This window comes from Pipistrellus kuhlii, unplaced genomic scaffold (genome assembly GCF_014108245.1).
Source record: "Pipistrellus kuhlii isolate mPipKuh1 unplaced genomic scaffold, mPipKuh1.p scaffold_m20_p_7, whole genome shotgun sequence".
NCBI lineage: Eukaryota > Metazoa > Chordata > Mammalia > Chiroptera > Vespertilionidae > Pipistrellus > Pipistrellus kuhlii.
In genome coordinates this window covers 11,477,428-11,599,323 of record NW_023425573.1, presented here as the reverse complement: position 1 = coordinate 11,599,323, position 121,896 = coordinate 11,477,428, and the positions used below count along the sequence as shown (strand labels likewise).

At 42.5% G+C, this 121,896-nt stretch overlaps 2 protein-coding genes across 6 annotated transcripts; both read left to right on the top strand.

Annotated features, from left to right (window-relative positions):
• Positions 1 to 2,069: 2,069 nt before the first annotated feature.
• SGO2 (shugoshin 2) lies at positions 2,070 to 21,098 on the top strand. 4 transcript variants are annotated; one of them, XM_036421749.2, is made up of 9 exons: positions 2,070 to 2,224; positions 4,451 to 4,585; positions 6,605 to 6,780; positions 7,796 to 7,873; positions 9,394 to 9,479; positions 11,692 to 11,918; positions 12,894 to 16,070; positions 18,001 to 18,148; positions 20,639 to 21,090. In XM_036421749.2, exons 2-9 carry the CDS (start codon positions 4,453 to 4,455, stop codon positions 20,652 to 20,654), a joined length of 4,041 nt encoding a protein of 1,346 aa, XP_036277642.1. In that variant the 5' UTR covers positions 2,070 to 2,224; positions 4,451 to 4,452; the 3' UTR covers positions 20,655 to 21,090. The 4 variants fall into 4 exon arrangements, with proteins under 4 accessions (XP_036277642.1, XP_045431378.1, XP_045431379.1 ...); XM_045575422.1 differs by lacking the exon at positions 2,070 to 2,224 and adding an exon at positions 3,080 to 3,371 and having other exon boundaries at positions 20,639 to 21,091; XM_045575423.1 differs by lacking the exons at positions 2,070 to 2,224; positions 4,451 to 4,585 and adding an exon at positions 6,053 to 6,271 and having other exon boundaries at positions 20,639 to 21,098.
• A 4,650-nt stretch (positions 21,099 to 25,748) lies between these two features.
• LOC118709266 (aldehyde oxidase) lies at positions 25,749 to 91,346 on the top strand. 2 transcript variants are annotated; one of them, XM_036421205.2, is made up of 35 exons: positions 25,749 to 25,981; positions 30,872 to 30,929; positions 32,980 to 33,076; positions 35,154 to 35,262; positions 37,580 to 37,706; positions 38,025 to 38,086; positions 39,030 to 39,119; positions 39,947 to 40,027; positions 40,561 to 40,771; positions 41,871 to 41,963; positions 42,916 to 43,067; positions 43,254 to 43,347; positions 44,851 to 44,960; positions 46,588 to 46,772; positions 47,804 to 47,966; positions 49,586 to 49,678; positions 52,136 to 52,305; positions 52,636 to 52,762; positions 56,885 to 57,007; positions 60,689 to 60,785; positions 66,490 to 66,614; positions 69,250 to 69,383; positions 70,436 to 70,523; positions 71,357 to 71,443; positions 72,250 to 72,441; positions 74,590 to 74,817; positions 79,409 to 79,504; positions 81,586 to 81,714; positions 82,381 to 82,455; positions 84,293 to 84,345; positions 85,904 to 86,018; positions 87,460 to 87,525; positions 88,549 to 88,737; positions 89,305 to 89,472; positions 90,518 to 91,346. In XM_036421205.2, exons 1-35 carry the CDS (start codon positions 25,937 to 25,939, stop codon positions 90,566 to 90,568), a joined length of 4,083 nt encoding a protein of 1,360 aa, XP_036277098.1. In that variant the 5' UTR covers positions 25,749 to 25,936; the 3' UTR covers positions 90,569 to 91,346. The 2 variants fall into 2 exon arrangements, with proteins under 2 accessions (XP_036277098.1, XP_036277099.1); XM_036421206.2 differs by having other exon boundaries at positions 25,750 to 25,981; positions 40,627 to 40,771.
• Positions 91,347 to 121,896: the final 30,550 nt, after the last annotated feature.

Sequence of the window (121,896 nt, the reverse complement as noted above, 5' to 3'; positions counted from 1 at the left end):
ACACCAGACTCTACCTTTAGATAGAGGAAATCAGGCAACTAATGAGTGTAAGAATAAAGGAAAACGAAGGGAGAAAAGCAAAATCAGTTCTTTGTGTCAGAAAGTATCACAACAGAACTGTGAGTTCATTTAATTTAATTGGTTTATTTTATAGGTAAGGAGTTTGCAACTAAGAACATATCAATAATGTGTATTCAAGATACAAATGACTGCATCTCACACCTAGTCCAGGGCTCTATCCATAATAAGACCCAAATGACCTGAAAGCAAGCTGAATCAGGTTAAATTAAGTAGCCCAATTAAGTATACTTTTATGGTTGTATACGATAAGAATTTACATTTCCAAGAGATTTTGTAATTTAAAAAGCCCTTGGTTCATGAAATTCTCTCAACTTCTTTGAGATAAGATAATCAGCACTTTTAAAAATTTATTTTTTTTATTGATTTCAGAGGGGAGGGGAGAGGGAGAGAAACATCAATGATGGGAGAGAATTATTGATGGGCTGCCTGCCGCATGTCCCCTGCTGGGGATCCAGCCCACAACCCAGGCTTGTGCCCTGACCAGGAATCAAACTGTGACCTCCTGGTTCGCAAGTCAATACTCAACCACTGAGCCACAGCAGCCAGGTGATAATCAGCATTTTTTTTAAAAAGAGATGTTCATATTTTGTCTTGATGAAAATTTTAACAACTCTTCTACCTCTGACTGCCCTGTCTCACTTTCTATTTGTTTTGCTAATGAAATTGTAGCTACAAAATGAGTCAGGAAGAAAGCAATATTAATATATTGAACAAAAGGGTCTGTTAGCCAGGCTGCTGTGGCTTGGTGGTTGAGCATCAACCTATGAACCAGGGGGTCAAGGTTCAATTCCCATTTGGGGTCCCCAGTAGGGGGCGTGCAGGAGGCAGCTGATCAATGACTCTTTCTCATCATTGATGTTTCTATCTCCCTCTCCCTTCCTCTCTGAAATCAATAAAAATATTTATTTTTTAAAAGGATCTGTTGATTAGAACCATCATAAAAATATATTAGGTGCTGTTATTAATCTCCATTTTACAGATGAGGAAACCTCATCCTATCTAATAAAGAGGGAATATGCTAATTGACCCTCACACTGTTGCAAAGATGGCAGTGCCCACAGCCAATAAGGATGGAATATGCTAATTGACTGCCACGCCCTCAAAGCTGGTGGTATCCACAGCCACAAGATGGTAGTGCCCAGTCCCCTCAGCCCCCAGCCACTCAGGGCCGGCCTGAGGTGCAGGCAAGCCTTGGATGGAGGCTTCCCAGGCACCCACGGCCACCCAAGGCTCAAGTAACCAGGGCCTGCTGAGGATTGCGCTGCCGGCAGTGGCAGCAGCAGAGGTGTGATGGGACGTTGACTTCCCCTGATTGCTGGGTCACCTCCTGCTCCTGTGAGCTCCCGGATTGTGAGGGGGAAGGCCTGGCTGAGGGATCCCCACCCCCCTCCAGTGCATGAATTTTTATGCACCGGGCCTCTAGTATATATATATAAAACATATATAACATATGCAATATGTAACAGATCGAATGTTATACACATATATTATGCATATATAACATATGTGACATGTATTACATATATATGTAGTTTGTGTATAATGGCAAATGCCATTCTTGTACATTTAGCTAAAACAGACCTAAATATTGATGAGATCCAGAATTTACAACGAAATGTCACTGCCACTTTTCCTCAGAAGGTTAAAAGGAAAATGGGGCTGGGGGGGAGGCTTTTCAGTGAAAAGGAACAGTGCCAGCACCACAGGGCAAAGCAGCCCAAGCAATGCTAAGATGTGGATGGGCGGGCAGGCTCCCAGCAGCTTCAGAGACACAAAAACTTCCTGGCGGGCGGACTGGAGGCGGCGGTCAAGCCTTTCAGGCATCCTGCTGATGGCGGTAATTTTGTCCCAGGATTACCTCCTTCTTCCCCCGCCTGATGCCAGCGCCGGGACCCCAATCCAGCCCGCGCGGCGACCCTTCCCCTAAACTGGGTCCGCAGGCGCCCAGACCACGCCCCTCCCGGCCCGCGCGAGGCCCCGCCCCTTCCGCCTCCCACTTCCGGGTCCGGCGCGCTTTTGCGCCGGCTTCTCGGAACCTGGTTGGCTGGTGTGGCAGCCGCCAACGGCCGCGGCGTTTAAACCGGAGCCTGGAATGCGGCGCGCGGCTCCGGGACGGGGTGGCGCCCCTCTCTCGGGAGAAGCGGTAAGTCAAGGGCCACCGGCTTTCGGCCCGGCCGTCCCGATGGCGGCGGGATCCGCGTCTTTCCCGGGCGGAACCTCCCGGCGGCGGCGTCCTCTGGCGTCTTCGGTCAGCCCAGCCCCGCGCCCGGCGCTCATCGCGCCCACCCTCCGCCCGGCACCCCTCCGTCCGTCCGGCTGGTGGTTCGGGGAGGACTAGTTGGCATCTAAATCGCTGTCTCTAGTCCCCGGGATTTGAACGCCCGGCTGGAGCGGGATAGGGGGCGGGGAGCGAGCCGCCGGGTGGAAGGTCAGCTCCCTGCAGGGAGGGGTTTCTCTCTGGCCACTGCTCTGCTCCGTGATGGTGGGAGTGTGCAGCCCGTGGAGCGATGAGCCATCTGCCCAGGGAGCGTAGAGGCTGCTCACCTGAGTCCTCCAAGGAGCCCCCTCCTTCGGGCGCTGGTGCAGAAGGGAGGCTAGCTGCGGGAGGAGGGGTGGAGCCTGGGAGGACCTAGAACTTGAACTGGGGTTTCAGGTGCAGGGAGTGTTTCAGCAGGGAACAGGGACCATGGATTCTGTGGGTAGGGGGTTCCATTGAGAAACATTGGGTGTAGAGAGGAGTGTTTCTGCTTTAGAGATCAGCTGAGATGCAAGCCAGACAGGAGCCACAGAGAAATAATACTTAGGAAATGTTCAGGGAAGAGATTGAGGCTAGAGGTTGTTGGGTGGTTTTTTTTTATTTATTATTATTGATTTTTTTACAGAGAGGAAGATAGAGGAATAGAGAGTTAGAAACGTCGATGAGAGGGAAACAAAGATCAACTGCCTCCTGCACACCCCCTACTGGGGATGTGCCCGCAACCAAGGTATAATACATGCCCTTGATCGGAATCGAACCTGGGACCCTTCAGTCTGCAGGCCGATGCTCTATCCACTGAGCCATACCGGTTTCGGCGAGGCTAGAGGTTTGGATGGGCTGTGAGTTCCAGAGGACTCTGCGAGTTGGACTAGGGTGAGACAGGGAGACTGCTGTAAAACAGGACCACCTACTGGGTGGCTTAAAACAACAGGAATGTATGTCCTCACCGGATCCGGAAGCCAGAAGGCCAAACCGAGTGTCATGGAGCTGAAATCAAGCTGTCTGCAAGGCTGCTCTCCTTGGGCGCCCCCAAGTGAGCGTTCATCCCTCACCATTTTCTAGGTCTGGTGTGTGCCTGCCAGCCTTGGCTTCTGGCCACATGGGGGGGGGGAGGGGGGCACGCTACCTGGATTGTCCAGGGTGATCTCCCATCACAAGATCCTCAATCACAACGGTAAAGACCCCTTACCCACGTTATGTTTACAATGACATAGCTTATCTTTGGGGATCATTTTTCACCCTACTGAAGGGCCAAATGGGGGATGTGCAGAACTGGACAGGGACTGGGGTGAGGGTGCTGTGAGTGGCCTGGGAGTCTGGGGATTCTTGTGTGATTGACCGACAGAGCATCGTGAGACAAGTCCTGTGGACTCCATAGGTAGGCAATGGGAGAGGCTGAGTATCGGGGGTTAGGCAGGTGGGGGTGGCAAGGTTTCTTCTAGATCTCTGCAGGTGGAGGCAAGGAGGCTTGGGAGGTTGGACTTGTCCAAATAGGTGGCTCAATTTCAACTGCATTTTCTAAAAACATTTTCAGGTCCTTTTCCCTTGGACTAGGCAGAGTTCATCACTTTCTGGGCCATTGCATGTTATGTCTATCATTCCTGGCATGATCTGAATGTCTTCTAGTTAATTCAATAGACCATAACTCTAATAGACAAATAGCCAAGTTTAAATTCCCTGCCTACTCTTCCAACACCTCCTCCAACACTCCCTCTCTTCTGTGCACATCTCTAAGGTTAGGCTTCGTATATTGTATCAAAAAGTGCCCATACCCACATGAGATTGTGCATTCCATATTCTTATACAGCCATATCCTGTTTTCTGTCTCCAGTTTAGCCTAGCTCCTGGCATGAAGATAAAATAATACAGGTTTAAATGAAAAACAGTCACTTATCTTTTTTTTTTTTTTGGATTCTATTTTAAACCATTTTTAATTACATTCATAATCTCTGGTTTTATATAAGGGGTTTTATAGATATGTATGTACAGACAAATTATATAATTTGTCATGATTGTTACTTTTTAGAATGTATCAGTTACTCTTTTTTTTCTGTAATCAATACTATGATTTCCTTCTTTCTTTCTTTTTTTTTTTTTTTTTTTTTTTTCCAGAGATGGATTATCAAGTAACAGAAATGGGATCACTTTTCCCCTCAGGAATTAAGAGGCATGTGAAAGACAAAAGAATGTCAAAGGCCGCTAAGTTGAATGTTTCTCTTGCCTCCAAAATCAAAACAAAAATAATAAGTAAGTGCCATTGGTTTTACATATACTCACATTTTTACTTTTCCCTGAAGCATTGATGAGTTATTTTATATTTTATCAAGTATAGAAAATGACTATTTTTGTAAACTGATGCTTCCACTCCCCTCCCCTTTTATTCCTTTCTATTTCCTTTAACTCCTACTAGTTGAATGGTTATGATGATTTTCCCCAGTGGTGACAGCTGAATTCTCACCAGTGAGCTTGGTGCAGCCTAAGGCAGCTACCTCCTAAATGGCAAGGAAAATACCAGTGTGCCATTCCCGGAAAATATTTTAAAAAGTGGTAGATGGTTGTGGTATGCTATAGCCATTGGCTGATGGGTAATCTGGAGGGGTTGGCCCACGTAGGCTGCTGTAGTGGGTGATCTTATAGCCAAAGGTCATTAGGAGGCACTGAGCCCTTTGGAGATGGTCTCATGGATTCTGGAATTAGGATGTCAGAAGGCAAAGAAGAAAAAGAAAGAAAGGGGGAAAATTCCCAAGATAAGTTTTTAATGCTTTTGAAAATTGTCTCAGTGGGTCACACCCACCTTAGCAGGAGTGGGGAAGGCACCTGCCAAGGGTAACAGTGTGCCTGGGAAACAGCCAAACCTTCTGAGTGTCTTTAAGTCGTAATGTGGCTCCTGCCCGGGTGTCCAGGGCCGTGGGCTGTGCCAGACCACCTCCTGCAGAGCTTATCTCCTGTCCTCCGCAGGACCATGCACACCCGCTGCTAGGAAGGAGTGTGCTGACTTTGAGGCCTGCCACAGGAAAAAGCTATTCTCCTTTCGCTATGGAGTCCTGCTGGTGCTAGTGTGTTTCCGTCTGAGGTAGCTGTTGGAAACTGCTTTCTCAGTGCCAAAGAGAAAGTACATTTGGACTCTTGTTTTTTACATTCCCAGACTTTCCCTGAGTATTTTAAAAAATATTATTATTTTTCAATAAACATTTTTACATATATACACTTTTATTCAGTGGCATGTAAATCAAAATTATGAAGACATGAGTATGCTCTAAGTGTACACAGGGAACATACTATATTTAAGGTGAGATTTACCAAGGAATTCACAATTAAATTTCCTTCCTAACAACGGAAAGCATTTCTGACATAAATTATGTTTACACAATGCTTGTAAAGAGGGGGTCTGGTTTAGATTGTAGCAGATGCCCTCATATACGAGGGAGGATATTTGGGATGGAGGTAGAATATCCCAGGGTTTAGGTGATCTATCCCACGTTGTAGTGAGTATCCCACGTAGGGGTGTCGAACTCAATCAGAGAAGGGGCCAAAATCTAAAATCCAGCCTAAATCCCAGGCCGAATGGTTTACTGAACAGTCATAAACTGTCATTGTGATGGAAACGCAGTGGAGTGCAGTGATGACAGCGCGGTGCGGGCCACATTGCAAGGCCTGGCGGGACGGATTTGGCCCGCGGGCCTTGTGTTTGACACATGTGCCACAGGGTGTAAGTGATTATATTGTACAACATTGCAGTAGATATGCTCCCTTTCACTCGAGGTTTTGAGAAATGGACTCTGGGAGCATTAACTAATGCGTTCCATTCTGGAGCCATAGGAACTGGCTTTACAGTTTTTGCAGACTGGCCCCCTAATGTCTATGGGGCATCTCCAGTTAGAGCTGCAGGATCAGCTTCTCCATTCCACCTCCTAGCCAAAGGCAGAAAGGAAGGTAGGGCAGCAGAGATCAAGATTTAGTGGCTGGTCTAGTTGTCTAGAATGCTGTGTCTGTAGAAGAGTCCTCTGTTTCCTAACGCTGTATCCACAGACATTGTGCCTTTCTCATTATGCCTTTTATTCATCACCTACATGGCTTTTATTTCTTCAGTCCCGAACTCGTAAGTACACTTTTTTCAAAACTATGTCTGTATTGCCATTCTCTTCTTTTCCAACCTACAGTTAAAACTTATAAAGTGAAATGCATTTTTGTCTAAAAGTTTTACTAAGGAATAGGAAATTTTGTTAAGGTATATGTTCAATATTAATTATTAAATTTTTTTTACAGATAATTCTTCTATTTTCAAAATATCTTTAAAGCACAACAACAGGGCATTAGCTCAGGCTCTTAGTAGAGAAAAAGAGAATTCTCGAAGAATGGCAAGTGAAAAGATGTTATTGCAAAAAGAAGTGGAAAAGTTGAATTTTGAGAACACATTTCTTCGCCTAAAGCTAAATAACTTGGTATGAAAACTATATTATGTTTGAATTCTAAATTATAACTAAAAATCTTAACTATATTATTATAGAAGCTCTACATATGTTTTTCAAACCTCCAATTATGAGAAGTTATTGAAAGAGCATGCATTGCTCATGGGCAAACTGTAATAAAATAGGTGTCTTAAGTCTACATTCTAAATATTTACTGCACATTATGCCGAAACCGGTTTGGCTTAGTGGCTAGAGCGTCGGCCTGCAGACTGAAAGGTCCCAGGTTCGATTCCGGTCAAGGGCATGTACCTTGGTTGCGGGCACATCCCCAGTAGGGGGTGTGCAAGAGGCAGCTGGTCGATGTTTCTCTCTCATCGACGTTTCTAGCTCTCTATCTCTCTCCCTTCCCCTCTGTAAAATATCAATAAAATATACTTTAAAAAAAAAATTTACTGCACACTAGCATAACAACTTGAATAACCTTTGATTGCTTATCATAAGCAAAGCTTTGTGCATTACTTCATTCCTCAGTGAATGGGAAGGAGTGCCTAGAGTACTGGTATTCTCTAGCCTCCATGTTTCACTGACTTTACGCCAAATGGAATGAATATTGTAGACGTTGCTTTTCCTTCCAATTTGCAACTCTGTCCATAGACAGGGTAGTAAGTTCTAATTATAAGCTAGGCTGCAACTATAGATCTAACTATAAAATAAGCAGCAATTAATTTAAAAATGGAAAAATGACCTACTACAATTGAAGATTAAATTCCTGTGGCTGACAAACTATGTTTACTTGCCATATAATGTATTATCATAAGAAGATAAAAAATGTTTGTAGAAAAATTTATGACTGATAGTTCGAAAGCGTTCAAAATGTGTGCCTATTTGAACTATACAGTATAGTAACCTTTGTAATCTCAATTTTTAATCCATTGTTGTCTCTTATTTTTTTAAGTCTTCTCAGCTCATTGTATTCATAAATGTATGATTTCATAAACTCCACATCTTAATTGTTTAAAAGGGGTCTTTTTTTTTTTTACTTATACAGAATAAGAAGCTTACAGAAATAAAAGCACAATTGAACAATAGTTTGCTAACCGCACTTGAAATGAGCAATTTTTCTGAGGTAAGTAGAATTGTGTGTAAGTAGTGCAGTTTTTTAGCATTACTGAGAATAGTTGAAGTTAGTTAGGTAGCCTCAAGATTAGAGATTCATATTTTAACTTTGTGCAAAGAAATGATAATATTCATTTTAATGGGCTAATAGAACATCATTTGGTATAATTGATTATTGTAATTTTTACGTAAAATTTAATTTTGATTAAAAGTAACACAGGAGCCAAAACTGGTTTGGCTCAGTGGATGGAGCAGCGGTCTGTGGACTGAAAGGTCCCAGGTTCAATTCTGGTCAAGGGCATGTACATTGGTTGTGGGTGCATCCCTGAGAGAGGGTGTGCAGGAGGCAGCTAGTTGATGTTTCTCTCTCATCGATGTTTCTAGCTCTCTATCCCTCTCCTTCATCTCTATGTGATTAGAGGATACTTTCCAGCCCAATGCCTGGCTAAAGCAAACCTTACATCTGTCAGGAATGCTCTCTGGGTATTGTTCTTGCCAGGAGCTTGCATTCCATTGCGGTAGATGCAGCAAGGAAGCAATGGTTAGTGCATCTGACAGCTAACTCTGAGGACTGGTAGGAAAAACACACATTCCCCAGTCTCAGCTGTCAAATCTGAGTATGATGTAACAGTGTGTGCCTATATGACAGAGAGAGGCTTAAGGAAAGGCAAACATTTAAGTGTAAAGTAAATGATACTGCCACCAAGAAAGAGCACACTTAATTACACTTTGGACTTTTCACAGTCAGTAAGGACACTGGTATTTTGTGCTTTATGATTCACATGACCTGGTCATTTGAGTTGGGCCAATACAAACAAAAAGGCTCTGTTGGTTTTGGTTGAGGTAATAAGATTTCAGATTTCTTGGTTGTTTTTTCCTTTGCCCAAGTTCCCAGATTCCCAAAACTCTAGGATTAGTTTTGGGAGGGATGAGAGAAGAAAATATGTAAATACTCAGGAGGATTAAAATAAGATAGCAGGGTTTTTGAGTTGGCAAGTGAATCAGTTTGGGGTTTGTGAGCCTGCAGCCCCCCCCCCCCACCCGTGCATGAATTTTGTGCACCGGGCCTCTAGTATATTATAAAATCCAATATGTAGACAATATAGACATAAGCATATTTCATATATAGTTGACCTCTGAAAAATGTGTAGTTAAGAGTGCTTACCCCCACACAGTCAAAATCCACATATCAGTTAAGTTGGCTCTTTATCCAATCATGAATCTAAAACACTGTATATGTAGAGATATATGTGTGGCTATACACTGTGTATCTATTCGTATGCATAGAAGAAAATTTGGGAAGTTATATGCCAAAATGTTAGTAGTGATTCTCTTTGGATGACATGATTAAGGATGAACTATGTTTAAACTTAACACATTATTCTCATTGAACAATTAAAGATTAATGTAAGAGTTGTTCCATTACTATTGGTATTCTTGTATAATTTGGTAATTTAATAACTCTAACTTGATTTAATGAGATTAGAAATTTTGTTCTTTTTTATTTTCTGTATTTCCTCCCCAAAATAGTTCCACCAGAGTCCCTTTCCACTCCCAGCCAGCAAGAATAAACGGGTTAGTAAACAGTGCATGTCGATGCGTCTTCCATTTGCAAGGTAATTGCTTCAAAACTTGGTTAAATATTAGCCTGCACACCTCTAAGTGGACTGTGAAAGTTTTTATTTGGTTCACTTCCTTTAAACATAGAAAGCATTTTAAAAATTAATAATGAAATACTTGTTAAAATGGTACCAGCAAAAGAAATAGAAGACTAATATACCGTATTTTTCAGACCATAAGACGCTCCGGACCATAAGACGCACCAGTTTTTAGAGAAGGGAAATGAAGAAAAAAAGATTCTGAAACAAGTAGTGTCCTAAAATATTTTATGTGCATTAAAACCCAACATCACAGTCATAAACACATGTAATCAACCCTGTAAAGTAAACAGCAGCATTTAGAACCATTTTAGAGCCGGGCAAGCGCACAGAGACCACACAGAGCCGGGCAAGCAAAAAAAACTTTTTTTTTTTAAGTATATGTGTAGGCTATATTTGGACCATAAGACGCAGGGACTTTTTCCCCCCACTTCTGGGGGAAAAACGTGTGTCTTATGGTCCAAAAAATACGGTAGTAAAGTTTAGTTTTATATTTTGAAATAATAACTCAGCTTTTCCATAGATTCTAGAGAAGAAAGAGGCACAGATGGACCTTTATTACATGAGTTTAAATTACATTGATTCAGAGTACTTAGATTTGTATATAACACAATAATTTTTATGTGTTATATAATGTTTGGGTTTTATCAATCTATAGTTGCCTACTAATGTTGGAAAGAGATGGTTTGTAGAGTCTTGCTCAGATTATATCTTAAGGGCTCTGAAGAAACTTACCCTCATTCAATAACTAAGTTGTATTTATTAATCCACCTTTCCCTATGGTTACTACTTTCCGTGTCCTTTTAAGAAACTCTTTACTAATTGGAAGCTCATGATGTGTTGTTTTTTAAGCTCTATCATTTTCCCTTTCACATTTCGTTCTTCAGTCTACCTAGAATTTGGGGTGTAATGAAGGAAGACTCGATTTATTTTTTTCATATGGAAATTATACTAAGCTGCACCATTTATTTAGAAAAGACCATCTTTTTCCCACCTCATTGCAGTATATCATCTGTTTCATAAGTCAGGTGACCTGATATGTATGCATCTGTTTCTGATCTTACTATTCTAAGCCTTGGTTATTTGAAAGTGTGAATCTCCATTTCATTTATTTATGTTTTTGATCATGAATATTCTCTTGGCTGTTCTTGGCCCTTTTCATTTCCATGTGCATTTTAGAGTCAACTTGTCAATTTACATAATGCATGTGTACACACACGTATTTGATTTGGATTAAAAAGTTCATCACATTAATAGGGGAAAAGAGAGAATAGTATCTTTTCAATAGTGACAGAAAGACATTCAACAGCCATTTATGAAAAATCTTTCAGCAAATTAGGAGTTCAAGGGAACTTCTTTAATCTGATAAGGAAAATCTACAAAACTCAAGAGCAAGCATGTTAAATAATGGGGACACAATAAGAATGTTGTAACTTTCTCCTAAAGCCACAAACTATATTTAAATCCAGGGCTTCTACTAGGTACATACCCAATAGAAATGTGTGTATACATTTCAAAAGGCATATAAATAGCAGCACTATTTATAATAGACCAAAAGTAGGTAATATCACTAACTTGGGTTAATTTGCTGACCCCCTCCCACTTTCTTTAATTCATTCTTTGAATTAAAAAAGGTCAGTTTAACAATACATTTCTGTGGATTTCTGTGTCCCTCCCACTCACATAGACTTAAGTACTGTAGGAATATGGCTTCAGTTTACCTGGATGTTTTTGGAAATAGTCCAACTTCATCTCACACATACTTTTTATACAATTGTACTTGTCTGAAACCAGAGGAAGAGTTTTGGGTATTCCTTATAATGAATTTAAGGAATACTATAAATATTATATACAGGTGTTTAAAAGTATCTCTGGACTTTATTTATTTCATTATTATTACCCTAATAGCCCAACCAGTGATTATATCAGCTATCTCCTTTTGGTGCCGCTAGGGTTATAAAGATATGCATTCTTGTTTTACTCCAAGTTCTATACTATTAGATACTACCTACTTCCTACCTATACTTGTCTTCATTGAACACAAAAAGGTGCCCAGAGGGGTGGGAGAAGTTGTGGTTGGTTCTTAAATAGATTATAGAAAGGACTGTCGATGTAATTTTCTAATTTTTGTAAAATGCAAAATTTTTCAATCATTCCCACCTGCCTTTAGGGTTCCATTAACTTCAAATGATGACGATGATGATGAAGATAAAGAGAAAACACAATGTGACAACGATTTTATATCAAAGACATCATCTGATGTTCCTACTTCGGTATCAACAAGACAATCTTTATCAGTTCAGTATAATTTGGAGTTATGTCTTAAAGAAAATCAAAATGTGTGTGGTTTAGATGACTCAGAACAGATTTCTCCTATTATTGATATGCTTCCTAAAGGTGAGATTTTTAAAAAATTAATTTTGAGTATTAAATAGTTATACTTATCACATTTTCTTCTTGATATTCATGGTATATAAATTGTTAAGTTAAATCTTATGTTACAGATTTGCTCACTTCTATTTTAAAATGCTGATGAAAATTTTCATTTAAAAGTCAGTATGCTGACAAATGTCAGCTCCACAGTGCCTGATACTGTTACTCTGGAAGCAGTATTTAGAAATGAGCCAGCCTAAAGAGCTTTCCTTGACATCTTAGTTTATGAATAGAAAGATACCATATTAGTTTCACATGTTATTTTCATTTTCTCCTGTTCATAAATATGAAAATTGGGGGCCTAGATGGGTATAGTGACTTTTATAAGATCATAACCCATTAATAGTAAAGCAAAAATTTGAGCGTGCATAATAGTTGAACAAGAGAAAATGATGACATATTTTATTTAGATGGTATTTCAAAATAATTGTGTGGTGTAATCTGGCTTACGTATTTGCCATAGATTTTTCCAATTGATATATTGAATTTAAACCTTAGAATTATTTTTCCTTTCTAAAAATTTATATGTGTACATTCCATATATAATTTATAGGAACTAGCTGTCTGCTACTAGCCTTCTGATAGTATTTCTTACTAGAGTTATCACTGTTATTTGGGGTCACTTGCTGGCCCCCTCTACTTTAGAAATATATATTAATGACTCTATTGTTGACTATACTCCACTCAACTGTTGGAGCCAAGGCAGAGTGAATTCTCAGTATATATTCTCCATTGCTACATATGTAAAGTGTGAGTTAGGACTACTCTCATCATTTCTACTTTATTTTTTTTTATCAGCATAGATACTGTATCAGTAGTTGAACAGAACACATGGTTAGAAATCCTCTCTGTAAAACAGCTTTATTTCTAATCTAATTTGCTTTAAATTATAAACCTGCGACTATTTATTTCTGAATTTTGTTTCTCTTTATTCTATAGAAAACTATTCCCACTATGAACAAAGTTCCAAGAGTTCTCTAATGAGTGAGATGGAAAATTCCCAGCCTATCAGTCACAAAAAGGAGATACCATCTTTTAATAATGTAACTAAAAGGAAAAAGCGTTCATCATTTCTGGAATCAAATAATCCTTGTCCAGACGATCCTTGTGTGACAGATTTAAATCAAGAAGGGATTTCAAGCCCAGAATTAAATGGGAATAATAACATAAATGATCAGACTAATGAAAACAATATTAAAATGCAAAGAAACATACAGTGCCTTCCTGGCTCATCTGAGTCTGCAAGTGAACCTACTGCAGAGTACATGAATCAAGTTCAGGATAATGATGACACTCAGGGACAGAAAACTGTGTATGATACTGACATGGATTTAACTGCTAGTGAAGTTGTAAGCCAAATAGTTACAGTTTCAAAAGGCACTAAAAATAAAAGAAATAATAAACCAAATGACTGTGGAACCAAAACTTTCAGGAAAGTGAAAGATTCAAGCTCTGAAAAAAAGAGAGAAAGATCAAAGAGACAAATTAAAAATAGTTCAGAAATGAATGTTGAGGAAAAGATTGAAAATGAACCAGAAAAAAGAGCTATTGGCCTAAATAACAATGGGAATTCAGAAGATCCAAATTCTATCTTCAGTACCGAACAGCAGACTCAGTTGAACAAACGGAAGACAATAACTCTTCAAAATGACTTTGATCAAGATGACAGAGAAAGTACAGAGAATGGGAAGAAGAAGAAGAAGAAGAAAAGAATTCGTGTTACAAATGAGGAAGAAGAAACATATTCCTCCCAAAATTCAGATAAGTTCCAGCAGGAGAGTAAACTTGACATATGTCTGACATCTCTAGCTTATGATAAAAATAAAGCATCTAGACAGACATTTGTGATCAATAAGTTAGAAAAAGGTCAGTTATTCCTAAATCAAAAGGATCAAGAAACCATTTCTGAAAACCTAGGATTCACAAATGAATTTCAAACAGCTGACCTTGCCACCCAACATAATGGAAATTTATGTGATTATGAGACACAAAATAAGTTGGATTTGAAAAAGCATGTGACTGATTCCCAATCTGTTCAGCAACATGAATCAAAAATAATTAAGAAGCATAGGCAGAAAGCAAATCGGAAAACAGAAATAATTTCTGGAATGAACCAAATATATGGGGATAATAACCAAGATGTGCATGGCCTAGAAAAGGGTAACTTTTCCATCCACACCCAACCAGATAAAGAAATCATCTCTGGAAACCTAGATGTTTCAAATGAGTTTCAAAAACCTGCTCTTCACCCCAACAATAATGGGAATCTAAGTGATTGTGAACCTCAGAATGGGTTGTATTTTCAAAAGTTGGTTACCGAAGCATTTCCTGTCCAGCAAAATAAATCAAAAGCTAGTAATCTTAGGCAGAGAGTAAATCGGAAGACAGAAATAATATCTGAAGTGAATCATTTATGTAAAGACAAAAATATGTATTGCACAGAAAATGGTAACCCTTTTTGCCTAACCCAGAAGGATAAAGAAATCATCCCTGAAAACCTAGATGACCCAAGTGATTTTCAAACACCTGCCCTTTCTACCAAAGTTGATAGAAATCTGTCTAATTATGAGACTCAGAATATTTTGGAGGTGAAAAAGCATGCCAATGATATGCAAACTGCTTGTCAAAATGAATCAAAAATAGACAAGCTTAGGAAAAAGGTATGTCGGAAGACAGAAATAATTTCAGAAAACCTAGTCCATGAGAATGATAACAAAGATACGCATGACCCAGAAAAGGGTAACCTATTTTCTCTAGCCCAAAAAGATAAAATCATTCCTGAAAACCTGGAGGACTCAAATGATTTTCAGATAGTTAATGCTTCTCCCACAGGTAATCAGAACCTCTGTTATGAGACTGGAAACCTTTACTGGGAGAAAAAGCAGGCTACTAAGATGCCACCTGCAAAGCCAAATGGATCCAAAATAAATAAGAGGCTTAAAGATAAAGGAAGTAGGAAGACGGAAATAATTTCAGAAACGAACCAAATAAGTGAGTTTAATAAAGGTGTGCATGACCCAGAAAATGGTAACTTCTTTTCTCCAATCCAAAAGGATAAAGAAACTATTTCTGTAAACCCAGAAGTCACAAATGAATTTCAAACAGCGTATCTTTCTACCAAAGATAATGGAAATTTATATGACTATGACACCCTAAATATGTTGGATTTGAAAAGGTATGTAACTGATATACAACCTGCTCAACAGAATGTTTCAAAAATAAATAGGCAGAAAGTGAATCGGAAGACGGAAATCATTTCAGAAGTGCACCAGATATATATGGATAATGATAAAGATGTGCATGGCCAAAAAAGCTATACAAAAGACTTCAATCTTAAAGTAAGTGAATCTAAACAGAGACTTGAATGCCAAAGCATTATCAGTGGATATTGTATGGAAATCAATAGTAATGAAAAGGAAAATTGTGAGCAAATCTCCATTCCTTACAAACAAGGTAAAAATCACGGGAAAGAATCATCAGGCAAGACAAAAAACATTTTGGCAAAAAGTAAAAACAAATCTATTTTTCAGTTAACAGATTCTTCACAGACATCTCTCTCCTTAGAATCAGATTTAAAACATGTCGATAATGAAGCAGATTCTGATTCTGGTAACCAAATGGGACCACATAAGAATCCAAAGCAAAGCACAACTTTTAATAAAAAAAGTGATATCCCCTTTGCAGAAGTGATAAAAGGAGAGTGCCAGGTTAAAAGACGAAGTAAAATGACATCCAAATCAAAGAAAAGGAAGACCTTAATAGATCCTTCTCCAGAGAGCCATGAAGCAATGCACACAATATCTGACATCAGTCACGGACTGCCAGTTGGGTCTGAACAAGTAGATGAACAAAATTTGGAAAATGAGAAAACTAAGCCAGACTTTTATACAAAGATATTTAATTCCTTATCTCAGATCTATTCACCTAACGTACAAAATCCTTCCCATAACAGTGTTCATGAGGGTTCGAGACCTTTGCATATTTCTTCCAGTAAAATTTTGATTAAAGAAAATGTCCTGGAGAGCTCACCAGTCTCGGCAGTGAGTGCTGATCTGCAGGAGGATATGACAGGGACGGCAATTCAGGGCCCCCGGAGAACACACAAATCAGGAGCAGGTAGGTTAGTGCTGAAATGACCAGGTTTTAAAATGTATTTTTCCCCCACTTCACTGGTAAAGTGTTTTTATGGAATTTAGAAATTTGCCTTCTCCAAGAATTTAAAGAAAACTTAATACTTTGAAAAGATTCTGGTGAGAATGTCTTGGACATTTATGACTTGAAAAACAGATTGGGCTTTCCCAGAGAGTTGTCTGGTAATACCAGTAGGCAGATAATTTCCTGTTTTCATACGTTTGACGGAAATTGTGTGTTTTGCATATATATTATAAGGAATTGTGCTGGAATTGCAATTTGGTTTAGGATGGGATTTTGATAACAGTATATATTTAATGTGATTAAAACACTTTATGTATTTTAGAGAAATAAAAATAAATAGTACCAACTCCCTTTCCTCAGAATACACATATGTAAAAGTTACAAATGCAGTAGTAAATGCTTTACTAGAAGCACACAGATGCTAAGGGTTATAATGGGGAGTACTTTTGACTAAAGGAATTGGCAAAGGCATGAAATAGGTAGCATTTGAGGCCCTAAAGGATAGGTAGGATTTTTACCTTAAGGTTTACTTTTAGTTTTCTCCCAGTTATTAAAGTAACAGTTACTGCAGAAAATTGAAAGTAGAGAATCAGAAAATAGTAGGAAAAACAATCACCCAGAACTGCAGTCAACATTCTGGCATATGCATGCAGACTTGAATCTATGGTTTTTATTTTGTTTTTGTTTTTCTTAAAATCATACTCTATAAAACATTACTTACCTCACATTTCTCCCTTAACATTTAATTCTATGGATGTTCCTTTATTAGGATTTTATAACATTAGACATTCTCATATCAATTAAAATTTTCTAGTGGGAGCCTAACATTTTACTTCATGTGTGTGGAGCCAGGGATTTTTTTCAGTTTTACTAAGAAATAATTGACATACATCACTGTATAAGTTTAAAGTGTAGAGCACGATGGTTTGATTTATACATACTGTGAAATAATTACCACAGATTCAACTAACATCCATCTTCTCATAGAGATACATTGAAAAGAAAGAAGAGAAAAAGAATTTTTCTCCGTGTTATGAGAACTCAAGGGTTTACTCACTTAACAACTTTCTTACATATCATACAGCAGTGTTAACTATATCATATTGTACGTTACATCCTTAGTACTAACTTATCTAATAACTAGAAGTTTGACCATCTACTGCTCATTTCTCATCCTCCCTACCTCTCTGCTGGCTCCTAACCACAAGACTGACCTCTTCCTATGAGTCTGGGTTTTGTTTTTAAGATTCTACATAAGTGAGATCATACAATGTTTGTTTTTCTCTGTTTGACTTATTCCACTTAGCATTATGTCTTTAAGGCCAATCTGTGTGTCACAAATGGTAGGATTTTCTATTTTTTAATCTGGCTGAATAATATTCCATTTTATTTATGGACCACAATTCTATCCATTCATCTATCCATGGACACTGAGGTTGTTTCCATGGCTATTGTAAATAATGCTGTTAGGAGGGTGAGGATGCAGGATTTGATGGATGAGGCTATTCCAGGTAAAAGGAACTCTGAAGCATAGGTACAAATTACAGGACATACATGTCAGAGGTGTGAGCCATCTTTCATCTCTCTTCTCCATGGTGCCTTTCACGGAGCAGCCAAGGAAAGACAAATGTGAATGAATGTAGTAATTTGTGTGATGCTGTGAACTGAGTTGAACCATGAAGAATTTTTCTCAGCCTATAAGTGATTTCTGAATTAAAACTGATTTATGAATAATTGTGGTGCTACTATTATAATTAAAATTACAACTTGATTATTGTTAAGTTAAAAAAAATTGCTATCAGTGATTTTTTTGCAAACCACTAAGTGGTCCATCTGCATTTTCATATTCCTAAATATTTATAAATATTTGTGAAAATAATATTCTTTTCAGGTGCTAGAACACTACAGGACTTGACAAATACCAATTTTGTTTCAAATAACACTGCGACCTCTGAAAACAAATCAGAAGATCTTATTTCAGAGCTGCCAAAACGAAGAAGGTGCACTCCTCTCAATCTGAAAGAGCCAAGTCTCAGAGAGTAAGTGTTTCAGTGAAGTTAAAGCGATTTCAGTGTGATACTGTTATCCTCTTTCCAACATCCCTTCCTGAATTAGTGTTTGAACACTTCTGAATATCAGAAAAGTATATATTATTGACATGTAGCAATCACAGTATAATCTGAGTAAGATTTGGAGAAATGTCTTTTATTCTTTGAACAGTTTTTATAAAATGTTGCGTATAATTTACAAACTACTATTTACATATTTGTTATTCCCCTTAATTTATTTTCTACCTTCTTCCCTAAAAGTGGTTTTCAAAGTGATTTATGCGTCCTTTGGCCTCAAAAAATAATACTTTTTTTTTAAACTTCAAACATATTTCAGTGAAGAGAAATAGTACTTCCCCCATTTACCCATCCCTGAGATTCACCAGTTATTAATACTTTCCCATATTTACTTCATCTGTCTTTTTTTGTTACTGTATTTTTCAAGCAAATAAAGATATATACATTTCTGTGTATATCTCTAAAAAGTAAGAACTTCTTGAAGTTTTTGACAAAACTAGACAAAAATGATCACATCTAAAAAAATTATCAATAATTCCTGTTATCTAAGAGCCAATTTTTATTCAAATTTTCTTGATTACCTCAAAAAGGTTCAAATGCCTTTAATATGTGTTTTATTCAGAATTTCATTTTTAAAAAAGTTTAATGAAGTAGCCTGTTTTATAGAACTTGATGATATTTAGGATATATCCTTAATTTTTCTTTTCACTGTTTTATTTTTATGTATTTGTTCTTATTTATTTCAGAGAGAAAGGGAGAGGGAGAGAGTGATAGAAACATCCACAATGAGAGAGAATCATTGATTGGCTGCCTCCCCACACTGGGGATCAAACCTACAACTTGGGCCTGTGCCCTGACTGGGAATTGAACCCTGACCTCCTGGTTCATAGGTTGATGCTCAACCACTGAGCCATTCGGCCAGGCTCTTTACACTCTTAGTGCTTGCTTCTTTTATGAAATAAAACACATGGTGGCTTTGACAGGTATTTTAAAACAGTAACCAGCACGTGGTCAGTAGAACATCCCCATGGCAGTTCTTTTGAAAAAATTAATTAGGTTCTATCTAATTACCCAAAATACGGGTATCTTATTGGCTCTGAAGAGGAGAACAGAGAAGGGAAAGAAACCTTCTACCCATTAAACCCTTCTAATTTGGGACCATGTGTTACATATTTAATCAAAAAACATATAAATAAATATAACTCCATTTCTTACAACATTATATACTAGGTTAATAGATCAACCCTCTAAAGTAGAATTACTGAACAAAATATTAAAACAAAACAGACAAAACAAAATACTCCTTGAATGTATCTATTAGATAAAGAAGTGAGAAAGCTCGGATTAGAGACAAGCCAGAAATGTAAGTGGAGCCAGAAAATGGCTTTTGCCTGAAGGCGTTTTGCCTAAGCATTGGATTCAGAGCCTTATGGGGCTGGTGACAGAAGGCAGATTCTAGGATTTAGCTAAAATTAAGAGTCTAACAGTGGATCTCCCTTAGTAAAGTTGAGCTACTTTCAAATAAAAGAACAAACTAAAAATAACCTTCCCACCAGCTTTTTTTAAGCTCCAGGAAATAACTCTGGTACTGAACTGATGAGCAAAAACTGTTCTAAGAATTCGTAACCAAAAGCAAACCCTCATGTATAGCAGCTGTAATTCACAATTTCTGGAAGTCACACAAAACCATCAAGCTGAGGATTTAGTATCAGCCACTGGCTTGTAGTGCCCCCTGTTGTCTGTTAGAAGCAAATGCAAACATTTTTTAGAGGAGCCTTCCTTCATCTCAGTCCACAGGACATTTTCCACAGATAAAGCTGCTAGGGAAATGAAGCAGCAGTTCACAGCATAGAACACTGCACTCACAAGGGAACAAGAGACTAGCAAAAGCAACTGGTAGCGGAATCAGAAAGAGAATATACAATAAGAATGTTTAATGCTCAATAAAAGAGATGCTTGAAAATAAGTCAACGTATTTAGTGATAAAAGTTATAGAAAAGCACCTACAGAATGGCATAAAGATCACACATAGATTAAAGCCAAACAATATACATTTTAGGAGTGTAATAGTGTAAAGAAAAGCAAGGGAGTGACTAACACAATGTAGGATAGCAGTGACTAGGGGATTAGTGGGCTGTGGTCAGAAAGCGACACGCTGAAGGAGTCGGTGTGGTAATATTTAGCAGGTGGTACGTTCATCAGCATGTATTTAATTGTTTTAAAGTCATACTTTTTCATATATGCTCAAGTTTGTTAAAAGGAACTTATGGTAAGACATGTAATGTATAAAATCTGTTAATTAATATTTCTTACATTTTATTTATAATTCTCTCACAGAGAGTTTCAGATATATGTTAATTCCTCACATGCCACTAGTATGATATAGCAATTTTCTCCATGCTTCACAACAAAAGCATTTGTTTTGTGTTGTTATTAATTTTCTTTTCTTTTTTTTCTTTGCAGCAAAATGAGAAGATAAGGTGAATTTATGAATTCTGGTTTTTCTAAATTCTGAAACCTTGATGAGTCAAAACAGGGATATAATTAGAAGAGGAAATGCATGGAGTTTTTTTTTCTTTTCATTTTCTGCCTTTTCATGGAGTATTGATTTATCCATTTTATGTTTATATATGAGCATAATATAGCTATTTTGTAATATTACATTGTACTATAAAATTTAAAATCTTTTTTGTTATTCTATAACTTATACTCCTGCTCATACAACTTTTTCAATGTAATAGATTTAACTAAACAATAGTTGTTAACCTTTTAACCAATAAAATGTATAATAAATACTTTTGCAGTGGTTATCTTGAATATCAAGCTAACTTGTTTAGTTTTGTTTTCAAATTATTTAATATATGTAAACACATTTAAGATTGTAAAAGTCTCCTGCGCTGGCCAGTTTTCTCACCCTTCATTCTTTCATACTTTCAGAATAGTTGGTCTGTAATTACTTAAGTGTCAGGTTCTGTATTACTTCTGTTTTGTGTAACCTGATAACTTGGCTGAGGGGTTAGGTTAACCTTTCAGGCTCTCTTGAATTTGGTTTTTATAACTGTATTTTTAAAGATCACTTACCAGTGTAGTAAGAGAAAGAATTCTTACTCATTTGAGACCAATGAACATAGCTTATTGTATATTCAAATCACTAGTCCAATTCTAGTCTGCCTAGATGGGAAAGCAGAGTATCTAACAACTGACAGGGTAGACCCAGAAGTCTGTATTTTTAACAAATGTTTTAGATAACTCGGGGGCAGATGTCCTAGTATCAAACTGAGAAAAACTGCTGTAGGAGTGCAGAGTCCCACAGAACGTACTCATTATGTCAATAGTGTGGGTTGAATGGGGACCAGAGGCTTTTTTTTAAGGAACCGTTGGCACAGTGGTTAAGAGCTGGTACCCTGGCAATCTTTGTTCCCTTTCCTGTACTCCTATTACTCATTACTCAGTCTTTGGACCTCACAGTCATTCTCGGGGATTATATTTTTGTGCCTATTTCTTTTTTTTAAGAAAATTATTGTTGTTTAAAGTATTACATATGTCTCCTTTTTTTCTCATTGACCTCTCCCCAGCCATTCCCACCCCACCAGCATACGGCCTTCCCCTCCCCAACACCACCACCACTGTCTGTCCATGGGTTATGCTCATATGCATGCATACAAGTCCTTTGGTTGATCTCTCACCCCCTGCCTTCCCTCATAGGTTGGACAGTCTATATGATGCTTCTATGTCTCTAGTTCTATTTTTGTTTATCAGTTTATGTTATTGATTATATTCTACAAATGAGTGAGATCATGTGATATTTATCTTTTTCTGACTCTTATTTCACTTAGCATATGCTCTCCATATCCATCTATGCTGTTGCAAATGGTAAGAGTTCTTTCTTTGTGACAGCAGCGTAGTATTCCATTGTGTAGATGTGCCACCATTTTCTAATCTACTCATCTGCTGATGGGCACTTAGGCTGTTTCCAAATCTTAGCTATGGTGAAGTGTGCTGCTATGAACATAGGGGTGCATATATCCTTTCTCATTTCTTGGGATATATTCCTAGAAGTGGGGTCACCAGGTCAAATGGGAGCTTCATTTTTAAGGTTTTTGAGGAAACTCCGTATTGTTTTCACAGTTGGCTGCACAGTCCGCATTCCCACCAGCAGGGCATGAGGGTTCCTTTTTCTCTACATCTTTGCCAGCACTTGTCCTTTGTTTATGATAGCCATTCTGACAGGTGTGAGATGGTACTTCATTGTCTTCTTGGATTTGTGCCTCTCGGATGATTAGTGAGTTGGAGCATTTTTTCTATGTCTCTTGGCCTTATGTATGTCATCTTTCAAAAAGTTTCTATTAGGTCCTTTACCCATTTTTTTTATTATTGGATTGTTTATCTTCCTTTTGTTAAGATATTGTGGACCAGTACTTTTATTGCTAGCTTTACCCAGTGATCAAATAAGTTTCTATTGAACGAGTACAAAAAAACATTTTACATAAATGTAAAGGCATGCTTTAAAATTAAATACCCATTGCATTTTGAAGTTATTTATTGCATGTTCTTACAAGTTAATATCTTTTTAAAGTATGATACTTTGTAAAACACTGTGTAATATGAAGCAAGAATTTTTGTGAAACATCTGCAATGTGTTAAGATATATGAATCACCTATAAATTTTGGAGATTAAACCCTTATCAGATATAACATTGGCAAATATGTTCTCCCATACAGCTGTGGGCTCTCTTGTTTTGTTGATGGTTTCTTTTGCTGTGCAGAAGCTTTTTATTTTGATGTAGTCCTATTTGTTTATTTTCTCCTTAGTTTCCGTTGTCCTATAAGCTGTATCAGTAAATTTATTGCTATGACATATGTATCTCTGATACTGTGCTGCCTATGGAGTCTTCTAAGATTTTTATGGTTTCCCGTCTTATGTTTAAGTCCTTTATCCATTTTGAGTTTATTTTTGTGTATGGTATAAGTTGTTGGTCTAGTTTCTTTTTTGTTTCTTTTTTCTTTTTTTATGTCTCTGTCCAGTTTTCCCAACACTATTTATTGAAGAGACTGTCTTGACTCCATTGTATGTTCTTTCCTCCTTTGTCAAATATTAATTGAGCATAATGGCTCGGGTCGATTTCTGGGTTCTCTGTTCTGTTCCATTGGTCTGTATTTCTGTTCTTGTGCCAGTAGCAGGCAGTTTTGAGAACAGTGGCTTTGTAGTATAGCTTGATATTTGGTATTGAGATCCCTCCTACTTTGTTCTTCTTTCTCAGGATTGTTGCCTATGCAAGGTCTTTTTTTATCCCATATGAATTTTTGGAGAGTTTGTTCTAAGTCTATGAAATATACCATTGGTATTTTAATGGGAATTGCATTGAATCTATAAATTGCTTTGAGGAGAATGGACATTTTAATGATGTTGATTCTACCAATCCATGAACATGGTATATTCCATTTGTTTATGTCTTCCTCTGTCTCTTTTTTCAACATCCTGTAGTTTTCTGAGTACATGTCATTTACCTCCTTAGTTAAGTATATTCTCTAGGTATCTTAATTTTTTTGTTGCAGTGGTAAATGGGATTATTCTTTTAGTTTCTGTGAGTTCATTATTGGTTTCTAAAAAGGCCACAGATTTCTGGGTGTAAATTTTGTATCCTGCAACATTGTCAAATTCATTAAGTCTAGTATTTTTTTTATGGATTCTTTAGGGTTTTAATGTGCAATATCATCCTAGTCCTCATTTTTATTTTTCTCTTTCTGTGAGTTTGTCTTCTTTTCTTTTCCTATGCAAATTATTTTCCATCTTATGTAGTCAGATTTATCAACCTTTATTTTGTTGTTGGTGGAATTTGGTCACAGTAAGGAACAATTTTCTTGTTCCCGGAATATAAACACGTTTCCCTATGGGTTTCATTTTGTTTCTACATTTACATTCCCGATTCACATGTATTTTGTTGTATGGCATGAAGTATAATGGTATGGTCTGCAGTATAAATGCAGTTTTTATCTTTTTCCAGTTGACTTCCCATTAATTAAAAAGTCCATGTTCTCCACTACTGATTTGAAATGCCACCTTTTTAAATGTTGTATTCCCATGTGCACTTAAATTTATTTCTCAGTTTTCTCTCTGGACTGTCTTTCTGTGCTCCACTACCATCTCTTTAGATTATAAGACTTTAGGGGAATTTCAAAGTTTCCCTCATAGAGGTTTTATACATTTGAAGGTAGATTTATGCCTAGGTATTTTACCTTTTTTCTTGCTAATATATATGGGACCTTATCTTTGATTCTCTCTTCTAATTGATTATTGGTTTCACATATGAAAACTGTTTATTTCTGTATATTAATTATTATGTATAGTCTGTAGTATTCTCCAGACATGTCTCCTGAAACCCAAGTTAGCTTTTCCTCTTCTTTCCCCTTAATTTTTATGCTGTCTGCTCTTTGCATAATCTTGTCTGACTGGGTAGCTGTTTTCTTGAGTAAATATTAAATAGTAGAAATAGTGGTTTTCATGTCTGTTGTTCCTGATTTTCAGAGGAATGCCTCTGGCTTTACCCCAATGAATAAAATGCCAGATTTTGAGCTGATGTATATTTACAATCACATTGATGTATTTATCATTGTTACTTTATTGAGTACTTTTTAAAAAATCATGAATAATTGTTGAATTTTGTCAAATGACTTTTGGCTCTGATGGAGCTTCTACTATTATATTTGGGGTCCATCCAAGGGAAGAAACCACACTCGTTTTATAAATGGTTAACCAAATACTAGAGAACTGACAAGAACTGAAGAGGCAGAAGGGTCCAGTATAATATTGAGGAACAAGAGAAACGGAAAGGCTTGGAGGCAGAGTTCCAGGACTTGGGAAGGTGTGCCCGTGGCCGGTGCTGTCTCCCTGAAGGGGGATAGCAGGTCTGGGGAGAATGTGAGAAAGCTGCTGCTGAGGCAGTTATTCCTCCAGCAATGCGGCAGGAACAGGGAGCCACGGAGGTTGGAAGTTTCCCCCTCCTCCAGCTTCCAGAGTGCAGTTCGTAACACTAGCCTGGAAAATACCCAGTTTTGCTTGATTTGAATTTTTAAGAGGTGCTATAGCACAGATTTCAAAAACGTAGAGATAGACCCACAAAGTTAACCGGTAAACTCTTAAGTTGTAGGCAGGCCTATCGGTGATTTTTATTTTTATGCTTTTCAGCACTTGGCACGTTTTTTAAAAAACGTTTTCCAAGATGTTTGGCACCTCTTGATATTTACTAGATGAACTTTGTGGTTATTTAGTAACTAGATAAACCATGAATAGTGATAACACTTTTTTAAAAAAAAGTTTGTCTTCATATTAAGGTCGCCCTTGATTTTGAAAATAAACTTGGATACTGATTTAGAAAACGGAGATCAAGTTGCAAAACCATTGGTTGTCCTTCAGTAAGGGCTGGAACAATGTGATTGTTGATTAACAGGAGGGTACAGGCTGCCTGGCAGGTGGGAGGGGAAGCCAGAGAAAACCTGCTGCTCCCCGGGGCCGCTGGGACTGTCCTGCAGGAAGAAGCAGGAGGGGCGAGGAGGGACCAGCTCCGCCCATCAGTTTGGCCTGGACGTTTGTCTGGAAGGCGCTCACACAACTTCTGGATCTGAGTCAGGACTTTGTGCATCCGTCTTGGCCGGACTTCCCGCTGCAGCTGTCCCGGCTCACTCTCCGGGTCGGCGTCTCAGGGTCCCAGGGGCCAGCGACCCCCCCCTCCCCCTTTGGAGCCCCAGACCCGAGCCTGCGCCATGGACGGGGCAGGCGAGCTGCTCTTCTACGTGAACGGCCGCAAGGTGAGCGCGGACCCTGGGACCCGCAGGGAGGGCTCTGCGGGCACCCCGGCTCAGGGCACGCATCCTGCCCGCAGGAGCCCTGGCATGGCCCAGCCTGCGGTCTGCCGGCGGGTTTGCCCCAGGGGCAGGGAAAGCACAGGTTCTGACCACCCCACTTCCCCCCATAAACAAGGAGAGAAGTCGCTATTCTTACTCATCAAGGCCAGCACCCCCAGCTCTTCCCTCCCTCAACCCCCTGGAAAAATGTCTTTCAATGGATGGGAAACACCTCTCAGGGCTGAGCCTAGCTGGGGAGTTGGGGGGAGAGGGAGAGAAGGTGCATGAGCAGGGAGCAATTTAGAGTTGGGACGGGGCCAGGGAGTTGAACTAGTTCAGCCCCTCCCGTCATTCCTCAGATAAGGAAATTCTAAGTCACAAACGATTCCTGGCAGAGCTGAGACCCTGCTAGGGGCTGGTCTTCAGGGGGTTCACAGCTGGTGTGGCATCTGTCCCCGGTGGCATTGGCCAGCCAGGGGCACACCTTCCCTAGTCCTGGAACTCTGCCTCTGAGCCTTTCCGTTTCCATCCCATCCGCTTCTCTTGTTCCTCCATATCCTACTGGTCCCTCTGCCTCTTCAGTTCTTAGTTCTTTAGTATTTGGTTAACAATTTATAAAACGATTGTGGTTTCTTCCCTTGGATGGACCCCAACTAATACAATCTCCATCAGGGCCAAGAGTCACTTGACAAAATTCAGCAATTCATGATTTTTTTTTTTTAAAGTACTCAACAAAGTAACAACGATAAAGACTTCAATGTGATTGTAAATATACATCAGCTCATCTGGCATCTGTGGCGTTTGAAACTAGCTGGCCATGGGTTTGAATGTGCAGAACCCCGGGCCCGTTCCAGGCAGTGTCGAGGCCCCAGGGCACCCTTTAAGACATTTTCCCCTGAACTCCAGCACACAAGCCATAGCCCGTCACTCTTACTGTTATCCCAGTGTATTGGCCTCATTTTGCAAGGGGGAAACTGAGGCAGGAAGGTAAGGGGCTTCCTGAAGAGCTGACCACCAAGCCGTGCTACTTGCATTCCCACATGGGACTCCCCAGGAAGCAGAGGGAGGTCTGGCACCAGGGCCCTGCGCCTCCGGGGTTCTGTGTTACTCTCCTTAAAGGGAACTGCTCCCCACATGCAGATGGCACAGGTTGTAGCTCACATAGAGTCTCTGGCCCTGCTGTCTGCTTCCCACTGGGTGAGAGGAGCTTGTTGTTCCCCATCTGCAGAGTAACACATGACTATGGGAGCAAGTGTTATGTCACTTTCTTCTTTGGCATAACTGAATGGTATATTCAACAAATAAGGGTTCGCCCTGGCTGGTTTGGCTCAGTGAATAGAGCATCGGCCTTCAGATGGAAGGGTCCCCCCGCCCCCCCGGGTTTGATTCTGGTCAAGGGCACACGCCTGGATTGCTGGCTTGATCCCCAGTAAGAGGCGTGCAGGAGGCAGCTAATGATTCTCTCTCATCATTGGTGTTTCTATCTCTCTCTCTCTCTCTCTCTCTCTCTCGCTCCCTTCCTCTCTGACATCAATAAAAAATATATTTAAAAACAAAAACAAACTTGCCCTTGAAAGGAAGCTTAGAAGCCAATGAGCAGACTCAGTGGTGTAATTGGCCTGTGGCCTGTGGTTTTTGAGAAATCCTTCCAGGATTCCAAAAGGTGTGGCTGAGCAGGGGCTGAGACCATGGACCACTGGTCAGAGACTTGGTTGCAGAGAGATGTCTGGAGACCGCCTTGCTCTACCAGGGGCCCCCAGAACAGGCATCCCAGTTAACATGGAGTTCAAGGGGCAAGAGCCCCCGAGTGGATCACACCCCGGATGCCAGTCTCTAACACAACTCTGGAACCAAAGCACGGCCCTCTGTGTGGCAGTGAGGGGTAGCCATCACAGGTGTGGGCTTTGAAACCAGCTGGCCATGGGTTTGAATTCTGCCCTCTCTGCTCTGCCACTCAGTGGCTCGGGAGCCTCAAAAAGCTGTTAAATATCTCTGAGCCTCCATTTTCCTCTCTCCAAAACGAACCTAATAGCAATACAGTCTTCCTTGGAATTGGAATGAAGATTAAATTCCACGGAGAGTGGTTAGCAAGGTACTTGGCACAGAGTAAGCATTCCATAATGATTTCTAAGACCTGGACAGGAAAATCGTTTGTTTCACGCATAGAGCTAGAACCTGCCCAGAAGTATCGATACCAAGGTCGCTGAAAGGGAGTCGAGCATGATTTGCTCAACAAAATGTACTTGGGCTTGATGTGAAGATAAGAATTTGGACAGAGCTGTCCTGGGGTTTCGGTTGACAAGGCTGAGAGAGGACATTTTGGGGCTGCTGGGATGGCTGTGATAATTCAAAGAAAATCGGAGAGGCTGGAGGGGGCTATGGCAGGAAGAACCACAAAGTAAAATGAACTTTAGAGCAACCTGATGCTCAGGCACAAGTGTCCTCCCTGGCTGTCCTCTCGAACCCCTGCCCTCATGCTGCTGTGGGTTATTGTTCTCCGCAGTGTCCCTCAATACATACCTCGTTCTCCCTCTTCTACCTGTCCACCTGGTCCTCTCACAGGTGCCCCTCTCCCTTTCGTATTTCACTCTTTCACCTCCTTCCTCTCTCCCCCTGATCTCCCTTCTCTTTCTTCTTTCTGCCTCTGTCTTGGACCTGGCAAGGGCCCTCAGCCCGGCCCAGAGGAACGTGGTTTCTCGTGTTTGTGCAACGTGAACTTGAAATCTCCCAGAGGGCTGGTGGAAAAAAATGAGGGATACGATACACTCTGTTCTTGCAACACCCAAGGCTGTCCTGAGATGGGAATATGCAATGACCCTGACCCCGTCAGCGAGGACAACTGAGCCTCATTCCCTCCCCTAGCCAGTATCTTGGTCCTGACCTTCCTGTTTCACTCCAAGACTCACCAGGACAGGGTGTTCGCTGCATCCTTCCTCCCACTCCCTCCTCCAAACATGCCATGTACCAACTCAAGGAAAAGAAACCTGTTGAAAGCCAGCAGTCTCGGAGCCAAACTCTAATCTCTTGAAACATCCGGAACAAACAAGGCCTGCTGCTTCCATTAACTCCTTCCAAAAACCACAATGTGCCTCCAGCCTCAAATACCATTCTTTGCTCTCTGGGTTCCCCACAGCCTGTCTCTCCATTAAAACTGGGCCTCTTCATTATAAACTGATGAACAAAAAATAGACACAGAGACAGTAAAGCATCAAACAGACCGTCCAATTACAGCGGGAGGGTTAGGGAGAGGTGGGGGAGATAAGAGGTCAACCGAAGGACTTGTATGCATGCATATAAACATAACCAATGGAAGCAAAACAGTGGGGGGTGAGGGCATGTATGGGAGGGGAGGAGGGCTATGGTAAGATATGTACACATATAATACCTTAATTTAAAAAATGGGGGGAAAAGACCTCTGGGTAATTCTGATGCTAAAAAAAAATTAAAATATTAAAAATAAAATTGGGATTCTGTGGATTTGCCATCCTATCTCTTCTTGTATTCCAGGTTTGGTGTTTTTTTTTTTTTTGTTTTGTTTTGTTTTAAATATGCTTTTATTGACTTAAGAGAGGAAGGGAGAGGAAGAGAGAGATAGAAACATCAGTGATGAGAAAGAATCATTGATCAGCTGCCTCCTGCATATGCCACACTGGGGATCAAGCCTGAAACCCAGGCATGTGCCCTGACTGGAAATCGAACTGTGACCTCCTGGATTATAGGCTGATGCTCAACCACTGAGCCATGCCAGCCAGGCATATCCAGGTTCTCTTGAATGTAAATTCACTCAATAGCTACTCAGACCTGCTTCCCAGGGTGTCCTTGCTTCCCCTTGTATTACTTGGCACACACATTTTACCTCCTTTGTTTTTGTTGTATTTTGGGGCAATTGTTGGTTGTGATCTTCTTTTGGAAACTTGTTCTTTGAACATGATAAGCAAATGAGTCTTAAAAAAAACTATAGCAATTTCTCAGAAGCTATTCTATTCCAGCCCAGCGTATCTCTCTCTCTCTCTCTCTCTCTCTCTCTCTCTCTCTCTCTCTCTCTCCCTCTCTCTCTCTCTCCCTCCCTCCCTCTCTCGTCTATCTCTCCATCTAGCCCTCCCTCTCCATTTTTTATAATAATATATTATCCTTTTTTAGACTTTCTAGCAAAAGCTGGTCAGGAGTCACTAGTGTTCCTGCTAATACCGTGTTTCCCCGAAAATAAGATATCCTCTGAAAATAAAACCTACTTACAGGTTTCCTTCTGAGTGAAATATAAGGCATCCCCCTGAAAATAAGGCCCACCTAGGCTAAACATGAGAGATTTGGTCCACTGATTCTGAAAGAAATGGAGTCACAAGAAATTCACCAGGAAATTCAGGAATTGGATTGTTATGATGATGTTCCAGAATATGATGACATGATTGTCATTGAATAAATGAGTAAATTCTTGATACTGTAGGATTCACAGTTTGTCTGGTTTGTGTTGACAACTACCGTACTACCGTACCGTATACAGGTAATAAATTTCCTTTATTTTCATTTAACAATAAATGTGTACCGTATTCTTCTTCATGGAAAAATAAGACATCCCCTGAAAATAAGACCTAGCGCATCTTTGGGAGCAAAATTTAATATAAGACACTGTCTTATTTTCGGGGTAACAGGGTAGAACCAACCACTGCCTTGGAGAACAGTGTACAGGATGATTCAGGACCAAGGACAGTAGCAAAGTGGTGATGAGGCCCAAGATTCGGCCTTTACTAGTACACTTAAGAGAGTTATTTCCGTCAAATTATCATATGCCTGCTATAAAATGACACAAGGTCTCTCAAATATGTGTGCCTAACTCTTATTTTCCTTCCGGTGCAGGTGATAGAAAAAAATGTTGATCCTGAAACAATGCTGTTACCATTTCTGAGAAAGAAGCGTATCCTTTCCTTTGCTTTGTGCTTGAGTGTGTTTAGAGGTGGGGTAGGAGGGGGCGGGAGGGTTCTGAAAGCCTCATTAGGTGATATTTCAAATACCTTTTATAAAAAATATTTTTATTGACTTCAGAGAAGAAGACAGAGGGAGACAGAAACATCAATGAGAAGCATTGATTGGCCACCTCCTGCATGCCCCCTTCTGGGGACTGAGCCTGCAACCTGGGCATGTTTAACCACTGAGCCATGCTGGCTGGGCTCAAATATTTTTTTAAAGTCAGACTGAGTCATATATTCTCTACTATTGTGTTTTTATGTTCTTAGAGAAAGTCTTACATTGTAGTTTTGTAGGCAGTGCACGGTTGAGACGGTCAGAAGAACCAGCTTCTTTCCAATTTCTGTCTTGGCACTTAATATATTGTATAGATGGAGAAGCTAGTGGTGGGAATGAAAACAATGGATGTTGAAAGGCTTAATTAAGCATCCTTTGGAATCAAGAGTCACAATATTGACATTCTGTCTTTGAGGACTAATCATCATGCCCATCAGAAAAAGAGCACAGAAATCTCCTGAAACTAAAGTAAAAGAACAATGGAGAAATTATGCCTGAGAATGGTACCTTAGAAAAACTTTCTAAATTAATTATCCAAGGAATGGATTCTCAGCCTGGCAGGCATGAACTCCAGTGGGCTCCCAGAGTTCTGTAGACCTCATTAAATTATATACAAAATCGTGTGACAATGGAAGTTGGTATATTTCTTTATTTCCCCAAAGTGTACGCAACTCAAAAAGCATCAGTAACTATCTTCTGGAAGTCATTTAATATCTTTGGATGTAAAAACAATGAACACTGACTTACTGGTTATGCATGACGTTAATGTGTAATAGTTCATATTCAGTTCATTTGTGAGAATTAAGAATGACAGAAAATCCCCAATAGCAATAAACAAGATAGAAAAATAGAGGTTTATTCCTTTCTCATTGTATTAGTTCAGGTCCTCTAGGAAGCAGAGACTGAAAAAATGGGATTAAATGTGCAAGAGTCTTATTGAATGAAATGCCAGAGTGAAAGGAAATAGGGAGGGAGCCAGTGACTACTGGAGGGATAGATTTCAGAGTGCAGCAGCCGGGTCTCTTGGTCCGAACCCTCCCTGTTGAAGTAGGGGCGTGAGGCACATTCTCATGGCTACCACACTCCCATAGAGGGGTCCCACATGTAGGTAGGTCAGGGCTAGTAAAGCAGTGTCATGACGTAGTCAGGGAACCAAGCTCCTTATATCTTGCTGCTCCCCCTCGCCCACCTCAGCATGCAGTTTTCTCCTCCTGGTCAGAGATGAAGGTTGTGGTCCAGCCATCATATCTGAATTCCAGAAAATGGGAAGAAGCAAGGGATGAGGAAACAGGTACCCTTCTCTTTTTGAGGATGTTTCCCTCCCAGAAGTCATACACACTTATGCTTACATCCCACTGGCCAATATTATTGATAACTCCATCTAGCTGCAGAGAAGGCTTGCAAAATATATATACATATATATTTTTTTAATCCTGGGAAACCATGTGTGTAGCTAAGAATTGAGTATTTTATAACCGGGGAAGAAAGATATTGGGGAACAACCAGTATCTGCTACCAAGAAGCAAAGAAATATGGCCAACATGGATGTGATAGAAATATTCCAAGAATTACTTACACGTTGACATTTTACTTTGTATGTCATCAAAGACACAGGTAAGGTGGAGAACAAATGTACAATGTACTCATACTTTCAAATATTTAAGCCCTTGGTGTATAGATTCTTCCTTTTCTTAGTTTGGCCCAATTTTCAGCAACCTGAGGCCCGGTTGTTTTGAAAGGGAGGAGACTAGATATAACACACAAATGAAAATTAAATTTAAATTTATCATTTTAAATAATAGCATCCACACATCCATCATTTTGTAATTATGTACTAACTTAACTATATATTTAAGTCTTTGATAGTGTTGTCTCCTAATACAAGTGCTATTCTGGACAGAGAATTATGAAAAATACATTATCCTTAACTGTGCTTTTCCCAGTTCGACTCACAGGAACTAAGTATGGCTGTGGAGGGGGAGGCTGTGGTGCCTGCACAGTGATGATATCACGATATAACCCCGTTACCAAGAAGATAAGGTACCTGGCAGCCAAGTGCAGATATGGTTGATTTTTTTGTAGTTCTGAACTTTGTTTTATTCCTTTAATTAGTAAATATGCATTGAGCAACAACTACAATATGTTAGATACTGGAGACACTGTGACATATCCCAGAAATATTAATGCATTATTAAAAACGTGCCATCAGTGAGGATAACAAAGAATCCTCCACTGAAAGTTAAAAGGCTGTCTGACACCCTTTGATGTCTGAGAGGAAAGGAAGGGCTCAAATGGCAGGGGAGAATAATGCCATCATCACACTCTTATATCACTACTGCAGCCTACCAATGGTCCCCTTGCTCCCACCCTTGTCCCCAATACAGTATCTTTTTTAAAAAATATATATTTTATTGATTTTTTTACAGAGAGAAAGGGAGTGAGATAGAGAGCTAGAAACATCAATGAGAGAGAAACATCGACCAGCTGCCTCTTGCACACCCCCTACCGTGGATGTGCCAGCAACCAATGTACATGCCCTTGACCGGAATTGAACCTGGGACCTTTCAGTCCGCAGACCCACACTCTACCACTGAGCCAAACCAGCTTTGGCTACAGTATCTTTTTTATACATCACTCAGAGAGATCTGTTTCAAGTATAAATCATATTGCAACACTCATACTTCAAAATCACCAATGGCTTCCCATGACATTTAACATCTTCCCTTTCATGTTTGCCAAGTTTCTTGGATTTATGGGTTGATGTCTTCTATCAGCTGTGGAAACTTCTCAAGTTATCTCTTCAAATGTTTATTTATTCTCCCTCCCCCATTCCCCCATCTCCAATTATGCACATATTACACCGTTTTACATCATTCCATAGATCTCAGATGAGGGCAGAGGATCTGAGCATGGTCAGACTTCAGAAATCTGTCTGTGTTCCACAGCCAAGCCATCTTGTCTGTATACATAGGTATTGTCTACCTTCCCTCCACTAAACTATACATTCTACAAGGGAAGGGGTTTTATCTAATGAATCCTAGTATTTGGATACTGCCTGACACATGATAGGCACTCAATGAATATTTATATTTATTTATAAATGAATAATATCCTTCTGATCTTTCATGAGTGCACATGCAGAAGCATACTGCATATACTGTTCAGGGAACTGTATATTTTGTTTAACTTCTCATGAGTATCTTTTGAAAGTAATAAATATAATTTTAATGGTTGTGTATATTCCATTGCTTGAGTACACCAAAATCAATCCTCAAATACTAATCACTTAGATTGTTTTCAATTCTTCATTGTTATACGCAATGCGTCAATGATATAGACATATATTTGTGACATGGAATTTCAGAATAAAAGAATGTGCATGTATCTGAAAGGTTTTTATGCCACCCAGTGAAATGTCTCAGGAAGAGCTCTATTAATTTACATTGTTATCCAACAGTACATGAGTTTCTTTTTTCCGAATTTTTGCTAATGGTGCATGTTACACTCTTTTAAAATCTTTGTCATTTTCCTTGATTTTTAAAAAAATGGTGTTTCTCATTGCTTAATTTGAATTTCTCCTGGTTATTTTGAACATATATTCCATGTGTTTATTGGCCATTTGTAGTTCTGTTTGGTAAATGAGAACATTTTAGTTGTCATTTTTGAGTCAGACATGTTCAAGCAGTAGGTTTTATGGGACTGAGGAGTTCTGTATCCCACACCCTATTTCTTCTGAAGCACAATTTCAAATTCACTCTATTCCCCAACCCACCCGTGGCTCAGCACCTGCCCAGAAGATGGACTATAGCTGATTAATCACAGGTGACTACAGAGGAGAATGTCAGCCCCTTATCCATAAGAAAAACAACAAAAGTTAGTGGGACCTATTCTGGAGTCAGAATTTGGAGGTCTAGTTGAATCCTGTCTCTGGCACTCGAGCTGTGTCCCTAAGCAGATTCTACTTTTGTAAAATGAACGTGAGCTAAGGATAAAACGTATATGCAAACAAAGCCTGAAACAGTCTTCCAAACTTTGCCCATTGGAGAAGCTCAGTGAATGTCCAGTCCCATTTCCCATTGGCTACGATTAATCTGTGCTTTTCTTCTGCGTTCTGAAGACATTACCCAGCCAACGCCTGTCTGATGCCCATCTGTTCTGTGTACGGCGCTGCCGTCACCACAGTGGAAGGCATAGGCAGCACCAGGACCAGGATTCACCCCGTTCAGGTGAGGATGGGCCTCTTCAGAGGGTTTCTGGGCTTTGAAACCATTAATGTCATGATGAGCCCCTGAGATTAATGCTGTTGACCAGCCTGGGTCCTCCTGCTTGGTCAGCTGACAGATGAAATCAAGCTGGGGACCAGGAGGGGAACTGACCACATGGATGTTTTGTGACTGACTTCCTGGAAAGATGCTTTCTGAAGACTAGAGGACTTGGTTAAAAACAAACAAACAAGCCAACACTGACCTCACTGGATTTTGTTTTTAAGAGATAGATAGATAGATAGATAGATAGACAGATAGATTTTTTTAATGTTTAAATTATCTTTATTGTTGAAAATATTACAGATATCTCCCCCTTTCCCCCCATTGAGACCTTCTAGCCCACATCCCGCTGCCCCCTCCCCACCTTCACCACCCTATTGTCTGTGTCCATGGGTTATGCATACAAGTTCTTTGGTTAATTGTTTTCCACCCACCCACTCTCCCCCCACTTCCCTCCGAGACTCATCAGTCTGTTTTCTATGCTCTAATTAAATGGCACCTATCCACTGTCCGCTTTGCATCTTCCAACCTTACAAAGACACAAGAGCTCTGTGCATTGAGGAATATAATTTTATTGTGTTTTTTATAAAATGGAAAACAACATGATTTTAAAGTGGAATGGAAATCTCAGCTACCAAAAGGATTTGTTAAATTTAGGACTTGTTCAGAAGACAGGTTTTAGGAATGGTCGATGAATTTTGAGGGTTTTTTCTCCTAAGGCAGCACCTTCTTAGAACTTTGCCTCAAGTAAAAGGGCACCTCTGACCCCTAAGTCTTTTGGTTATTTATGCATTTGCCCTGAAAATGCTGTTACTACATGTTTTCCTCTAAGTTGATAAGCGTCACTTATGGGGAGAGGGCTGAAGAGGGGAACTCTTGAGGTGACAAATAAAATGGCCAAACTTCAAATTCTCTGGACGTGAAGGATTCGTGGGTTCTGTTCTGTTTATGGTCTATGAAACCCCAATACCTAGAGGGAGTGAATTCTGCCCGGATACCCTGGGGAGACTTCCCTATTCACAGGCATGACAACACTTTCATTTAGCCATCGCTGTTCCTCTCCTGGCTGCAATACAGCCGGAAGACAGCTTCCAAAAGGAGCTTGCAACTTTGAAGTTAGATTCCAAGGAGAACATGCTGGGGCAGGAAAGGGTTGGAAGGAAAATAAAGGCAATGCTTTCTTCTTGATCGCTCTCAGGACCAATAATAGTACTTTGTAAACAAACTCCTGTGTGCCACAGCATTAGGGCAGTAGTGGGCAGGTTGGAAGTTTGTTTGTTGTTGTTTGTTTTTCACCCTCAACTTGAATATAATTCAGTTCATTTCCCTGAAAGACTTCCAAGGAATAACCTTGGGATCACTTTATCTCAGTGATTCCCATTCAGGACTATAAATTGAAACCACCTGGGAATCTTTACTACTACTATTCAATATTATTATTATTATTATTAAATATATTCTTATTGATTTCAGAGAGAAAAGGAGAGGAAGAGAGAGATAGAAACATTAATGATTAGAGAGAATCATTGATCGACTACCTCTTGCACGACCCCTACTGGGGACGGAGCCCACAACCTGGGCATGTGCCCTGAGTGGGAATCAAACTATGATCTCCTGGTTTGTCAGTTGATACTCAACTATTGAGCTACACCAGCTGGGCGGGCAACCTGGGAATCTTTATGTCTGTGTCACACCCCGAGGGATTCTCAGTTAATTGATCTTGGGTGCTGCTTTTGGACATTTTTAAACTCCCTTGTTGATTCTGAAAGCTGAGAACCTTGAATGAAGCTCAAAAGCTGGTGAGGGCTGAAACTGGTTTGGCTCAGTGGATAGAGCGTTGGTCTGTGGACTGAAAGGTCCCAGGTTTGATTCCAGTCAAGGGCATATATTTTGGTTGTGGGCACATCCCCGGTAGGGGGTGTGCAGAAGGCAGCTGGTTGATGTTTCTCTCTCATCAATGTTTCTAGCTCTATCCCTCTCCCTTTCTCTCTGTAAAAAAATCAATAATATATATATTATTGATATATATATATTTTAAAAAAATATATATATATGTGTATATATATATATATATTTTTTAAGCTGGTGGGGACCGGTATTCCTGGCCACTCAGCCCAAGAAAGGGTGACCCCCAGGCTGAGAAGGATCTTCTGGGGCCTCTTCTCCAAACTCAATGTGCACACAGTTCACTTGGGGCTCTTGCCAACAGGCAGGTGTGACTCAGTAGGCCTGTGGTGGGGCCCCAGATTCTGCATGTCTGTGCCTCCTGTGCCTCCAGGAGAGGATCGCCAGGTGCCACGGCACACAGTGTGGCTTCTGCACCCCTGGGATGGTGATGTCCATGTACGCGCTGCTGAGGAACCATCCGGATCCCACCCTGGACCAGTTAACTGATGCCCTTGGTGGTAGGTTATGTGTGTGTGTGTGCTTTCGTTTTTGAATGATGATGATGATGATGATGAACACTAATGGTGGACATCTGCCATGTGCCACGTGCAGTATTAAATGCTATTACAGGTGATCTCCTTTGCTCTTTGTAGTAACTTTATATATCAACCAAATATCCCAAGTTGCTGATAAAGAAATCTGACTTTGTAGAGTAGATGCACTGAAATGTCAAATAGGACTTCCTTCTAGGATGGAGGCCTTATGGCCATCATGATTGGCTGTCTGTGCCTCTCTCTAGGTTCCCTGATTGACAGAGCGGGGTTTTTCTCCTCTAGGTAACCTGTGCCGTTGCACTGGATACAGGCCCATCGTTGATGCATGCAAGACCTTCTGTAACGTGAGTAGAAAGGAACATGGTAGTAGGTGTATTTTTCCCAATGAAACAGAACAGTAGGGGCTGTGGAGGAATTGCCATTTGTAGGTTCAGGGCTATTTTTTACCTCAAAGCCTGTACTGGTGTTTGTTATCTGATCTTGGACACGGTGCTTACGCTCGTTCACCGGCCTGGCCCTGCTACTCATGTAATGAGCACTAAGCACTTTGATGTTGGCTGAGGGTCATTGTCCCTGAGCTGTCTGCCTGAGTCAGATACCCTGCCATGGTGCTCCTGTAGCCCCTTGCATGCATGCCCCTGTCACAGCGTTGGTCACATGATAGGGCAGTTGCCCGTTTGCTTTTCGGTCTGTTCATCAGACTTTGGTCTACCTGACAGTAGAGGCCATGTGCCTCCAGACTGGACACCATTCACCCAGTGAGTAAACACTCAATCAATATTTGTTGAGTGAGTAAGTGAACAAACAACCTTTGAAATGAAGGACATAAGATTGCCCTTTGGAAGTTAAACTATGACATCAATACATCATAAATAAGGACAGAGTAATAATAACGCTTTGTATTTTATTAATAAAATATTAATATTAAAAACCATTGTTAATATTTATTGCTATGTGCCAGACTTTGTTATATGATCTTTAAATTATGATGACAATAGTTAATAACACTGTGTTGTGTGTTTGAGAATTTTTAAGAGACTTGACCTTAAGTGTTCTCACCACACACACACACACACACACACACACACAATGGTAATTATGTGTGATAATAAGTGTGTTAATGAACTGACTGTGATAATCATTTAACATAATATACATATATCAAATCATCACATTGTACACTTTAAATGCATACATTTTATTTATTAATTATACATCAAGAAAGCTGAAAAAATTCTTAGTAAAATCAGGAATAAATTCTCCATTATTTGTTTTTCAACCCCCTAGACTTCTGGCTGCTGCCAAAGTAAGGAGAATGGGGTTTGCTGTTTGAATCAAGGGATAAACGGATTCCCAGAACCTGAGGAAGGAAATAAGGTCAGTGACATGTGCACTTTTTATAAGGGTTTCTCAGGAGATTGTCAGAGTCCAGCTGACTTCTAGGAAGAATAAATGGCTGTGTGAGTTAAATTAGCTGGAGGTCTATCAGCATGGCCCCTGCTCCCACGCTCACTCCATCTCTGTCACACGCACACACAAATCTATCCTAACAATGCATTCCTCATACAGATGTTAGTCTCATTCAAAGCACAGCGGTCTGTAGGAGAGAAAGCACATTGATACCTCAGTGTTTTTAGTCTTCTTTTTTTTTTTTAAGGTATTTTATTGATTTCAGAGAAGAAGGGAGATAGGGAGAGGGATAGAAACATCAATGATAAGAATCATTGATCGGCTGCCTCTTGCAGGTTCCCCACTGGGGACTGAGCCCAAAATCCGGACATGTGCCCTGACTGGGAATCAAGCTGTGACCCCCATACCAGCCAGGCTCTTTCATAGTCTTAAAAAAAAAAGCCTCCTTCAAGTCTTTTTTCAGGAGTGAGAAGCACAGTGGAGTGTCAGGGTGATGAAAGAACAGGTGGTGATTCAGGGAGATGTTCTTGGTCTCAGCTGCATCCTCTGCTTCCCCAGACTCCACGTGAACATGCAAGGGTGCAGGGCCTGGGGGACCAGTTCTGTGTCAGAGCCCTTGACTCAGGACCCAGGGACTGTGGCTGGCCAGCTGCTTTCTGGTGTGTGTGTGTGTGTGTGTGTGTGTGTGTGTGTGTGTGTGTGTCTGTCTTCTTCTGAGCTCATTCCACACAGGATTTAAAGTACTGTAGTTCAAGTTGATGGATGAGTTACTTGTTGTATTTTCTCTTTTTAAGACAAGTTCAAAACTCTTCTCAGAAGAGGAGTTTCTGCCACTGGATCCAACTCAGGAATTGATTTTTCCTCCCGAGCTAATGGTAAGTGAAGGCAACGCTGGGGTTGTCCTAGAGGAGTTCATGGGGAAATGGCAGGAAGGGTGTTTGCTGACGAATCCTCTCAAAGGCCGATTGCAACCAGGTAATATCCATCTGTTGTCCTCCACTCAAAGTCTAAAGAGTGTGGGACCGATGCAGAGGGGGGCGTGGAACGAAGGTGGGGGCATATCGCCTAGAGGAGACAGTGACTGTAAGAAGCAGCAGTTAGTGTCCATAAAAAATGCTACAAAATAATATCACATTTGTAGACTTAGACATGTTTTCTACTTGTAGCAGAAACCTGAGTTTATTCTTATGTAGAAAGTTGTAACAAAATTAAGCATGATGAAACCTCTGTAAACATTGAAATGAATTCCTTTGAGATATAAAAGCGCCAAGAGGAGGCACTGGAACAGATTCCAGAAGGAGTGAAATATTGCCCATTTTTATTCTGATTCCTAGTGAGGCTGTACCTTTAGATCATTTTTATTTATTTGTGTTTTAAATCTCCATTTCCTTCCCCTATTTATACGAAGACAGAGCAAACCCAGGTGGAAACATGGTCACAAAGTAATCTCAAATCCCTGCTGGTTCTGCCACAGATCCTGGCTGAGAAACAACCACCAATGACCAGAGTTTTTGCTGGCGAGAGAATGACGTGGATTTCCCCGGTGACCCTGAAGGAACTTCTGGAGGCTAAAGCCAAGTACCCCCAAGCCCCTGTCGTCATGGGGAACACCTCTACGGGTACGCAGAACCCTGGGACTGCTTAAGGGGAAACCTAGGAGGAGTGCTTTGGGGAAAAGAAACTCAAATATTCGTGTCTCAGGAGCATCAGGGGGAGTGAGTCTTGGCTTCCTCAGCATTGCTCACAAGAATCTCAGAGCTTTCTGACGTAAGTGATTCCTGTTGTCCCTGTTGGGAGCGGTGCACAGAGCTGCACCAGGTTTTGTGTGGAGGGTTAAGGGGGGTGAGCAGCAGTTCCGGGGATGGCAGTCCTGTCCTTGTTCCCTGTGAAGGCTGATTTGGGGCTTGTGTCTGGAAAGGCTCTGTTTCCTCTGAAAGGTGTCTCCGTAGGTATATGCTGCAGTTACGGGTCCTCCTACTGTCTGCTCTGTAAACTCTGTTTGACCGCCTGCTTCTTTGAGAAGGCTCCCAGGGTTCTTCCAAAGGGATTTTTAAAAATATACTTTTATTGATTTCAGAAAGGAAGGGAGAGTGAGAGATAGAAACATCAATGATGAGCCTGGCTGATATGGCTCAGTGGTTGAGCATTGACCTATGAACCTGGAGGTCATGGTTTGTTTCCGGTCAGAGCACATGTCTGGGTTGCAGGCTCAATCCCCAGTAAGGGGGCATGCAGGAGGCAGCAGATCAATGATTCCCTCTCATCACTGATGGTTCTTTCTCTCTTTCTTATCCTTTCCTCACTGAAATAAATAAAAGTATATATCTTAAGAAAAGAAACATCAATGATGAGAGAGAATCATCGATTTCTGCCTCCAGCACACCCCACACTGGGGATCGAGCCCACAACCCTGTCATGTGTTCTAACCAGAAAAAAAACATGACCTTCTGATCCATAGGTCAATGCTCAACCACTGAGCACCACTGGCCGGGCCCAAAGGGAATTTTGAGTTGCCACACATTGTCTTGGATTCATCAGCCAAGTTTTCAGGCTGACAATGCAAAGGGTCCCCTGTGCGGTGAAGATTCAGCTAGCTGTCCTCTGTGCCATGCACAGACCAGTAGGAGGATATGCGGTTTTTATATATTTAAAGACATCAGTTTGAATCCCAATTTCACAATATACAAGGCGGTTCTTCTTCTTCTTTCAATCCTTTAGGGCCCGAAGTGAAGTTTAAAGGTGTCTTCCACCCCATTATCATTTCTCCCGATAGAATTGAAGAGCTGAATGTTGTAAACTATGCAAATAATGGTAAGTTCTAAAGGCCCCTGCTTTCTTAGTTAAAATGAATCAATCAATTGATTTTCTTTGCCCCTCAGATAACGAGAAGAATTACTCCAAATTATAACAGACAGAGAGATTCCCTTCTTAGAAGAAGGATAACATTCTGGAGGAGGCTCAGGGAATTCTCTGTAATTTTATGAGATACTAACAGTCCAAATAGTCAGCTTTTCATTGGGGAACTTTCTGTGTGTACCAAATCAGAGAAATGTAACAACTCTTCCACAAAGGGCGCTGTGTAAGTGCTGGGCGGAAGACAGAGACGAGTGAACACAATCTTTGCCTCCAGAAGCACAGGAGTAAGCAGAGCAAGTTTATGCATCAAGCAGCTTACATATTCTTTTCATTCTGATAAAGGAAGTTGATTTCATGGCAAGGATGAGAAGTGATATAAATGGGAGTTTGAAGTCTGGCTCTGGAGTCTAATACTTGACTTGACTATTGCTATAATAATAAAAGCATAATATGCAAATAGGCCAAATGGCCACCTGGATGTCCTTCCGGACGACCTTCTGGAAGAAGCCGGGCTGCAACTGCCGGGTTGAGGCAGCTGCTGCGGCTGCCAAGGCCTATTCTTGCACGAAATTTGTGCATCAGGCTTCTAGTGTTGTATAATAGCTGTAAAATACTAGTCGAGTTCTTAACTGAGTCTCAGTTTCTTGACCTGTGAAATAGGGCTAATAACATCTCAAAGCCTTGTTAGGGTGCAAGGCGATTCTGTGGAACATTCAATAGAGTGCTTGACACGGCCAGTGTTCAAAACATTTAGCCACCATTACAGCCATCATCACCAACACCATTTCTATCGCCATCACCACCCACGGGCAGGGCAGCAGGACGCAGTATCTGTAACCTGAAACTGAATGGACATCTCCGGCCGGCAATGATCACACTACATGATGCACATGTGATTTCATTTCAGGGCTGACTTTAGGTGCCGGCCTCAGCCTGGCTCAGGTGAAGGACACGTTGGCCGCTGCAGTGCAGAAGCTCCCGGAGGAACGGACGCAGACACTCCGTGCCCTCTTGAAGCAGCTGGGAACGCTGGCCGGGGCCCAGATCCGGAACGTGGCTGTATGTATGCAGTGACAGTAAACTGGTGTGTGCCCCTTTCATGGCTGTCTCACAAATCAGAACATTTTCACTCTATGGGACAGGCCAAAAGGATAGTTCTCCAAAGCCTTGCTTGATTCTTATTTGATCCCTTGTGTTTCGATGATTGTACAACTGGCGTGAGACTAACTCACTGTTTTAAAAAAGTCCTTAGGAGGCCACGTCGTGAGCAGGCATTTTGATTCTGACCTGAATCCCCTCCTGGCTGTGGGCGGCTGCACCCTCAACCTGTTATCGAAAGGTGAGTGTCAGCTCCTTCGGAGGCTGATGGAATCGGCTCCTCCTGACCTTCGTTTCTCTGGGGGCGATGGAAGCCCAGTTTTGAAAGTGACCTTCCTTTATACTATTAATAACTCTCTCTGCCTTTCTGGAAGCTGGAAAGGTGACCAGTCTGGTCCTCATTCTGTTCATTTCCTGTATCTGCCTCCTTTTTTGGGGGGTCTAGTGCTAGATATTCACCCTGTACTGGCCACACGTGGTGGTGTCCGGATGTGACCCAGGTGTGGAGAGACTGCGGCTGTGAGAATGGCTGGGCCCCTGCCGAAGGCTGTCCCCAGGAGTTCAGGAGGGGGTGTCTCCCACATCATGCTGTGGGCTCATACCTAATTCATCGTGAATGGAAGCCTCCTGACCTTTTTCTGTTGAACAATGGTTTGGCTAAGTTCTGTATTTATTTACTTGAGTTTTGTTTTTGAAACTAAGTTCATGACTTTTAATTTATTTCTCTTATGCTAACATAGTCAACAGCTATTGGGAAATTCCAACTGGTCCTCTATAAACCTCTTTTTAAAATTTTAAAAATATGGACTAGCTTTCTATTATCTGCATTATCAAAGAACTACTCTTCATATCACTGAAACCACAAAATTATTCTAAGGAGGAAGATTTTCATTCAAAATGATCAATTTATGTAACATCCCTTTTAGAAAAATCATATAGTGAGAAAGAGACTTGTGACGTGAATATAAAAATCATAAGCTTCTTAGCTTTCATCCCTGCATCATATTTCATTATAGTTTTAAATATATTGATTAAATGAGTTCTTTTAGGTGCTGGAAAAAGATATAAAAAAAGATACCAGATCATTAATATAAGAATTCATTGAAGGTAATTTACTTATTTACTACTGAATCTACTAGGGGTCCCAATGATAAACAATAAATGTTTGTTGAATGTCTTGATTAGAATATCAAAAGGTACATTAATATCTATTTTCTATTCACAAAGCCCAGAATGAATTATGCTGTTCAGCAAGGGGACTAAGGTCCTGTTCTTCCTGATCTCTGGCCTTCTCTGCTAGGAAAGAAGGAATGAAGGAAGGAAGGAAGGAGAAAAGGTAGAACCTAGATGCAAAGAAACGTTGCAAAATGCCATTATAGGGTGAAAGATTTGTTAATGGTAAGAAGATCACTTCTTTTTTTAAAAAAAAATATATTTTATTGATTTTTTTACAGAGAGAAAGGGAGAGAGATAGAGAGCTAGAAACGTCAATGAGAGAGAAACATCGATCAGCTGCCTCTTGCACACCCCCTACTGGGGATGTACCCACAACCAAGGCACATGGGAATCGAACCCGGGACCCTTCAGTCCACAGGCAGACGCTCTATCCACTGAGCCAAACCGGTTTCGGCAGATCACTTCTTTTCCCGGTTCCCTCAGATACTGGTAGAATTGTCGCCCACGTTTTGGGAGTTTGATTGTTTAATAGTACAGATTCCAGGGACAGTGTTGTTTCTTTTCACAGAAGGGGCACGGCAGATTCCTTTAGACGAGCAGTTTCTGAGGAAGTACCCGAGTGCGGACCTCAAGCCTGAAGAGATCTTGGTCTCAGTGAGCATTCCCTACTCCAGGAAGGTGAGACTGCCCTCTCCGCTCCCGGGGCTTCCTGTGAGCTGCAGCTGGGAGTTCCAGCTCGCAGTGGGTTAGGCCCTCACCTTTACGGGAAGGTGCACAGTGTTTACAGGAGAGATTAGGAGGACTTGTGCACACATTAGTTCCTCTTATCTATGGGTTCCCTTCGCAGTTTTAGTTACCCATAGTAAACCGTGGTCTGAAAATATTAAATGGAAAATTCCAGAAATGAACAATCGCAAGTTGTAAATTGCATGTCGTTCTGAGTAACGTGATGAAATCTTGAGCCATCTCACTCTGTCCTGCTTTGGTGGTGAGTCAGCTCTTAGTCCAGCGTCTCCACATTGGATAGGGTCCTGTTAGTCACTTAGCGGCTGTCTAGGTCAGTGGTCTGCAAACTGCGGCTCTCGAGCCACATGAGGCTCTTTGGCCCCTTGAGTGGCTCTTCCACAAAATACCACAGCCTGGGCGAGTGTATTTTGAAGAAGTGGCATTAGAAGAAGTTTAAGTTTAAAAAATTTGGCTCTCAAAAGAAATTTTAGTTGTTGTCCTGTTGATATTTGGCTCTGTTGACTAATGAGTTTGCTGACTACTGCTCTAGGTTATCTGATTGTCTGTTGTGGTATCACAGTGCTTGTGTTCGAGTGGCCCCTATTTTACTTTATAACAGTCCCAAAGCCCAAGAGTGGGGATGCTGGCACTGTGGATATGCCAAAGAAGCCAGGCAATGCTTCTTTTAAGTGAAAACGTAGAAGTTCTTGACTGAAGGGAAGAAAAATAAGGTAGCTATTTTTGAGGTAGCTAAAATCGATGACGACTACTGTAGTTGCTTTTTATCTGTGTTATGCAATCTTCTGTCACTCCTAGAATCAGGAAACCTTTGTCTCTGTCCCTCTCTAACTTTCCCACTACCCCAAACTCTAAAGTTACTTTCTTACTAATTAAAAAATACATATTTGTTCCATGAGTGTTTTCCCTCAATAAAGCTTGAAAATATATCTCTACCAAAATCTGGAGGTTTGAAAGAGGCTTAAAAATTACACTTGTGATAGAACCTAGGAGGAAAGGGTCTTTGGAGTTAGACTCAAGTTGAATCCTCTTTAGAACCTACTGTGACCCTGAACTGATTACTGACCCACTCCGAGCCTCAGTTTCCCTATGAAAAGGGAATAATTGAACCTGCCATCACCTAGCACCACAGACAGGTTGCCTTAAACAGCAGACTTTTACTCTCACATGGTGCTGGAGGCTAGAAGTCTGAGATCAAAGTGTCAGCAGGGCTAGTTTCTTCAAGGACTCTCTCCTTGGCTTGTAGCTGGCCATCTCCTCCTGTGTCTTCACGTGGTCTTTCCTTTGTCATGTATGCGTCCAAATTTTCTTTTCTGATGAGGACACCACCCTGTTGGGTTAGTGTTCACCTTAATTGCCCCATTTTAACTGAGGTGCCTCTTTAAAGATCCAATTTCCAAATGTAGTCACGTTGCAGGTCCTGGGAGCTAGGACTTAATTGTCTCAACTCAGGGAGGACACAATTCAGTCTAACAGAGTGGCGAGGATGTGTGAGGCCATTACCAAAACTGTCTAGAAATTCGGTGTGTTTCCACATGCACCACTTCCCTTTGGCTTCTAGTGGGAATTTGTGTCAGCCTTCCGACAAGCCCAGCGGCAACAGAATGCTCTCGCGATAGTCAACTCTGGGATGAGAGTCTTTTTTGGAGAAGGGGACGGCATCATCAGGGAGTTGTCCATCTCATATGGAGGCGTCGGCCCAACCACCATCTGTGCACAGAATTCCTGCCGGAAACTCATTGGAAGGTACAGCATCATGGCCCCAGACCCCAAGTAATGGGGCAGCTCTTTTTTTTCTTTTTTATGACATGAAATTGTAAGAAGCAGCATGCTGACTACATTTTTACTTAATGGCATGGAATTCCAATATGATTTTATAATTGTTTCCATAGCTCTTGATTTTAGTGAATTCTAAAGTGAGAATCATATAGTCTGTGTGTCTGTGTGTGTAAGAGAGAGAGAGAAAGAGAGAGAGAGAGAGAGAGAGAGAGAGAGAGAGAGAGAGAGAGAGAGAGAGAGAGAGAGAGAGAGAGAGAGAGAGAGAGAGAGAGAGAGGGAGAGAGAGAGAGACCATATCCCAATAGCACATAGATTCAATAAGCAAAATGAATACATTATTCTTTATTGAGAAAATAATTTACTATGATGAAAAACAGATTATTGTAGTTTGTTTTATCATCAGTTGCTAAATGCATTTGCTTACCTGACTTTTTATATCTTTAGGTGATACTGGTAGCCAATATTTCTTGAATACTTTCAGGTATCAGTTACCATTTCCTAATAGACAGTTAAAAACATGAGCTCGATTGAGCCAAATTGCCTAGGTCCGAATCTCAGTTCACGCCCTATTAATTATGTGATCTCAGTCAGTTTGCTTAACATTACAATACCTCAATTTCCCTATGTCAAAAGGCAACAGTCACCCCCACTGTGCAGGACAATTGAGGGGATTAAATGCATGACTACATATAAGATGCTTAAACCCCAAACCTGTCTTGCAGTCAACATTCTAGCGCTACTGGAGTGAATTGCTCCTGGGCTGAGTGAGGACTTAACACAGGTTGTCATTTCTACTTCATGACATTTCCCGAGGTGGATCCTACCATTATTTCCCTTACAGATGACAAAGAGGGGGCCTGGGCCAGATGCCTTGAGAGGGGTGTGCTGTGGTTTGAATGTGGGTTGCCTGACTTCAAAGCTTGCACTAGATTGTGGCTATTTGTCTCACACACTGGCTGAGCCTATGAGATAAGGAGTCCTCTTTTTGACCCTCACAGGCCCTGGAATGAAGAGATGCTGGACGCAGCTTGTAGGCTGGTCCTGGACGAAGTCTCCCTCCCAGGCTCAGCTCTGGGTGGGAAGGTGGAGTTCAAGAGGACTCTCATCATCAGCTTCCTCTTCAAGTTCTACCTGGAAGTGTCACAGCTTTTAAGGAGAATGGTAAATGAACTGACCATGTATTTCCCAGCTTTAGGGGTCGTGAGGATACCCACAGTGGAGGCAACAACCCCCTGCCCAATGGCTGTAGAACAGAAAAGAAAACTCAGATTAGAAACTTGTGGGCTTGCTGGGCCTACTTGAGGCTGTCTATTGATGGATTGTGTTTTGGGCAAGAGTTGCAAGGAGAGCATGGAGTTGTGCAGGATTGTGTTTAATGCCACCCAGTTATTTTGTTTCCGACCCCTTGTTTGTTTAGGTGGGGTGTAGAAAACTTGTTTATGATTTAAATATACTTTCCCTCAGGAAAGCATTTCTTCCTCCGGTTGGGAGTTACCTTCATGAGTTTGGCTTTTTTCTCTGGTTCACCATCATTTCCCTCACCTGTAAGCTGATGATGGCAGCCACTCCACAAGGTCATTGTGACATGGGCCATCATGAGAACAGGGCCGACTGTGGTCCCTGTGCAGCCCAGGGCTTTAGAGGAATATGATGAAGACTGCCTGGTACTAGCCACAATAAGAGCAGTAATCATCCAGGCATTCTTCTGCTTGGTGTACCTTTTGACAGACTTTCAGTTAAAAGATTGTTGGCAAGGGAGGGCACAACTCAAAGAATTTCTCTGAATGAATTTGGGGGGCCCAAAGGGAACTGGAGTGATATTGGCCTCATTAATCCCACGCTACAACCAACTGAGCAGAAGCCAAGCACATCCTTTCTGTGATATAGAAATTAGTATGAGCATGTTAAGTGAGAGGCACAACATTCTCTCTTCTCTTTGTTTCTGGGGGTATCTTCTCATCATATAGAGGAACAACTAAGAACCATAACAGTTGTATCAAATTTTTTAGAACAAAAGCTTGAAATCATAGATCAGTGACATATTATCACCAAGCAATCACAAGAGAAAAAAATAAAGCCAATTGTAGACTACTCCAATCAACAGCAATCTAATGCAATTCCTTGGGTGAATTGAGCAATGTAATTTAAATCTTCTGCCTATAGTCTCATCCTTTCAATTCAACTTCCTCCATTTAGTATTCCTCTACTATTAAAACTAATAGCCTAGAATTTAAAAAACGAATGTGAAAAATAACCATTAGGTGTATTGTCAAAGCCTTGGATAATGACCCAAATGGCTCATTTCCCTTGGTTTTAAGGAGCCTTCCTCCTGGGACCCTGGAATGCTTCCTTGGTGGGGCTGCGGCTGGGTGGGCCTCTGTGTTGCCCTTTCTCTAGGAGAGTTGGCGAGCTGGCTGGCAGGGCAGAGTTTTATGCACATTGTTGTGGTGTGCTTGGACTCTTTCTCCTGGCTTAGGCATTCTACCCCTTTCCATTGTATTTACTTAGCTTTTATCTTCCTGAGTTTTTGGGGCCTGGTGCATGTGAGAGAGCCATAGGAGACAGAGCTGTTGGAAGGCAGTGGCCTACTTGGCTCTTCAGCGTGACCTTCCAGCGCATGTGGCCCGGAGGCTGGAGATGCTGTATTTCCAGGGCTCTGATGGGGAGGCCTCTGTAAATGTTAGACTTCAGATTAGAGCTGCTGGTTAAGGACCACGCTAGCCTCCCTTTCGAGGCCACTCAGGCACATTTTACATTTCCACTCTGGTTCTACTTTTCAGGACCCTGTTCACTATCCTTGCCTTGCAGACAAGCATGAGAGCGCTCTAGAAGACCTTCATTCTAGGCCTCGCCAGAGTGCACTGAAGTACCAGGTATGTGGCTTTTTTGTTTGTTTGTTTGTTTGTTTGTTTGTTTGTTTAAATTCTAAGGGCCTGGCTGTAATTCCTTCACGCGGACTCACTCACCCTCAGTGATTCTCAAGCTCAGTAAGCTGAGCTCCCTCTGGTGAATTCACAGCCCTATTTACCAGTCAGTACAGTTTCAAAATCAACGAAGAATTGTGACTGAAGACCAAGCTACCAATGGCCATTTTTAAAAAATTGTCTCCTTTGATCTTGAAGCAGTCTGTTTGGCCCTGCGGCCTTGTGCCATCATGTGCGTGAGCTGCTGTCTTGCCACGTGCTTCTGCCTTTGGCAGCATGGAAGTTGGAGCCCCACAGTCTCATTCCGTGTCAGGGCCCTGGGGCCACTTTGCTTTTATTTCCAGAAAATACAGGCCCTCGTCGTTGATGACGTGACATAATGATTTGTAAAAGAGCTGCTCATTTATTTTGTTTGGATGTGAATCTACTTTGCTCCTCACCCCAACTCACCCAGGGGTTTCTGCGAGATATGTTTTAGAGTTGGATCAAACGTAAGTTCTAAGGGCTACTTCGAGCTCCCCTAGTGAAAGCTGACTATCAGGGAGAACAGAGTCCCTCAGACATTTCAAATGGCATTTTCTGCCACAACATCATAAAAATATCACCCACAGTCATCCCATTGGTAAGCTGGATAAGACTCCATGTGTTTTTCCTTGAAATTATTATTAAGAAACTTCACCTGGAGGGTATTATTAAGTCAAGAGCATTGAATATGTTGTTGGATTTAGTTATAAAATCTTATAGTATGTTGCAATGAATATTGAAGTTGGTGTATATCCTTCAGGGTTTGTTTAATATGTTCAAAAATTCAGATACACTATACTCCATTTAAAATGATTATTTTGACTGTTAAAAACAGCTGAAAAAAAAAAAAAAAGAAAGAAAAGAAAAGAAAGAAAGACAGCTGCCAGCCCGGCTGGGTGGCTCAGTTGGTTGGAGCATCATCTCCTATACCAAAAGGTTTCAGGTTCAATTCCCAATCAGGGCACATACCTACGGGAAGGTTTGATTGCTGGTGGGGGAAAGTAAGGGAGGCAACTGATTAATGTTTCTCTCTCACATCAGTGCTTCTCTCTCTCTCTTTCTCTCTTCCTCTTAAATCAATAAAAACATGTCTTTGGGTAGGATTAAAAAAGAAAGCAGCTGCCACCTTCCCTTGTAGTCCACAAAATCTGACAGCTACAACCTTTAGCTTATAAATGCCTAACCTTGACCAGGGAGTAAACTTTAGGAAGAATCCACAACAAATTAATGGGTATTCCACTCACTCAGAGAAAAGTGGTCATCTTCATGGAGTTGACAACCTTAAAAGGGAGTTTGCTATCAAGGATCGCAGGCCAGGGGTTGGAAGCAGTGCACCTCCTGCAGATGAGTGTTGTTTCGGCTGCTCCTGTGGATTTTCCCGCACAGAGATGTCCACTTTGCTAGAGAGCTCCTGTGCTCATAATGAGCCTTGTCTCCCTGCCGGTTCTTTCGCTTTGAAAGCATTTGTCACGGCTTCCAGAGACCAGCAGTTTGCAGGACAGCAGTCTTTCTTCCATCAGATCGTTAGGTACAGAATAAATAGAAGCAAGCATCAAACATAACCTCTTTCATCACAGCTGACTACCAAACATCAAGTGCCTTCAGCTAAAATAATTCAGTTCAGCCCTAGCTGGTTTGGCTCAGTGGATAGAGCATCGGCCTGCGGACTGAAGGGTCACAGGTTTGAGTCTGGTCAAGAGCATGTATCTTGGTTATGGGCACATCCCCAGTAGGGGGTGTGTAGGAGGCAGCTGATCGATGTTTCTAACTCTCTATCCCTCTTCCTTCCTCTCAGCAAAAAATCAATAAAATATATTTAAAAAAATAAAATAAAATAATCCAGTTCATATTTGATTATAGAATAGGATGAAGATAGCCTTTGAGACTTTTCTTTAATCTCTTGGCAGGCTTCTTTACTCAAAATAGACATGTCCTCTGCATTTCTAATAAACATAGTGACGATGTCATTGTGCTCTTCTGCAGAATGTGTGTGCTGTGCTGTGCTTAGATACATACAGTAAAAATATTTTGATAGTAAAATTTAAAGAAATCCATGAGCATTAGCAAAAAGTCATAATTTTATATCACCAAGAAGGGTTATATTCATTTACTTATACAAATGGGATTTGTATTAGAGATGTTTGCGGTCTACATTTTTAAAAAATGGGAAAAAAAGATAAGAACAACATTATGGCTAGGCATCCATCCCAGGTTCCTGATTGAACTATTAAAATGGGCTTATTTTCCTGGTATTATTATTAATAGTGGTCATTTTCATTTTCAAAAGTGTTCTGGTTTAGATGTTAATTATATAGCTACCATCTTATGGGAGGTGTGTATAATATGATTATAAAACTGATATGCTGATTGTTGATTAAACAGGAGGTAGACCCAAAGCAGCCTCCTCAAGACCCAATTGGCCATCCCATCATGCACCAGTCTGGTATTAAGCATGCCACGGGCGAAGCCATCTACCTTGATGACATGCCTGCCGTGGACAGGGAACTTTTCTTGGCTTTTGTAACAAGTTCAAGAGCTCATGCTAAGATTGTGTAAGTGATCAAGTTCTTACCGGTAGACATGAACGATTCCCTTCTCACCTAAGTCACATGAGGGACAAGTAAGGGTGTGAGGAGGGCAACCTACTTGTGGGTGATATTCAATGAAGATTACAGGTGAGGTGGGATCCAAATGTAGGACTTACTAATTTGTCCCTCCATTGATTCGCTTCCTTATTTCAGGGATTTCCCTGATCATCTGGCAGAGAACAGTGGTTTTGGCGTATCTTGCCTCTCTCATATCTTGCTCCTCAATTGAGCCCGTCCCCTTCAGTCCCCGGGCTGGGGGGCTCTCTGAGGAGCCTGCTCTGTGTCCTCATCCAGGTCCATTGATCTGTCGGAAGCCCTCAGCCTGCCAGGTGTGGTGGACGTCCTAACCGAGGAGCACTTTCAAGGCGTGAATTCCTTCTGCTTTCTGGGCCAACCTGAGAAACTGCTGGACTCAGAGACGGTACTGAACATTTTGCTTTCTGTTTTAATAATAACTTCCTCCACCGTAGCACATCGATTTTCTCAAAGATAACATTGCATTTGGCACATGGCAAAGGATTCCCATATATTTTAATGTTTATTATAAAACACTATATTCTAATGCTGAATGACTTCACATATATTCATTTTCCACATAAGAAATGAAGCTGAGCCGAAACTGATTTGGCTCAGTGGGTAGAGCATCAGCTTGTGGATTGAAAGGTCCCAGGTTTGATTCCAGTCAAGGGCATGTACCTTGGTTGCAGACACATCCCCACCCAGTAGGGGGTGTGCAAGAGGCAGCTGATTGATGTTTCTCATTGATGTTTCTAACTCTTTATCCCTCTCTCTTTCTCTCTGTAAAAAATCAATAAAATATATATTTAAAATAATTAAAAATATATTTAAATATATATATATAAGTATATTAAAATTTTTTTTAAAAGCTGAGTCGTTATGTAAAAGGTAAAAAGATTGTTCAACATTTTCTAGTGGTGAGACAGTGTGCTACTAAAAAATATAGAAGAATAATTGAGCAGAGGAGTGGTCATTTTTATTTGCTAATTTCTCTCCTGAGAATCTCTTGCCATGACCCCAGTCAGTGTGTCCAATGTCCAAGTCCAAGTTCAAGTGGTGTCGCCTCCATTGAAGCCTTTCATTGGCTTTTAATCCAGGAATGCTCTCTCTCCCTGTCTGAACTCACCTTGACTCATCCACTCACACTGCCATGTATTGGACAAGCTCTTGTTCCTTTGTACATTGGATTGGTTATATATGCCCTTGTGTGTGGAACTAATACTGTAAAAAATAAGTTAAACAAATATGCCCTCAGAAATGCACACATATGAAAAGAAACAGATATACACACTTTCCCAAAATCCACACGTTGGCAAAGCACAAATGTAGAACACGTTGATTAAATATTTACAAGACACGTAAGCATTACAGTTAACAATTTTCATATTGGGGCTCACTGACATCTAAGTGGGGACTTAGTAGTAGTTGAAAGTCAATAGAGCCTTAATCAGTAACCCTTGTAAGCAAATGTATTGGTCGCTTTAATAGATTTATCATATATAAAATCTCTTGAGAAAACATTGAGCTAAGTATATCTGTATATTGTTCTAACTAATAGTTATATTTTAAAAGAAGAGAGACACACCCTAGCTGGTTTGGCTCAATGGATAGAGCATCAGCCTGTGGACTGAAGGGTCCCGGGTTTGATTCTGGCCAAGGGCATGTGACTCAGTTGCAGGCTCCTCCTTGACCTGGGCCTTGGTCAGCGCACTTGCAGGAGGCAACCTGTCAATGTGTTTCTCTCACATCGATGTTTCTCTCTGTCTTTCCCTCTCTCTTCAACTCTTTCTAAAAATCAATAGAAAAATATCCTTTGGTGAGGATTAAAAAATAAATAAAATAAAATAAAATAGATGGGTTCCTTGGAGACCCCAGAACAGTTGGTGCTCACATGTCTTGTAATTATTGATTGTTGGTCTAACGTCAGGTGACATTCTGTCACCATCTTGGCGTGCCTGGTGCCCTTACTAGTATGTGCAGGGAACTTTGCAGTAACTGTGTTTTTTCCTCACTCTCTGCATCCTGGGGTGACCTTCAGTTATTTCCCACCGACCTTTACTAGCTCTGTCTTGGCTCTCTAATTCTCATTTTGGGGAGCGGAGGTGGGAGAATAGATCCATTCTATGGCACAAGCAATAAGATGCCACTCTGAAATCACTGAGCCTGACTTTTCTCCGGTTTGCTCCGGCAGACACAGGAAACTGAGCTGGTCTCCTGTTCAGGGGCCTCCAAACTCTTTTGTCCACAGAGGGCAATGCACTCACACAGCCTCAGGTCTGGAGAGCAGGAGGGTTGCATGCGACTTGAGTCCAGCTTTCCTTTGCTCGTTTACTTAGCCATTGATTCCTCCTTCAAGTTTAAGTTCAAGGTCAACAGGCACTTTTTAACTGAGCACCTACCGTGGCTGCTCACTGTAGCTGAACAAGACCTGGGTGGTCCTTGCCCTCATAGAGCTTAAAGTCTGGAGGAGAAGGCAAAGCAGATGTTTCACGAACCTTCTACCTTGGATTAAGCTTATTTATATATTCCCATGCCTTAGATACAGGGTGTGCCCCCAAAATGTATACACACTTTAACTGCTGATAGCTCAGATTTGAAAGTGAAATGTACTTTAATAAACACTGCCTTGATAATTATTCAAAGTGTGTGTGCATGTGTACCCTATGCTTTCCCCTGGCCTGGTGAAAGTCCTTGAATGAGGGTGTAGGTCTGATTCATCTGTATATTTTGCACACCCCTTTCCATGTAGCAGCGTGAATGAGTAGAGAAATAACGCTGTTTGAAAGTTTCAGATGATTAAAACTTTGCCTACCGTATCTCCAGTCGTCAGAAAATGCAGTAAACGCATTTCAACAGGTTTTATGCAGGCTTCTCAGTCCAGTGTTCACCCAAAAGAGCTTCATCATTCGGGGCAGCCCTGGCCTCTGGCTCTTGCTGGCAGATTTGGTTAATAAAGACGAAAGCTTGATGACTTAGAGTTTCAGGTCAAGGTGGAAACTCCCCCAGGAGTGTGGCTTTGGCAGAAGAAAATGAGAATTGTGGCCTTTGCATCGACACTAACTAAACAAGCAAAGCCATTCCTGTCTGCACAACAGTTCCTGCTCTCCGAGCTGTGGCTGTGCTGATTGTGAGCCTCTTGGGGCCAGGTCTGTGTGCGGGTCACAAAGGCAAAACCATGTGTCTGCGGAGAGCAGGGAGCAGAGCCATTGTAAAGGACTGCCTTTGTTAGTTCAACTCCTTTTCCAACATTTGTTATGCCTTTTAAAAAATTTTCATTGCAGGCCCTAACCGGCTTGACTCAGTGGATAGAGCATTGGCCTGCAGACTGAAAGGTCTCAGGTTCGGTTCTGGTCAAGGGCATGTACCTTGGTTGCGGGCACATCCCCAGTAGGAGGTGTGCAGGAGGCAACTGATGAATGTTTCTAACTCTCTATCCCTCTCCCTTCCTCTCTGTAAAAAATCAATAACATATATTTTAAAAATAATAAAAAAATAACATTCTTTCATTGCAGAAAATGTAAACGTGCATAAAAATAGAGATTCAACATTTGTCAACGTTTTGCCATTCTTGTTTCATTTATCACCCCACTACCGCCACCTACCCAAATCCAACAAACATGCTGTGTGTGTGTGTGTGTGTGTGTGTGTGTGTGTGTGTGTTCTGGATTTAACTTGCTTTGCTACCATTTTATTCCTGATGATAAAGCTACTATATGTTCCCCGTAGAAAAGACCTAATAGTCTAACGTAGGTTTTAAAAATAAATGAATAAGTTTTTGTTGTGATCATGGTATAAGATGGGAGAAAGAACAAAAGGTCATGGTGACTTTCTCAATCCTGAGTATTTTACCTTTCTGGAAGCTTGGTTTTGTTTTGTTTTGCATCAACTTTGTGCCTGGTCCCTGTGTCAACTCCCCGCCTACCCACCTGCGGTGACATGATCAGTGTTCGGTGCTTGGCCACTCCATGGCTGGTCCAATCTCATGTCTGTTCATGAAAACCCTATGCTCCCCCACAGTTGGGGGCAGAGATTCGCTCACCAGCAGTGTCACATCATCCCCCTCTCTCCTTCCTCTCTGGATAAGAGGGGCGATAGCCTCCTGGTCCTCCCTGTCTGGGAAGCCAAAAGCTACCTCTCAGAATGGCCCTGCTCATGAGATGGCAACCAGAGGCCAGGCCCTGAGCCTGGCTCTCCTAGGCCAGCTGGCCCTAGGGCAGCTCTGTGGGCTTGGCTTGGATGGAGCCTGAGTCTGCTGTATGAGAGGCAGCATCACTCTCAACCTCTTCGGCCACCACTGCCGATGATGCAGCAAAAAGACCCGAACTTCCCCCGTGCCCGGGGCACAGACTCACTCTGACCAGTGCACTGACCTACCAAAGTCATTTCACATGGCGCAGTGTTTGACTAGTGAAGGGGCCCATGACGGTGTGTCTAGCTCTGTGCCAGGAGGGAAGAGAAGAATGAACCAGAGGAGAGGGCCTGGTGCCTGCCCTTCTGGAATACAAAGGTCTTTTCTGTGTCGCAGGTGTTTTGTGTGGGTCAGCTTATCTGTGCCGTGATTGCGGATTCTGAGATTCAGGCAAGGAGAGCTGCAAAGCAAGTGAAGATTGTCTACCAGGATTTGGAGCCAGTGATCTTTACCATTGAGGTAATGAGTTCAAGGGCGGGGCCAGAAGAGCGGATTTTAGTGGTTTATCAGTAAACATGTTGGTTACAGTAACAGAAAACAACATTTGATTAAAAATGGGGGCTTCATTGGCCCCAACTATATCAGTGTTAGTAAGAAGCCTGACCTTCCAACTCTTCTCCCTGCTGCCCATAGTAGGAGCTTTATCCCCTGTGTCACAGGATGACAGCCAGAAGCTCCCAGAAGCAAGAGAGAACAGTGTTGCCCCAGCATTCCATGCATCCTGAAACCCAGCCTCATCAGGCCCCTTAGTCACATATCCTGCTCTGGGTTAATGACTGACCAGGGGAATGGAGGATCTGTTCGTTACTGCTGGAATGTCAGATTTCTTTGAAGAATAAGGGCTGGATGGGGGGAGGGAGTGTTGGAGGAGACCTGAACAGAAATCTGAGCATTGTTTGGAAGGGGACAGGTGAGAGGAATGCTGGATAGACAACCGACAATGTCCCTAAGAGGAGACACACCCCATAACTCTGTAGAGCAGGTCCCTGAGTAACATTGGTTTGTTCAACGTTGTGTTGTGATGACAATGATGAGATGCCTTAAAAACTTAACTCTTGTTTCTCTCATCAGGTGGCCTATGGTAAACTCGGTTTTGTTATATGTCATTTTGTCAGTTACAAGAGCCTATAGATATTGAGGACTTACTTTATTCACCTTAACCAGATTCACCCAGACACTCTCCACCCAGGTACAGTGAGAACCAACAATATGCTCTAGGGAGCAAACGTTGGAGACACTATTTTTAGATCTTTTCATATCTAACTTAAATGAGTATGAGAAACATATCCTATGATGCCTACAAGTATTTTGGCAACATAAATTGCATTTCCTATCCTATATTTTAGAAAGGAGTTTGAAATTTATAAAGATTTTAAAACTTGCCGAAACGGGTTTGGCTCAGTGGATAGAGCGTCAGCCTGCGGACTGTAGGGTCCCGGGTTCGATTCCGGTCAGAGGCATGTACCTTGGTTGCGGGCATATCCCCAGTGGGGGGTGTGCAAGAGGTAGCGATGACTCTCTCTCATCGATGTTTCTGGCTCTTTGTCTCTCTCCCTTCCTCTCTGTACAAAGTCAATAAAAATATTTTATAAAATTTATTTTTAAAAAAAGATTTTAAAACTCATCTCCATGTAATGATAAATGATAAATTCATTGGTTCTTATAATTTACTGGGTAATCAAAATGTAAAAGTTGGAAAAGCAGCGTGAACAGATTAGATTCAGCACATACAGACTCCTATGCTCTGGGAATGCAACATTATCTTCCCAGCATAATGGACACCTTGCTGTCCAGGCACTCGCACACTCTGAGGCAGAAAATGGGTACATGACTTAGCCAAGATTAGTGTCTCCAGGAAAAGTTGGCCTCTCCAGCTGCTTTATGTCTAGGAGCTCAGGAGTTTGTTTCTAGGTAGTGTCGTCTGTGTTTTAAAATTAAAATAAGATCATATGAAGAAAACAAAAATATGGGAGTTTAATTGCAATCAAAGATTGATTAGTTTTTCTAAATTTTCCTGGCCAGTTTCAAGTTCAAACATGTTGTTCCCTTCTCAGACCCTTTTCAATCATTTCTTGCCTGCTATGCTTCCTTACTTTACTCGGTTCCCCCACACCCCAACATTCTATTTTAGAATTAGAATTACTTCTCCATAAGAAATTGTTTACATGATGCTTCATCCAAAATTTTGTTTGTAATCCTTTGCCCAATACCAGTGGCTATCTTCTCTTGCTTCCCCCTACCTTCCAGCTAAATTCAATTCTAAATAAGCAAATAGATAAAATTCTCTTTCTGTCCTCCCCAACTCCAGTCAGCAGACCTCTGTTGCCTGCCAGAGAACACCAGCATCAAATAAGAAACTTGGACATTGTGGAGTAGAGCCATCTTGTGTTTTTATCAGGGATTACGCTCTCCAAGGTCAATCAAATAGATTAGAGGAGATTTAATCAAAGTCATTTATAGCAGGGAAATATGCCCAGCTCCTACATATTAAAGTTATTTTTATCACTTTCCTGACCAGAAATTTTTCAGGAAATTGGCTCAACGTTGCTCAAAGAGCAAGCAGCAAGTGAAGTGGAAAGAGATTAAATTTTTAAAAATAGGATTTATAGAACTTCCGTTTCTGACCTGAAATAGCTGAGTCTTAGATTAATAAGAAAATCACATGAATTGATTCCAGTAGAAAAGTGTGATATCAGTCAAAATAGGATTAAAAAACTGTGTGTCTGTCAGTAATCTCTAAGGTTTCACCTAGCTTGTGCTTTTTAGAGTTTTTAATAGTTTGAATGGGCAAGTTCTTGGCTCAAAGGGTCAGGCCAATAACCCTGGGGAGAAAAATATATGTTCTTGACCAGAATTTCCCATCAGTCATCATGATCAACAACACTAGCTAATTCCCACACAGAGCCCACTATGCAGTTATATAGTGCTAAGCTGCTTTCCTACATTTGCTCACTACATTCTCACAACAATCCTATGATATTAAAAACTGTGAGTTCCATTTAGGTGAGGAAACTAAATGACAGGGTTGCCTCCCAGGACACACGGCCAGTCATAGAAACAGTCAATAAACATTCTATCAAAGAATCTGTGCCCCACGGAAGTAAAAAAAAATCAATCCCCTTTCCAGTGTAGGAAATGGCAGGATCCCAATAGGACAGCCCTGTAAGGTATTGATAGATACCTACTGGTGTGGCTAAAGGGGAACAAGCGTTAGGAGAATCCCAGCTGCTTAGCAGGCGGGAATCCCATGGATGGGCAGTCATTGTGGGAGATGATGCTGCAGGAGCTGCTGTGTGGCACTGCCCAGTTGGCTCAGGGGTTACAGTGAGATACAGTCCTAAGGATAGGTAAGAAAACCAACCTAGATTATTATCGCTGCATCCCAGGTTATGTGTCCCCACTACTGTTCCCCTTCATTGGGCCCCCGGGGAAGCCAGTAAGAACCAGTGAATACTTTGTGGTTCCCATGCTGGGCTGGTAATGCAACCTTACCTCTGGGACTGGAGGTCCCAGGTGCCTTACTGCCCTGTGCAAATCCGAGCTCATCTCCCCAAAGGAGGAGCGTGGGGCTGGCAGGCAGGGCTCCCGGAACCTTAGCATTAGCGTGTCTTCACGGCTGAGCGCTCATTATGCCATGTGAGCTCTGTAGGTGCCTCATTGCACTTACTCCTCTCCACTGCCCTGGAGCTGTGTGCACAACTGTACCTCCCTTTTGACAGATGAGGTTCAAAGAGGTTTAGTAATAGACCCACAGTCAAACAGCTAATAAATGGAAAAACCAGACATAATTTGACTGGGCCTACAGCCCATGCTCTGTGTGGCCTTGGCTGTGTGTGGTGGGTTGTGGAACGAAGAGAATATTCTGCCTGGGAATTACTAGTTCCATTCTGAGACCAAGTGGGTGCCAGGATTTTTCTGAGCATGCTGTCTTTCTTTTCATGAAACAAGGACGTTTGTATTTGCTCTGTGGGGAGCTCTCTGGAGCCCGGTTCTCAAGCTCAGCTCTGCAGGTGTGCTGCAGGCTCCTGGTGGCAGAGCAAGGGGAGGACGCTGCCCAGACTCAGACCACACCCTGCTTTGGCTTCTGAGTGGGGCTGGATAGCACAACCTGGCGGCCTCACTTTTCTGTTCTCTTCCTAGGAAGCTATACAACACAAGTCCTTCTTTGAGCCAGAAAGGAAACTGGAATATGGAAACATCGATGAAGCTTTTAAAGTGGTTGATCACATTGTTGAAGGTAAAACTGTCTGGGGGGAAATGATGAGAAGGGGAAGCTACCCTGAAAACCTTCCAAGCGTGTCTCTTTTAACATTGCTCCTGGGGAACAGGCACCTCACTCATAAACGTGGTCCCCTCTGTGGTGTGTGTGTGTGTGTGTGTGTGTGTGTGTGTGTGTGTGTGTGTGTAGCACAGCTGGGTGGCACAGTGGGAGGCCTTGGCCATTCCAGCCCCATGCGGTGCTCACTTACTCTGAAAGGAAATTGGAATATGGAAATATTGATGAAGCATTTAAAGTGGTAGATCCGATTGCTGGTGTGGCTCAGTGGATGAGCAGTGACCTATGAACCAGAAGGTCTCCAGGAGGTCCAGGAGGTCACAGTTCAATTCCGGGTCAGAGCACATGCCTGGCTTGCAGGCTCGATCCCCAGGGTGGAGCTTGCAGGAGGCAGCTGATTAATGACTTTCTCATTGTTGATGTTTCTATCTCTCTATCCCTCTCCCTTCCTCTCTGAAATCTATAAAAATATTTTAAAAAAATAAAGTGGTTGATCAAATTCCAGACAGTAAAACTACCTGGGGAAAAAATGATGAAGGGGCAGCCTTGTGGCCATAGTTGTTACATTTCTGTTCACAAACACCTTGCAGGCCGGGAATTGAAGCTCCGAGTGGGTAAGGGGCATGACCTCATACAACAGCTACTAAGTGATAAAGTTGGTCTGGGATTGATAGCTTTTCCCCCCCTTTTTTTTACTTCCCAAGCTCCGGTTCTTTCTCTTTCCCCCTTTCTCTGAGTTTGCCACCCCTTCTTCCTGCTCTCTCCCTTCCTTTCTCCTTCCTTCCCTTCCTCCCAGTGCATACACAGGTCTCAGGGATATTGTGAGTTTAGTTCCAGACCACTGCAATAAAGTGAGTTGTAATCTTTTGGCTGGTGGGAGGTCTCTTCTTTACAAAAAGAAGAAGAAGACTAAGACGAAGAAGAAACATCTGTTAAGAGCAATAAAGCAAAATGCAATAAAAATGAAATATGCCTCTATATGGATAAAATAATACTGATTTCAAAGATCCACTGTGAAGATTGTAAGAGAGAATACATGTGTGCTTGGCACAGAGTAAGAGACGGTAACTGTGAGCGACAATCACTATTAGTTAAGATGTTTTTGCTCTTCTCTAAAAAAGGTTGTCTGTGGTTGAGCTCACACATTGGCTTAGCTGACGTGCATTTATCAAACCCATTTGCTCCCCAGTTTTCCTCACTAGAAGACGCTCATGAAACCAGCCTGGAGGTTCCTGTGCCCCTTTCTCGAGATTCTAGAGTTGGAGGATCCAGGGGACCCCAGGAGTCTGTTTTCTGACCAGTCTTTTCAGTGCTCGGGTGATTCTTATGGTTAATAAAGAGGCAAACACTTGGAGGCTGAGTCTGTTTTGGGGGAGAAGACGGAGCATTTAGCATAGGGAGTCCATGGTGTGAACCTCTTGGATATACCAATATTTAGGGGTTTCTCCCACTGGTGGTGCCACAATATGTTTTTGTGGAAGGTCCCGGCATCTTATTTAATTGTTTATTTCAGCTAGGTAATGTGCTCATTCTGTCTCTTACTTGAATTTTAACTTGCTACCTGCACCACACCCTGTAAATAGGTACACAAATGATACAGGAAGGTCAAAAAAGGGACTTTTAAGTTTTCATTCTCTTAACTCACTGGGTTTGTTTGTTTTTCTCACTCTGCAACCATCATGTGGGTGAAGATATTTGGACTACTTGTTTCAATGTGAGATCATTAGAAGTGATTGTCAAAATAGCCCTCGATCTGCCCCTTGGGAAAATTGGTGCTCCAAGAACAAAGAGTATTTTTACAAGATAAAATGCAGGCAGGGTTATATCGGGTCTTACACTGTGTTCTGGAAGGGGGTGATATTATTGTTTGCCTTTGCCGGCTGTGGAGATAGATTTCAGCCCTCCTTAACCCCCGGGGTCACAGGCATTAAAGAGCACCTCGCACAAATGAGCCAGCCGTGGCCAGAGAGGCGTGTGATCAATCAGCAGGAATCAAACCTAAGTTCTCCAATTCTGAAGTTAGCACGTTCTCTCGTCTGCATGAAGCAGATTCTCGTTTATCTCTTCCCATTTTCCAGGCTTTCCACTGGAGAGGGAGATGGTGATCTCTGTAGCTAGATTTGCGAGAGGCCTGAAGCCCCGAGACCGAGATTACCTCCCCTAGCCGGTCCTGCTGGGCACAGCCCAGATAAACTTCCTATCTGGACGGCTTTGCCTTCTTTAAGGGCGGGTATTAAAATGTAAATATGCCTGGAGGAATCACTCCTAAACCCATACTGGAATGAAGTTTTATCGCAGGGATTAGTTGAACAAATTGGTTTCCAGACTAGAGTGTTGAGAGCAATGCCTAGGATGGAGGAGGGTGTGGGGCTAGAGGGGTGGGCAGCAGAGCAGCGCCCTACAACTGGCTCTTGTCTAGTATTTATTTTAGCTCTGCATATTTTTAAATGAAGTGCATATTTAACAAGATTGATTTTGAGTGGATAGGTGTAATCATTAATATTGCAAACCACGAACTGGACCCTGCTGACAAGTGGGGTTTTCAATGCATAGGCCCTGATAAAAGCTTACATTGCAACCAAGGCCTGAGTTCTTGACACTTTAGTTTTTGCGTTTTAAAAATGAAGCAGAACCTGTCCATTCTTTTTTAGTCTTTCTTTACTCAGATTGTGGATGAGCTAGGAAGTCCAGACTCTATTACAAAAGATTTCCTTGGGAATCTTCCTCAAACAATTTACAAATCACTATTATTTGGGTATATTTTTAATTTTTAAAAATCCTGTCTGCCGTAGCTGGTTTGGCTCAGTGGGTGAAGCATTGGCCCTTGGACTAAAGGGCTGCGGGTTCAATTCCCGTTAAGGGCAGGTTCCTCAGTTTCAGGCTTGATCCCTGGTCCTGATTAGGGTGCGTGCGGGAGGCAGCCAATCGATGTGCCTCTTTCACACCGATGTTTCTCTCTCTCTCTGTCTCTTCCCCCTTTCATTCTCTCCAAAAAAATCAATGGTGGAAAAAATATCCTTGAGTTGTTGCAGAAGCTTGGAAGAACCAAGCAACACTTAGAGAGATTGGAGTCCCACTTTATTAACATCGGTGGGCCCAGAGAAAACGTCTTTCAAATTCTGAGCAGAGCAACAAGCAGACGTTTCTTTTTATTAAAGAGCCAGACCTATGTGTACTTAGTAGTTATCTCGCTGGAAGCTTGTGGCCTTGAAAACAACACAGTTCTATTCAATTAAAAAAAAAAAACATCTGGCAGAGCATGGGGGTATCTAGTCTCTGCCTGCAAGGTCTGACAGCTAAGTTTATCTTCCTCATTATTCAAGCAGGCTAGAAGGCAAAGTTATTTTTTCAGAATAAGGGGCTGTCTAAAAATTGCAGCCTTGACTTTACAGAATAAGGGACTATCTAAATAGCAGAGAATTTCGAACAGTAGTTTTACAAAATAGGAGTTAGCCTTCTCAGGGTGAGGATTGGGGGGGTGTGGGGGAAGGTTTGCCTCCCCCGAGCATGACTGTCATAGTTGTGCTCTGTGGTTGTTTTTTTTTAAAAATTTTTTATGAGTATTTTTTTTAAACCTTTGTTTTTAATTTTTTCCATGACCTCTAATGAGTTTCTTAAAATTCCATTTTGATTTATCACTAATGTTGTTTTTGTTTTATAACTTTATTGGACAATCAGCGATCAGTTCTCATCCATGTTAACTGTTTGTAGATTTTTGGAAGTGATGACAAGTACACAGGTTACTAATATATGGAATGAAGTGGCGAATCTTCATCTTTATTATATTTACTGGACAAACACACTTAGACATGGTATGGGACAGTCCTTATTCCTTTGGCCCAGATATGTTCTCCCTCATTTTCAACATAATTGTCTGTAAAATGTTCTCTACATACATTGAAAATAACAAGAGACAACGTGGTAATTCTGTATCAAATACCATTTAAAAAATTCAAGAGGAAAGGAAAGTCTATTGTGTTTACCTGTACCTTTAGTATTTCCATTGCTCTCTTGCCTTCCTGATGTTCCAAGATCTTTTTTAATCACTTTCTGTCTGTTTTAAGAACTTACCTTAGCCATTTGTTATTTTAGGATAGGTCTGTTGAAGACAAATTCTCTTAGTTTTCCTTCATCTGAGAATATCTTTATTTCTTTTTTATTCTTGAAGTCTATTTTATCTGGATATAGAATTCAAAACTGACATATCTTTCAGCACATGAAGAAAAATGTGTTACCAGTTCCTTTGGCCTTCATGGTTACTGACCTGCTGTCTTTTGAAGTATCTTTCTCTAATAGATGAGGGAATGTTTTTTTCTCTCTGCTCTCAGGGTATTTTCTTTGCGTTTAGTTTTCAGAAGTTTGACTATGATGTCTTGGCATGGATTTCTTTGGTTTACCCCTTTGGGATTTACTCTGCTTTTGGAATCTGTAGGTTTGTGTCTTTTTACCAAGTTTGGGAAATGTTCAGCTATTACTTCTTCACCTGCTTGACTTCAATGACACAAACCTTTTATCTTTTATTTAAGTTACAGAGGTTTCTTAGGTTCTGTTCATTTTCTTTTCAATCCATCTTCTCTCAGTGGTTCAGGTTGGAAAATTTCCGTTGTTCTATATTTTTTGTTCATTGATAAATTCCTTTGTTCTGTTATTGAGCTCAGCCATTGAGACTCTTATATTTTGGTTGTTGCAGTTCTAAAATTTCCAGTTGTATATTTTATCTTTGGTTCCTTTGTTGAAATTTTCTTTAAGTGTTCATGTCAATACTCATTGAAGCATTTTTTTTTTTTAAATGATGGCTACTTTAAAATCCTTATCAGAACATTTCACCTCCTGTGTCCTCTCAGAGGTAGCATCTGTTCATGGTCTTCTCTCATTCAAGTTGGATTCTTGTTAGGATGAGTGATTTTTTTATTGTACCCTGGTCATTTGGGGTATGATGTTGTAAGACTCTGGATCTTATTTAAACCTTTTGTTTTATCAGAACTCCTCTGGCCCAGTGCATGATATTCGTGCACCAGAGGGGCATCCCTCAGCCCAACCTGCACCCTCTCGCAGTCTGGGACCCTTAGGCGGATGTCCAACTGCCAGCTTAGACCCGCTCCCTGTAGCAATTGGACATCCCCTGAAGGGACCTTAGTGCTGCTATGGAGGCAAGAGAGGATCCCACCACCTCCGCTGCAATCACCAGCCATGAGCCAGGCTTCTGGTTGAGAGGTGCTCCCTCTATAGGAGTGCACTGACCATCAGAGGGCAGCTACTGAGTTGAGCATCTGCCTCCTGGTGGTCAGTGCATGTCATAGCGACCTGTCATTCTGCTATTTGGTCGATTTGCATAGTTGACATTACATAGGATGTCCAGGCTGTTAGCAGAAGGAACAGAAGAAGATTTACACCATCTTGTTTTAGAACTAGAAGGCTCCTTGTCATAGTATTTCTACTTGAGACTCCTTTCCTTAGGACTACAGTAGTATTGGCAGATATGACAGATTCCTCTACAGAATTGTACTTCAAATCTGCAGGTATAATGACAGCTAAAGATTATTGTCTGTCGCCCTGTCAACAGAAGCACTGCCAGTAGACTGTCTCCATAATGAGAAGACAGTTGGGGGATGCTATCTATCTGATCTGATAGCCTTCTTGATTCTGGTGTCTTTTCCTCTTACAGGTGAAATACATTTGGGAGGTCAAGAACATTTTTATATGGAAACCCAAAGCATGCTTGTTGTTCCCAAAGGAGAGGATCAAGAAATGGATGTCTACGTGTCCACACAATATCCCAAAGGCATACAGGTATCATAGGGCCATTGTGGAGAGGATGTAGTTAAATGGTTTCTACCAGCAAAGTATACCAAGAGCAATTACTAATAAAAATGTCATTTCAGAAACTGAATGTCCATTTGTGTATTAATAACCATATGATTTTAAATCTTTTAAGTTAGTATTGTAAGAGTAGAGGCCTTCTGATTGCCCAGTGTGGCTCAGGGGTTGAGCCTCCAGCTATGAACCAGGAGGTCACAGTTAGATTCCCAGTCAGGGCACATGTCTAGGTTGCAGGCTCAATCCCTAGTGTGGGGTGTACAGGAGGCAGCTGATCAAAGATTCTCTCTCATTATTAATGTCTCTGATGTTTCTATCTCTCTATCCCTCTTCCTTCCTTTCTGAAATTAATTTAAAAATACATGTGGTTGCTTTTTTTTTTTTTTAAGAGTAGAGGCCTTCTATTGTGGACCTGTAACTGTAAAATGATAGAGAGTCTACAGGTCTCTTTTGCTATACTCTTATTATTTTTTTTTTAATCCTCACCCAAGGATATTTTTTCATTGATATTCAGAGAGTGGAAGAGAGAAAAAGACAGAGAAATATTGATGTGAGAGAAACATATTGATTGGTTGCCTCCTGCACATGTCCCTACAAGGGCCCAGCAACTGGGGTAGGTGCCCTTGACCCTGAGGAGGAGCCTGCAACCAAGGTAGGCACCCTTGACTCTTGACAGGAATCAAACAGACCTTTGGTCCAAAGGCTGAAGCTCTATCCACTGAGCCAAACTGGCTAGGGTTTTTTTGCTATATTCTTGACACTGTTAAGAATATAAAAGAAGTGATGACTATCACTTAAACTGTTGAAAGATAATGTAGGAAAGTTGTTAAGAAAGTAAATCCCAAGAGTTATCCTCCTGAGGGGAATTTTTTTCTATTGTATCTATGAGATGATGAATGTTAACTAAACCTAGTTGGTAATCATTTTACAGTATATGTAAATCAAGCCATCAGGCTTTCTGCCTTAAACTTACACAGTGACATATGTTAATTATTTCTCAATAAACCTAGAAAAAAGAAAAAAGAGGAAGGCCTGCCCTCAAAGTCACATGGAGCAGTTAGGAAAACGTGTTGATGAGAATGCAACCTGATATAAACCTGCTAATTTAGATATTAGTATATGGAAGAACTAAGAGAACAGGGGCTGCTAAGAACTAGAATCATCTAGGAAGTCCCCTGGAGGTGAAGTCTTAAGTTTGGGTTTATACTGAGAATGAGGTTTGTCTAGATCCAGGTGGGGAACCTTTTTTTTCTGCCAAGGGCCATTTGGATATTTATAACATCATTCTCAGGCCATACAAAATTACCAACTTAAAAATTAGCCTGCTGTATTTAGTCAAACATCTCATTAACTCATCTCTAATGCCTTGGCAGGACCAGACCAAATGATTTCTGGGGCCTCATAGGGCCTGTGAGCCGCACATTCCCCACTCTTGGTCTAGATTAGGGGTGTCGAACTCAATCAGAGAAGGGGCCAAAATCTAAAATCCAGCCTAAATCCCGGGCCAAATGGTTTACTGAACAGCCATAAACTGTCATTGTGATGGAAACGCAGCGGAGTTCAGTGATGACAGCGCGGTGCGGGCCACATTGCAAGGCCTGGCGGGACGGATTTGGCCCGCGGGCCTTGTGTTTGACACATGTGGTCTAGATGGTGAGAAGATATGCCATTTCCAGGCAATTTCACACCAAAATCAAATACCACTCATCCATCCATCCATCCACTCACTCACCTACCCCTTCTGCAAACACTTATTGCCTATATATCAGGCAGCATGAATATAAAACAGAAAGGATAATATAAGGACCGCCCAAGTTGGGATGAAGGATATACCTTAGAAGTGAATAGTTTAAGCATCATGGTGAGAGTAAGGGAGACAAAGCAGAGGGGTCCTGATTCAGGTGTGTTGTTACCAGAGCAGTGTTGTTATGGAGCAAGTGGGAATGTGGGAATGTGGAGAAGGGGGCCTGTAGAAGGTGGAACACTAAGAAGGGTCAAGCAAACTCCCTTCCCGTCCTGTTCTGCTCCCCACTTCCTGGGTGACGTTGGGCCCCTCCCTTCATCCCTTTTGGGCTCCCTCTCTATAAAAATGAGCTGTGAAGATCACATGACCTCTAAACATTAGGATGTAGAAAAGAGCAAACTTGCATCCAGGGAAGACCTACTGGCCAACTACAGCAGTAATCCAAACAGGAGAAGAGAAAGAGCATTTCCCAGAGGAGAGGGGTAGGGTGCAGGGGAAGACCCGACCTGAATGAGGTTTGGAAGGCTGCAAAACCTCACTGCTAAGGGAAGCGTATCCCCAGAGTTCAGTGTGAAGGATATTTGGAGTATGGTTCACGGGGAAAATTTGTAAAAAATTATTAGCACAAAAATATCTCATTGCTACAGAACAGACTACTCAATATTAATGGCAATGTCACGGTGGCCAAATCCCACTAGATGAGCATGGATACATGCCTGGGTCATTGGAAAATGTCCTGTTACTCAGTATAACCGCAGTTATACTAAGTGTACCATGTACATTATAGAATCAACACATGGAAGGGCTGTCCCTCCTCCCTTGCTACTGATAGGCTAGATTAATGAGAGCTGTTATCATTCCCAGGACATCGTTGCTTCGGTCTTAAAGCTCCCAGTGAACAAGGTCATGTGTCATGTGAAGCGTGTTGGGGGATCATTCGGGGGGAAGGCATTTAAGACTGGAGTCTTGGCAGCCATCACCGCGTTTGCAGCCAACAAGTAAGTGGAGAAAATCTGCAAAGTAGACTAAAAATTAAACGAGGGTGTGCTGAATATTAGCAATATCAGAATTATAGAGAAAGAACCAGGGTGAAGATTATTTAAAATCACAGACTCTATACCAGTTAATACAATTTTTTAAAAATATATATTTTATTGATTTTTTTTACAAAGAAGAGGAGAGAAGGATAGAGAGCTAGAAACATCAATGAGAGAGAAAAACATCGACCAGCTGCCTCTTGCACACCCCCTACTAGGGATGTGCCCTCAACCAATGTACATGCCCTTGACCGGAATCGAACCTGGGACCTTTCAGTCCTCAGACCGATGCCCTACCACTGAGCCAAACCGGTTTCGGCATTTTTTTAAAATCTTATATCTTACATACTAAAAGAACCAAAATGAGAATCAATTACTGAAAATAATAAAAAACCACAGTGAAAATTCTGAAGTGTTTACCTGGAGAGCAGACAGAAACAGGTCCTGAAATGGTGGAGCTTACTTAGGCTGTGTGTGTGTGTGTGTGTGTGTGTGTGTGTGTGTGTGTGTGTGTGTTCCCTTGACTTAAGTGGAAGTTCTGCTTTTGTTTTGCTTACCTTTGTTTAAATTACCATCTGCCTTCAAGAAGCTCAACCTATTTCCATAGGAATTGGCTTTGAGCAGGTCCTCCTGAAGGCTCCCTTTCTGTGCTGCGAGTATAGGTCAGGTCCTTTATCCCGTGACACAAAAAGGCCTTGATTCCAGGCCTGTCCTCTCCGGGAGCGCCTCCATTGGGAACTGGTCTTCGGACGCTTTGCCTCTGTTGGAGGTTGTGGGCACGGGGGAAGTACCCCCAGAGCAACACTGTGGAGCACCCCTGAACCCGCCTCCCATAAGCAGTGCACGCCAGCCAGCTGACTGGCTGTGTGCACTTGAGATGGACACAGCCTGGGCTCAGGGAGCAGCTCTGCTCTGTCAAGAGTGTGCATGCCCCTCAAGCCGTCAAGAGGGGTTCCATAAACCCTGGAGGATACCTACGTGGCATCAACATCCCTGGCTTTTTTCTGTGTTAGACATGGCCGTGCCGTCCGCTGCGTCCTGGAGCGGGGAGAAGACATGTTAATAACGGCGGGCCGCCACCCTTACCTTGGGAAGTACAAAGTGAGTAGAAGGAGGGAGGGAGGAGCGTGTTGTATGTTTACTCACGTCGTAACGTTCCCTAAGTGCGGAGGGCAGCACATGGCTACTCTGTAATGGGAAATAACAGTGAGCAAACCAACTCACTGGGCTTCTGTTTAATCTTTTCTTGTGCTAATTGCTTGGTTACTGGCTGGTAGGACTGGAGCTTTGCTGCTTCGCTCATAGATGACAATTTGTGAAAAGTGCTGGCTAGTCCAGAGGGAATAACTGGGAAAGAATATGAGTGTATAAGTCCATGAAAGTAGATCTGATAAGCATACTATTCCCACCCATAAAAAGAGCTAAAAATAGAATGATTCCTATAACAAGAGTGCTATGTGAAATTATAATGATTTGCCAACAGGTTCTTCATTTTTAGGCATATCAGGGTAATTTCGTAGAACTGTCCCAGAAAATTTTCCATAGCAGAAAATAATTATTATTTTGCTTTGTAAGAAACAAGTTTGTCCATTTTTTAATCGGGTTGTTTGTTGTTTTGCTGTTGTGTTGAATTAGTTCTGTATACACCCTGAATGTTAACCCTTTAACTCATATACGATTGACAAATATTTATCACTCCCTCTGGGTTGTCTTTTCACCCTGTTGATTGTGTCCTTTGATACATAGAATTTTTAAATTTTGATGTCGTCCAGTTTACCCATCTTTTCTTTTGCTGCCTCTGCTTTTGGCGTCATATCCAAGAAATCACTACTGAATCCAATGTGATAAGGTTTTTCACAAGTGACAGAGCACACTTAGACCTGGCCCCCCACACGGCCAGGTTGGGGTGTCAGAGGCCAGTTCTCTCTCCGCAGGCGGGGTTCATGAAGGACGGCAGGATCCTGGCCCTGGACATGGAGCACTATGGCAATGGAGGCGCCACCCTGGACGAGTCACTCCTTGTAAGTGTTTTAAGGAGCAAGCTCGCCTTCTGGGAAGTGTTATATAAAGCGGTTTGATCTAGAAATTTTCCAGTAGCCACCTGTATTTCAATCTGAAAGCATAAAGACCCTCCTTGCAGGGACAGCCAGATGATATTGGTGCCCCACTGTGAGCCTGAAGATATTGGCTAAGTCTGCACCTGTGTGCCATCTCCATGTTTCCGAAACTCCCAGCTCTTTCCCCAGATGCGAGCATTAGACCTCAGCCCTCCTGACACGTGGGACTGGATAGTTCTTTATGGTGGGGGCTGTCCTGTGTATTGTGGGGTATTTGGTGGTATTTTGGCCTCTACCCAGCAGATTTCTGTGGCACAGCTACCCTCCTAAGCAACCAAAGATGTCTCCAGACACTGCCACATTCCCAGGGGGAAAGAAGGCCAACTTGCCCCTCATTGAGAACCAATGCATTCATCCAAATGCCCAAACATTTTTTCCCCCTGTTTCCTAGGATACTATTCATATTCAGTACATTCTAGGGGTTCAGGGGTTTGGGCCTATGCATGCTTCACAGACTTTTGGAAATGTTTGAAACCTGGGGGGGAAAAATGCATTTGCTCTAAAATATGAAAATAAAAAATGATTTCAGAAGAAAAATTATCCAAATCCCTAAATATTATTTTACTGCAAAGATGCATTGAAGCTGAGCTCTGGATCTGTTTGAGCACGTTTGGTGTGATGGAGAGGGGGCTGGACATTTCTGAGCTCTCAGGATGGTACAACAGGGACAGAGGGCGAAGTCTCCTCACATCAGCTCTGTGATTCCACAGGTGGTGGAAATGGGACTCCTGAAGCTGGATAATGCTTATAAGTTCCCCAACCTGCGCTGCCGAGGGTGGGCATGCAGAACCAACCTGCCGTCCAACACGGCTTTGCGTGGGTTCGGCTTCCCGCAGGCAGGGCTGATCACCGAAGCCTGCATCACCGATGTGGCAGCCAAGTGTGGCTTGTCCCCTGAGGAGGTAAGACTAAGTCAGTCCCACACACAGAAGATACCTACTTTTCAAGGTAGGAGGGCCATTGGGGGTCATTCATGCTGAGGAGGACGAGGCCTGTTGGTGCTAAGTGATTTGCCCTGCATAACCCAACTCACCAGGGACCCCCAGTTCAGTGATCCTTGTTCCACTCAGGGTGCTTCTCAAAAATCCTGGGGACAGGGCAAAGTGGGTAGAGAATGGGAGACATCCGTAATGCTGTCAACCATAAAAAAAAAATTTTATAAAAAAAAAAAGATTTATTTTAAAAATTATAAAAATCCTCTACCCATTTTTCTTAGTTATAAAATGGGGAATCCAGAAGGTTAATCATTACTGTGTCTTCCAGGCATAAAGCCCAAAATTCTATTAGAAGTTTTAATACAACAAGGAAATCTCCTTTAAAATGTATCATATTTCTGATGTATTATTGCAACCATTTTCTAACCAATAAATAAATCCTGGGGCCTAGGAGATATTGAAAAGTGAGCATTGGATTCTAACTCATTTAGTGAGAAGTCTCCGCTGGTTGGGGTGTAATTGTTACCGACAGGTTCTGTCACCCCTTCTTTCCTCGCTCCTTCAGCGTCTCCTCAGTTCTCCCAGTCTCAGTCTCAACTCCTCATTCCAGCTCTGTGCCCTTCCCTGCAACTCCCCCACCCAGGGTCCTGGAGTAGAGTGAGATGGGGGACTTGGTGCTCTCTGCCCCTTCTCCCTGTGTCTCATGCAGCAATGTTGGGGCAGGAGGAAGGAAGACCCAGGGAAACAGGCAGCATCTGCTCCCTGCCAGCTCTCTGTCTTCTCCTTGGTTAGATGCAACCACTTCTCAAGCATCTTGTATCTGGGCTCCATTTCTGCCAGATCTCTTGTAAATCGACAGTCCTCGGTGAGGAGGAGTTCAATCTCACCTGCCCTTTAACTGCCCCCTCATGTGGCATCCCATCATGCCCATGTCCCTTTGCCCCATGCTGCAGCCATCCTTAGAAAGCCCATAACTTTCTCCCCCCCAGCCTGAGAACCTGTGACACAGGCAGGAGTCATCTTCATGTCTCTTGAACTTGTGGGGGACCCTTCCTGGCCATCGGACAAGAGCCTTTTTCCCCGAAAAAGGCTCTGTCACACTTGGCAGTGCTAGGGAAGAACATCAGATCATGACTGCCTTTCATCTCCAGGGGAAGTTGAAGGAAAGAATAGCTACTCTTAAAAATACTGCCTTAGCCCTAGCCTGTTGGGCTCAGTGGACAGGGTGTCAGCCTGCAGACTGGAGGATCCTGGGTTTGATTCCGGTCAAGGGCATATACCTGGATTTTGGGCTCAGTCCCCAGTAGGGGGCCCATAGGAGGCAGCCAATCAATGATTCTCTCTCATCATTGATGTTTCTATCTCTCTTTCCCTCTCCCTTCCTCTCTGAAATCAATAAAAAATATACATTTTTTTTAACTGCCTTGCCCAAAATGGCACAGCTCACTAACTTCCAGTGATCTTTTTATAATGATCCGGGAATTTTTTAGGAGTATGGGGAGACTAGATGTATGTAATGGCCTTGTCAGCTTGAGGCCTCAGCTGCAGAGTTTTCTCCATTGAGAACGTGAAGTACTTGACCTTTCATTCTCAGCTGTGGGTCTTAGTCTCCAACTCTGGGAATTTGGGAAGAATTCTACTCGGTGCTTCAGATATCCTGGGGTTGACCTTTTCACTGATTTTTCACCCTAGTTGTGGATTATATGTAAACAAACTTTCACATTTTCCTTTTGGAAGGAAATGATCTTATCTTGCCATAGCATCTCTATCATCTGAATCATATAGATCATTCAGGATTACCCTTCAGCAATTATTCATCCAGTATCAAAAGTCCACAGTGCACCTGCATTGGGTTAATTCTTTGAGAAGCACAAGGAAAGGATGCTTTCCCTTAACTTATATAAGAGCAACATGGGCAGCATGGAAGTGCTAACATTTGACAGAGGCTCTGAGTAGAAGAGACTGTTATATGTTGGGAAAGGCTTCAATGAGGCATACATTGAACTCAGTCTGGGCCTTACGGGATGAGCAGATTTTGACTAAAAGGACAGTGGATGGAAGAGTGTCTGCCAAGTCCCCTCACCCTCATCGTTTTCATCTCCTTCCCTTTTATAGGTCCGAACGATAAACATGTACAAGGAAATTGATCAAACACACTACAAACAAGAGATTAATGCCAAGGTCCTGATCCAGTGTTGGAAAGAATGTATGGCTATGTCTTCCTACTCCCTGAGGAAAGCAGCTGTGGACAAATTCAACTCAGAGAATTCCTGGAAGAAGAAGGGGCTGGCCATGGTCCCCGTGAAGTTTCCTGTCGGCCTTGGCTCCAAGGCTGCTGGTCAGGTCAGTTCTCCAAACAGACAGATGAAAAGGTGTTCGGGAAACTTTCCGTGGAGGTGAATTAGCCATATGGCTGCACTATCTGCTCGCTAAATGTCACCAAAGTTGTGCTCAATCAAGCTGGCTTTTCTCTAGAGGAGACCAGAGCCTCTTTGCCCACATCCCTAGAGTTAGTGACAAGCACCCCTCCTGGGAAATTGGGAGACCCAGTTTCTACTCCTGGCCCTACTAGGAAGCAGCTGAGTCAACTCATTTGGCCCCAAAGGTGCCAAGACCAGTGACTGCCAAGACTCTTCTTTCAACTCCTCTGCGATTCGGTGTCTCTGGGCTGTGACATAGAAACAGGCAGCTGCAAGGCATTTGTTTTGGTGGGTTGGGATAAACTAAATGATAAGCAGATCATTTAAATAATTTTTAGAACACAATTTTAGCAATTTATTCACTTCATAGCCATTGAAAGTGTGTAGAGGAAGACTGAAAATCTATTCTTATAGTTTAATTTCTTTCATTACTATATAAACTCCCTGCTTGGTTGCTAGATCTCACTTACTATTGCCATCTCTTCCTTCTTGAATGCAACTTACCCTGAAGAACTGAAGAAGGACTGGTCTCTCTATGCTCATTCTATAGATGTGATCTGGGACCCTATTATCTATATTCCTATAGATAATACACTAGTATATATATGAATAAGATGGCAGAGCCCTCAATATGATTGTCACTCCCCTTTGCGGTTATTAACCTTTGGCTGAGGCCTGATGAAGATGTGGCAGGTGTGCTGAGTGATGACAGAAGACTGATAAATGGGGGTGGGTCTGTGAGGGGCACTAGTGTGTAGGCTGGGAGTTGAAGGAGTAGAGGAGGCTAAGAGAAGTGTGTGGGAAGGTCCTTCCCTCATCCCCATAGTCACCCGTTCACCTGCCCATCCTGGTTCAGATTCGGTGTAAATCATTAGAACGTCTCATGCAGTTTTTGATTGTAGCTGGATTCTCTCAGAGGAGCAATGTGACACGACAAGGGGTGATCTTATCACAGCTGAACCATCACTTGTCTGTCTGTGATGACAAAAACAACACAGAGTCGTTTACTCATCTGCACCCAATTTACCCAGATGAGGGGGACAGTCAAGAGACTGAGATTGAGGAATAAAGACAAAACCAAGATCATTCGAAAGGGGGGCAGGGAAATTGCCACTAGAAAAGGAGTAGCAAGCAGGAAGTCTTGGTACAGTTTGGGGGAAACTCCAGTAGCTGGCAGCCAGTCTGGACTGCTGTCCTGGTGCAGGCTGGCTGGGATCCCAGGACAACAGCCGCCTCGTTTGTGGGTTGTAGGAAGATCTGTGGGCTATAGCACATGTGTCAAACACAAGGCCCGCGGGCCAAATCCGTCCCGCCAGGCCTTGCAATGTGGCCCGCACCTCGCTGTCATCACTGCACTCCGCTGCGTTTCCATCACAATGACAGTTTATGACTGTTCAGTAAACCATTCGGCCCTCGATTTAGGCTGGATTTTAGATTTTGGCCCCTTCTCTGATTGAGTTCGACACCCCTAGGCTATAGGCTGTGGTGGGCACGGCAGCTGTCTCTGCTTAATGGCTGTCATCACTTAACATCTGGCCTCTGGTGGACCAGGTCTGTCTCATTTCCCTCATCAGGAATTTCTCAAAAAAGTAGGTTTAAAAAATAATGAGGATGGCTGAGCACCCACTACTGTCAACCATAAATAAGTGCTTTCAGATTTTATCGCATTCAACCCTCAGGTCAACCTGTGGGATTTGTAGCCTTATCTCGGCGATGAGAAATGGAGGCCCAGAGCTTAAATGAATTGCCTGAGTCCCACAGCTGCTGGGAGGAGGGCTCGGGGCCAGAAGCAGGGCTTTCTCAGCCTTTCCGTGGAAACTGAGGTGGGATTCGGCTCAGCTGGGAAGAAACCAGACAGCAGCCAGCAGTACAACTTCATTCTCAGAGGCCACCGAGAAGCTGGCCCACCTGCCAGGCCCTCCCCAGCCCCCGGAAACTAACCAGCGCCCATGTTTAAAACATCAGTCAGGGCTCACTCACAGCATCGGGATCAGCTGGCTGCTTCCCAGTGCCAGATGCTGAAGGGCTACCAGCCAAGCAGGAGGGAGCTAGAAGTGATGTACCAGCCCCTTCTGTGTGTCAGGCCTGAGGCTGAATGATCTGTAATTTCCCACTTGACTGAGCCCCTGTCTGTTGGGCAGGTGTAATCATATTTTATAAACGGCGTCCATAGAGGTTCGCTCTCTGGCCCGAGGACATCCAGCCAGTGAGTGACAGAGCAGGGATCAGACTTCAGGATTGGGGGTGTGGGGAGAGAACAGGAATGCCTTTATCATTCATCCCTGAACAGAAGTAGCCTGTGCTCCCCTCAGCAGAGGGCTCAAGCATACCTCACCTGCATTATGTTTCATCACGAAGGACACACGGAAGCTAAGTGACCTCTATCTTCCCTGTGTCCTGGGATGGAGCCTGGCGCAGAGCAGGAACTCAAACTCACATGTTTGAATGGCTCAGACATCTGGGGATCTGTGGGACCAAAGCAAGCGTCTCACCAACACCGGCAGTCACAGCTTGAAGATTTAAATGTCACCACACAGTCCCATTTATCCTGCAGAGCCATCCGTTCTAGCTCTCCAGGTGTGCCGATTGCGTGGGTGAAGCTCCGTGGAATTATCTTTTGCCGGCTCACAGTGAACCATCCGGTGGTACCATTTCACCAAACCAAATTTGACATTTGAAAAGGCTCTAGGAGCCTGCAGTAGCACGTGGAACCGGTAATTCGGCAGTCCCTGATGGGAACGCTGCCCTGGGCCCACGGGCAGAGCGCCGCTGCCAGCAGGCCACACAATGTGAGAGAGGCACCACCCACTCCTCAGCCTTAGGCGCCAGCTGCGAACTTCTCTCACCATGTCTGACATGCCCAGCGGAGCCAAGGACACCAAACACAGAGCCCACAAGCTCAAGAAACAGATAGTGACGGCAACCATTAAGCAGAGACAGCTGCCATGCCTACCTCAGGCCATGCTGTTGCAAATTCACTTATCAAACCTTTATCGATTGCTGGCGGGGCGTGAGAGGCCGTGTTGCATTCCAAGGGCTGCCCCAGGACCCCGGTTCTTCTTTCAGAGCTCACGTTCCAGCAGAGCACAGTGAGGTGCCATAGGATGGAGCCCCGGAGCAGCCAATGTCAGGCACCAGCTGGCATCCAATGCACACCCCCAGGGCAGCCAGCTCTGGGCTCTCCATAGAGCAAGCCACACCTTGTCTTTATTATTTGGAGAATAAATGGCCAGGAGCAGAAGACAGCATTCCCAGGAACGGTGTGTCGACAGACAGTAAACCATACTCTGCTGTACCTCCCCGAGGCCCTGGGCTGTTTATTATGGCACCATGCCTTCCTTAAGGCTCCAGAATTCTCCCCTGGGTTGGGAATGTAGGTGCCTATGTCCCCAGAGAAAGGGTAACCGTGTCCCTTTGTCCCCATGCTTCCCTAGTTTACACTGGGACCAGGGGATGGCCCATTCCCACTGTCAGGATTGCAGTCCTCTCCTTGGGAGGGATCTGGTGATGGACACATGAGTCCATCGACTTTGGGTAGGACCAGGGTTATTTATAAGTCATCTCAGTGAGTCATAAAGCCTTCCTCAGATTACAGCTTCAGTAGATGGGAAAGAGTTTGTTCCAGAATTTCCTGAAATTCTGCCTTTACAAATCCTAGGTAACTGCACCCCTCTGACCAAAGCTCAGATGCTAAGACACTGGCCGATAGAGCTCTGTGTGACTCTGGCCACTCCAGCCCGCACCCGAGGAGCCGCCGCACAGGGTGCCTTGCAGGCCTTGCTGAGCACAGCGCTCGGGGCCTTTCATAAAAATGATTCGCATTAATATTGCTCTTACACTGGAGATGCAACCCAAGAATGCTGTCTTGTCTCCTGTGCTGTCTCCATGCTTCCTGGTTTAGCACGAGTGGACTTGCAAGACAGCATATTCCTGTTGATTGTAAAACACGTTTAGCATAGAGTTTGGATGTTTCTGACTGCAGCCGCCTTTCATTCTGTTAGCAGTTTGCTTCCTTCTGGATCGCCTCGGGGAGCTGTGATCTTCATTTTGGCTTCTCTATAGAAACCTACACCTGTGGGACTATGTGTTCACATAAATAATTCCTTTCCCGGTTCCTCTATCTACTTTTAACTTTGCTTGTTAGAACTGACAAGCCCCCTCCCCAAACCTATGTCATCACTCTACCCACATTGGGGGAATCCTTGAAAGGCACCAGCCTGTAACCTCAATTGTCCCACTAAGGACATAGTCGCTCAAGGAGCAGGGTCCTGCCCCAGACTCAAAGCTACCCAGCAACACTCTGGCCTCTCGTGGGTGATTCTGAGGGCACCCAGCATTGTCCTGGCTTTGCGCAGTGCTCTCGGTGTGACGTGAAAAGTGTCCAGGAAAAGTGTCTATGTATATTTTTGGCAGGTGATAGAAGGGAAGGGAACATTTCCAGAGAAAATGTTTTCATTGATAAGACATACAATAATGTCAGATCATGGGAGCTGTTTGTATCTTTTTTTGCTTAGGCTGCTGCCCTGGTCCACATTTATCTGGACGGGTCTGTGATGGTGACTCATGGAGGAATTGAAATGGGGCAGGGGGTCCACACGAAAATGATTCAGGTAAGGACGCAGATCACTGGGTGAAGTAGGGTGTGCCTGCGAGAGAAACTGTGCATACACATTCTCAGTTCCAAAGTCAAAAGGAGAGGGGGCTGTAGCTTCATCCATTTCCACGGTGAAGCTCTGAGCAGAAACTGGGTTAACCATCCAGTTTGTAACGGGCCCTCTTAAAAAGAGGTGGCAGAAGGGTCCTGAGTTGTCTCATTGCTGAACAAGGCTGTGTGGTAATTGGCCACTGTCCTTTGGACATAAGAACAAGTGAGCTGTCTTTTTTTAAACCTTTGCTGGAAAAAATAGGAAGATGTGTAAATTCTGATGTGCCACATGATTTCTGGCTTTTTCACAGTAAGGACTCTTAAAAAATGGATACTATAAATCACATGTGATATTTCTAATCAAACTTTACCAGTTTTCTCATGGCTCATTTACTTTAGATTAATTTTTAGGTACTGTTTCTATTTTGCTAATCAGACCAGCAACAATAGAGGTTATAAAACATTTGTAAGAGGCAAATAATTCTTTTTAGAAGATCTTACACAATTCCATCATTTAGCAATAATTACTGTTTTGGGTCCTTTCCCATCTTGACTTTTTTTTAAAGTAATATTTTTTTATTGATTTCAGAAAGGAAGGGAGAGGGAGAGAGAGATAGAAACATCAATGATGAGAGAAAATAATTGATCGGCTGCTTCCTGAATGCCCCACACTGGGGCTTCAACCCTCAACTTGGGTATGTGCCCTGACCGAGAATTGAACTGTGACCTCCTGGTTCATAGCTCAACGCTCAACCACTGAGTCACATTGACTGGGCTTGACCTATTTCTTTTTCTGGTAATTGCCAACATGCTGTGTATAGACTTTTGTACCCTGGTTTTTCACCTTTCTTTCCACAGAGTGAGCCCTGCTTCCTGGCATTTGAATCCTTTGCCTCATGACTTATAATGGCTGCATGGGGTTGTCTATATAATTTATTTAACCTTCCCCGATTGTTGAACATTTCAGTGAATATTTTTACATATTTTGTGATCAAATCAATGAATGTTTTCTTAGATTCTCAGAAAAGGAATTACTGGTCACAGAGTGTGCCTTAAATCATTTGACACATATTACTAACTTGTTTTCTAGAAAGTAGCCATCTCATTACACCACTAACCAACGTTATATGCTATGGGTTGTTTTAAAATTGTAGATAAACTGATAGGTGAATGATAGTACCTCATTATTGCTTTAATTTGCATTTTCTGAGTAGAGAAATATTGACTATACATTTTCTTTCATGTGATCAGTCACTTGAGAATTGTCTGGTCATATCTTTGCTCATTTGGGGGTTGTTTTGTTTTCTTCAATGGGCCACCAGACCTTTACGTCTGAGCTGATGCATTTCATGTAGACGATCTTCTGAAAGTCAGTGGTATAGCAGGACTCCCTGTGGCCATGGCCTTATCACAGCTATGAGCGAATTCTATGAAGCTATACTGCTTGCAGGAAAGAGGAGAATTTTGGATGAGCTGCAGCTAGCAAAATGATTTTGCCTCCCAGCACTAGAAACAAAGGAAGAACACAGCAGCCAGCTAAGTCCTGTGCTGGCCAGTGACCCTGGCGCCATCTCCTTTGAGATCATGTTGGTGCTGCTGCTTTATCGAGCCTCCATTGTTCTTTCTCAGAAGTGCTCCTTCCTGCAGCTTCTCCGAAAACTGGGGGGAGGGCAGCTCCCCTCTGTGAAGGTCAGCTCTTCTTCAGTTTTGCAAAGTGCAGCGTCGGAGAGGCCTCAATGGTGCTGATTTCATGATGACAAAGACATTAAGCACTTCTTCCTACCGGGCATTGCTTCCCCTTCCTGATGCTATTGCACACGAGACAGTCAGAGACAAAGAACATGTGCACAGGACTTGGGGTCCAGACTAGCCATTGGTTTTTATACAGAGGAAGTTCATGCAGCTGGAAGGATTTGTGTTTCTGCCCTCCGGTCCCCAGTGGGCAAATCAGGGCTTCCCACCAGGGCTACCCTGTGGGCACGTGCAAGGGTATATGACTCACCAAAGTATGTGGGAAAAACAAAACCACTCTCTTCTAAAATCCAGGTGGCCAGTCGTGAGTTAAGGATGCCACTGTCCAATATCCACCTGCGTGGGACCAGCACGGAAACCATCCCCAATACGAATATCTCTGGGGGCTCCGTTACAGCAGATCTCAACGGGATGGCAGTAAAGGTAAGAGTTGTTGCTGTGCCATCCAGATCATTAGCTCCATCAGGACCAATACGCGGGTGGCACTCGGAAGATGCTGGGAATTAATCCAGCTCTGATCCGCTCCCCACACCCTCTTGGTGGAAAGTTCTTTCCCGTTTCAGTGGTGAAGCTCCGGGCGCTCTGAGCTGGAAATGCCGCCTTTTCTCCTCACTCACTCCTGTCATCTCACTGGTGTTCAGGTCATTTTAATTCCACACAAAAACCGCCCTGGTCTGATGACACAGACATCTCCACCGCCCTGATCTGCTAACATAGCTGCTGGGTTCAGACTACTGCCCCTGCCATGGCCACTTAGGGCTCCTTCTGGGCCCCAGTTACATGCCTTCCACCTGGGTTCATGCTGCCACAGAGTAAACCTGACCAGGCTGGGCTTGAAAACAGTGGCTGGTGGTCTGGCAGCAGTTTTCCTGTGAAGCCCTGACTTCTTCACGTGGCCCCAGCCTAGGCTGTCACACGCCAGCCCACTCCCTTGAGGCCTGTCACATCACCTCTTACAGGATGGGTCTCTTCCTTCTCTGTGATCCTTGGGCCTCTCAAATAGCCTGTTTTTATACAATGCCATGAGGTGTTGATGTTGGTGTGTGCGTGAAATTACGATTATAATTTTAACTAAAAAATAATCCCTAGGACGCCTGCCAAACTCTCCTAAAGCGCCTGGAGCCCATCATCAGTAAGAATCCTCGAGGCACTTGGAAGGACTGGGTGAGAAGCACTTTGCATTTTTCGTTAGAATGAAAGAGGGGGCATGAAGGAGACATGTATGAACTACATAGCAGTAGGAAGAGCATATAGCAGGTGCTGTAGTTATGTAGGGTAAGCAGAGGCCCGTGGGCTCCTGGCACGTGGAATCGTAACACAGGATGATGGAAGGACTACATCTGGGAAAATCCTCTATCAGAGAAAAAGATGGTTTTCTACCTAGAACTCTTTTTAAGATGTTTTAATATGTTTATTATTTTTATTTTAAATATCTTTACTGATTGAGGTATGATTGACCTATAATAAACTGCACACATTTAAAGTGTACAATTTGTTAAGTTTTGACAGATGGGGACGTATATGTAACCATTGCCATCGGTGAGAGAGTGAACATACCCATCACCCCCAAAAGACGGGCAGTGTTCCTTTGTGCTCCATTCCCACTAATCCCTTCCTCCCATGCCCACCCCCCATCCCCAAACATATCGATCTGCTTTTTGTCATTGGAGATCAATTTGATTTGTCTACAGTTTTATAAAAATGAAATCATATAGTCTAAACTTTTTACAGCATAGTGAGTTGACATTTCTATAACTTACAAAGTGATTATCCTGATAAATTTAGTATTCATCTGACATCATTCATAGTAATTACAATTCTACTGACTCTACTCCCTATCAGAACTCCTACTTTAAGCAAGAATTAAGGTGTTTTCTAGATAATAGCTGTAAATCTGTTTGTTCCCCTTCTTCGGGTTCTGCTGTTCCTAAAATAGGAAGAAAACACTTCCCAGTTCCCCTTCTATAAAGCTAAACACCATGTGAACACTTACTTAAAATAGGAAAGCAAGCCATTGGCTATAAAACTCAATCAATAGTTGATATGGAGTGGAAATATTTAACTGCTTCCTTTGATCTATGTGTGAGGTAGTTGGAAGAGAAAACACCCATTTAGAGTCAACCAGCAAATTTTCCTGAGGAATAGGTTGTAAAGCACCAGGTGACATGGAATGGCTATCAACAAAGACCTGGAGTGTGTGCCATGATGACAGCTCTAGCATGTCACATTAGAAGCATAGGTCTGGAGGAAATAACATTTGGGAAGTCCTACTTAGAAATGGCTTCTTCTATTCCATCGAGTTAGGACTCGCTCTATAATTCACATTTATGGGAGCGCTCGGTCCCTTTGGGAACATTTATTCTGCCCTCTTGCCTGTGCTGCCTGGGCCCGGAAGGCTGGTTGGAGAAACGCCATCGCACTGTGGTGAGATGCAGGGCAAGAGGCTCACTTTCTGCCAGTCAGCCCACTTTCTGCTGGATGGTTGCACTTCTCCTATTTTCTTTCTCAGACTTGGATCTAACCCCCATTTTTCCATGTATTAGTCACCTGTGTGCGCTGCAAAGTCAGGAGAATGTTTGCTTCAAATGGTACAACTTAGCACAATATCGTCTCTCTCCTAGGACTATTATAGATACATGATTTTAAAATGAAACATGCAACCACCCATTGGTTCCTGAAATGTTCCATGTTAATAGGCTTAGTCTTTCCAGCTGACTGAGCGAAAGTCTTTATGAGCAGACTATGTGCTGCCCAGCACAGTCCAGGCTATACGTGCCTGGCATCATTGATGACAGTGACATACATTGAACAGGTGTTGGACCACAACCAGTGAACCACACATGCTGGTGTAGATGGAGGATGCCGAAAAAAATAAATTGATGTTGGTTCTTCCTAGTTATTACCAGTGAGAGCTTTATTTAACATACTGAAGTTAAGATGGAAGTTTCCAGTGATTCTGATTGAAACAGCCTCATTGTGTCCCAACACCCCTCTTCCCCAGGCGCAGGCGGCTTTCAATGAAAGCATCAGCCTCTCGGCCACCGGATACTTCAGGTAACCGTCCTTTCTGTCTCGGCTCTGGAAAGCGGCAGGGGCATCTGGAGGAAGCGGTTCACTTCTGTTTGCAGCTGTGGCACCAACTGTACCTCCTAGTGGCCCACTGTAATAAAGAACGTTTAGCTGCCACTTCTTCCAAATGCCCAGAAAGGCTGTTGGGGAAAATAGGCCCGGAAATAAAATACAGCTGAATCAATGATTCGGATCCTACTGGGTAATTCTAGAGCAGCGGTTCTCAACCTTCCTAATGCCGAGACTCTTTAGTACAGTTCCTCATGTTGTGGTGACCCCCAACCATAAAATTATTTTCGTTGCTACTTCATAACTGTAATTTGTGTTTTCTGATGGTCTTAGGCTCTATAGCATTGGTTCTCAACCTGTGGGTTGCTAGCAGGGTCACCTAAGACCATAGGAAAACACAGGTATTTACATTATGATTCATAACAATAGCAAAATTACAGTTATGAAGAAGCAACGAAAATAATTGTATGGTTGGGGGTCACCACAACATGAGGAGCTATATTAAAGGGTCGCAGCATTAGGAAGGTTGAGAACCCCTGCTCTAGAGGGTTCTCCGGGGGTAATGAAGGGCACTGACAGGAACCTACAGCAGTGGCTGACCTTTTGTTGAAAACTCAGTGTATTCCTTAAGTTCAAAAACAAAAGTGAAAAAAATGCAAATCAAAGCCACAATAAGATAAACAGCATTGACGCTTTCCAGCTTGGCAAAAGATCAGATGTGATAATAACTTTGTGTTATCAAGATGTGGGGAAAGTGGAACTCACATGTTTTGGAAAAACAATTTATCTGATTATTCAAATGGAAAGTGGAAGCCATCAGAGAGCAGGCTGGCCTGATTTGGACGCCTGGCCAGTTTTCTGGGGAGTCCCAGGCCCTGTCTGGCTATGGAGGCTGAACATGGAAGCACCTGTAATGGCCACCTCCAGGTTGGGAAGGCAGGAGAAAGGGGTAGGAAGTCCTGGAAAGCTGCTGGCTCTTCCTCTCTTCCACCAGCCATTCACTTGGTGTCCTAGAAGATGGGTTGAAGGTGGACATGTATTTGGTGTCCTAGAAGATGGGTTGATGGTGGGAGACGGGAGTAGTCTCAAAGCAAGAGAGAGATAGCCGAGGTGCCTTATCCTTCACACAGGAAGCTAATTCCTGGGGCCAGAAAGACAAATAAACAGGTCAGTGTGAACCTTTAAAGTAGTGTGTTGTGTAAGAAGCAGGTGGAAATCCCCAACCTGATGACAGTAAGATTATCTGAGCCAATATTAGCTCAAAGCAATGGGGTGGATAATCATACTTCAGCAGTTAACTTCCAGGCCTACAGAGTCATTGGTAGGGAAAAATTGGATGTTTCAAATTTGGAGTCATTGGTAGGGATAAATTGGCAAAACAAATTTAATTAGGAGGAAGTAAATATTGATTTATTCAACGTATTTATTGCATGTATGTGTGGGCACATCATTGCACATGCTATTCATCTAGTTGGGCATACAAATCGAGCTCAGCTCTAATTACAACATTCCTCAAGCATTCTCTTTCCTCCAGGGGTTACGAATCCGACATAAACTGGGAGACAGGCGAAGGCCATCCCTTCGAATACTTCGTTTACGGAGCCGCCTGCTCCGAGGTTGAAATAGACTGCCTGACAGGTGCTTATAAGGTCAGTACCGATGGGGAGCGTCTCAGGGCTGCAAGCTGGATGCACCTCAGTCCCACATACCCCTCTACCGAGCACCAAAAAGCACCAGGAATTTGGCCTGAAGACAATTCTCTGTATTATCAGAGGAAATTAGAAGCTCAGCATTTCCCTTGGTGCTATGATTGCTCCCATGGAAAACAACCAGTGGCCTCTCTTCTTTACTTCCCTGGCCATTTTACTGGACTAAGGAAAGAAGCTACTTCAAGGGACTCCATGTAGACTGTGGGGACAGCTGGCAATGGTGACCATGTTGGTGAAATGCCATCATATGACATTCTTGAAGGATTTCATAAGCACCCCTAATCTGCTAACAAGACAGAAGCCACAGTCTTTTATAGCCAAATATTGGGGTGGCATACAATTACTTCTGCCATATCCTATTGGTCACGTAAACCCATCCTGGTAAAATGTCAGAAGGAACCACAGAAGGCTTCATCCTTATGATGCCAAGGTGTGGGGGTCATTTAGGGCCATCTTGGAGGCTGGCAACCACAACCTAAAGCCACTCTTTGAAAATAAAGCTTTGAAAATAAGTTCACAGCTTTGAAAATAAAGCTTCACTCACACGGCAGACTTGAGAGTACCCATCTCCCCTCCAATGGGGCCACTAGTCTCATGGAAGGCCAGCTTTACTGACTGATGTCAAGAGAACTTGACACTTCATTCTGTCTTTATATAAGAGAGATGAGGGCCTGATGTTTTATTATAGTGGGACATTCCAGATCACTCTGATTTTCATAAGAAAAATGTCAGCTGAAAGTCCCTCTTCAAATAAGGACACTCTTGGGTTTCCTTCGTCCAGTTAATAGTTATGAGCAGAATCTGTTAGCCATTATGAAACCACCATGTCCCATCAGAGGCGGTGCAGGCTCGCCAGAAAGCCAAGGTGTGCCAGCAGCCCGGCTCCTCATTGGTAGGTTCCTGGAGAATTGTTAGTCACCAAGTTTCAATGTTAGGTTTACTGTCTCTTCAGCTCTAAAATTGAAAAATCTAGAAGAGCAGATTAACAACTGAAAGACTCTTTTTGCTGATGCAACCTGAGTTCTGTGATCCAGGACACAGCAAGCAGCCAGCTGGGTGTTGGGTTGTACAGTCACCACAAAGTTTCACAACAAGGACCCTGAGGGCCATAGAGGGTTTTCTGTTTTCTGTGTTGTGTCTCGTGTCATGCACTGGCTTGTACTTGGTATGTTACATCACTCAGCTGGAACCAAAGCCAAGTCAGCATTTCCCTCTCCTGTTGTTTCCAATAAAAACAATCGGTGGTTAAGCGGGGTAAGAGTATTTGTAGAACTGAAATTCATACATAATACACGTGGTGACATACAATGTTGCTTCTTTCTCCTGAAGTATAATGTGGTGTTCATCACAGTAAACATTCTAACTTTTTTTTAATTACTAGAACATCAGGACAGACATCGTCATGGATGTTGGCTGCAGTATAAATCCTGCCATCGACATAGGCCAGGTATGTTTGCCTGACTTGCCTCACTTCCTGTATGTACAAGCTAAGGCTGCTATGGAGATCTTCAGGGGAAACATATTCATTCATCCTCCTAACTTATTCATCATCTCCCTTTTCTACCCCAGAGTCAGAATCTTTTATTCAGACAGGCCACACAACTCATATCTCTTACTGTTTAATAAGGGGAAAAAACAAAGGTGTTTAAGGTTGTGTTTGAAGAAACATGCAGCCTGGGACGAGGGAGGGCTAAACTTACAGGGGACAGAACGAGCCCCACATTGAGGGTGGAGGTAAAGTAGGGTGCTCAGTGCTGAGCCTCGGCCTACAACAGGCTTGAGCTTTGAGGAGTTTGAAGCTGAGCCAGGATAACAAATGTCACATAACTGCGGCAGTAGTGATGGAGAGGCAGCCTATGTTGCCCCCAGATGATTTTTATTTAAATTTGCAGTAACTGACAAGATTGAAAAATCACAAGCTGTTTTCCATCAATATTGAAATGTCTAACCCAGCTAAGAGCTGGAGCATCGCAAAGCTGTTCGGGAAGCTTGAAGAACACAGTTTAAACCTTCGATGGTGCAAGTGGGGAAGCTGAGTCCAGAGGTGTGAGGCCAGCCAGCTCATGAGCGAGGACGTTAGGAGGGGTGATTTGGTTCCAGAGGCCAGAGAGCCTTCCCTACTGGGCTGGGACCTGTGGACCCGTCAGTTAGAATTTCATCTGGAAGAAAACACGAGGGCGTTGGAGCTCCAGGCTTCTGGAAGCCTCTTCCAGGGCCCGTGACATGCTAAGGTCAGGCTGAGATTTGAACTCAAGGCCTTTGACATTGAACTTAGCGCTCATACGGTGTTTAAAAGGCTTTTAGGCAAACTTTTACGTAAACTTCATAGACATTTTCCAAGACATACTGAATACCCCCTCTTGCACTGTATTTTTAAAATTCAGGCAAACAGCATGAAGCTGAAATGCTACTGTTGACTGTATTTTCTCATACATGGAAATTCTAATCTTTTTTTTTTTTTCCCCCTCAGATTGAAGGTGCATTTATTCAAGGCATGGGACTCTACACAATCGAGGAACTGAATTATTCTCCTCAGGGTGTCCTGTACACTCGTGGTCCGGACCAATACAAAATCCCCACCATCTGTGACATCCCCGCAGAGTTTCACATTTCCTTTTTGCCTCCATCTCAATACTCAAATACCCTGTATTCATCTAAGGTAAGTTATGCTCCATGAATAAATGCATGTTGATGAGATACTCATGCAGGGAGTGAAGGGCTGCATTCATCTTTTGGTTATTTGGAGTTCTTACCAAGATTGCAGAGAAAAGGCCTTATTAAACATTTAAATTGTAAAATCACATAACATTATAATTTTTTTTAAATACTCCAAATCTTGGAGCCTAATGCAAACTACTATTGCCATCAGGTTGCATTTGAATTTTCACCTTGCAATACTCATCTTCATGCGTCTATCTCCTTACTCCACTTGGGATCATTTCCTTAGACTGGAATCCTAAGAATGGGAATATTAGGATTAAATAGTAAATTGCTTTTTTTAAAGGGAAAAGTTACATATTTAATGTTTTATATCTTATACGTGCACACATGTACCTGGAGAGAGAGGAGGGAGGGAGATAGGGAAAGAGAGAGAGATAAAGAGAGAGAGAAAGAGAGAGAGAGAGAGAGAGAGAGAGAGAGAGAGAGAGAGAGAGAGAGAGAGAGAGATGAGTGATGAATCTGGTTCCAGCTGAGTGATGAATGTGGTTTACTTGTCCCCTTGCAGGGCCTGGGAGAGTCTGGCATCTTCCTGGGCTGCTCAGTGTTCTTTGCCATTCATGACGCAGTGAGTGCAGCGCGACAGGAGAGAGGCCTGCATGAACCGCTGAGGCTCAATAGCCCACTGACCCCAGAAAAGATTCGAATGGCCTGTGAAGATAAGTTCACAAAAATGGTATGCTCTGCTCATCAAATTCTGAATTTTTGTTCCCTGTCCTGTGGTCAAGTGTTATTAGCCCACCATGGCGGTTTTCCGTGGAAGAAAAGGTGACAAGAATCCCAAGGGCACTTGAGCAGGAAAAGAGAGCATGGCCTTGAAGTGCACTTTCCATTAGCCTGGCCTGTTACCAGGAAGGGGACCCAGGCCTGAGCGGGACTGCCTGGGGCCAGCTGCTGGTGTGTGGATTCTTGACTTTGTGCAGGAAAGATTTCACATTGCGAGTCTTGAAGCTCAGTTCTGCACTTCTTGAAAAGAGGTTTCTGTTTTATCATCAATTACGTTCCTCCCTTGTTTTTTGGTTTTTGTTTGTTTGTTTGTTTGTTTGTTTTTCCATAACACATTGGTCCAGGATAGAAGTTCAGGAGCTATGCCCTGAGCCTCAGAAAGCAGGCCAAGACTATGGGCCATTCCAGCAGTCAGTCTATCTCAGTCCACTCCTCCCAGGCATTGGCAGCGTACAATTCCTGATCTGAGTTGCACACACTCAACAGGCCCTTTCCCAGCCCTCAGTAGCAGGAATCCTGCCTACATCCACAGCCCTGCTAGGCAAACATTTGAACTCTTCTTGGTCATTTTCAGTGATAGGATTTTTTATTGTGGGAGGAATTCCTAGTGACCTCTCAACTATAAACAAGTTATTCCTTGTTTATTTCTGTATTGATGGGAGATCCCCCATATCTCCTCACATGCTAGCTCTTTATGGCACCCCTTAATTACTGATATAGCTCTTCACACCTCTTCTTTCTGGAGAATCACATACTGATTCCACTTTTTATTTGTTCCTCTTCAAAATGGGATGAAAACTCTCGTAGTTGCTCTGTCCCACCTGACCCTGAGTCCTCGCCTGGATTCCTCCTCATTTCTCACCCTACCATTGCCAGACTTCTCATTGTCCTGGTCACCCTTGGGGTGGTCTTTATCCTATTTTATATTCTGCTGTATTTCACTTGTCACAAATGTTTTCCAAATGCAAACGTACACATTTGTCCTTTTATTCTAGATTCCAAGAGACAAACCTGGATCCTATGTTCCTTGGAATATACCCATATGATCAACACCAAGTTTGGGAGAAAATCCGGTGACTCTTCCAATATAGCAATCTACCCCGTTTCTATGCTCTAGGATGCTCGGTCTGAAAGACAAATCTCCACCATTCAGAAATCATTTCACAGAGTATTGCTTTTATATGACGCTGACTTTACGTTCCATTTAGATTTTGATAGATATGCTTAAGCAATTTAGAAATCATATTTTAAATGGTGTAAACACTAGCTGGCTTCCTCCAGAAGAAATTCCCCATCACTCTGCCCCTTAAGCCTTTCAGCTGAATGGAATAGAAGGTGATAACTTATATGTGATTCACATCTGGCTTGTATCCAACTGAAATTATGCTGTCTAGTGAAAGGAAGCTTTCTAAATGATTTTATTAGCAGTATAAACTGTAAAAGGATATTCACTTTTTAATTTATATGCTTTGTATATTTTAGTTTTAAAAAACATGCATGAATTTTGTCATTTAAAGCAAATTAATAAACAAAACCCATTTAACACTTATAGAAATAGCGTCTGAATTCATTAAGTCTACATGGTTTAGTTCCATTTCATTGACTAAAGGTCTTTGTTGCTGACTGCAGGAAATTTTACTCCAGGGGGTCACCCTCAGGGCAAGGAGAAGTGTGCATTGAGTAAGAATGAGAATGAGTTGAAATTTCAAATTGGTTGAAGAGAGGAGGAAACTGGAGTTAGCAGAGAAAGGTGGGGACATGAGAGGGTTGAGTGCATAGAGGCAGGAAGTGACTGAAGGAACACACTCAGAGAACAAGCCAAAATCACCTCCCACCTGGAGGCTGCCTCAACCAGCTGTCCGTCCTCCTGGGAGATCTCAGAAAGTCCCTCAGGTGGACACAGCAACAGTGCTTCCTATAGGACAACTGTCAGCCAATTGCTGCAGCATAACGTGTAGTCTAAGGAGTTAAATGAAGTTGTTTTCTTTGTGAATGGAAGAATGTAAATTTTCCATGTTGTTATTTCTACATGTATGTAGAGAAAGAACCACAGTAGAAAGTAGGTGTTCAAGTGACCAGTGTGTGAGCTGAGGATTTGCTCTGATTGTGACAAACCCATATCAATCTGTATTTGTAGTTCTCTGGGGGGAAAGAGAGAGAGAAGAAAGACTGAGAATGAGAGAGCAAGAGAACAGATACAGGAGAGAGAATCTACTCGTGAATGGTCTTAGGATTCCTCATGGAAAGCACTTGGTTATATTGAGCCTTCAGACTACATTTTGTAATTGCGTTTGTATTCATCTATGTGTTAGGCATCACCTTCTCTTTATTATTATTTTCTTCATCTCTCTCTTCCTCATTCCCTTTCTCCCCTCTGTCTCCTTGAACCACCACCGACCCCACAAACAAACACACATGAGTGTAAAACCTTTAGGTTATGCACAAATAATTATAAAATTTTGACCAGCAAAAAATCATACTGGAAAGGAATACATTTCACAGTTAATTTACATTTTTATATCTTGCTCCTTTAAGCAGATATTCTTTTTTTAATATATATATATATATATATATATATATATATATATATATAATTTTTTTTTTTCACAGAGAGGAAGAGAGAGGGATAGAGAGTTAGAAACATCGATGAGAGAGAATCATCCATCAGCTACCTGGTACATGCCTTTGACCAGAATAGAACCTGGGACCTTTCAGTCCACAGGCCGACGCTCTATCCACTGAGCCAAACCGGTCTCTGCTAAGCAGATATTCTTAAACTACTTAACAGGATGGACAAAATAATTTTTTGGCCCTACCTTTGTTTTGAGTTCATGAATGGAATGTGCTCTTTGATTTTCACTGTCCTTAAAGCTGCACCTGAAGGGCAACCCTGTATCAGTGTTTTCTGCACCACAAGCAAAGAGGAAGAGTTAGTCAAGGTTGAAACAAAGCCCACACCCCCACCAGGCTGTGCAAAGAAATGGTGGCTGCAAGTGTATAATGTACCCAAGATCACTCAGCTGACAGGCATTAGAAACACCCTGCTTTTCATCTCTCTGCTGCCCAAGTTGCATACTTTTCCTCTCCTAAGGAGGAGCGAGTCTTCTAGAATCCTTTCACTAACAGGAAGAGAGGTGAGTTGTGCCAGTGTGTTCCTGTGAGTGCTGAAATAATGACATTTATTTATGGCTGCCAATGTCTTATTTCCTTAACTTTGCAAATATGAGTAAAGAACAAAGAACACGTTTTGCAGGTAGCAGTGAGAATTAAAACTATTTTATTCAACTGTGTGAACTCAAGATTTTTTAAATTTGTAACTATTCAATATTTCATAACCTTTTATGATTTACCCAAAACCAGTGTTGTGTTAGAATATAAATTCTTGCTGATTTATCTTCTGAAACAAAGCCAAACATTTGTCCTGCTGAAATAAAACAAAGTACAAACAGTATTACATCATTTTATAATTGCAAAGAGTGATGTTTGATCAACTGAGGCAAACAAGATCAGAAAACATATATTCAATGACTTCTAGCTATTCAGAAAGAATGGGCTACAGGAAAACTGCCTCAATCGATAGGATCATTTCCTCCACACAAGCCATTGAGAGGAATTCAGACCCTGGAATATATTTATTGTTCTACCTACAGGGAAACCATATCCTTTTGTTTGTTTGGAAAAGCAAAGCAAATAAGAAATTCTGGAAACTTGCAATCTTTCTGGCATTTACATAACTTTTTTCTTCTATCACTCTTTATCGCAAAGATTTTGATTTAACTCCTGGGCACAAAGACATGAAAAGGGAAGGATTCACATTTATCTTGGTTCCTATAATAAAATAAGAAAAGCAAGGCTGCATTGTCAATTTTTGGTATAAATAGGCATGCTGCTAATTCTAGCCAAAAAAAAAAACAAAAAACAAAAAAAAAAAAAAACCATGAAAAAAACAAAAAACAAACAAAAAAACACTTTTGTGATGTAGCTATTTTGGCATGTTATGTTAATCAAGACTATCTATGTTGAATATTCTCCATACTAAGTTATAAACACTTTTCGGGTAAGGATTGTGTCTTGTTCCAAAAATACCTCCACACCAGAGGAATTGGTGTGCCATAAAGGTTGGTGGCAGACCACTGGGCCAGAGACTGGGAGGGCAATAATGCCAGAAGTTACTTCCAGCATGTCATAAATGCAAAGAGTTTCATCAAAAGGTTATGGGATATGGGGACTCAGCAAGGGCTGAATCACATATGTTATTGCCTGCTGGAAATGGCTAAGGGCATTTCCCCAAACCTGAAAAGGATGCATAAATGATTGCTTGCTGCCAGACAGCTGAGGGCATTTCAATCTACATGTTATTGCCTCCTGCTGGCCAAACAAACAGCTGTAGGCAGTTTCCCCCAATCTAACAATGCCTCCTGTATACCAAACTGTACCCTTTGATGTATATAATCTATCTTGCTTTAGGACAATTTGTGTTAATAAAAAGCAAGGGGTCCAGAGAGATAGAGAACTTGGTTTCTTCAGCTAAGTTTTCTCTGGCTCTCCAAAATGCCTTCCAAAACTATGTTTTGTCTCTGGACTCTTTAATAATTTATACTCAGTGCCTTTTCCAGATTTCTGAAAACCTTCTAGATGCTGAATTAAGACCCCCGGCACAGTAACATCATAGGCATATGTGTCCTTTTGCCTCACAAAGCCCCTCACACCATCAGATGCACTCAGCTGGGCATGTTAGACTTGGGATTGAGTTTGTTTTTTAAACTCATGTACTAAAGATACACAAGTTAAAAATGTCCCAAAGTGAATGAAACTACTGCTCATTAGAACAGAAAAAGAGAAGTAGGAAAACTAGAGCTTTCTTGGTAGACAGAAGACTTTTCAATAAATCCATACAATTTAATCCTCTCCCTCCCCCTCCTCGCCTATAAAGTGGTAGCATAATGAGGGAGAGGACAAAGTAAAAGCACGTGATCTCATTGTGGTCTTAGTTGAATCCAAGCTGTGCCCTTCAAGTCAAGTCCCAGGTTGACTGTGAGAACTTCTTCTCTCAAATACCTCAATGCAATCTCTTCCCAGAAAGCTTCCCTTGGCATCGTCAATGGGAACCAATCACAGCACTTCCCATTGAGACCTGACAGGCCTGTGCTCCCTTTAGCTGCACCAATCAGAAGCCCCCATTAATTTCTGAGAGCTTCCTATCCTTCAGTTTTCAGGTGGGATCCTCTGTGTTCTTTGCTTTTAGGAAAGAATTGCTAAAGGCCAAATTGCCCAGTGCAGGTCCTGCATCCCAGATGGTGATGAATATTTACACTCCCCTAGGAAACTAGAGAGCAGTTCACGGGAAGCTTGGGTGGTGAGTCATGAACCTCTTACACTGTGGAGTGAGGATTGGCTTTAACAAGAGAAGGGGAAATACTTGAGTATTTCCGTCCGAGGAATTAAGCCAAAGGGCTTGACAAACATTGATTTGTGGATCTTCCCGGTCCATGACAGCAGTGGGAGGGGAAATTGAGGCAGCCATCCAGAACGTAAAGTGAATTTTCCATATGACTGTTACATTCTTGGCACCAGACGATTGTTCGTGATCTTCATAAAGTAAATGTATGTTGGGGTAGCATATGCCTATGGAAACAGTCATTGTGTGGCTGTCTTGATGCAATTTCAATGCTATTGGAATGGTATTTGGAAATATTAGGACTTTAAAAAATCTTTTAAATATGTACTTAGCCAAAAGAAGCAATAACTTTTTGGTTTGTTTATATTTTTTGTTGTGGCTGTTGCTGCTACAGTTAAGTACTATTAATGCTCATGAAATCATAGACTCTTAGAAATGGTGAACAAGTCACTTATGACTCATACATTTGCAATTACTTGAAATGCCTTGAGACTTTCAAATTGTTGTTTTTCCTTTTTGTCCTTTTAGAAACTTTTAACTTCATACTAAATTTTACAATACATTCTATCCTTTCAAGATACTTTTAAACTTCTATTCTATTACTTGAAAATCTGATTAAACATTGCTTTCTCTCTGTAGGTCACTGATTAAAATATTGAGTAGAATAAGCCAAGTAGAGAACTATGAGAAAAATGAATCAATATCATTAACATCAATCTGTTGTTCAGTCAAGCACCAGCTCTTCTGTGGTATCATACATTTACCTGCTCCATTCCCTTCACAGAGGGAGCAGACACTGTCAAGTGCCATGTGAAATCCCCTCCTATTGTACCTATGACACTGATTAGTTTCTTCTTTTTTAAAATTCTTTATTGTTTAATGTATTACATAAGTCTCCTTTTTCCTGCATTGACCTCCCCCTGGCTGCCCCCAACCCCATCAAACATTAATTAGTTTCTCAGTCCAGAAATCTTTTTTCAAAAGAAAAGGAGGTTGGTTTTCTTGCATACCCAGGCCCCTCTTAGGGACCAGTGCTCTAGGCCCTCTCATCAATAATTCACTCCGGAATAAAACCAGGAAGTTGCCTGAGAACAAAGTTGAGCTCATGTATAATAAGTCCATCTTTTTGAAAATCAGGATCAGTGGTTGCCTGTCTTCAGTATCCTAGCACGGCTCTGGGATGTGTGTCCTTTTGCCCCACGAAGCCCCTCACACCAGAAGATGCACTCAGCTGGACATATTAGACTTGGGATTGAGTTTGTATATGTTTTTTAAACTCATGTACTAAAGATACACAAGTTAAAAATGTCCCAAAGTGAAGAAACTACTGCTCCTCATTAGAACGAAAAAATAATTAAAAGTTTGTGTAAAATATGTACATATTCACATGTGATTTTGAGTGTACACTCACAGAATTGTCAGTTCTCAAAGAGTTTATGACTCATTCTTCTAAAGCTGAGAATCACTGGTCTAAAGAAACACAGAAATAATGATAAGAGAGTGACATTCGGAACAGATCAAGGAGCCATGACCCCAAGCATCCTCTTTCACCCTTTTCAGGAGATAATACCTCTATGTCAGTTATTCCAATGTTAGGAGATTTTTTAATACCATTTAGTGATTGTCAAGAACTGTAAAGAGTCTGAGGTTCACCCTACTTACAAGCAAACATGTTTGCCTGCCACAATTTTATGGATGCTAACACAAGACATAAGACTCTTGGGTCAGAGACAAAGGACATTATTGTTTACAGCAATAGTGTAACTAGAGTGGTAGCATTTATGGCAGATTCTTGAGCTCCAGGTCCCACAAGGCTATGAGCAGAGGGTCAGTAGACACCTGGATGTGTAATGGTTTGTGCTGCAGGAGAGGCATCCTAAGACCAGGGAAGTCAAATCTTTTATAATGGGTGGTAAGCCTCTCCTTTGACATTATCTTTATTATATTTGACAGTATGAATTCTTAATCATTCTTCCAACAGGGTGATACTGTTTTCATCTCCCAAATCTGGTCTCTATACCAATACCCTTGACAAAATAGTCTGGAACTAGAGCAGTCAGTGGCTCTGCTCATCAGATATGCTCCTTTCCAGCTCATGGCTTGTTCCCCCTGTAGGGTTTCCTCCATCCTTTGTCCTTTCTCTGCACTGACTTCTTATTCTGCGCACCCCAAAAATGTTCTCTAAATGTCTTCTCTTGACACCGGTTCAATTTACAAAAGCAACTGAGATTTCGTCTAAGATTCTTTTTTGGAGGAGAGAGGAGAGAGATATGCCAAGAGCAGAAGGGTCCTCTGGGTTGAGATACTGTGTATGTATGTCCATCTGGGTTCTGTACACAGTCATGCTGAGTTCAAGCCCATTGTGGAGAATAGGGGAAGTCTCAGGCCTGGGAATATGAAACCACTGACAGCTGCTGAGCCAGCAACTTGGGGATTAAACAGCAAAGCCTGACACCCATTATGTGCAATTGGTTTTCAAGGAAAGCCCAATATTGTGCGTTACAGACTCAGAGGTTTACTGCTTTGCCCATTTCAATGAGGGTAAGCAGATATTTTTCTCAGAAATATAGACAGGTAGCACCTTAATGGCTTCTTTGAAGGTGAAGGTTATAGAACAGCATATTCCAAGTGAGAATGGATTGGGCCATCTTCCTCACATCGAGCTTTGTGGTAGGGAAATTCAGAGAAGAGACTATTTCTCACACTGTCATTTCAGCAGCACATTCACGGAGTCACCGCCAAAGTGAAACATTTTGTGAAACAAATGCCTACGTCCTCTCTGAATGTGATTCCATCTCTGATCAGTACTAATGGTCTGTGGGGAAGTGAGGGGAAGCCATTTCCATCTCTCATGCTGTATGGAATCAATAGCTTCTAAGCAACCTGTAACATCCATAGAGCATTAATTTCAGATTCTCTTCTTCACACTGTCTGCAATAACCACCCTCCAAATAAAACCTATGGTGAGTAGGTAAGAAAGAATATATGGAGTCATTGATTCCAAAAAACACAATCTTTTTCCTGCAGAGATATGACTTATGAACTGCTGAAGTTACATACCCAGAGATGTTTGGATTCCTAAGTTATTTACAAGAATGTGGAAAAGTGAAAAAAGAGTTTAGATGATTTCAAAAATACGTCTAAAAGAAAGATTAAAGAATGGAGACCAGAGAACTTTGTAAATAAAATTGACATGAATAATCCATGTAAAACATTTATTTTAATACCTCGCAGTTATAAATATTAGTATTACTATTTACCTGAGCTGGAGAAGTAAGATAAATTGCAATAAGATTTGCTTATTTATTTGCTCATTCACTTTTAAATTCATTCATTATTTATTCAAAAACATGTGTTATAGAATCTAGGTACCATCCATTGTCACCTCTAATTCATTTTCAGTCTCCTCATGGGTTTAAAGGCTAAGTAATCAGCTAGAATACTGGGTCAAACAAGCACCAAGAAAAGGCCTGAGGCAGATTCCCAGACTGTGATGAACGGGAGCTGGGGGAGGAGGGATAGGAGGGGAAGGGGAAGGTCACAGATTCAACAGGAGGGAGAATCCTTCTGGGCAGCCAATCCCTGGGTCTCAGGGCCAGCTGGGTGGGTATTGCTCTAACTCAGGAGGCTCCAGGGCCTCCAGGGCCCCCAGGCCTTCCAGTCCTGGGCAGCCTGCTCTCCACTCCTCTCTCTGGAGAGTTGTTTGGAAGATTAAGTGCCTTGATGAATGGGAAGGGCTGGATTGTGGTGGACAATCAGGGAAATGGAGTTGTGGTTAATAATTAGAGACCATGCAAATCTGTGCTTTTCAAGCACGACCTCCACTATCAGAGTGCATGGCTTCAGATCTGACTCTGCTCTTCTTTAGCTATATAATTGGATAAAATACTTAACCTTTCTAAGCTTCCATTTCCTTATCTCTAAAAGAATATTATGATCATGAGGATTAAATTAGGCCATCTTTATAAAGTAGAAAACATCAGGCTGAGCATACACTGAGTGCTCAATGAAACCTCTACTGCAGTTACCACAGCCACTGCCCCTGGTGTACCACTGTGGCGGTCACTATTAATATTATCATTATAGTTATTATTACCTCTCACGGCATTTTACAGTTCCAGAATGCCCTAATTTTGCCATCTTATACTCTACCTTAGAGTCCATCTTGTTGCCAAGTGAATAGGGCAGGAAAACATTGCTTGGATCAAGAAGAAAACAAGCCTGACTTCCAAATGAGTTCAAGTCTTCCTTTCTCTCTTCTCTTATCTGCAGCTTTGCATATTTGCATCCTGTTGATTGTCCTGATGGACCTGACCAGCAGAGTTGGGAACCAGAGCAGTCCCAATGATCTGAGGCCTAAGACAGAGTTGGGAGTGCACGCCTGCAAACCACATTTGATGCTTCTGACATCAGCAGAAATATAACCAAGAATGAGCTCTAGGATGGCAGTTTGAATGCATAAAAAATAAAGTTCTGGAAGATATAATAAAATGCTCCATCTAACCATTACTCGTCCTTCGGCCATAGTTTTCCCTACATCTCCTCCCTTCAGAGTGCCGAATAATCAAGTTTAGTTTGTGTTAGAACTAGAAACTCAGTGGTGAATCTCCCTGGAACTATAACAGCCAATAGAGAGAGTTGGATTCGGCAGTTCTTTGGGCTAGCTCTGTCTTAGCCATGTTTTATTGATCTGAGATCTGCTTTCCTGTAATTCTCATATATATATGGGCTAATACTGGGCAAGTCATGCCTCAATGATGAGACAGCCCTTCTTACAGGTGCAGCCATCTCTCAACCCCACTCACCCTCCTTTCTAAGTTATTCTCATGAGCATTCTTCACTTCATGTCTTAATTATTCCCAAGGTCCCAAGTAAGCTCTCCATCAATGATGCCCAAACCTGTTTTGCTTCTGTTCTCTCTCAGCCCTTTCTTCCTTTGCACACCTGATCCTGAGTTCACTGTAACCCACTCTTACTCCGCTGAACCAGTCTCTCTCCGGACTTCCATATGTATGGTATGGGTAGCACCACCTTCTGTTTTTCCTCCCCCATAACCAGGGCCTGAGGATTGTAACATGCACCAGCCCTCACGCTCATCAACTGCTTTTCCTCTGCACTCACACTGCACTGGTCTAGTCCATCTTCTTTCACACTGAGATGTTGGCAACAAGGTCTTTTTCCTCTCACACCTCCCCATTCAACCCAACCATAGCAGGGTTCCCCAATTTCCCAGAAGGCATCAACCAAGATGGGAGACCTAATGGTGCCTCGAATCCGAATCCGTCTTGCTCACTGTATTAGGTTAAGGGTTTTGAGTGTTTGGGATGCATGTATTTGGAAATGCTTGCAGAGTGAGTTTTAATTGGAGGACCTTGGAACTTGGGCATTTATGGTAAGGGGTGTCAGCATTGGATCTTTCTGAACAATAGACCCTTCACTTCCAGTTATGTTCCAGTCTTTTAGTTGGTGGTTGGGGGGGGGGGGGAAGGGGAGGAAGGAGGGAGAAAGAGAGTAGATTTTGTGTGTGTGTGTGTGTGTGTGTGTGTGTGTGTGTGTATGTGTGTGCGTGTGTGTAATTTTGGTTCCATTCCAAGAGCAACTGGAGGTCAAAGTTCTGTCCTCTGCATATGCTGGGGCTGTATGACATCCTGTTTCAGTCTGTTGTCTCCAAGGAGTAACTCAGTCTCTTATTAAACAGGACAGGTCCATTGTGAGCTGGTTCTGTGGTTACACAATGTGAAACGATTTATTGGAAATTTCACCAAAAGTTCTTCCCTTTGGATGGCTCCCACAGAAAACAAAAGTGTTTCATAAAATATTTTTACAAGGGCATCATAAAATTTATCAAACAAATTAAACAATTCGGTTTCTTTGAGAACTGGTTCCCTTATTTATTATTAACCTGCAGAAGCTGCTTAAACCATGCTTTCCCAGTGCACGGACCATTTCGGGTTGAGAGGACTCTGGGAAGGGAGCCTGATGTCCCCAGGTCATGGTCTTATTTACATTAACTATCTTTATCATCATGACCAGGTCACTTCCCCACTTTGGGCCTTATTATTTTCTTCTATAAAGCAAGACCATGCCCTGCACCAAGAGGTCACCGGATCGATTCCAAGTCAGGACAACATGCCCGAGTTCCAGGCTAAATCCCCAGTGGGGAGGTGTGGAAGTTAGCCAATCAATATTCCTCTTTCTCCTTCTCCCTTCCTCTCTCTCTCTCTCTCAAATCAATAAAAACATATTAAAAACAAGACTAGTGGTTCTCAGATTTACTCATGTGAAGAAGCAATGAGAAGTCAATAGTCAGAAATACCATATTATTTGGGGAACACTATAGAATAGTGGCAAGTTTAATTAGAATGAAAGAAATAGGAACAATATGACTACATTATATGTTCCCTGAACAAGGTTAAAAATGGGAGCACAGAAGTCCAGGAAAAAAGGAGAGAAAGGTCACTAAATTCAGCATAGCCAAATTACCCTCATAAATCTGTACTTACGACTTGTTCATTCCATCTTATGGTCGGCCATCCCTTGTGCTACTAGTTTTAAGCAAATGATGGGAGGAAAACTTTAATGAAATTCTGCCCATTAACTATCAATACTTCTGCTAGGGAGAAAAGTCCAATTTTCAACTGTGGAACCCCTCAACTTTGCTTGAGAAACAATAATGGTCTGTGAGAGGGAAGTCTCCACTGGCTTTTAAAGGTCTCACATTCTGTGCTTTCACCATATTTCTGTGGTTCAGTAAAACAGCCAGCCTCACCTCACAGAAATATGGCCTTAGGGCCAAAGGAGCTTCTGGTTAAACCCCTAATTTGCAGATAAAGTCAGGCCTAGAGAGGTTCTAAGTTCTCCTAAATACACCTGGCTTCTCAGTGATCAGATGGGGCCTGGCACCTGGGCCTCTTGCTCCCAGGTGGGCTAACTCAGTGTTTTTCTGCTCTGTAACCTTGCCCAGCGATAAATAGCACACACACCCCAGTGCACATATAGTTAATTCTCTGTCAATGTTCTATCATCATTTGTAACTTAGCCAACAATTATTTCTTCACTTGAGAAATTTCATCCCTGGCATCTAAGATCTTGTTTGTTTGCAAGTTAAGATTTAATTAAAAATCTATTTTTAAGTTAGAAGAGAAGGAAAAATAACTGCCAGGCAGTGAATTTAATTGTGAATTGATGAGGCCACTATTCTACAAGTATCTCTCTTTGTTTTGTTATCCATGGTGGGTTCCATTCAACACCACTTAAGTTTGTGAGCTTTAATGAAGCCCACATGTTTTGTCACTGACTTCAGTTTTAAGTTTGCATTTATCTAGTGGGGAGAATGGTAGGAGATCCCCAAAACAAATTTCTGATTTTTCATAGAGAGAGAACTACCAGGATCACCCTAAGAACCCCAAATGACCTCTGGGACTGAAAATAAAGGATCCCCAAAGCCCATCTTGTGGTGGGGAGCACTTGTGTTGGTGACAGCAAAAAGGTCACAGTTCCTACTTCTACATTGTAAATGGAAATCCGTGAAAGAAGACATCATAGCACACACTCACAAATCAAAGTACATACCTGGTGATTCAAACTCATCCTTTGCCCAACTCACCGCCGGCTTGTTATATAATTAATATCTCTGGCTCCTAAAGACCCACGTAGCCTCGTATTCCAACTCTAGGATGAAGTTGACAACAAGCCTCACTTGTCATAGTTTTATTTCACGGTGCTTATTAGGCCTATAATAATCACTCCCAGGCATCCTGTTATTTGCAACATAAAATCTAGTTGCCTTTTTTTTTCCCCCTATTGATGATCATTCTTATAAATAATTCCAAAGTTTGAAGAAGTTTTCTACCCAATTCCTTATCTCTCCTGCAAGGATTTTGGAATTATTTACAGTGACTAATACAAAAGAAGGCCTATTCTCCTTTATTATGATAAGGTCCTTATGTTGCAGGTGGTTCTGCTAAAGAAAATTAAGACTCTCTGGCCCTAAGCAAATCCCTGGATTGTGAGGATGGAGGAAATCTATTTTTGCAATGTCACGTGAACCCCAGCTGATCTTCTGAAAAGATATTTTATCAGTTCAGAAAATCCCGGTAAAGATTGTACATCCTTTCTTGAGACTCAGTTTTTTTGCACATAGCTGGGGTTCAACAAATGTTTGTTGATTCCTCTGGAAATTTATTCATCTATCTCTAAACACCATCATTCCAGGAGGACTTGGTCTGTTTCTTGCCTCCAGCATCTGATGAGAGCAGCTCCCACATTCTGTCAAATAGCTCGTGGCTGAAGAAATGCCACGGCATTTCTTCAGCTTTCTTTTCTTCAGTCCAGTAGAAGGGATGGCAGAGGTGGTCCCAAAGGCATCCACGGAGAGGTGTGACTTTCCCCTGCCCCCCGCCCCCCAATTTTTTCTATCAACATTACTCTGAAAAGCACGGGTGAAATAAAATCATTTAAAACACCCATTTGTTTATTCATTTGATAGTCGTTAAGCCTTGATCCTGTGTCAAGTACTGGGCTATATGCTGGTAAATCAAGCCTGCTGAAAAATACATGATGTTTTCCTAGGAACTGCATTGTGGGAAACGTAGTTGTATACAAAGATAATTACAGAGTGATATGGTATGTGCTATGTGACATTAATAGTTTCCTCTATCAGTGGTACAATCTAAGGTATTTCAAAGTTATACTGTTTTTGGATTATCCCAGTTACAGTGATATTTGTTAGGTCACCGAAGGAGGACCAAGGCCAGAGTGGTGAGGGATTATGAATTTATTCGATCATCCACTAACCATGCGGCTGAGCCTGGATGACTCCAGCACCCAGTGACAGGAGTCAGCGGCTTTTAAAGGACTTTCGGCGGCCTTTTTTCTGGGTGGAGACTTCTTTTTGATACCCAAATAGATCACGGAATGTGGTCACCACAAGTGTAATGTGGTCTCAGCAAAGGAAAAGCCAGTTCTTGGGGGAGGGGTATTGATTCAATTGCCCAATCAAAGCTAACAACATTTACATTTTAATTAAAGAGGATTTGGGGGTTTTTAAGGAAGGAAAAGACAACACTACCCATTTAGGATGCTGCCCATGTTAATTTTAAAGCTAACTGTGAAGTTGTAAACGCTGAGTAAAATAAATGTTACTTATATTCTTTTTTAACATTATTTCCCTGTATCTTCTTTATACAAGTCTGTTTGACTTTAATGATAAGAAAATAATGGTTTTGTAATGTTGTTTGATAAGAGCATGAGCAATGTCTGCTTCTTCTGTCATTCCAATAGCCCTTCAGGTAACTCAAAAATTGCAGTTCACTCATCTGTTAGTGTTGCCGATTTCACCTAAGATTTCTTTCTTTTCTATTTGTTTTTTAAAATCTTTATTGTTGAGAGTATTACTGCTGTCTCTCCCCATTTTCCCCATTGCCCCCTCTACCAGTTCCCTCTACCAGTTTCATAAGCCTTTACCACTCTATTAGTATTGTTCGTGTCCATGGGGGCAATGCCTATATGCATGTACATTCTTTGGTTAATCTCTCCCCCACCCTCAACTTTCCTCTGTTCCATGTTCCCTTGCCTCTGGTTCTATTTTATTTGTCAGTTTATTTTGTTCATTGGATTCCACATGTAAGTAAGATCATGTGATTTTTTTTTTTTTTTTGATTTTTTTTTTTGTCTTTCTCTGACTCGCTTAAGATTTCAGTGCTGTGCATGGTTCTGGATCTTTGTCTGAGAGATTAATTAATTCTTTCAATCTTTATTTACTTTGCCTTTGAACTTAGATTATGTCATAGTAAACATCCTTTGAAGTCTTACATAAATATCTGTTTTATAAGCTCCAAGGACAGAGACCTCTATACCCAAGTGTTCAATGTCAAATCATAGTTGTATTAAAACAAGTCTGATATGTTTATGTTCCAAGTTCACAGTACAGTGTAAAAAGCCACTGGAATGGATGTGCAGACAGTTACCTTCTTTACAGATAAATCCGTAGACTCCTGAGCTGGGATACCTGTTCTAAATTCGCCTATTTGATGAGCAAAGCAGAACCTTATTGAAGAAAATTCTGCCCCAAATTGAATTCATCAGTCACATCTATTTAAGCAGATCACAATGAACCTAGTCAAACTGTTTTACTTCCAAGAAGTACTGAAAGGAAACCTTATTGAAAATGAGAATTGCATAGTTTATTTCAGATTCTTTTCACAAGAGCCTTCATTTTCTGCCCAACTTCTCAAAATTAAAGCATGAGCTCCCTCTGCTGAGTGAATTCATGTGTCTCGATGGCACAGAATCCAAACATTTGCAAGTTGATTATTTAGCCATTGTGTTCTTAGAAATGTAAACAATTATGAACTACAAAAAGTACTTCCTTTTTTAATAACTCATGATTATAAATGGGGTGCAATGGAAAAGTAGATAAAAAATAATTTATATGGTAAAGATTCTTATAAAAATAAGATTCAACTCACATATAATTTTTTTTTTTAAGTTCATTTACTTACATGGTTCACAAAAGTCTTTCCAGTTGTTTCAGCCTCAGACAGACCTATGGACCACACCCTCAAGAAACCAGACAGGACAGCACCATGGCCGACCTCAAGACCTGACACAATGAGGAACTGCTCCCTAGCCTGGCCCCAAACCATCAGGAGAGCCCAGGACCCCAACTCCTGTAGCCACCATGATGAATAACACCCCCCCCCCATATAACTCACACCTGGAAGCCAAAGAGAGGGAGGTCTTTGAGCACCAGCTCACCAGGGACTCCAGGATTGACATCATTTCCTCAACTTATAAACCCTTCCTCTCTTGGTTGTAAACAAACAAATAACAAGACCAAAATGTAGAAATCCATTAGTTGAGTTTTTTTCCGAAGCACTGACTCCTGGCACGGCGACGCTTCTGTAACCACTATTGATGTAATTTCCAGGATGTGTTTTCAAGCCCCTGTTCTTATACCTACCCTTCTGCCTGGCTTCGGTTCAGCATAGCACTTATCCCTGAAGTGACATTACTTATTTACTCCTTGATCTGGCTAAGCTGCCTTCTGCCGCTGGAATGTGTTGACGCTCTGATAGAGGAGGCCTAGCCTGTGCTCTCAGCCTCAGGAACGGTGCCTGGCACACAGTAGGGGCAAGGGAGGCAGGCAGGCAGGTCAGCATTTACTTACAGCGTCGCCTAGGATGATGGTTCCGTTAAAGAACGAATTAAAACATTAATGTCATATATCACATATCAGATCACCCTGTAATTATCATTGCAATCTTAGGGAACAGGATACCCATTCGGTAGGAAAGGAGAGAATGAATGAAAGCATGGTGGGAGGGGTGTGACGTTTCGGCTCAGCCTTGAAGATGGGGAGGGTTTAGTCATGTTAGAGGCCTCTCCCAAAAGCACAAGCTTTGTGCTAAACATGGGGGTATGCAATCTCTCTTTGTCTGATTAAGAAAAGACATGGACCCTGCCCTCATGGAGCCCACAGTCTGGTGGTGGAGACAGATCCCAAACAAATAATCACCCAAATAAACTGTAAAACGGCAACTGGAACAAGTGCTGCCGAGGAAAGGAACATGGCGTTAGGGGAGCAGGTGGCAGGCAGGACGGACTCTGGTGGAGAGCAGGCTTCTCCCAGCTGAGACCACAGGATCAGTGGGGAAACCGGGAAATGGCCGTGGGTGGTGGGCACAGTGCAGGCCACGTGGAGACCGAAAACAGCAAGGAGGCTGGGGGGTGAGGGGGGAAGGCAGGTGGACCACAAACAAAGTACCCAGGGTGTGGGGGGGCTGAGCGCTGTCTTTGTCCAGATGCAATAACATGTTCAGAATGGTTTCCCAAGGATGCAAAGTTATCTTGACTCTCTTTTCCCTACTTCTCTGCACTTACAAGATGGTCTCCAATAAGTGTGTTCCTTTAACCACCACTTAGGAAGGAGAAAGGTGCCATGAAGTGCCCGCACTACCCTTCTCTCGCTACGTGCAAATTCCTTTAAATGGTCATTTTCTTGTGGGAGCAACAAATGCAAACCTTAAGCCAGAATGAGTCCCAGTTTCTGTTTCCATTCCTGTCTGCAGAAAGGAACAAGATTATGAAACCATGATGTCCACTCTTACCCGTTAGACTTTAATGCTTTATTTTTATCTGTGTTAAATTGAACGTCATAAAAATAGAATGTGCAGCAAATATTTTACACATGCCTGGGCGAAAACAGCAACGGCAGAGTCAATGCTGACCTGCCGTGTCAGAGAACTCTGGGACAGGGCGTTATTTCCGTAGCATTCCTCAAGCCCCCCAAAAGCCCGGGGTCCTTGGAATCATAAATCATATCACTGAGAAAGACTAATACTAATTGTACAAGCAAGGAGAATGGGGCCCAAGAAATGTAATTCTTTCAATATGGTTTCCACAGCAAATGGGTGGCAGAGCCAGGACCCAAATTCCACAGGACATAGGGAAAAAGCTGTGATGCTCGCCCAGCTGCGGCGGCACCATGGTTAAGTATCGCCCCATGAACCAGGAGGTCACAAGTTCGATTCCAGCTCAGGACACACGCCGGGGTTGCAGGCTTAACCACCTGTGTGGGGCGTGCAGGAGGCGGCAGATAACAATTCTCTCTCATCCTTGATGTTTCTCTCTCTCTCTCTCTCTCTCTCTCTCTCTCTCTCTCTCTCTCTCTCTCAAGTCGATACAATAAATTATTAAAAGAAGAAAAGAAAAAGGTGTGGCCTTCCCTGAAAACGAATCTGTGAGGCTGAATGAGCACAGGTTAAATTTGATAAAATCCACTCCCCCCTTCAGCTGAGCTGGCGTAGGACTGACTGCTTTAGTGGGAGCTGAGGGATAGTGCCAGAACCACACCCCCTTCACTGCTGGAAACTGGATAAAAATCCTGAAACCAAATAACATTCTTAAGATTTCTAAATAAAATGTTTAGGGTTAGCAGGAGCCCACCAGCAGGGGGCAGCAGAATCCTTCTGTCCAGCCTTCATGTAGTTTATGCTCCAGTTTTACAAAGGCGGCTTTTTCTCTGATGTTTCCAGGTCTCAGAGGGCATCAGGCAGACAGATGTGTTCTCCGTGCTGGCCATCTCCTTGGTCACAATGAGGCATGAGGGTTGACTGGTGAAGTGGTACCTCTGGGCTTCTCTCCAGGCCAGAGCCCCCCACCCCGCATCACACAGGGCAGGATTCTTGCTGTGCCACCCAGGAGAGCCCAGTGGGAGGCAGACCTCTGTTCCCAAGTGGTTACTGAGGTGAGCAAACCACTCCACAAGAAGCTGGCATTTAAAGCACTGGCGCCCACATCTGGATTTTTTCCCTATCTCTTTCTTCTTTTAAAAAATATTTTTTTTATTGATTTCAGAGAGGGAGAGGAGATGGAAACATCAACAATGAAAGAGAATCGTTGATCAGCTGCCTCCTACACATCCCCCATCGGGGAACGAGCCCGGGCATGTGCCCTGACCAGGAATCAAACCGTGACCTCCTGGTTCACAGTTCGACACTCAACCACTGAGCTACACCGGCCGGACCGAAGGGGATTTCTAAAGTCCCTTTTCATCATGAGATTTTTTTAACACATGGAAGCAATTTTGGTTGATGGTGAGACTTCTGTAGAACTTGGGTGCAATCTACTTATCTTCATTCTCGTCATGGAAATTAGTGAAGAGATAGACCATCCAGAACTTCAGACTCAGAGAGGAGGAGAGGGTTTTACAAAGGTCCTTGATTCCTTGGCCAAGAAAATAAGTCCTAGTGCCATCGGCCAGTGACTTCCAACCGCTGTCCCTGCCCCACGGGTTGGAAATCACCACTGTGGACTAAGGAGACATTTGAGAGTCTGAACAGGAAGGTGAGATGAGCACAAGCTCCCTCGGGTGAACCTGGCGGTGCAGTTTGGATTGAAGTGGGAAGAGAGTGTCCCCAGAAATATGGTTGGAGGTCATTACAGTCTGCCAGGGTTGCAGCTGAAACGCATGCTTCCAGGTGCTCTGCAAAGCCAGCTCTGGCCCCAGGAGGTTTCATCACAGAAACAGATTAGCTCTCAGGTAAGAACATCTCATGCTTTGCTCGTATCTGACAAAGTTGCAGCTAAGTTGGTGATAACCAGAATCCTGTTCTTGGGAGTGTGGCCAGATAGGGGAATGGGGGCAGAGATGTATCTTTCTTGCATGCAATTAGTTATCATGTGGGCAGGAGTATCCACCTGTGGAAAATGTGTCACGTTATCATGCTTCTTGAAACTCACTACCCCCATGATCTGGAAGGAAATACTGCTGACACCTGGTAAAACGCTGATACATTCTGTTTTGAATATATTTAAATTAAGTTCCTCTAAAAAGAAGACCCTTGCCTGCTTGCTGTGCTTAACAGGGAAGTGCACTTTGGAGAACAGAAACATTAAGGGGAAACTCCAGGCAAAGGAGGACAAAAATGGGCATATACTGTATGTGTCAAGCCAAGAGGCAGTGTTTACACAGGTGATTCCTTTCCAGTCCTGACTTTGGTACATGTTGATGCATTTCTAAATGAGATGGGCATGTGTTTTTATTTTAACAGCTGTGGAACCCAGGTATAAGAGAGAATGTTTTGTCAAAGGTTGAACATCAAGATAGAGGTGCAGGTCAAGGGCATGTAACTTGGTTGTGGGCTTGATCCCCAGTAGGGAGTGTGCAGGAGACAGCTGATCAATGTTTCTTTCTCATTGATGTTTCTAACTCTCTATCCCTCTTTCTTCCTTTCTTTAAAATAAGTAACATATGTATTTTTAAAAGATAGAGGCATAGCCACATCCCATTCTTTACTAGTATTCTCCAAAGGTCCCCCCCCCCCTTCCTCTCAGAGGATGGCTGCCTCTTATTTCATAAATATTAATATTAATATTAATAATAATTGAGGCCATCAGTTATTAATTGCTCCAAACATCATCTCTACCCCTCACCCCCACCACATGTACAATTTCAGAAGGTGAGGATTCCCCTCCCTGCAAGGGCCAGTCTTTGCACCTGCTCTTTTGGTTCCACTTGCTCTCTGCAAGTGTCCCTGCTGTGCTCTGCACCTTTAACTTATATCTCTTTACATCCTCATTCTGATCAGTCCATAAATTCAAGTCTGTTCTACCCATAACAAGAGACGCTCCCTGGGTTCTGCTTCCTCCTCTAGCCGTTGTTTCTTCCCCCTTTACCCTCTGAGACAAGTATTTATAATTGCCACCCTCTCTGCTTCCTTACTTCCCATTTATGCCTCAACTGACTGCTTCTGCCAAAGTGACCAGTGGCCTCTGGTTCTCCAATCTGAGAGACACTTTTCTGCTCTTTCTGGATGACCCTACTGCCATCCACACCACAGACGACTTGGCCCTTGTAGCTCAACTCCCCTGACCCCTGATACTGCTCTCGAGTTTCTCCTTATGCCTCCTTGCACCTTCTTCACTTCCTCTCTGGGTGCCTCCATCTCTGCCTGGTTCTATTATTCTTTTGGGAACCCAGACTTCTTTGAGAGTCAAAAGGTGTGGACCCTTCTTCCAGATATAAAGGGCACATATCCTGTATAAACCATACTACCAGCTGCCACAAACAACCTTGAAATCTTAGCAGATTAGCACAACCAGGGTCAATTTCTTTCTCTTTTTTTTAAATATAATTTTACTGATTTCAGAGAGGAAGGGAGAGGAAGAGAGAGATAGAAACATTAATGATGAAAGAAAATCATTGGAGAGAAACCAAGATGGCAACATAGGTAAACACCTAAATTGCTGCCTTGCACAACAATTTCAAAACTACAACTAAAAGGCAAAGCGAACACCACCAAGAACCACAGGAAAGCTGGCTGAGTGAAAATTTTACAATAGAAGGAAAGAGGAGAGCAAACAGAGAATCAGAGGAGCTGCAAAAGGCTGAGGTTCGAAGACATGTATGGGCGGCTGAGTGCCTGGCTGGCTTTTTCTAGTGGGGAGGAGACAAAAGCTCCTGATTGCATCGAACTCCAGTTCTGACTACACTGAACCCCAGTTCAGGGCGAGACCTGGGGACCCAGGATTATCCAGGGGGCAATCTGGACTATCAGGCGGGAACACAGGGGAGCCGTGAAAGGCAGAGTTCTGGAGGCATGTGCACCAGTGCACGAAGAGAGGACTGATTGCTGAGTGCACCACTGGCTTTCTCTAGCAGGTGGGAAACAGAAGCTCCCCACTGTGCTGAACTTTAGTTCCGGGCGAGAATCTGGGAATCCAGATTCATTGGGAGAGAAACTGGCAGTAGCAAAACTCGAGGACTGCTTATTCTTAGATGTGCTTGCAGCAATTACTGAGAGACACTGAGACCCAGGGGCCTCATAGGGCAGGGCTGACAGGAAGCCAAGACTGTCAGCTCAGACCTGAGACTCTGTCCCATCCAAGCTGAGCACTGATGCTTTTGTGATTTTGCAAGTCTTGTCTCATAAGGCTGTCTCTAGCACAGAAGTTCTCCCAGTGTAGACACAACTGATCCTCACAGCCAATTGGCCTGCAGGTCAATTCCTCCCAGAGATACCAACAACAATCAAGTCTACACCTCTTGACTTAACTACAACAAGGCTGTACACACAGTCCAGAAATGGGTGCACCAAGAGTGTCCACCTCAGGTAACTGGGGAGGCCAAGACACTAAGCCTATAGGAAACCTAGCACACAAAGCTACCCTACCAACTCAGGGAAGCAGCAAAAATGTGGAGACAAAGTAACAGATCACAAATGAAAGAAATGGAGGAAAACAAATGATTGGATATAGAGTTTATAACCATGATTATAGGTTTTTCAAGAATTTCCTAGAAAAGGACAATAAATTTAGCAAGACCATCAAGGATATGAAAAAGGACCAACTAGAAATTAAACATACACTGACTGAAATAAATAATATTATACAGAGATCCAACAGGGCACTAGAGGATCACAAGAATCAAGTCAAAGATTTGAAATACAAAGAAGCAAAAAACACTCAAACAGAAAAGAAAAAAGAAAAAAGAATCCCAAAATTTGAAGATAGTGTAAGAAGCCTCTGGGACAACTTCAAGGGTACCAACATCAGAATAATGGGGGGTGCCAGAAGAAGAGAGAGAGCAAAATAATGAGAACCTATTTGAAGAAATAATGACTGAAAACTTCTCCCACCTGGTGAATGAAATAGACTTACAAGTCCAGGAAGTTCAGAGAGTCCCAAACAAGAGAAACCCAAAGAGGACCACACCAAGACACATCATAATTAAAATGCCAAGGGCTAAAGACAAAGAGAGAATCTTAAAAGCAGCAAGAGAAAAACAGTTAATTACCTACAAGGGAGCACACATACTATTGTCAGCTGATTTCTCAACAGAAACTATGCAGGCCAGATGGAAGTGGCAAGAAATATTCAAAGTGATGAACAGCAAGAACCTATAACCAAGATTACTCTACCCGGCAAAGCTATCATTCAGAATTGAAGGTCATATAAAGAGCTTCACAGATAAGAAAAAGCTAAAGGAGTTCATCACCATCAAACCAATATTACAATATATGAAATGCTGAAAGGTATTCTTTAAGAAGAGGAAGAAGAAAAAGGTAAAGATAAAAATTATGAACAATAAATACATATCTATCAACAAGTGAATATAAAAATCAAGTGAATTAAAAATCTGATGAGCAGAATAAACTGGTGAATATAATAGAATCAAGGGCAGAGAAAGGGAGTGGACTGAAAATTCTGTGGGGGGTGCAGGAAGAGACTGGACAAAAATTGTACACCTATGAATGAGGACAGTGGTGGGGCAGTAAGGGCAGAGGGTTGGGTGGGAACTGAGTGGAGGAGAGCTATGAGGGAATAAAGATGAATAATTGAAATAATCTGAACAATAAAGATTTATTAAATTAAAAAAGAAAATTATTGAGTTGCCTCCTACATGCCCCCTACTGGGGACTGATCCCACAACCCAGACATGTGCCCTGTGCAGGAATTAAACTGTGACCTCCTAGTTCAAAGGTCGACACTCAACCACTGAGCCAAACCATCTAGGGCCAGGCTCAATTTCTTGATCGGGCAAAGTGCAGTGTGGCTGTTCTCCTAGGCCTCTCTCCTCTAGCGTTACTCAGGAATCCACCTTCTGCCTGACAGTGCTCAGACAACACCATACATATCTGTTTCCAGTGTTTATTACACACAAAGCTCTGCGGACATCATGCCTGACTCAGGACCCTTCTGCTCTGCCTAGATTACTCTCTCCTCTCATAGGCACCGTCTATCATTGTGTCTCCACAGAAGCTGCTTCCACCACCCCTGACTGAGAGGAACACCTCCAGCTCTCCCTGCCTCAGTCCCTGATCCACATGCGACTCAGCTGCAGCATCCTGGCTGACCGCCCCCAGCCTGCCCAGGGAAATGACAGGAGTCGTGTCCCAACTGATGTCTCAGTGAAACACAGACCCTAGGGTGAGCAGAAATAGACAACATAGAAAGAAAAGGCAACTCCTTGCTTTCCAGTTTCTCTCTCGGTGCCATGGCCACCTCTCACCTGCCACCCTGGGCTGTTTCCAGCCTCCCTCCCCCACCACCTCCTGCTCCTGCCCCCACCTCCCCACGTCAACCTGGGACCCCGGCTTATCTTCACAGCACATGGGCTCCGGTGCTCAGCCTTGCCCCTGACTCAGGATCTTGTTTATTGTTTCCCTAGGGCTGGCTTCATGAGCAATGGGAAACTCAGCGCAGCAGCCACTGAATGTCACACCCACGGAGGCCATACATCAGATGATTCTGAACTGGCTTCTGACTACAAAAACAGCTGCTTCTGATGCTTTGTGGTGATAGCTGCAAGGTTGGTTTCTTTGAGTGCAGGCTCAGAAGGCCCAGTTTGGGTAACAGCCCTCTCCCACTCTGCATGTCAGCAGTGATCAGGGATGACTCAAATGGCCTCCGGTCGCCACCACCCTCTACTGGTGAGGCAGGAGGACCAGCTGAGCCACTCTGCTGGTCTGAGGGCAACCCAGCCCTCACTTGCCCTTTGCTACTCTCTACTCTCTTTGACAAATGCGTTGGGTTCCCCCATAGCTGGTTTGGCTCAGTGCAGACTGAAGGGTCCTGGGTTTAATCCCGATCAGGGAACAGGCCCAGGTTGTGGGCTTGATCCTGCAGTAGGGGGCATGCAGGAGGCAGCTGATCAATGATTCTCTCTCATAATTTCTCTCTCTCCCTTCCTCTCTGAAATCAATAAAAAAAAACAACACATTTTTTTTAAAAATAAAGAACGTCTACAGACTTTAATCACTCTTTCTCTCTTCCCTTCCAACTCTCTCACCCTAGGCAAGGCCAGCAGAGATCGGAGAAGGACCCCCTGGGTGTCTGGGAGGAGGCGGAGGTTTGAGCCTGTCCCTGCCCACTTCCCAGCATCTCCTCTCCTGCCCAGTGCCTTGCAGCGTTTCATGTTTCAAAATCATATTGAGTCACTCCCACATCCCCTTTCATTCACCATCTAATCTCCTGACAGTAGCTCTGAGGACATCACTGGCCTGTTTGACTTTCCCCCACTGGCCTTGGCTCTGCCTATTCTAGAAGCTTCTGAACTCATCTTTTTATTCTGCCTGCTCATCTCATTAGAGGAAGCCCCACCTGTTATCTTTGCTTCCTAAGGAGCCCAGGATGGAGCCCGCAGCCCACTCTACTCACAGGTAGAATGTTCAGGACCCTCGCCCAAGGTTTTCTGACACACAGCTGTTTCTTTTAATTCTCAAAACAGATGTATTCGGTTTTAAATAACAAATATGTGCACTAGCGCCTTGGAAGAGGAAGGTCTGAGCTGACACCCAGCAAGCAGTCATTTGCATGAACTCCACAGAAGGTTGGGAATGCCCATACTCATCTCTTCTCCACCGGCGTCCCTCCCGGTGTTCTTGATAAATATAGCACAGTATCTGGCAGATGCAGCTATAAGCTAATGAGCTTGACTGATAAATTTAACTCACTACCAGGAAGAAATCAACATGTAATTAACCAAATAGCACGTAAAAGCAATGGCTAAGCCTCCCCAAACAGAGCTTTGGGTGCGAATCCCATCTCTACTTGTTGCAAGGAAAGAAAACGGCTTAATGACAACCACATCTCATATTTGAAGAGAGCACGCCAAGCAGCCATGCCCTGGAGTTCAGCGACATTCCCACGATGGCCTTGAGCTTGGGAAAAGTGGGATTAAAGTGCTCAAAAGGGCTGTGTGTCTGTTCCAGCTGTTGCACTTTGCCACTCGGTGATTTGGAAACCTAATCCTCACTTTACAGATAATTCCTTCAGAAATTTAACCACCCACACCCAAAATGGTGGTTGAAAGTAACCATTAAGCTCTGGAAGACAATGACTATTGTACTTCAGGTGTTTGGTGTGTTTATTCAAATTGATATACAGGGTAGGAAAAAAGAAGGGTTACAATCGCAAGTACATGAAACACAGAGTTTATTCTTTTTTTTAAAATATAATTTTATTGATTTTTTTACAGAAAAGAAGGGAAAGGGATAGAGAGCTAGAAACATCGATGAGAGAGAAACATCGACCAGCTGCCTCCTGCACACCCCCTACCGGGAATGTGCCTGCAACCAATGTACATGCCCTCAACCGGAATCAAACCTGGGACCTTTGAGTCCGCAGACCGATGCTCTATCCACTGAGCCAAACCAGTTTTGGCTAGAGTTTATTCTTGCCTTATTATTAACTATTGTATTCTTTTCCATGAGAGCAACTGTAAACCTACCTTGGCCCCACCCTGTGTACGTGTATTTATTAACATGAGCAAAGTTGTCTAACTCTGATCTGCCCTTTAGTCACACCCATCTTCTGGAATGTTTTTCTATACCCTCACAAAATTTACCTGATTAGAATTCTACTTCCTCAAGACATTCTCCCCCCTGCTCTTGAGAAAAGGTAACCTGAAATTATGTATTAATGAGTATCGCCTACCTGGTAAAATAAACATTTTAATGAAGGGTTCCTGAATATCCGTGTTTTCCAGTTTCAGGAACCTGTGACACCACTCAGCGCCCCATAGGGCCTGTTTAGATAAGGGGACTTCTTCTTCTTCTTCTTCTTCTTTTTTTTTAAATCAATCTTTATTGTTCATATTGTTACAAAGGTTCCTCATTTCTTCCCCCCTCCACCAGGTTTCCACCCCACCCTCCGCCCCCTCCCCATCCCCCGTTGTCCTCATTTATAGGTGTAGTTTATGTTCAGTCTCTTCCTCCCTCCCTTTCCTCGATAGTAAATCCCTTTTCAGATAGTAAATCAGTTACTTAGCATTTTCTCATATCAATAATACCACCACATGCCCAATGATACATTTCACACAAAAGACATTTCCAAATAGGTCAACTAGCCTCATCCAGGCCCCACCCAAGGCACTCACAGATCAACACCCCAGCCCTATACTAACTCAACACATCCAGATCTAAGCCTTCATCACTTGATTCAGCAGACCCTCAAGTTCCCACAAAAGTTTCCAGCCATGTCTGAGAGGCCGCAGTGGGGCAGGGGCAGGCGAGAAGTGAGCTGTTCCAGGCCTGGCTGCTTCGGGCCTGGCCTCTGTTGCTCTGGTTCGTTCCACTACCAGCTGCTCCGGGTCTGGTCACCACTGCTCCCAACCTAGTTGCTCTGGACCTGGCTGCTGCTGCTCCAGGCCTGGCCGCACACGACCCGGCTGCTCTGGGCTTGGCCGCTCCCAGCCTGGCAGCTGCTGCTCTGGGCCTGGTCGCACCAGACCTGGGTGCTCCGGGCCTGGCCGCACAAGACCCGGCTTCTCTGGGCCTGGCCGCTCCCAGCCTGGCAACCGCTGCTCCGGGCCTGGCCGCTCCCACCTGGCAGCCGGTGCTCCGGGCCTGGCTGCACCAGACCCGGCTGCTCCGGGCCTGGCCGCTCCCACCTGGCAGCCGCTGCTCCGGGCCTGGCTGCACCAGACCCGGCTGCTCTGGGCCTGGCCGCTCCCAGCCTGGCAGCCGCTGCTCCGGGCCTGGCCGCTCCCAGCCTGGCAACCGCTGCTTTGGGCCTGGCTGCACCAGACCCGGCTGCTCCGGGCCTGGCCACTCCCAGCCTGGCAGCCGCTGCTCCGGGCCTGGAAGGGGACTTCTTTATACCTGATCACATTCATAGACGGCTATTTAGTATAACTCCTTTCAAAAAAAAAATAGCCAACATTTTTCCCAATGAAAATAACTTTATTGCTTTTTTGTGATTATATAAGTAATATATACTAATAGTTATTGTTTAAAAAACTTAATATATTAATATAATTTTCTATATTTTTCTCTGTATATGTACATGTCTATATATTCGGTCTAGTAATAATTAATGTCGTTTTCTAATACTTTTTTAAATCGAATTTATTTAAACAATACAACAAAATTTAATCAACAATATAGTTGCAGTTGTTTTCTACTACTTGTGCCCAATGCTCAGGAAGCATTTTAATCCCTCTGTTGTAAAATTCTTGTGATTTTGATGCAAAAAATTCAGTCAATGCATTTTTGAGGCATTCTTCATTATTAAATTTTTTTCCAAGAAGAAAGTTTTGCAAAGAACGAAACACATGGTAATCAGAAGGGGCAATATCAGGAGAATATGCAGGTTGAGGGAGAACTTCCCATTCCAACTGGCGCAGTTTTTCAGCAGTGATTCTTGCAGTATGCGGTCGTGCGTTATCGTGGTGAAGAATTACGCCCTTCCGATTAATCAGCACGGGTTCTTTTTCTCTTAAAGCTTGGGCTAACCTTTCCAATTGGGCACTATACACTGCACTTGTAATGGTTTGGTTAGATGGTAAAAGTTCATAATGAAGAATCCCTTTAAAATTCCACCAAACACACAACATCACTTTTTTCGCATGCAAGTCAGATTTTGGCGTGGGCTGCGGAGCCTCATTTTTGTCCAACCATTGAGGCTGCCTTTTCAAATTAACATACAGCACCCATTCTTCATCTCCAGTAACAATTTGCTCTAAAAACGGCAAACGGTTTTGACGAGAGAGGAGCGAACTGCAAATTGTGATTCTTTGATTACGGTTGTTGTCGGTCAACTCATGAGGAACCCATTTTCCAAACTTTTGGACTTTGCCAAGTGCACGCAATTGATTGGAAATTGTTTTTTGTGAACAATTTAAAGTTGTCGTAAGCTCTTGTTGGGTAATTTGAGGATTTTGCACCAAAAGAGCTTGAAGAGCTTCTTGATCAAAATTGGACACACGGCCTCGACCACTCTTGTCATCTAACGAAAAATTTCCCTCGCAAAATTTCTCAAACCAATGCTGGCATTTTCTGGCGCTAACTGCATCTTGACCAAGAGCACTACAGATGTTTGTTGGAGCTTCACTTGCTTTTCTTCCTAATTGGAACTCGTAAAGCATGCAGTACCGAATATGCTCTTCATCTGCCATCTTCTTCGCCCTAGTTTTGCAACAAAAACCAAACCAAGCACAAACTTTTTCAAGCAAAACTTGTTAATTGCACTTCACACGTTCTGTAGATACCACGTGTTTGAAGGTTATGTCAATACAAGTCAACGCCAAGCAAGATTTTAAACGAATGTTTAAAAACGACATTAATTATTACTAGACCCGATAACTTTACACCCATGGGGTCTCTTTGTACTTGCTTCATTTAGTTGTAGACACACTTTAGAAGGCTTTTCCTTTGTCGTTTTGCTTTGTTTCAGTGGAGGAGGGAATATTGCCTTCCCCACCCCCAGGTAACTAATGTCTGGTGTGCATCCTTTCATTTCTTTCCCCATGTTCATATACGCATAAGTAAACATTCATGCATATACATGGAGTTTCGGTGCACAGTATCTTAATGTTGTTGTTTAAGAATGTTCCTCTTACTCTGGTCAGTTGGTTAAGTGCCACCCCATGCACTGAGAGGTGGCTGGTTTGATTCTCAGTCTGAGCACATGCCTGGGTTTCCAGCTCGATCCCTAGTGGAGGGTGTATGCAGGAGGCAGCCAAGAGATCCATGTCTCTCTCCCATCAGTGTTTCTCTTTCTCCCTCTTCCTTCCCCTCTCTCTGGGATCAATGGAAACATATATTTTTTTTAAATGTTCCTCTCATCTACCACTTACTGTCACTATTCACCAAATTGAAATCAAATTAGCATTAATTTGGGTGAAAAAGTAGTAGTTTCAAGGGAACTGTAATGAGGTAGGGGATTGGGAGTGGAATTGTAAAGCCTGTCTGTCTCCCTTGGATGCCATTTAACACATTCTCTCTCTAGACAACTCAGTCATCTCTCTGTCAAGAAAGATAAAACCCATGGCCAGTCAGGCTTTACCAGGCTTATACTGTGGGACTGACCAATGACATCACCAAGCATTGGGACCACAAACAAGGGACTTGCTGTTGAAAGGTCTGAGTTTGCATACTGGTTTTGTACATTTAATGTCTATGTGACCCTGACAAGTGTCCAAGTCTCATCTCAGTTTTCTCATCTAAGCGACTGGTCGACTGGTTGACCAGGTGCTATGATGTGCAATGACCACCAGGATGCAGACGCTCAACACAGAAGCTGCCAAGCAACAGCAACTTTGCAGAGTGCCCTCTTGCACTCCGGGACCCCTCTAGGGATGTTGGACTGCTGGTTTTGGCCCAATCCCTGCAGGCCAGCCAACCTGCCAGAGAGATCCCACTCACTCTGTGGATTCCCTTTGAGCCCTGGTACTACCCCAGGTGGGGTTGGCTGGGAAGGGACTGCTCCAGGGCGTGTCTGGCCCATATCACCCAGTAGTACCCTGCTAGCCTCCTTTCAATGTGCACAAATCCATGCACTAGGCCTCTAGTATTATAATAAATCTCACAGAATTGTCATGAGGATTAAACAAGATAATACATGTGAAAGCATTTTTAAGTTATAAAGTGTATTAGACAGTGTGGGAAATATAAAGTACAAAGTAATTCTTACGTACGGGACTAAATTTTATCCAAATCGGTAAGGTAACACAGGGTGTTTGAGTCCTGGGGCAGTTGGTGGTTAAAGGGTAGGGCCATATACTCTCATGACCAAGGCCAGTAATTCCTCTCTTTCCAAGGCCAGATAAGAGATGTGCCCTACACAGACTGTACCAGCTTAGTCTAACACCCTCCCACCTCTTGATCCGTGAAAGACTCAGAGTAACACCCTCCCACCTCCTGATCCGTGAAAGACTCAGAGTAACACCCTCCTACCTCCTGATCCACGAAAGACTCAAAGGGGAGGCCCTTAGCACCTGTAAACATGTTGCCACACATATACTCAAACCTATCACTTTCACTGCTAGGAATTTTTTAACAGCTTTACTGAGATATAATTCACAAACCATAAAATTCACTCATTTAAAGTGTACAATTCAATTGTTTGTAGGATGCTCATAAACTTGTACAACTTCAATACAGTCTAATCTTAGAACATTTTTCTCAAACTGCCCCCAAAAAACAAAAACAAACAATAAACACCATAAATCCATTATCACCTTTAGGAATTTAACCGATGGACATACAAATAATTTCTTTTTGACAAAGTATATATGCAAAGATGTTTATTGTGGAAAGATATTTATATAAGAATGAAAACACACACACACACACACACACACACACACACACAAGGTGTTCCTTATTTGGGACTTTAAATAAAGTGCGATGCACCTATATGATGGACTACTAGACAGATATTAAAATCAATGAGGTATATCTATATATGTGACATGAAAAAATGTTAGAAATTGCATAGTTCTATGTGAAGTAGGTCACAGGAACTCTAGACGAGATAAAATCCTAGATAAAATTCTAGCAACACATTGCAAGGCAGGACTGCCAGATATTCTGCAGGCCTGTGAAGGTAACCTATGCTCTCCCTCTACCTCCTCTAAAAGTTTATAAGAGGAACAGCGAGGTACCTACTTCTGATCCTAGAAATAAGAGTATAAGTGGTAGAATAATTTCCTTTCCAATGATTCTTACCTTTGAAGTTCAGGGCTTATGAGTTGCCAGGAACCTCAGAACCTGTCCCCTTGTACAGTTTCAGAGCCGCACAGGGAAAAGGCCATACTAATACACCCTGATTCTCTTTCAGTGGCTTGCTTCTTTAAGGTATGCATTTTGCAATTAAGACTTATATAGGTTACAAGAACCTCTTGACCCAGCACAACACACCATTCTCCCCCAGTTCCCTCCTCCTCCTCACCCAACACCATACCCAATTAGGCCATAAAACAGACTGGAGTGGAAGGAACCTCTTTGGAGATTTAGGATTATCGACTTGTCCTGTAGCCCCTGCCTTTTGCCCTGGGGGCATTGTATCCATTCTCTGGGAGTTCTCGACCTCTTGGGACTCTTCTTTCATATGTGCCATTAGACAGGGCTTCTTCACCTGTCTCAGGTGTTGGGCTTCTCCCATAGTCCAGCATATAATGACACAAATAACTAAATTATGTATTTGCTACCTGCCAACCAGAAAAAAGGTGACATCCAGCTAATGGGTAAGATCTAGATTAGTGGAGGCTTTCTGTAACAGCACAAAGTGAGGTTTATAGAAAGACATTAAATAATAACTAAGACTTAAAAATCAAAATGTTGAGCTCACCTGATGTATAGTTGTATGAGTGTGAGAGATGTAAACATATATTGAGCAGGCAAATAACTACATAGGCCCTACTTTTTCTATGTTTGAAATGACTGCAGGGATAAACCACATAAGGTCCAGAGTGTTCATAGTTCCTGGGATTTTAGTATGAAACTAAAAATACACAAGAATTGTGCTGGGTATTTTGGCACATAGTCTTTCTAAATCTCTTATCTATATATATAAAAGGCTAAGTGACTGTCCGACCATCCAACCATCCAACCAGCCAGTACATGTGATGCACACTGACCACCAGGGGGGCAGACGTTCAATGCAGGAGCTGCCCCCTGGTGGTCAGTGAGCTCCCACAGCAGGAGCACTGCTCAGCCAAAAGTCGGACTGACGGCTGGCTAGCGCAGC

Coding starts and splice junctions, on each gene's coding strand:
- LOC118709266 (XM_036421205.2), top strand. CDS start 25,937: ATGGACGGGGCAGGCGAGCTGCTCTTCTACGTGAACGGCCGCAAG. Junction 72,442..74,589: donor GTGGCTTGTCCCCTGAGGAG/GTAAGACTAAGT, acceptor TCCCTTTTATAG/GTCCGAACGATAAACATGTA. Junction 74,818..79,408: donor GCTCCAAGGCTGCTGGTCAG/GTCAGTTCTCCA, acceptor TTTTTTGCTTAG/GCTGCTGCCCTGGTCCACAT.
- SGO2 (XM_045575422.1), top strand. CDS start 3,272: ATGTATGTCCTCACCGGATCCGGAAGCCAGAAGGCCAAACCGAGTGTC. Junction 4,586..6,604: donor AATCAAAACAAAAATAATAA/GTAAGTGCCATT, acceptor TTTTTTTTACAG/ATAATTCTTCTATTTTCAAA. Junction 9,480..11,691: donor ATGCGTCTTCCATTTGCAAG/GTAATTGCTTCA, acceptor ACCTGCCTTTAG/GGTTCCATTAACTTCAAATG.